We start from the raw sequence: 102,669 nt of genomic DNA, 5'->3' as shown, positions 1-102,669 counted from the left end.
GGGGGGGGGCGGGGGGGGGGGGAGCGGTGAGGGGAGGAGAAGGGAGGGAAGGAAACCGAGAGACAGTAGGGTCCCCTCACTCACTCACTCACTCACTCTATTCAAGCCCAGAAGGGGATGGTTTCCTGGTATGAAGCCACAGAGGGAAAAAGTTTGAAGTCTTCCAAAATGTTTAGAGGCTTCTCGAAGGCTGAATTTTTTAAATTGTTTTTTATTTTCATAAAATATGGTACTTTATAGTCTCTGTGCCACGCGTTCTCCCTGCTTCCCGGCTGGCTTCCTGCAGATGCCAGCTTGAATTTGCCCTCACCTGGTACTTAGCAGTGGCTGATCCTGGCTGTGCTCTCCCGCTGTTCTGGGCCTCAGTGTGCTCAGCTGTAAAATGGGCATGACGAGAGCGCTAGCTCTGAGCCTGGGGCAGGCCGCTCCTCGGATGGGCCTGCTGCAGCCCGTAAGGTCCCTGCTGACTGATCACAAGGAAGTTCTTGAGGAGGGGGGATCCGGAGGAGACACAGACCAAAAAAAAAATGTGAAAATACTTGTTTTTTGTAATAGAACTAACAGGCCATATTTGGACTCTGCCTCGGATTACGAAGTTCTGGAACCCATTGTATCTTGGGCACGAGTGGTGTGTCCGTCTGTGCAATCATTCCCGCTTTATCCACCAGGAGCTCAGAGAGGTTAAGTTACTTGCCTGGGGTCCCTCAGCTAGTGAATGAAAGCACACCCTGCCCAGCTTTCCTGCCTCTTCTTCCTGCAGACCCCAGGCCATTTGTTATGAGGGTGGTGACCCCATTTCCTGAAGATGGGAGCTCAGAGGGAGATTTTGTTTGCTTTAAAGGAAAACGAAAGGAACCTGACAGTTCCTTGGCCCCAGAGTTTGCGGCTGTAGATTTATGTTCGGTACACAAGCCTTAGGCAACTGGCTTATAGACCCAGGGAGCCATTATACACAGAGTGACAGGAGAAGGGTCTCAGTCCCTGCCCCCTGGAGCTCTGCGTGGCTGTAGGGAAGGGAAGGGTGTGGTCCGGGAGCCAGTAGTGCCACCAGCTGAGCTAATCTGAGGATCCTGCCAGGTGGTAAGTGCTCGCATAAACCTGGGGGGGCAGCCCCGCTACAGCCCCGCTACAGCCAGTAGAGAGAGTCGCAGGGCTGGGGGAGGGCGAGGGGAGGGGTGGGGGCATCTCTGCGTGGGTCGTAGTCTCTCCACTGCACTTGGTCGGCTGACGAAGTCCCATGGCAACCTTCTAAGTTTGCTACCAACCCCTGGGAGGCTGCAGAAAAGCTTAAGGAGCTCTTGGCACCATGAGATCCCTATTAACAGCTCAAAAGTTCCAGAGGGGCTGTAGGGAAGAGCTGCATTTTTAAACGCATTTGTACTCACCCTGAATTTCCCTCAATGCCTGGAATGTGGAGGCACTTGGGATAATTCTGACCTATTAGGTGGGGAAACAAGCCAGCCTGTCCATCACAGGCACCGACGACAAGGCGGTCGGAGCTCTGGAAGAGGAGCGATTTTGACAACAGCATTGATGGAGTGGAATGGTTTTTTTTTGTTGGAATCCATGACTTTTTTGTGACTGCCAATTAAATGGGAAACAAACATTTGGAGCAGGTTCCAATCTTCAGCTTAATGGAGCTGCTCCCTCATGCACAGGGCCACTCGGGGTTGGAGTCATTCTGCTGTGGCAGAGAGGCGTTTGAGGTGCCCACCTGCTTGGGGGTTCCAGTTTTTAAAAATAAGAATGGATCTCATGGCAGTTGGTCTTGCTGGCTTTTCTAGAGGTGACTTATACTTCTGGGGTGACCTGGAATTGGATCTGTTTGGGCATTGTTTTTTTTTTTTTTTTTTTAATTTTATTTGAGAGAGAAAGCACAGTGGGGGGGGGTGCAGAGGGAGAGGGAGAAGCAGGCCCCCCGCTGAGCAAGGAGTCCCACACTGGGCTCGATCCTAGGACTCCAGGATCATGACCTGAGCCAAAAGCAGATGCTTCACCCACTGAGCCACCCAGGCGTCCCTGTTCGGGCATTTCTAATCACTACCGCACCTGGAGTGACATGCGCCTGCCCAGGAGGTGGGGACGTGTGGAAGGCGCGGACTCCCGGAAGGGCAGGGCACACACGAGAGAGGGGCAGGTACTGAAATGCAGGGTGCAGAGGCTGAAGGCATGTGTGCACATGTGGGTGCAGATGTGGCCATGGGGTGACTGGGATGAGATGGATCTCTGAGTCTGCCCACTTACCGGGAGTACGCTGAAGCCAGGGGACATAGCGAGGAACGCAGGTCTGGCTGCACCTTGTTAAACCAGCTAATGCCAGTTTCTACTCCAGTGGCCCCTGTGGCCCTATGGTCACCCCCCAAAAGGATGCTTCTGGATGACCATTTCTGTGGCAGGGCCTGGGCACTGTTCCTCTTACTGCCCTTGAGGTCTTTGAGAAGGCTTCTGCCAAATGCTCTGGCTGAAATACCCCAGCCAGGTGTAACCCCTCTCTCCCCCGCTCCCTCGTTCCCTACTTCCCCTCTTCCCTCCCGGCACACAAGTAACCGGGGTTTGGGCGGCAGAAGCAAAGTCTTATGAGAGAGGACTCCTTTGAGGGGGTGACCGTGTCTTATTTATCCGCCTACAACCCTCTGTGTAGGGCCTGTTCCACTTGTCTGTTCACTTACCCACCGTCCATCCGTCCATCCATCATCTGTCCATCTGTCCCTCCGTCCATCCTCCCATTCATCATCCAATGAACATGAATGGAACACCTGCCCCATGCCAAACCCTGGGCTTGGCATTGGGAGTAAAACAATAGGAATGGTTCCTGTTGGAACCCCAGTGCTTGGTATACAGTAGTTGTTCACACAATGTTTGTTGAGTAAATGTATGACACAACAAATGATACGATGCTTAGAAGGCATCTCCACACCCTCATGCCAGGCTCATGAAGAACTGGCCATGGCAGGCTTTAGAGTTCCGGGGGGCAGTTACGTGTCCGGCTCCCGGGAACTGGCCGGAAGTGGCCCCTCCCTGGGTGGACGCCGCACCTCCGAGGCTGTGGTCAAGTTCTGTGAAACAACAGAGCCAGCAGCGAGGCATTTCCTTCCCCGCCTGCCCAGCTGTCAGCGTGCAGCTGAGATGCTGGGGTTTAGAATAATGAATTACATTCTGACTGCGGGTGACAGAAGAGAGGTAGGGATTTCAGGAAGGCACATGGGAGGGCTGAGGGTGGAGGTGGGCAGACTGCCAGGGGTGAGTGAGACAAAGGAGAGGTCTGTGTGAGGGGGTGTCTTTGGGGGGAAATGAATAACATCCTTGGCAGGGATTAGCAAACCACAACACATGGGGAGGACAAGGAGGAGGGAGGTCTTCTGCCTGTGGGCAGAGTAGGGCTACTCATTTTCCACCTGTGTGAGCCCAATTACATTGTCTCCAGAGCCAGGAAAATGCTGGAGTGGTTCCCTAATGAATAGATTTCTGCTGCATGCATACGTGGCTTGAGTGTGTGCATGGCCATGTCCTCAGTCCTTTGTGTGTGAGTGTGCGCATACGTGCATGTGGACGGCAGTGTGGCAACAAATACTGAGTTAGATGCCTGCATGGGTGAACTGTGTCTTTGGATGCATGTGCGGAGGTCTGAGCCTATGGTAGGTATTTGTGCCATGGTAATGTGTGCAATGCATCTCAAGAAGTAATGTGGGGTAGTGGCTGAGCCTGACAACTCTCACATCTACCAGCTCTTGCCAGGGATCTTGGCACATGACCACACCACTTCCCCCTCTGCAAAGTACGGCTGATACTAGTACCAACTCCAGTATGGCAAGTGCTTAGTACAGTGCCTGGCACACAGAATAGCAAATATCTTTGTGCCCTGACTTCTAACCTCCTGCTTCCCTTGTAATTTCAGCTCTGTCTGTTGTGGGTTCTGCAAGCTTTCACTCACATCACCCTCGGAGCATCCAGCCTCCAGGTGTGGCATGGAGCTTTAACTAACGCCCCTGCCTTGGCCAGTCCTGATGCCGCACCCGCTGCTGGGTGCTCCCCCATCACACACATTCCACCTGAAAGCACAGGGAAGTTAACACCCCAGGGGAAACCCTCAAGCAATGGGGAACCGGAGCGTCTGAATAAATAATTCTCCAGTTAGATCCTTGGGTAGATAATTCTGAGAGGTTTCTCTTTCAGCACTTTGAAGATGTCATTCCATCGCCTTCTAACCGCCATTGTTTTGAAAAGAAATGTCAGTGAAATTCTTCCCCGCATCCCCCTATATATAAAGTGTTTCTTTTCGTGGGTTGCTTTCAAATTTTTTTCTTTATCTTTGGTTTTCAGCAGTTTAACGATGAGGTGCCAAAGTGGATTTTTCTTTGTATTCATCTTTTTTTCCTTTGTATTCATCTTATTTGGGCTTTTTGGAGCTGCTTGGATATGTAAGTTTATGTTTTCCATCAAATTTGGGGAGTTTTTAGCCATTATTTGTTCAAATATATTTTCTGCTCCAGTTTCACTTTCTTCTCTTTTAGAGACACTCAATACACGTACGTTAGACTATGTGACGTTGTGCCACAGAACCCTGAGGTGCTACTCATTTTCTTCAATCCCATTTGTCTCTGTTCTTTAGGTTAGATAATTTCTAGTCATCCGTCTTCAAGTTCACTAACTCTTTTGCCATATTCAATGCAGTGTTAAGTACCCTAGAAAATTTAAAATTTCAGTTATTGCTATTTTCAGTTTTACAATTTTTATTTGGCTCTTCTTTTTTATGTTTCAGGTTTTTATTTGAATTCTAATTGGTTAACAAAGTGTAATATTAATTTCGGGGGTAGAATTTAGTGATTCATCACTTACATATAACACCCAGTGCTCATCACAAGTGCCCTTCTTAATACTCGTCACCCATTTAACCCATCCCCCTGCCCACATCCCCTCCAGCAACCCTGTTTGTTCTCTATAGTTTAGAGTCTCTATGATTTACCTCCCTCTCCTTTTTTTTCTTTCCCTTATGCTCATCTGTTTTGTTTCTTAAATTACACACATGAATGAAATCATATGTATTTGTCTTTCTCTGACTTATTTTGCTTAGCATAATATACTCTACCTCCATCCACATTGTTGCAAATGGCAAGATTTCATTCTTTTTCTTATGGCAGAGAAATAGTCCATTGTATATATTTACCACATCTTCTTTATCCATTCAGCAGTTGATGGACATTTGGGCTCTTTCCATGATTTGGCTATTGTTGATAATTTAAACATCAGGGTGTATGTGCCCCTTCGAATAAGTGTTTTTGAGTCCTTTGGGTAAATACCTAGTAGTGTAATTGCCGGGTCATAGAGTAGTTCTATTTTTAACTTTTTGAGGAAACTCTGTATTGTTTTCCAGAGTGGCTGCACCAGTTTGCATGCCCAACAACAGTGTAAGAGAGTTCCCCTTCCTCCACATCCTCATGGACATCTGTTGTTTCCTGTGTTAATAATTTTAGCCATTCTGACAGGTGCGAGGTGGTATCTCATTGTGGTTTTGATTTGTATTTCCCTGATGATGACTGATGTCAAGCATCTTTTTATGTATCTGTTAGCCATCTGTATGTCTTCTTTGGGAAAATGTCTATTCACGTTTTCTGCCCATTAACTGGTTTATTTGTTTTTTGGGTGTTGAGTTTGATAGGTTCTTTATAAATTTTGGATACTAACCCTTTATCAGATATGTCACTTGCAAATATCTTCTCCCATTCTGAAGATTACCTTTTAGTTTTGTTGATTGTTTCCTTCACTGTCCAGAAGATTTTTATCTTGATGAAGTCCCAATAGTTCATTTTTGCTGTTGTTACTCTTGCCTCTGGAGACGTATCTAGTAAGAAATTGCTACAGTTGATGTCAAAGAGGTTGTTGCCTCTGTTCTCCTCTTGGATTTTCATGGTTTCCTGTCTCACATTTAGGTCCTTCATCCATTTTGAGTTTATTTTTGTGTGTGGTGTAAGAAAGTTGTCCAGTTTCATTCTTCTGCATGTTGCTGTCCAGTTTTCCCAACACCATTTGTTGAAGAGACTGTCTTTTTTCCCATTGGATATTCTTTCCTGCTTTGTCAAAGATTAGTTGGCCATACAGTTGTAGGTCCATTTCTGGGTTTTCTATTCTGTTCCATTGGTCTATGTGTCTGTTTTTGTGCCATTACCATACTGTCTTGATGACTACAGCTTTGTAGTGTAGCTTGAAGTCTGGAATTGTGATGCCTCCAGCTTTGCTTTTCTTTTTCAAGATTGCTTTGGCTATTCAGGGTCTTTCGTGGTCCCATACAAATTTTAGGATTGTTTGTTCTAGCTCTGTGAAAAATGCTGGTGGTATTTTGATAGGAATTGCATTGAATGCATGGATTGCTTTGGGTAGTAAGGGCATTTAAAAAATATTTGTTCTTCCAATCCATGAGTATGGAATGTTTTTCCACTTCTTTGTGTCATCTTCAATTTCTTTCATAAGTGTTCTATAGTTTTCAGAGTACAGATCTTTTGCCTCTTTGGTTAGGTTTATTCCTAGGTATCCTATGGTTTTTGGTACAGTTGTAAATGGGATCAATTCCTTGATTTCTCTGCTTCTTCATTATTGGTGTATAGACATGCAACAGATTTCTGTATGTTGATTTTGTATCCTGTGATTTTACTGAATTCATGTATCAGTTCTAGCTTTTTTTTTTTTTTTTGGTTTAGTCTTTTGGGTTTTCTACATACACTATCATGTCATCTGCAAATAGTGAAAGTTTGACTTCTTCCTTGCCTATTTGGATGCCTTTTATTTCTTTCTGTTGTCTGATTGCTGAGGCTAGGATTTCCAGTACTATGTTAAATAACAATGGTGACAGTAGACATCCCTGTCTTGTTCCTGACCATGGAGGAAAAGCTCTTAGTTTTTCCCCATTGAGGATGATATTAGCTGTGGGTTTTCATATATGGCCTTGGTTCTTTTTTTTATAACTTTCATTTTGCTGTTGAAATTCCCTACATGAGCAATCATTAAGACCATATTTTCCTTGAATTCTTTTAACATGTTTATAAAAGTTGCTTTAATGTCTTTGCTAAGTCCAACACCTGCACCACCTTGTTTCAGTTTCTATTGAGTGTTTTTTTTTTTTTTTTTTTTTTTGCTATGATCAACATTTTCCTCTTTCTTTGTAGGTCTTTTGTGTGTTTGTGTGTGTTTTAAATTGAATTGCAGAGGTATGGAAACTGTATTGTAGAGACTCTGGGTTCAGTTATCTTCCTCTAAAGAGTATTCTTTGTTTTATCAGGCTATTCAATTGCTGGCTGTTTTTCTTGAAATTTTTTTGTAGGCTTGGTTTTATGTTTTCCTCTTGTGAGTCTGTACAAAACACAGGGGCTTCCCAAGCCTCTAACTGAGTGTGACTTAAACCTCTAAGCACTGCAGCCCTCTGTATATCATGTGAGAGCTTGATTATAAGTTTTGTTAGGGAAGTTCTAAAGTAGGCTCTACTCTATGGTGTTCTTCTTACACCTAAGAATAATGTGTATCTCAGCTGGGTGTCAGACATGTAAATGAGCTGTTAATACACTCTCTTCACTCTGGGGAAGGCTAGAACCACAGCATCTGCAGTACTGTTCAACCTCTAATATGCCTCTATTCTCAATCACACAACAGCCACTACCTGGTAGACCTCAGATGGTTCAGAACCTACCTTTAATTAAGGAGGGGGTCCCCACATGGACCTCTGGGGTCCTTGGCACAAGCGTCCATATTTCTGATGCCCCAAATCCATAGGTTGTAGTTGTTTCGGTTGCTTGAACTGTTTTCTGCCTCCTCAGCTCTGTGGGTCTATCAAATCCTACATGGGCTCCTCTTGCACCATGGCTAAGAATTGTCACAAGTTATACATTGGCATTGGTTGCATTCACTTCATGGGTTTCCTTTATCAGGGACTGTAGTCTTGTACTGCTTGTTGTCCATTGCCTGGAATCTGTTGCTTTGTATATCTTGTCCAATTTTATATTGTTTATGGTGGGAGGATTAGCACAATACTGGTTCATCTGTCACAGTGAGAAACAGAAGACTGAGAGGCATTTTATATGTGCTTTGGAAAGCTAGGGGCAGGACTGAACACAATTACCCTCTGGGAGACCTTGACAATGTGTCCCTTGTTTCCTAGTCCCACACTCCTGCTCCCTAGGATTGCCTCCCAAATGAATTATTTGACCACAGGTCCTTCTCTCAGGCTCTGTTTTTTTGGGGGCACAGAACTAAGATATAGAATAAGTGTTGTATAAATCTTAGCTATCATTACAAGAGCAGCATATTTGTATAGGCATGCAGAATGTGTGTCTGCAAACTCTCTGTGTTTGTGTGTGTTGTGTCTGAGTGTGTCCCCAATCAGCACATGTGCATTTAGTCCACTCTGCATGTCTTTGTGTAGATCCGTGTCTTCCTGTGTGAATACACAACATGCACTTGCAAGTCCGGGCTGGGAAGGCACTGCAGGTGACAGATCCTGAGAGGCCATGGTTTTTGTGAAGTCTGATTTGTCTATTTTTCTTTTGCTATTTCTGTCTTGGGTGTCCTATCCAAGAAATCATTGCCAAATCCAACATCATGATGCTTTTATCCTGTCCCCCCCCCCCAAGAGTTTTATTGTTCCTAAAGACTTACCTTTAGGTCTTTGAGCCACTTTCAGTTAATTTTTGTATATGGGGCTAGTTAAGGGTCCAAATTCATTCTCCTGCATGTGCCTATCCAGTTTCCTAGCACTATTTTTTGGGTGGGGATAGGTACCTGCTATAATGGTAAGAGCTGAAACTGACTGAAATTAACCAAAATTTACTGTCCAAGCCTTTCTTTGGAAGTTGCAAACCTTCAGTAGACCCCAGAGTTCCAAAATAGTTATGTTAGACAGATTCTGCCAGACCCATTGTTTCTAGGTGGGGAGACAGATTTCTGGTGCTTCCAGCTCCACCAGCTTCCCAGAATGCTCTCTAGTACCCCTTCATTTTTAACCCATCAGTCTTTACGCGTAAAGTGTATTTCTAATATACAACATACATTGGGTCTTGTTTTGACAATGTCTGACAACCTCCGTCTTTTAATTGTATTAGACATTCACATTTAAATGGGCTATTGATAAAATTTTATTAAAATCAACCATTTATATAATTTTATTAACATCAACCACTGATATAATTTTATTAATAAAATTGGTTTCTATTCCATTACCAGAGACTTATTTTTCTGCCTTCTTGGGTTTTAACCGACCACAATATAATTCCATTTTATCTCCTCTCAGTGTCGATTTTCTTTTAAAAACATTTTTTTTTGTGGTTGCTCTAGAGTTCACAGGATACATGTTTAACTAATATAAGTCCACCTTCAAATATTTCTGTAAAGCTTCATGTGTAATACAGACATTTCATTATGCAGTATTCTCCGTTCCTCCTTCCTGTTCCCTATGACATTCCTGTCCTGTCTTTCACTTATCCATATGCTCTAATCACCCAATACAATGTTACTGGTTTTTCTGTAGGGAATATTGTCTCCCCCTCCTCCACAATTCAAATGTTGAAGCCCTTACCCAGTGTGACAGTATTTGAAGGCAAGGTTTAGAAGCAGATATTTAAAGTTAAATGAGGTCAATATGGGTGGGGCCCTGATCCCGAAGGATTGGTGTTGCGGTAAGAAGAGACATCAGAGAGCTCGCTCTTGCTCTCTCTCCATGCGAATGCACCTAGGAAAGGCCATGTGAGGACAAAGTGGCCATCCGAGAGCAAGGAGGAGGACGCTTGCCTGAAAACAATGCAGTTGGAGCCTTGATCTTGTACTTTTCAGCCTACAGAACTGAGAAAACAAATGTCTGTTGGTGAGCCCCCCTGTGGTCTTTCGTTATGGCAGCCCAAGCTGACTAAAAAACTAGTACTACTTTACATGGTTATCTTTTAGATTAAATACAAATAAGAAAAATAAAGGATTTTATTTTCACTTATGTCTTCTCTGATGCCCTTTCTTTTTCTTTTTCTTTTTTTAAAATGTAGATCCAAGTTTCCAACCTCTAGAATTTTCTTTTTGCCTGAAGAAAATCTCTTAACATTTCTCAGAGAGCATGAACCCTGGCAACACATTCCCTTAGTATTTGTTTGTATGAGAAATTATTTCTCTTGTGGTTTTGAAGGAGAACTTATTGGAATATAGAATTCTGAGTTGGCCTTTGTTTTTTAAAATTCAACATTTTAAATATTTTACTCCACTCTTGTTTGCTTGCATGGTTCCTGGTATAATTCTTATCTTTGTTCCTTCGGAGGCAAGGCTTTTCTACCCTACCCTGGCTTCGTTCAAAATTTTCTTTTTGCCTTTGGTTTTCTGCTGTTTGATTATGATCTGCTCAGGTGCATAGCTTCTCGGTATCCCGAGTTTCTTGGATCTTCCTGGATCTATACTTTGGGATCCTTCGTTAACTTGGAATGTTCTCAGCTACTACTTCTTCAAAGATTGTTCTTTGTTCTTTTTCTTCTGTTTCTGGCATTCTAATTACATACGTACTACATCTTTTGAAAATTTCCCACGCTCCTTGGGTGTTCTGTTCCATGTTTATCCTTTTTTCTCTTTGTGTTTCAGTTTGGAAGTTTCTACTGATGTATCTTCAAGATCACGAACTCCCTCCCCAGCCGTGTCCCGTCTGCTGAGTCCATGGGAGGCATTGTTCATTTCACTTACAGTGGCTTTGATCTTGAGCATTTCCTTGTCATTATTTCTTAGAATTTCTGTTTCTCTAGCTGGAGTATCCATTTGTATTGCATAATTGTCTATTTTTTCCATCAGGGTTCTTAATATACGAATCATAGTTATTTAGAATTCCCTGTCTGATGATTTCAACATCTGTGTCATATCTGAGTCTGGTTCTGATGTCTGCTTTATCTCTTCAGGCTGGTTTTTTTTTTTTTTTCTTTTCTTTTTCTTTTGGTGTGACTTGCAATTTTGTGTTGCAAGCCAGACATGTTGTATCAAGTAATGGATATTGAGGCAGATGGGCCTTTAGTGTGAGGATTTATTTTAATCTAGCTCAGGGGCGCCTGGGTGGCTCAGTCGGTGAAGTGTCTGCTTTCAGCTCAGGTCATGATCTCAGGGTTGTGAGATCAAGTCCCACATTGAGCCCCCTACTCAGTGGGGAGCCTGCTTTTCCCTCTGCCCCCCTGCCCCCTGCTCATGCTTTCTCTCTCTCTCTCCCTCTCTCAAATAAATAAATAAAATCTTTGAAAAAAAAATCTGGCTCAGAGTTCACTGTGTTTCATGTTTGCTATAGCTGCAGGTGCCAGAGGCTTCACGTTCCTCTGGACTCTTTGTTAATTCCCGCTTGACTTTGAACTTCCCTAACTCCTCCTCCCCTAGAGATCGTGTGTCCTAGAGCCTTCAGTTGTAATCCCTGCTGCTATACTTACTGGAGCCCCGTTGGTGTGGTGCTAAGGAGTGTGGGGACGGGCGTGTTCTATAATTTTCAGGGAAATCTGTCTTCCTGCGGGCCTGTGTGTCTGGCCTGACCGTCACAAGTGTGTCTCACCCACACGCCCCTCCTTGGGTGAGACAGGAAGGCTGGAGGAAGTAGGAGTTTGAGGAGTGCCCTCCTCTACTGGGATAAGGCTCTGGCAAGGTCCTTTCCCTGGAGCGTAGGCTTTACTTATGGAGAAGGTTCTAGGGTGTCATTGATGGGGATTACTCTTTCCTTCCCTTGCCAGAGCGAGTTGGGGAACTTTCTGGGATTTCCCCAGTAAGAACCTGGTGGAGTTCCTGGTAAAAAAAGCTCATAAAATTGTGGGTCCCTCCCCAAGCCTGCAGCACCCCCCACGTTCCTCACTCTCACCAGTTTATATTCAGCCTTTAGCAATTCCGGAGAATTAGCATGAACTCTTCCTACTACTGATGGTTCCAGCACTTTCTGCTTCAGGTAAGCACGGTTCAGCTGTGGCTCTGGATTCACCCATCTTTCCAGGGTTCAGCGTGGCAGTTTATTTCAAAAGCTCAGTTCTCTGGTGGGTCCAAGAAAAGTCATCAATTTTTCAGTTTGTTCAAGCTTCTTTGTATTTATTTGCTGTTATTGTTGTAAGGATGGGAGTGACGACTCCCAGGCTAGTCTTTACATGTGGGAGTTGAAACTGGAAGCCCATGGCGGTTTTCATGCCTTAGAAAAAAACGTGTGTGTTTGGTAGGTTTTCTTTTTGGACAGACCACAGAGACAAACTTCAGAAGGAGGGCGCCAACAAATTTCGTTCAGCAGCAGAGCATCCAATCCTTTGCAGAGCAAATGCCATTTATTTCCCTTGTCCCGATGACCCTGGGCCAGAGGGACCGATACCTCAATTTCTAGCAGAGAGCTCAGTGAGGTTCGGTCACCAGTCTGAATTCACTCGGCCTGCTGGGGACAAAGCTGGGTTTCAGACACGTAGTCCTGGGGTTCAGTGCTGGGGTCCTTCCCACTAATCCAAGGCACAAGACCCTCTTGGCGTTGTCATTGGTTGAGATGCAACTGCACGCTGAAAAACGTCTATCTTTCTAGTTGCTTCACACATCCATCCTAAAGGTCAGGTCTTGGAATTTTCCAACATTAACTGTGAAATTGAGCAAGACCCCAAAGATAATGGTTTTATTCCCTCAGACGAGTGTCGGCAAACTTCCTGTGAGGGACATATAGTAAATATTTTCTGATTTACAGGTCACATGTCTCTGTGGCCATTTACTCAGCGCTGCTCTTCTGCTCACAGCATGGACTATACATAAGTAAATGGGCGTGGCTGGGTCTCAATACAACTATTGCAGACATTGAAATCTGAATTTCATTTCATTTCCACACATCGCTAAATAATACTCTTCTTTTGATCTTTATCTGTCCATTAATGAAAGTAAAAGCTGTTATTTAGCTCAACAGATGCACAAAGCCAGGTGGCCAGCAGGGTCGGCCCACCAGCCCAGGTTCGCTCTAAGTCCCACAATCAATGGTACCAGGTGTAGAACGACGGCCAAGGCTGCATTTGAAAGGGTGACGTGAGCTTGGAAGGTATCTGATGTCATAGTTACAGAGAAGTGACAATGGTGATAATAACAGGTATTTATGAGCAGAATTGAAACAAGCCGTGCTAAGTCCTTTGTGTAGAGTATCTTCCCGGCTTCCCTCCACAGATCTGAGGAGGACCTACAATGGATGCGCCCATTTAACAGATGAGAAACTTGAAGCTGAGTCACACACTAAGCGACAGAGTGGAAATTCAGTCTCAATGGCTCCAGTCAGTTCCGCTTTGGGGGAGTGGTGAGGGTGGGCTGGGGGTACAATCGGTATGTAAAATCTGCCATCGGGGATGGATTTTCTATCACACGTTAAAAGGATGGGAAGAAAGGCATCTCTCTGGATTCGAAAGCTGGGACACCCTTACTTTTCAGATTTCATGGACTCATTCTCCTTTTCCCGGGTGACTCCAGCACCGTGTGTGACTCCCTGTCCCCAAGATAGCCTGCTTTCTCTGAGCGGCCATCCCAGAGCCCGCCGTGTAGGATGTTACCCCTAGACCGGTGTTAGCACGGGAGGCAAATCGCTGAGCATAGGACGTTGCTGTGAGCTTTGGCATAATGTGTCCTATTACGGTAAATAGGTGGCTTAAGTCCCCAGAGCTCGCGAGCGGCTAATTTAACATATAATATAACTAAATGAAAGCCTGTGTGTTGGCCCCTTAGCCTGTTCCTGCCTTTGTACAAGGCACTTTGCACATTAAAGTAATTGCAAAAACTTATGAGGATGCCAGGAAAGTTGACGCTTCCTCTTTATGGAGAAAACAAATGTGTTTTTCTGCAGACTGCCAAGGCTCCGTTGTAATGATTTAGCAGATGGAACTAGCACATGTGAGCCTGCCGGGCGCAGCTGTCTGCTTTTTCCAGTCTGAGGGGTTTGTGACTGCACCCATCGCACAGACGTGGGCAAAACAGCATCTCTCCCTGCAGCCCACTCTGCGAGCCCGCAATGTCACTTCAGGTGGGGGCGGGGGACCTGTTGGGAGGCAGGGCTGAGAACCAGCCCAAAGCATCGGTGCCTGGGAAAGCCGACGGTATGTTCTCTCGTTGTGTTCCTCCCATTCGGGTTGCAGCCCCTTTGAAATGCCCTGCTCCCGTAGGACGGGGTGCCCTGGATGGCCCATGACCTAGGTGGGAGGTCAAGGCAGAGCTACTGCTCTTCTCCAACATCCCTACTGTTTTGCTCCCAAAATAAACCATTTGAGGGCAAGGGGCCAGCAAGAGAAAGGATAGGGAATTTGCTTTTGAAGATTCACATGGCTGTGAGATTTTGGTTCTAGCCATTAAGTGCTTTTTCTTTTGAATTCAGCCAGAATTCAAAACTTGGGTGCTTTTTTTTTTTTTTTATTTAAAATGGACTCATCCTTAGTATGAATAGGTTAGGGGGAAAGGAAACAAGAATTGAAACAAATTTAGGGTCTGGGCTCATGAACCACCCACTATGCAAAGTTATATTAGTGCTTGAACAAATGAAGTCAAACGTAGTGGCTTAAAACAAAATTTAAACAAATTTAAAACAAAAAAACAAATTTATTCCAGCTCTGGAGGTCCAAATCAAGGTGTTGGCAGGGCTGCACTCTTCCCGGGGGCTCTGGGCGGGGAGAGGGGGTAGTCTTCCTCCTTTGCAGCTGCTAGAGCCTGGCTGCACCCATCGGCTTGGGGCCCCTTCTTCGTCTTTAAAGCGGGCAGCTAACATCTTCTAATCTTTCCATCTCTGCCTCTCCCGCTTCCCTCTTCCTCTCACAAGACCTTTGTGATCACACTGGCTTTACCTAGATAATCAAAAGAATTCAGAATAATCTTCCCATCTCAAAACCCTTAACTGAATCACGTCTCAAAGTCCCCTTGGCCACGTCAGGTGGCAAACGCACAGGTCTCGTGGATTAGGATGTGGACCTTGGGAGGTGATTATCCTGTCTACCACAAAAGCATTTTGCATTAAATTTCGCTTTCCTGATGGGCTAAAGACTTTCCCAGGAATAAGGTCTCCTGGTAACGGTTGGAATCCCAAGACCAAATTATATGGCTAGAGGCTTTTTTGGGTGTAAGTAACAGAAACCCACTTGTCTAGCTTAAGAAAAAGAGGGGATTTGTGACTGCTGAGGTCTGAAGAGCAGGAAGTAGAGTCAGACCCCATGAAGGCTCAGAACGAGGAACTGGAAAAATTCTTCTCTCTCTCTGGAACACACGACTCCTATCTCTGCCTTGCCTCCAGGCTCCTCTTCCCCGCTGGCTGGTTCTAATAGTCAGCTCACACTGCCATAACGAAGGACCACGGCCTGGGGGGACCGGAGCAAGAGAAATGAATGGTCTCCCTGTTCTGGAGGCCAGAAGACCGAGACCAAGGTGCTGGCAGGGTTGGTTCCTTCCGAAGTTTCTCTCCCTGGCTTGCAGACGGCTCTCTTCTCTGTGTCCTCACATCTTGATCCCTCTGTACATGTCTGTGTCCTAATCTCTTCTTATAAGGACATCAGCCATATTGGATTAGGGCCCACCCTGGTGACCTCATTTTCACGTAGTCGCCTGCATAAGAGACTCACCTGCCTCCCGATACAGTCTCATTCTGAGCTACTGGGGGTTAGAATTTCAACATACGAACCGGGAGGGGTATCACTCAGCTCCTTATACCAGCTCTCTCCTGTCTTCTGAGCATCTGACCACCCCGAGGTTCCTGCTTGGACTTATCTGCCAGTACAGACAACTTAGGCTCCCGAGTGCCAAAGCCAAATTCTTTGGGGGAGGAAATTCAGTGGGTCTAACTTGGGTGGGGCACTCACAGGCGGGGTGCTGCTGACCAAAAAAGTAGGCCCCTAGCCTGTTGGTCTGAGTAGGCCAAATGCTGGGCCCCCCATCTCAGTGGCTTCACATCATCAAAATTTGATCTCAGCCCTGGCACAGTCCCCATTGCTGACCGCCAGGATTCCCCAAAGGGTCTTTTCGTCTTCACACTAACGAGTTCCCAAGCGGGCACCCAATTGGCTCACCATGCGTCTCTTTGTTTCGGCGCCCAAGAAGGACCTGGCACGCAGGACTTTCAGTTTTAAAATCCAGACAGTCCCAGAGAACCCAGGATGAGTGGGTCACTCCCAAGTTTGTTCAAACACATTTTTCAGTAACAGAGAGAACTCTGCTTCGCCACCCGGAAATGAATGAGAAACCAAGAGAAGCCGACGTGCGACCATGTGAGCCACGCCACCGGCAAATGCCTGTTCCCCAAACGTCATGGATCAAACTCTCTGTGAACATCTGGCCCGAGGGCAGAATCCCTCTGAGGCTCCCTGGGTCCAGCACCTGGACATTTTTTTTTAAAAAGTGACAAGGTCTCATCGTTGGGAGATCTGAATTAATACAGATACCTTATTTCTACTGAGAAATCAAGAGGTCTGGTGCCGGGCTGTGCTCTCCACGAGGCAGCATCGTCTGGAGCTCTGTGCAGGGTCCTCTGGGAGGGGGACCAGCGGGCTCAGTCCCTTGTGGTGTCACCATCCCCTCTTTTCTCTCCTGTCCAGCTCACTGACCATGACATCCTTGGCTGGCCACCAAGGCAGTTGGGTTGGCCAGAGGTGGTGTTCGCTTCTAGACTTTGACCCAGTCAATCTTTGAAGAAATCTCCGTCTGGATTTCTTTCCATGAAACACTCGTCTTTTCGGGGCAGTTGTAAACTTCACCCCCCCTCCCCATCCAGTCTCAGCTTTCAGGCTCCATTTTACCTTCACGGGGAGAAAGAGGTCAGGGGAAAGGCAGCTAGGTGGGCAGAACCCGGTTTCCCTGGTGATTTGAGTCGCTCCATCTGGTAGCCTGCTCCACCAGCATCGTAATACCCAGACAGGTAGCCCGCCCTGGGGGCCTCCGGCTTCCGGGGGCTCAAAGCAGAGTCCTTACCTGTCATTTTTCTTAGCAACGGGGCCTCCACTGTCTTCACGGCTTGTCTCGAGAAGCGTCGGGAGTTTCTATTTACCAGCCAAAAAGGAGGCTGAAGAGCTCGATGCTTGCTTTGAAATCAGCACCTGGGGTTTGCATTGTGTTCTCCGTCTCCTGGTGGGCCTGTGTTTCTCTCCGAATCAAAAGCAAAAGGAAAAGAGACAGACTGGGGTAAAAATATTGGAGAAACTTGAAGAAAATGCTGTCCTAGTTTATCTTCAGACGCTATTCACCCAGCCCGACTGACAGCGTGGGTATTTGCTGCAACTCTTACTGACTCCCACTGACCCTTAAAAAATTAGGGGACAGTGACAGTAAAGGAGGCTTTGTGACATGTTAATTTACCGAGTGTGGGTAGTGGGGTCTGCAGTGATGGGGGTGTCATTCATGGGGTCAAAGTGACTTTCTTGAAATATTTATTTACTCGCCAAATGTCTGAGAGTGTCTATCGTGTTTCTGGCCCCAAAGCGGGAAGCCTAGAGTTATGATGGCGTCCTGGGGCAGGTCCTCTACCAAGCAGACTGTATTTGGGTTCTCCTAAGAAAGCCAATAATGTTTATATAATTTATTATAAGGAATCTGCTCATGGTATTATGGAGGCTGAGAAGTCCTGTGACCTGCCGGTTGCAAGCTGGAGCTAGAGACGCACCAGAGCTGGCAGGGTCCTCCCCGGGCCCGAGTGCATCGCCCGTGTAGATTCCAGCCTGCGTCTGAGGGCCTGAGAACCAGGAACATTGAGGGCAGAGAAAGATCTAAGTCGCCCTCAGTCAGGCTGAGAGCCAACTCAACCTTCCTCTGCCTTTTTATTCTACTTGAGCTCTGAATAGATCAGCTGAGTCACACCCACATTGGGGAGGGCAACCTATTTACATTGCTGTGGATTCAAATGTTAGTCTTACCCCGAAACATTCTCCCAGATGCAACCTGGAACCACGCTTGACCAAATGCCTGGGCACTCCATGGCCCAGCCACACTGACACATCAAATTACCCGTCACAGACGGGGCGGGCGAGTCCCCATCTCAGCCCAAGAAGACCAGGAATCTTTCACCAGAGGGAACAAGGCATGGGGCAAGCAAAACCAGAAGATGTCCTTCCCATCACTACAAGGTTTCCAGGGTGGGAGGGGCTGCTTCATCTGCATTCTTCACAGGCTGAGTCTGCGATCACAGCCTTCCCCAGACCAGCAGTGGGCGCCCCTTCCGTTGGCCACGCCTCTTGAGGGCAGGTGCACCAGCTCGGTCCATTCTTGTTGCCGGTTCTGAGTGATGGCGTCGGTCCTGGCCCCTCCGTCTGTGACTCCGAGTCGTCCATTCACCCTTGTCCCAGCTCCCCGCCTTGCAGCCTGGGATGATGGCACAAGTCTCCTGGTGTTGCAACGACCGCTGGGTAAGTGTCACCATAATTTATGCCATGCTGTGGGCTCCCCACACAGAGCCACAGCTAGACCTCTGCTGCTTGAGAAACATCATCGATTTCCACGTTTGTTACTTCCATCTTGCAGCCTGTGGCCAGGCTTTCCCTGAAGCAATTATAATGGGCTGGGAGGTGGGGAGAACCTTGGACCTGAGTGAGGCTGTTGCGTGCGGTGCTGGGTAACGTCGTTAAGTGCGATCAGCTGGTGCGAGGCTTGAACGGCTGAAGGCGTTTTGCTGGGTGATGACCACGCACGGAGATTCTGGAGCCAAACGGCGTCTAGTCTCACCTCCCTCCCATCCTTAGCCAACCCACCCTGCACATTCCTGCTTTGCTCTGAGACTGACGGAGGCCCTCCGGAGCCTGGAGCCCTCCCGGGCCGGACGGAGTGGCCTTTGGACGTGTCCAGTGCAGGGTCTCCTGAGGTACACCTGTTGTGGCCTGTGCGCACAGGTGTGGCTACACGGCTGGGAGCCACGGATGGAGACGCCATCCCTTTCCTACTCTTTCAAGCCGCTCTCACTGCTTCAAGGGGAAAGTCTCAGTGAGCGGCGAGTCTGTTCTTCCTGCTTCTCTCACACGTGCCCCTCTGCCCTTCAGCACAGATGGAGCGGGACGCAGGCTCAGAACCTTCAGGTGGGACACGTAGCCAGAGGGCATCCCAGTTAGGGAATTCCACTGTATTTATGTTTACGTGTGGGTTTTGTTTGTGGAAAGTGAGGCCTGTTTTTTCTTTAAGATAGTTATTTAAAATTGGCTTGTAAATATAGTTAGGACACAAAAGTGAGAATTAAAGGAAAATACCAGGTTTGGGGTGGGGGTCGCAGGGGATGTGCCGTGGACCCACCTGTGGCTCCGGCCTGGCCCACGCTGTTTTTGAAGTGCCTGGGCCCTGGCTCTGCACGGCGAGGGGCGGGCCGGCGGGTGGCACCACCTGGAGCCGGTGAGGAATGCAGAACCCTGGGCCGACCCCAGGCCGGTTGAACGCGAAGCACTTTAGCATGAATCCCAGGCCTTTGTGTGTAGGTTACAATCCGCGGTGTCTTGATCCAACACTTAGATATGTACATCCGATCGCCTGGTAGACTCCCTGGGGTTAGGGACCCCACGCCTTAAGACCCAGAGGCCCCACTATCTTCTTTAGCAAAACAAACTTGCAAACACTTTGGTGTCACGACACTATGTTACCTCATTACTCAGCTACCTGTGGTGGAAGGAATGGAAATATCGCTGCAGCCAGAAGAGATGAAGGACTGAAGGAATGAATGGACATAAAATTCTTACCAAGTACCCACCATCTCCCAAACAGGATGCTGAGCTAGGAGCTGCAGAGAAGATTAAAGCAAAGAGTTTGCCCTCAGGGAAGTCACAGCCTCCTAGAGGAAACTGAGGCATGAACACATACTTACCACCCAGTGTGTTGAGTACACAGGGACTCCTGGGAACCAAAGAATAGAATATTGGCTGCTGCAGGCCAGGAGAAGTTAGGAGGGCTTCTTGGAGGAGGATACCTTTGCTGCTGTATTTAAAAAGATGAGCAGGATTTGAGCAAAGAGGAGAAGGAAGGAATTCTAGGCACTGGGGGTGGCACAAGGAGAGGCAAGGGGTCGGGGGTAATGGGGTCTGGCCTGGGATCTGGTTTGGAGAGGGAGGCAGCGTCAGATGACGGAAGGTTCCAGAGGCCATGGTGTGGCAGTGGAGCTCTTTGAAGGGTTTTCAGCAGGAGAAAAAGAGGCCAGCATGGTCATATGTCTTAGCAGGGGATACCCTGGCTCAGGGTGGAAAATGAGGGGGCAGCGTGTGGCAGAAAGCGGACCCATGTGGGGGCTGCTGTTCTGGTCCAGGTGGGAGGTGAGGGAGGCTTGAACTGGGGCAGGTGCAGGGCGGGGACAGTGCTGAGAAATACCTTCTTCCTCCCTGAGTTCCAGACCCTGGGAGATGCCCCTGCCCGCTGCTTCAGCAGGGATGTGTCCTTTCTTTGCTCAGCCTGCAGCCGATCCCCAAGTTTCATGGGCACCTCCTTGCCGTAGCCGGCCTGAGATGAGTTTTTCTTGATGGAACATTTGTGGGAGATAATTCCCATCCCTGCCTTGAACTCCTGCCTTCCCACTGCGATTTCAGCTTCAAAATTGTCTTTGTTCTGAAGTTTGTGTTGGTGGTGGTGGTGCGCGGGGGTCTCAGGTTGATTCCCCACCAGACACGGTTTCTCACAGACATAGTTCATGTGGAACGTGAATCCGGGAGCCTCCATATGGGTGTAAGGGGACAGCAAAGGGAAGGAAGCCCAGCATCATCAAGTCAATGATCGCTGTGGGCACCTGGAGCTTGTGCCCCCGGGGACATTCTGGAAGCCAGTGTGGAGCGCGTGACTGAGTCATCCCAACTGGTGGTGCGTCCACTTTCTACCAGCGAAGGGCGCCCATGTGCTCGGCTCGCCCCAACTCTGTGCCCGCCCAGTGACATCGCACTGGTTGCTTGAGATGGGCCCTGGTAGGACTCCACACCACGGGAATCAGCAAATGCTACAAATCGGGGCTCTCCTCCCCCCACGTATCCTGTTGTGAACCTTTTACCAGCACAGAGCTTCCCACATGGGGCAGGCCCTGGCTGCCAGGGAGCCTCGCGCACAGGAGCGGCCGGTGTAGCCCGAAGAAGGACCCTGGGGTGGGGATGGGGGTGGGTTTGGGGGGATCCGGGCTTCAGAACCATCACTGGGTCCTTCTCTTCATTCCTCCTGTCCCTTCAGGGGTTCGACAAGAAGTCAACGGGGTCAGGCTAACTGCGATTTTCAATGCAGTTGCAAAGCCTCTCCGAGTCAATGACTGTGACAAGGACCCCTGTAGGGGAGGGCCCCCAGCCCCTCGGGGAGGACTGAGGATGGGCCCAGACATCCTGCAGTGGAAAGCTGGAAACAACCAACAACAGGAGTTGCTCGCATCCATGTCTAATAGCCTCACGAGGAAACGGCATGCTGCCAGGGATTACAACGGAAACTAAGCAAATTACAAACAAGTATTTGCAACAGGATCCAATTTTGGTAAGAAAAGTAACCTGGTGGCTATCCCACTAGAATGCAGCATCGGTTTGAGAGGCTAATTTAGGTTTGTTGTTGTTAGTTTTACAATGAACGTGTGGGATTAAATGCTGTCTGTTCCTCCAGGACTGGGTGTCCGTCAGTGTCGGCTCAGTGCTTTCTCCGTGGCTACCTGGATCTCCGGTCACCCAGCCGTGAGCCTCCGTGTCCACATCTGTAGGGCAAGGATAAGAACAGTACCTGGCTTACAGGCGCAAGCCAGGGACATACAATAAAAGTGTTTTTAAAATATAAGCTACAGCATAAATGCGACTTATTACTATTAATTAATCCTAGGGATGATGACCCAGTTTCTGCCACCATGAGGGAAGACATGGAGACCCAGAGAGAAAGATCGATTGGAAAGGCCACTGGGCGCTGGCAGGGCTGCACTGAAACCAGCCTTTGGCCAAAATCCATCCTGCTGCACAGCCGTGTGGCCATGACAGCCCCTGGACTTTGTAAAGGAAGAACGGTGGACAAGTTTCCCGAAATGAATACTCCTTGAGCCTATTTCCCTAGGACAGCTTGTCTTTTCTGAGGCTGTTTTGAAATAACAAGTGGAAATGCAGTGATTTCTCTGGGAGCGCCTCCCCACCCCCTCACTCTAACGAGCCCCTAGAAGGGGCTCTGTCCAGCAGCAACCTCTAGGGAAGACATAGCTGTGACCCCACGGAAGAGCTGGAACTTTCTCTGCAGATGCAATGTGTCTTTCTTCCAGGATAGGATGAGGTAGGGAGGGGAGGGGGATGGAGGGAGGGAAAGGGAGGGGGGAGCTGCCCTGGAAACCTGGACCTCCAGCAGCCCCATAGCTGGCCTCGGATTCAAAGGGAACTAGCTGCAGATCGCCTCCTGGAAGAAGGAGGATGCCAAGATGATATTCTCTTTTCCTGTGAAGTCACCTGGCCCCAGTGCTCTGATGTTCTCCAGAAGGTTCCCTCTGGCAGGAAGAGAAGGTGGAAATCCCTGGAAGGGGAGGAGGGGCTGGAAAGAAATGGAGGAGTGGGCACCAGAAAAAAACCTGTCGGTTTCTATGAAGACTTGAGGCTGGAGTTCCTCCCCTGTGGCTGTAGCTGTTTCAGAGGGATGGAGGCACCTGGACAGTGAGGACAATGACGATGACCGGGAGGGGAAACACCCTCCCATGGTGCCCTGGGGTGGGGGCGGATGTGCAAGGGCTGAAGATGGGGGCCAGACTCTGGCTCAGGAGCCTTGGTCTGGGGGCTCCATCTTCCTGCTGCTAAGACACTCAGGAAAGAGCCAGTTCCATGGAAGATTATCCTCAGAAAACTAAGAAAAAGTGGGTCCCCATTCAGCCACAGAAGGGCCATGTGATCTGGGTGGGTTGTGCACACAGACCAGATTTCTGGTTGAAGAGCGCAGACATCTGCGTGTGCCTTCCTTCCTCCCTCCTCCTCCCTTCCCTCCTCCCTTCCTCTTTCCTCCCTTGCCTCCCATCCCTTTCCGCCTCCTTTCTCCCCTCTCCCTCCTCCCTCCATCCCCTGCTTCTCCCTCCTTCCTCCCTCTCTTCCTTCCCTTCCTCTTTCCCTTCAGTCCACAAACATTAGTCAGGCACCTACTGGCCCCTGCACTCTGTGTTGGGCACTAGAGTAATTCCAAGGGGAAGAAGACAAGGTCCATTTTCTCGTGGGAGTCATGGGCTGTCAGGGAGACAGACCTGACCCCAAAAGAGGCCAAGCCACGTGCTCTACGAGAGGTGCGTGTGCGCTGCCTGGCGTGCGGATCGACCCCTGCCTCTTACTTGCTGGCTGCCTGGAGGTTGGGCTCCCAATGACACTGTGAGCATACTCGTCTCCCTTGAACATTTGATCTGTTCCAATAAAATCCTATTCATCTGAACGCCAGTTGCTGAAAATTCATAAATGAGGCAGATTTTGATGGAGCACCTCGCAGTTTTGGCCGCAGGTGGAGGCGTCTTCTGCCACCTTCTGGGGTGAGAGCTCGTTCTGCCCCTCCCCCGGGGTACCCTGCCGCTAGCCAGCGGGCTGCCACGCTTCAGAGGAACGCGCTTCAGTCTCATGCTCGGACACAGTCCTCTACGTGGTCTGAACAAAACGCCTTCCTTGGGCAGCCGCCGGGACTGCTCAGGGGCTTCCTTAGCGCCCCTGGGTGCGTCTGAGAGCTCTCCTGCTGTTCCCCAGCGGGAAGGCCAGTGGCTGTTGTCCTGGTCATGGCAGATGCAAGTGGCAAATGCCCTCTTCCACTTTGGGCCCACGTGGGCTCTTGTCACTGTCCGTGTGGGCTGCCCAGACGCTGAGGGCCGTGGGCTCGAGGGGCTGCCTTCATGGAAGGACCACTGTGTGGCTGGGTGGGTCATTAGGGCAGCCTTACCCCAACGTCTCTGAATGCTTTCTTCTAAACGAATCTCAGTGAAAGATGAGCTGTCCCAAGGCGTGAGGCCATACCTTGCATTTCTCTTCTGGGGGAAGTAAACTCTGATGGGTATTTTCTCCTGTAATTCACACCTGCCTTGTTTGCCTGCCCCCAAACACACCTGGAATCTCCTTAGAGCCCGCATGGTCTCCGTGGAGTCGGCACCACCCATCTTCAGGGATGGCAGCCGGGTCCATCCCCTTGCCCACCGTGATGGGCTCAGGGGTGTGCGGTGACCAAGTTTTGGCCTATGAGAGCTTAGAACCTGGACTTCTGCTGGGACTGGCAGGGAAGAAGTTGTTCTCTTCTCTGGGGACTGGACCCTAGAACGTTCTTTTCACTCCAAGCATCTGGGAATTCATATTTCAGACCTTTTGATGTGTCTATCAAGTATGGATTAAAAAGCTTCCCTGGCATTTCATGTTTTTGGTTACTTCCAGTCATTCGACAGTTTCCATTCTTGACTGCGAAGGCTCTCGTTCTTCCAACCCTTTCTCCCTGGCAGGAACGACGCTGCTCAATTGTTTCGGCCTCCATTTGCAAAACGTGTAGCAAGCTGGGCATCGTCAATGTCTTCGCTTCTTCCCCTGGCACAGGTGGTTTCAGTCCAGCAGCAATGGACTCTGGTCCCCACTGGTCTAGCTGATGTTCTCCCACTTTCTGGCTGGGGGCTGTGCCCGAGCCCCAGGCACGCACCAGCATTGACTGATGTGCCCTGTAAGTCCGTTGATTTTGCAAGGGTCACACTCCCTTCTCTTGCTTTGGGTCTGCCCCCAACTTTCATGGTTTTCTTCTTTTCCTTGGCCCTGTGGCAGCTGCGACAGGATCACACCTTGAATTAGGACCCAGACATCTGCACCAAATTTTAAATCTTTGGCATAATTTCAAGTGGGGTGGGGCAGGGAAAGGATGCTGGCCTCATCTGGGAGAAGGACTGTGGGTGATCAGAGCATTTTTTGTGGGGTGACCGGCTGGCTGAGTGCTGGTCTGGTCAGGCCGGCTGGGAGGATGTGGGAGGGACAGAGTGCAGGGCACCGAGGATCATGTCCACTCCTTCCTCCATGGTCACTCTGTGCCACAGCCTTGGAGGCACCCCCCCTCCCCCCCCACATACCATTTGTTTATCCAGCTTCCTTCATTTTCTTTTCCAAAGCTGTCTTTGTTTTTCTCATGCCTTTGTTTTCCTAGGAAAATGGAATACCCCTTTTCAAACCCTCTCTGACCCCGTAACCCCCTTGTGATTGGAATTACATTAAATTCACTTATTAATTCAGGAAACACTGGTATGTTTACAAATATTGAGTCTCCCCATCCAGACACACTGTTTGCTTCTCTGTGTATTGCGGTCTTCTAGAATGTTCTTTAATAAGATGTTGTGGGATTTTTCCTATAGATTTTGAGGTTATTTCTTAGTTTACTCCTAGCTATTTTATAATTAAAAAAAAAAGCGGTTGTGAAAAGACCATATCTATATGTTTATATGTTGAACGTTCAATATACATGTTTACTTCACGTGCCTGTCAAAGAGCGTGTTCTGGGATATGCTTATAAATTCAGTGTTTTTCTCTGTTTTCTAATTTCTTAATTTTTATTTTATCTTTATTAATTCCCTCTTGCTCTCCTTGGGTTCATTTTGTTCTTTTTTTAGCTCTTTGCTTTGACTGCTTTCTTCATTTAGTTTCGTTATTTCTTGTTCAAATATGAAAACATTTCAATCTCTCATTTCTTTTCTCAGAGCGCAGACTTGGCCACATCCCATACATTTTTATGTGGATTGTTGTTTCTATCATATTTTGTAAAAAAAAAAAAAAACCTTCTGATTTCAGTTTCGATTTCTTCTTTGGCTGAAGGAACTTCACAAAGTGATTTTTGGTTTCTGGCAGGTTGGAATTTTTTATTTGTTTTTTAAATTTTGCTTTATCCTTTCGCTGTAAGGTCAGAGAATGTCATCTGTTTAGCTTCTTCATGTTGATATGTATTAAAGTTTTCTTTTGGCCACGTGTATGATGTATATTTATAAACACCCACGAACATGTGAAAAAAATTGTATGTCCTCTGTCTTAGGGATACAGAGTTGACTACGTATCTATGTGTCATGCATTTCACAAATATTTATTGGTGGACTGGTGAGCATTACGCTGGGCATTGAAGAAAATGAGCAAGACAGACATTGTCTGAGCCCCCCACCCCAGCAGCCGCCAACGGGGCTAAAATACCTGTGGGCCGTTAAACAGGTAGTTACAAATACTGACCATACCTTTTGTGATGAGTCAGGTAGAGTGTTCATAGACGCCGGGAGGCATCCCAGAAGGTTTAAGCTTAATGACGTCTCGAATCTGTTTTCTTCCTAAATTTTAGCACTACGTTATTTAATGCGTGAAGGTTCCTGACTACTGTATCATCATTGTGGTTGCTGGCTTTTAGATACATCAATACAAAATAAACTCTTTGTCACACTTTATGCCTTGAATTCTATTGCTTAATCTTCCCACGAGTCCTTTCTTGGAGTTGTTTCTTTGGGTTCGCGGTATGTACACACACACAATATACACCTGTGTGTGTCTCTGCGTATCTCTGGTGTGTACCTCTTTATATTTTGTCTGGGGATGGTGTGATTTGATTTTAGGTATGTCTCTTGTAAGCAGCATATAAGCAGATATTCTTTTGGACGCCACTGATGACCTTCAATGCCCTTTATTCTCATTATAGGTGAAGTGAGGGCTTGGGCCACTTAGGTGAATGTTTAAGTAAATAATTAATTGTCTAACAGCCACCGCATCACTTGCCAGTGCCAGTCGCTGTTTTAAGCATTTCACATATGGTAAATCCGTGAATTCCAGAAGCAACACTCTGAGGTAGGAATTTTTATGCTCATTTGCAGGTGAAGAGACCAAACCTCAGAGAAGCCGGGGTCTCAGCGTGGCTGTGGTGCCTGGGAGATTCCATCCAGGCTCCAGAGAACAGGTGTGTAAACTCCACCCCACACTCCCTCTCCATTCCCACTTACTGGCCAGGAAACTGAGGCCAAAGGACGCTGGAAGTGGGAGAAACCAGGTAGGGGGGCCAACGGTGTCAGGTTTCCCAGGACCGAGAAGGTTCTGGGTGGCGGGGGAGGGACTTTCAGTGCTAAGACTTGGTCATCCCTGAGTATGGTCTCTGCCTCTTGCTCCGTGCTGACCCCCCGCCTCTGCCTCCTCCTGCTGTTGCCCTATGCAGTCCTATAAAGACATAGCTATGTGGAGGACAAGGTAATCTGGGGAACTGTCTGGAATTTGGGGGACATGCTCTGATTTATAGTAAACGGAGGGACTAGTCAGTTCATAGCTTCTTTTATGATTCTCACCCGCCTTCTCCCCGACACAGAGAAGTCCTGTGAGCAGCAGAGGACAATAGGGCCCTTCAGGGTGGGAGAAAGGGCCCTTTGATGACTGCCCAGGACCTCTGTCCTTTGAGGGACCCTCCTTGTCCTGGGGGTTGGGGGCTGTGGGAGGATCAGAGCTGGGATGATGACAGGGTTGGGTGGATATTAGGACAGCCTGTGGCCAAAACTAGGGGTGTGGGGGTCTCGGCAGGGAATGAAAGTAGGGGGCCCATCACAGGCCTGGGGGCTGTTTGGAGGCCGCCTGAGGAGGCCCAGTCCCCAGCGTGAGCTGGCCAGGTGGTGCCTGCTTGCTCAGATGGAACCTTCTCTGTAGGGCTTTTCAACTTCCTTCCAGAGAGAACCCCCCTGCCTTCTTGTAGCCCCCACATAGCCTGGGGGGGGCCTGTGACCCCACCCAAAAGAGAGCTATGGGTGCTTAATAGTGTTTGTCTATTGCAGAAAAATGGCCTGTCCTTGCCCTCCCTCCATCCCTCCCTCCTTTCCTTGACTAGATGGAACTCTAAAATGACTACTGGTTACCCACAGGACTAGCTAGCCATGATTGGATAGAGCCCATGAAAGCGTGTCCCGTGGAGGGTCTCTTTGCTGCCCTTTGAGGAGGGGAAGTAGGGAGTGGAAAGAGGTCACTCAGCTGTTGGCGGCTGTTCCCCAAGGCCCCTGAAGCCCCAGCCCAGGAGGAGGGTATCTGACGTCCTGATGTCCACAGCCACCTGCTGAGTTAGGGTCCCAGCTGTAGGGTCTCCATCCTCCTCCTCGCCCCTTTCTTGGGCAGGCCCTTCTCCTTGGACCCTCTGCACCTCCTCACAGATTGCAAATCCCGGTGTCTTATGTCTGAGACATTTCATTGCCTGGGCTGCTGGGGAAAGTCAAAGCGTCTTTTCATCTGGAATTCTTCCTGCTGGTGGCGGAGGTCACGTCTCATGGGAGGGGGTGAAGGTTGAGGGCAAGGTGGGGCCTCATCATGAACCTTGGGGCCCCTCAGTCTGGTGTGGACCTTGCTTGCCTCTGTCCTGATGAAGGCATCTCCCATACGTTCCTCCCCACTTCTGAATTCCTGGGCTTCCTTTTCCTCCATTTGGGCAGTGGGCTGGGGAGGGAGGTAGGAGAGGCCTCAAGGATACAAGGTGGGGTGCAGAGTGGCTCTAGGGGACTCCAGCCCAGCCTGGGTCAGGAAGGCTTCCTTGGGGGTGGCAGCAGCTAAGCTTGGAGCCGTGACATGACAGGAGGCAGAGGAGCCCCGTGCAGCTGGGAGGGGGTGTTGCACATCGTGGGTGGAATGATGAATGGAGCACGCCCCCATGAGCCTATCTACTCCACAGCAGAGTGTGTCCTGTGTCTGAGACTTCTCCCCACCTCCATGGGGCTACTGTGGCCCAGGACCCAGCTGGGATCCCTGCTGCTCTTCTAATCCCTCCTGGCCTGTCCCACCACAACCAAAGTGGTTGTGAAAAGAAAAATCAGATCACATCATGTGTTTGCCCAAAGCCTTCCGAGCCTCCCTGCTGCAGGTGTTCACACTCCTGACCTCTCCTGAAAGGCCAGTGACCCACTACTGCCTCCCTTCCCATTCACTCTGCTCTTGTCACTGACAAAGCACTGACTTGCTCACACCTCAGGGCCTTTGCACATGCTGTTCTCTTTGCTCTGCCCAGATGCCCCTCTGCTCCCCTCTCTCACTTCATTAAGGAGGGGGAGAGGACTCCCCACCCCATGTCCATATTCCCACCTCTCCATGTCCCACCCCTCCTACTTGATTCCTCCCCTGCTCTCTTCCTGGTATTCAGACTTGTTTCGCGTTGCATTATATATTTGCCTTCTACTTATTTAGTGTATCCCTTCTGCACAGGATCATACGCTCCTGGTCACCACTCAGTGCTTAGCATGTAGTTGATGCCTCGTAAAACATCCGTTGAATGAATGACCGGTGGGGAAACTGAATCCGTATGATGGAAATGCACGAGGCGGGACTGGATCATACGGGGCAGTGTTCTTCAGCCCTGGCCATATGTAGAATGCTTTCCAAAGATGCCTGTGGTCTTTTCTCCAGGCCGAGGGCAACAGGACAGGTAACACTGTAGGATTTGGGGTTTTCAGAGATCACCTTGGTTATAGCTCCAAGAGCACCCTGAGAGGAGGAGGTGTGGATGCAGGGAGCCCACTCAGGCTGAGACTGTGGGGGCTGCGGAGATGTCTGGGGCGCCGTGCTCCTTTCTACATTCTCAGGGCTGAGCATAGTTCCTGCTATAGAGCAGGGGACCCACAAACGTTTCCTGAGTGAAAGATGCATTCTTCCCATCCATCAGCTCCTGCAGAAATCCCTCTACCCGCTTCTCAATGTGTGGTCCCGGACTAACAGCTTTAGCCTCACCTGGGAGGATGTTAGAAATGCAGACAGGGTGTATCCCTGACCTACTCAACCAGAAGATTTGGGGCGTGGGTCTGGCAAGACAGACCATGTTTTAGCCAGCCCTCTGGGTGATGCACGGTCAAGTTTGAGAGCCCCTGCCGTAGAGTGACCATGTGGGTGCATTTCACATGGGGACCCGCATTTCAAGACCTTGTACAAATACCAATCTCCAGCAAAGCCCGTCGTGGGTGATGCCGCCAAAGCCTACATTGCCTTTCCTTTATCTGATCCTAAGATCTTAGAGTGTTATGGGAAATGGCTGTCAACTGGACTCAGCTCTTCTTTGGGTCTTTATTAAGCTCTTACTGCATCCTTAGGAAAATGCCAGGCACTCTGGGGGGGGGGGTTTCTGAGTCAGAGGCAGTTGGTGCTGTCAGTCTGGCCCCTCATCCGGTTGAGGCCTGTATTCCTTTCCTTGGGCTGGTGTAACAAAGTCCCACGAGCCCGTGGCTTAAGCAACAGAAATGTATTCTCTTACATTTCCGGAGGCCAGAAGTCTGAGACTGGATGTCGGTGGGGTTGGTTCCTTCTGGAAGCTCCGAGGGAGACCTGTTCCATGCCCCTCTCCTGGCTGCTGGTGGCTGCCGGCCCCCCTCTATCGCTGTCCTCACACAGACTTCCTCTCTTTGTCCTTGTGTCTCGATCTCCCTTTCCTCACCAGGTGCAGATCACCAGCGTTAGGGCCCACCTTAAGTCCGGGATGATGTCATCTTGAGCTCCTTAACTTGGTTACATCTCTAAGGACCCTGTTTCCAAATAAGTTTCCAGGGGTATGGCTTGGACGTATCCTTTGAGGGCTGCCTTTCTACCCACCCCTGGGAGTTAGGACCAAATCCCTGGAACAGCACTGGGACAGGCCAGGTGGTCCGGGGCTGGGGCTGCCTTCCCTCCGTCCAGAGAAGAGAGGACAATGGGAGTTTTCCCCCATAGCCAGAGATCCCCATGGCCGACAGTGAGTTTCCCACCCCTCGAAGCTGGGGGAACCACTTGCTGCATGTGTGCCGAGACATTCAGCCCCAGGCTCCTCCAACTTGGCCAATACTCAGAATCATGGGGCAGCTGGGCCCAAGCCCAGAGGTTGATCAATCTGTCTAGGGTGCAGCCTGGGGGTCGATACTTCTAGGAAGCTTCCCAGCCAGGTTTGGAAACTAATGCCTTAGCAGAAAAGGATGGTTCTATTAGACGAGGGTTGCCAGAAAAAATACAGGATGCCCACTTGGTGTTTGCATCTCAGATAAACAATGAACAGTTTTTTAGTGTAAATATGTCCCAGTATTATATACGACATACTTATGCTAAACAAATTATTCATCATTTATTTGAAATTCAAATTTAACTCACATATTGCACTTTTTTTTTCAACTAAAGCTTGCTATCCTATACTAGATGATTTTGGGGGAGGATTTCTTCCAATTTCAAGAGGCACAGAAGTGTCAAGGATTTATTGGGGCACTTTCTATGTTCCCAGGGCTGCTCTGGGCACCAGGAAAGCAGGAGGAAAGAGCCCCTGCCCTCGAGGACTGTATATTCTGGCTGGGGTGGGGAGTGGGTGCAAAGCTACAACATCTGGTAAATATACAAGGGCAAATGCCGCTGGCAAAGAGTCGCCCTGAAGAAAATAAGACAGTGACTGATGGGGGTGGGTTGATGAGGGTGGGAGTGAGCCAGAGTGGGCGGGCAGGGCGGGCGGCTCTGCGGGCAGCTCTGGGCTGAGACTCGGAGGAGGGGGAGCAGCCAGTCCTGAAAAGATGGTCCAGGACAGAAGAGCAAGTATGAAGGCCGGGAGGTGGGAGGGAGCCCAGCATGTCCCAGGAGGAGAAAGGAGGCCAACAAGGTGAAACAGAGTGAGCAGAGTGGTGGGGATGAAGGCACCTGCATTTCTGTGCATTCATGGGCAGGGGAAGCCATTGGAGGGCTTTGGCAAAGAAGCGACAAGATCGGTTGTGGGTGGTACAGAGGTCCGTGTGGCTGTCGCTGGGGAGTGGGTGGGAGGTGCGCAGAGCAGAAGTGCTGCGTCTCCCTCCAGCTGAGCGCGGCTGGTGAGCTGGGCTAGGAGGGAGTGGTGGAGCAACAGAGGAGTGGGAAGTTTTGATGGATGCTTTTGGGGTAGAGCAGGTAGGACTCATACTGAATTGGATGCAGGGATGAGGGAAAGCGTCTCAGGAGTGACTCCTGGGTTCTGGATGCTGGTGCCAGTTACTGCGATGGAGGAGGGGGAGGGGCAGGTTTGGGATGGGGGCTTGGGCTCAGGAATTCTGCACCAAGGACATCCCAGTGGGGAAAGGAGGACCAGGGTAGGTTTGTGTGCTGTCGGGGAGTGCCCTCTGCGTGTGTGCAGACTAGGGGGACGGGAGGGATTTGGCTGCTCTTTGGGGCGTGCCAACCCTCTCTACCCTGAAGCATGACGATAGTAAAACTTCTTCAACATGTCACTCCCCAGGCTCTAGGAATTTTGCAGCTCATGTGGTTGGCCAACCACCATGAGTTTTTAATGATAATAAACACGAACCTTGAGCAGAAGATGGGGAGCCCATCTGAAGGGGTGGACAGGAATTCAGGAGCCCACAGATTCCCAGAATTCTTTTCTGGGGCCACTGAGTCTGCTGTGTGTTTTCCATGAATCTTGGTGAGGACAACTGAAAACATCTTATTGAATTGTTCCGATATCTTCCTTTAGGTTGGTCCAATGCAGGGCATGGGAAGGCAGAGAAATACCTAGGCTGGTGGGTTCCCTCTTGATAAGAAATCTCTTCTTAGTGGTCAATGCACTGTCTGGGCAAACAGAAGAGTCCAACCTTCCAGTCTGGCTTGGAACTGGCCACAGCAGGGACATGCCGTTCTCAGAAAAGTCCCTGAGATGAGAGTTGCTCCTTGAGGTTCTTGCAAAGCAAATCCTAAAGAATGCATTCAGCTGTAGGTTACAGCAGCTCCACCCACCCTGCGTTCTCTATAAGCAAGACCATGGGTAGACGAGTTGTTGGTTCTGGGCTGAGCTTCCAACTATGTCCTTAGGGATCCAGCCTTTTCTATCTTTCTGTTTCACCGTTCTTGGCATATTGACTTATTTTTCTCATGCTTTTGCCTCATGGTCACAAGATGGTGGCCATAGCTCCAGGTGTTGCATGTGAGTTCAAGGCAAGAAGTGGGGAGGGTTGTGTTAGTCACATGACTCCTTTAACAAAAAAAGAAAAGTTTTCCCAGAAAACCCACCATCAGATTTTTACTTGGAACCAAATCGCAAGACCACTCCTACCTGCAAGGGAGGCTGAAAGAATGGGAAGCCGGATTTCTGAATTGGCTTGGATATTTCATGTCCCATTGCTAGCTGTTGATGCCCAAATCCCACCTGGGATCTGTTCACAAAGAAGAAAGGGGATGGATTTTGGGCAGGGATCTGGGAGTATCTCCTATGCTATGCTGTCCTCAACACTGACCTGCCAGTGTCTGGGGAAAACAGAGGTGGCTGGTGTGAACCTTCCCCTGTAGAACGGTCTACCTACACATAAATGCGAATCAGTCAGGAAGGACCAGACCCAGGTTCTACACTGAGCACTGTGGACACATGAGTTAAATAGGAGTGATGGTTATTAAGTGCTTACTGTATGCCTACAATTAGACGGTAAGGCAGGATTTTAGTTTCTATCTCAAGAACGCTATGACGTGTACTCTTCTTATTTTCACTATGCAAATGAGGAAACTCAGGCTTTTCAGAATAACTTGCCCAAGGTCAGATAAATGACAAGAGGCAGAGTGAGGATGCAAAGAGTTTGTTTCTTGAATCCAGGCTTTGAACAACTCAGCACCGGTCTCTCCTCCCAGGGAAATCTGGTGTGTTCAGTGTTCTTGCATCTGAGAGGAGATCACAGAGCACAGGACACAGGGACTTGGGGCCACAGTCATGCTACACTAGCTTTCTGTGCCAGACAGCAGGCTTCACAACCCGTGATCACGGGATTTTTATGGATGTCTGTCTCCCCCATTAACATGTGCTCATGGACACAGGGAATATATCTGCCCCATTCATTGTTGTATCTTCTGAAAATAAGCAGGATGCTCAAAAATGAGTCACAGACCTGAAGTCACTGTAGCAGATGCTGCAAAATGCAGATGTTGCTTTGCAATCGAGCTGCAACATACACAGGCAACTCTAAGTAGTGAGCTCTGGGGTGAAAAAGAGCAAGGATTTTCAAAAAATTTAACAAACTATAATGATTTTCTGAAGCAACATTGGGCTGGCCAGCTAGCAATAGAATCAGAATAAGTAAATAATGGCGCTTTGGATCTGGTCACCTGGCTGGAGTTCTGGGCTCAGACCACGAGGGGGCAGCACTCGAGAGATGATGCTCTCAGGTATGTGTTGCCTTCTCCCCTAGGGATTTTGCAGTCAGACTCTTTCATTTGGCTGGTTTCTCTTCTGTCCAAGAACAAGAAAGTACTAGAATCCTTAGAATTAATTTTTACAGCAGTTAAAGCTCAGAAAGGAGAGTTGGGGTGCAGCTAGAAGTAGTCCAGGAAGGCTGCCTGGTAGAGGTGGATCTTGGTCTGGATGGGTCAAGGTCACTTGTGCCAACTTCACAATTCAGTTCACCAGTGTGGTGCGATCCTGTCGTAGGTGCAAGACAGGGACATCACATGGTGCCTCTTGGGGCAGGGTACAGTTTGGTTGGGGACCCAAGAGGATGCTCACATAGCTATAATGTAAGAAGTCGATAAAGGCAACAAAGAAAAGATAAAAAGTTCAGATTTATCTTGACTGATGGGAGCTGGAGAAGGATCTCAGAAAAGGGGGCATTGCAGCTGGACCCCGAGGAGCGGGTGTCATTAATCAGGGTGGCTGGTGGGGTCTCACCCCGAGCTCTTTCCACCTGAGCTGAGAAGTGACATAAAGAAAGCACTTACCACGTGGGGTGTGTGTGCACGCACGTGTGCGTGTGCGTGCATGTGTGTGTTTGCACACCCAGCAGTGTGCTTAAGAATGCAAACTTCAGTCTGGTGCAAATCTGACTTCAAGTCCCAGCTTGGCTGTTACTAAGCTGTGTCACCCTGAAACTATTTAACCTTTTTGTACTTATATTTTCTCACCTACAACATGGGGCATAATATCTGTATTTACCTCATAGGTTGTTCTGTGGGTAGATCACATAAACAAGGAAAAAAATTGTCAATATCCTGGGATCAAAATTCCAAATCACTTATGACCTGGGAAGAGAAAGCAATAAAGGCATATATTCATTCATTTAACAGATATTTATAAAGTGCCTACTATGTGCCAGGCACTATGCCAGGCCCTTGAGATATAACAGACTGAAAAAAGGTAAATATTCCTGCCCTCATGGAGCTGGTGCAGAAGGATAGTAGACAAATAACCCAATCTATAGCAGGTCAGGAGGCCCTAAGTTTTATGGAGGAGATAGGTCAGGAAGGAAGGTAGGAAGTACCAGTTTGGAGGGAGGGGTGCTTTTGTAAATAGTTTGCTCAAGGACGTGGCCTGAGGGCTTGCCTTGGGGATAGAGGTGGTAATATTTATTTATTTTAAAATAAATATTAATTATATTTATAATTATTAATAATATATAATTAATAATATATAATTATTAATAATAATTAAAATATTTATTTGTAAATATTTTAAAATTTTTGATACCAACAGAAAAATATAGATTTAAATGTATTTGGTAAAACCTTTAAAGACAAACAGTAATCAGATTTCCAAAGTCCAAGAGGAAGAGGGGAAACAAGGAAAACTTAATTCAGTAAAAATAAAGGAAAGAAAACACATAGTAAGAATAAAACGAAACTTGATGGCAAATGTATGTTATCAAACAGGTGGATTTATAGAGACTCTCAGATTTGATTTAAAGAGCAAAGCCAAAGTGTTACCAAGAGACATACAATAGAATGACCCAGAGAGGTTAATGATAAACAGATGAGTGAGGATCAATTAGGCATCGCAATGGGAAAAGCAAGTCGGGGTGGAAACGCTAAGATTGGATTGGGTAGAACTGAAAGCCAAAGGCAGTAAACAGGAAAAAGAGAAATATTTTGTATTGATAAAATCTACAATCCACCAGGGAGACATACAGGCATGAATCTTAACACACCAAACGTTTCACTGAGTGCAGATGCTAATATGAGATCTTGACAGAGCCAGGATCATGGTAATAACAGGCTCCAGTATTCCCCTTTCGGAATTCTGTAGATCACATGAACCAAAAAGCAGATGAAGAATTTCAACAACACAATTAACAAGCTTGATTAATAAATTATGAACACAACTTTGTCCAAAGGAACAACCCCATTCTCCTCTGCTACTGAGTATTCTCAACGTTAAGTAATGGCCTTGGCTTACTGGTAGGCTCTTAGCTGCAATGAGCAGAAACCTGGACTCACACACAGGGTTAAACTAGGAGGAAAAGTGCGAGCCCACATGCAGGAGGTCTGGGAAGGGTGGGCACCAGGGTGACAGGGGTCTTCTGCCTCTGCACTCTCCTGTCCTTGACAATGCCTCTATCCTCAGGCTGTGGAGGGGATTAACAACTGAGGCAGAAGCCCCTTTGTTCCCATCCACTGGGAAAGAGGGAGGAACTTCTCTTCCAATCATGGAATAAAAGTCCTTCTTTTTGGTCAGATTTGAACTAACTGGTGTCACATACCTGCCCTTGAATCTAAACAATTTTGCCAAGAGACAGATTGGCTTAACCCTGGAAACTAGGGCAAGATAGATGGAATCATCATGATCGGCCAAGATCACTCATGACCCACCCCTAGAGCTGCATGGAGTCAGTTTCCCTATGGGCTGCCCAAAGACAGGGGCTCCTAGGGCAAAATTAAGCTTGGGGTGGGAGGGAGGAAGGGGAGAAGAATGCTGAAAAGGAATCTGTGGAGACCATGACTCCGGCTGGGAAGAAAATGCTAACAAATTCCAAAAGGAGATTACTTACAGGCCACTTCCTCTGCCAATAATGTTTTATGATTTTTGTAAGAAAACCAGGTTCTCTCCCCCTCCTTAAAAAATGAAAATATATATTATACACAATAAAGGGGACAAACATTAAATGTACACCTTGATGAATTTTTGCACATGTGAAACCACCTAGAACCTCCTAGAGATTCCCCTGAACTGCTTCCTGGTCAGTGTTCCCTCCCCAGAGACAGCCACAGTTCTAACCCATCGCCACAGATTAGTTTGTCTGTTCTCGAATCTTACACAAATGGAATGATGTAGCATGTTCTGTGCGGTGTCTGGCTTCTTTTGTTCCACATGATGTGGATAACATTTATCCATTCTGTTGTATGTATCATTCTCGTGATTTAATTCTATGTAGTATTCCTTTGTATGAATTTACTACAATTTAATGAAATTTTCTCTAGTTGATAGACAAATTCACTGGGAAATTTTAAGCCATACTCCTCTAAATAATTTTTATATCAAGGAGGAAATAAATCCTTAAATATTAGCTCTTTTAAATATTCATATATTATAGCAACAACTTGGATGTAGCCAAAGCTATATTCAGAGGAAAATCCGTAGCCTAAAATACTTTTATTATTAAAAAAAAAATGAGTGGATATGAATGAACTGACAATTCAACCAAATAATATAGGAAGGAAACAATACAAATAAACCAGGAAACAGAAGGTTCTTAGAGATTAAAGCAGAAATTAATAAAGAAAAATAATAAGGTTGGGGCACCTGGATGGCTCAGTTGGTTAAGCGTCTGCCTTTGGCTCAGGTCATGATCCCAGGGTCCTGGGATCAAGCCCCGTGTTAGGCTCATTCCTCAGTGGGGAGCCTGCTTCTCCCTCTCCTTCTGCTGCTTCCCCTGCTTGTGCTCTCTTGCTTGCTCTCTCTGTCAAATAAACAAATAAATAAAATAAAATCTTAAAAAAAGGAAAAATAATAAAGTTAATAAATAGTTCATTATTTCAAGAGACTAATAAAATAGACACCACCTCATAAACTTGTGTTATAAAAAGAGTAAAACAAATATTTGCAACATAAAAAAGAGAAAGTATATATGATCCCAGATATACACAAGATTTTAAAAATTATAAGCAAATATTTTTAAATCTAGTGAAATATTAAAGGACTTTCTTAAATAGTATAAATATGTAAAATTGACACAGAAGACTTAAAAAATCCCTACCCAGAACAACCATAGGAGAAATTTAAAGTACATCAGAGATCTATCATAAAAAATACTCGAAGTGAATTTGATTTTATGTGGGTTCAAGCTAATCTTCAAAGAAGAGAGAATTCCATTTGAACTTCATCAGATCATTGAAAAAGAGCAAAATCTTCTCAATTAATTTAATGAGGCTGGAAAACTCTGGACAGCCCACTTTGATAAACCGGCTCACAAACAAAGCCTCACAGGGCAAGGGAGGACCGCTTGGCACTGGGTTCTGGCCCAGGTATCACCACTTGGAAATATGGGCTCTGATTGGCAGCATCTGGTTTTTCAAAGAAGGCCAACAATTGAATGTTTGTGTGTCATTTTCCAATTTTTCTGTGTTGGCAACAAATGCATTTTTTTTTAACACCCAACATGGACTAAAGCAAATTTGCTGACTGGCTTTGTACACCATTTTGCAACTTTTATTCAAATGGTCTTGGACCTATGATTTGAAGCAGGGAGCCAAAGATGCTGGTCCTCACTGTCACCTTCAGTTTCTCTGAAAAGAAAGCCTAATTCTGCACTGTTTAGTAGGGATATAATGTGAGCCACATGTATAACTTTAAATTTTCTAGCAAAAAAAAAAAAAAGAAAGAAAGAAAAAGAAAAGAAAATGTGCTAAAAATAGAAACAGATGAAATTAATTTTTATTTATTTTATTTATTTATTTATTTATTTATTTATTTATTTAAAGATTTTATTTATTTAGTTGACAGAGATAGAGACAGCCAGCGAGAGAGGGAACACAAGCAGGGGGAGTGGGAGAGGAAGAAGCAGGCTCATAGCAGAAGAGCCTGATGTGGGGCTCGATCCCGTAACGCCGGGATCACGCCCTGAGCCAAAGGCAGACGCTCAACCGCTGTGCCACCCAGGCGCCCCTAATTTTTAAAATATGTTTTATGTATATCCAAAATGTATCATTTCACCATGTAAAAATAGAAAAATTACTGGTGAGATATTTTGCCTTCTTTTTGTTTTGTTTGAATTCTTGAAAATCCAGTGTGCGTATTTTATACTTCAATTTACCCACGAAGTTTTTATCAAAAAAAGTTGATCTCTATTTAGATTTTTTTAAAGTTTACAGTTGAAAAAACTAGACTCCTATATCTAGTTACTCTAGATCTAAATTATTCCAAACATGCCAAAAAGCTTTCCAATAACTAAATTGTGCATAAAATGTCATTTTCCTTTAATATTTGCATCTCCATTGACAAAACTGGACCATCTTTTTAAAAAGCAATTTGACTTTGAAGCAAAAGCAGATGAGTTTTAAAAACAGTTGGAAGTAAGTAAATTTACTAACTCTTGTGCTAACTCAGTGTTATCAACGCTGAATTCAATAAAAGCATCCCTTCAATGGAAAAGCAACTTTAAATTTATCATTATCAACAAAGAGCTCTTCAAATTTTTCTTATAGTTTTTTTTTTTGCAGCCAATTTACATAACGCTGTCAATTGCGACTAAAATCTTCTACATATTGATTCATGCTGGAGAAATATGAGTCATTTTTATTGATTTGGATTATGAAAGGTTTAAATCTCAGCATAAATTCTTGTACCTGTCTAGCGAGGTACAAGCTTCTCTTCTTTTGGAGCTTAAAGTTTAGCTCTTTCTCATGTTGTGTGATAACAATGAGAAAACTTTAAATCAAACCACCATTTTTTGTTTGGTTGGTTTTAGTCTTTGATTGTTGAATATTTGGCAGGCATATCTTTTGTTTCAAAGAAATCTTGAATTGGAATTAACGTTACAGCAAATCTGTGTAAAACTCATGACTCGACAAATAAGCAAAGAACACAAGATCGTTAAATTTATTGTCTTCTCCTTCTTTCTGAGTTCTATAAACTGATGATGATTCATAGAATTTGTACATAAATCCTAAATGACTTTAAGTCTTGAATCCATGACACTTTTCAGAGTCTTCTCCAGGAAACGGAATGCAAATATTTTATGTGTATCACAGAGTGAAACAGAACATGAAGGGAAACATCAGTCTCAGGTTTTAAAATTCCAGTAAATCTGAATTTTTGATTTAACAAAGCTGAAGCATCATCTGTCGTCATAGAAACGAAATTTGTTATTTCTAGCTGAAATTCTATTCTGACAGATGTAGAAAATGCAAAAGTATCTATGCCAAGAGTTTGATGTTTTTAAAACCAAGATAATTTTTTAGAACAATTTTAAGTTCACAGAAAAACTGAGGCGAAGGTACAGAGATTGCCCATCTACACCCCTTCCCCCCTCTTCCCCCAGCCTTCTCCATTAGCAGCGCCCTCCACTAGAAGGGCACTCTTGTTACCATTGGTGAACCTACACTGACACATCAAAATCACCCACAGTCTATAGTTTACATTACGGTTCACTCTTGGTGCTGTCCATTCTACGGATTCTATGGGTTTGTCTATGGGTATGACACGTGTCCATCTTTATGGTATGCCCTGAAAATCCTCTGTGCTCTGCTTTCATCCCTCCCAGCAAATGCCCCCCAATCCCTGACACATATTAGTCTTTTAACTATCTCCATAATTTTGCCTTTTTCAGAAAGTCATACAGTTAGACTCATACGGGATGTAGCCTTTTCAAATTGGCTTCTTTTACGTAGTATTATGCACTTACTAGTCTTCCACATCTTTTTATAGCTTGATACCTCATTTCTTTTTAGACCTGAATAGTGTTCCATTGTCTGGATGGACCACAGCTTGCTTATCCACTCACCTACTGAAGGACACCTTGGTTTCTTCCAAGTTTTGCTAACGATGAACAAAGTGGCTATAAATACCCATGTGTAGGTTTTCGTGTAGATGTAAGTTTTCTACTCTTTTGGGTAAATAGAAGGAGGTATGAGTGCTGGATTGTATGGTAAAAGTATGTTTAGATTTGTAAGAAACCATCAAACTGTCTTCCAGAATGGTTGTGCCATTTTGCATTCCCAGCAGCATGAATGAGCGTTCCTGGTGCTCCACGTCCTTGCCAGCATCTGGTGTCATCAACGTTCTGGATTTTGGCCACTCTCAGAGGTGTGTGGTGCTATCTCATTGTTTTAATTTGCATTTCCCTGATGACCTATGATGTGGAGCATCTTTTCACATGCTTACTTGTCATCTGTGCATCTTCTTTGGTAAGGGGTCTGTTCAGGGCTTTGGACCATTTTTAAATTGAGTTGTTTGTTTTCTTATTGTTGAGTTTTAAGAGCTCTTTGCATGCTTTGGATAACAGTCTGTATCAGGTGTGTCATTTGCAAATATTTTCTCCCTGTCTGTGGCTTGTTTCCTCATTCCCTCGACATTGTCTTTCACTGAGCAAAGGTTTTTAATTTTAATGAAATCTAGCTGATTGGTTATTTCTGTCACAGATGGTGCCTTTGGTGTCGTATCTACAAAGCCATTGCCAAACCTAAGGGCATCTAGGTGTTCTCCTGTGTTAGCTTCCTGGGGTTTTATAGTTTTGCAGTTTGCACTTAGGTCTATGATCCGTTGTGAGTTAATTTTTGTGATGAGTATAAGGTCTGTGTCTAGATACCTTTTTTTTTTGGCATGTGGATACCCAGCTGTTTCAACCCTATTTTTTGAGAACTTATTTTTGCTCCATAGTATTGCTTTTGTTATTTTTTCAAAGGTTAGTTGATTAGAGTTATGGGGGTGAATTTCTGGGCTCTTTGTTTTGTTCCATTGATTTGTCTATTACTTCATCTATATCACACTGTCTTGATTATTGTGGCTTTATAGTAAGTCTTGGAATCAGGTAGTGTCTGTCCTCCAACTTCGTTCTTCTTCTAGATTGTCTTGGCTGCTCTGGGTCTTCTTTCCATATGCACTTTAGAATCGGTTTGTCAATTTCCACAAAATGACTTGGGATTGCATCAGTAGATCAAGTTTGGAAGAACTCACATCTTGACAATATCGAGTCTTCCTAACCATCCACAGGGAGCACGCTCCATTTATTTCGTTCTTCCTTGATTTTCTTCATCAGAATGTAGTGGTTTTCCTCATTTAGATCTTGAACATACTCGGTGAAATTTCTAAATAAGTATTTCATTTTGGGGGGTGCTAATGTAAGTAGTATTGTGTTTCTAATTTCAAATTCTACCTGTTCATTGCTGGTGTATAAGAAAGGGGTTGAGCTTTGCATATTAACCTGTATCCAGCAACCCTGTTATAATTGCTATTAGTTTCAGCTTTTTTATATCTGCTCTTTCAGAGTTTCTGCATAGACAATCATGTCATCTGTGAACAAAGACAGTTTTATTTTTTCCTTCCCAATCCCTATACCTTTTGTTTCCTTTTCTTGTCCTTATTGCATTAGCTGAGACTTCCAATCTTTGATATTTTTAGAAAGGTTTTGAATTCTATAGTCAACTGTTTGCTGGTTTAATTGAAGATCTTATCCTTTTGGCAACATACCTTTTTAAATGTTTTCCCCATATTCTAACAAAAGTTTTTTTAACTGACACAATAATTAAAAAAATCATTTCTCCACCTTAAATGGTTTCCTTTTTCTGTGCAAGTATTGGGTCATTTTATAGCTGGCCAGAGTTGCAAGCTCAGATCCTGTTAAAATTCATTAAATTTTTTTTTATTTAGAAATTTTATTTCTTTCTGATTCTAGTTGGCTTTTGTTGATTCTTTTTGACTGTTGGGAGGAAATTTCTTTTCAAATCCATTATGTGTTTGCTAAAAGTGTCTATTACTATTGTCCACTTTACTATCTTTTACCCAACAAACAAAAAACGTTTTTCCCTCACCAAATCAAATTGCAATTACCATTCATCCCAAAATTTGTGACATCTCACATTGTCTTTATGGTTCTCCATGTCTACTAGATTCTGCATCAGTAGGGATTCCTCCATTTTAAACCTAAAAATCTGTTTATACTTCTATTTAACTAGAAAAATAACAATTCTATTAAAATTAAAATAATAAGAATTTCCATTTAAGTACATACTTATCATGGTAATTTGTGCTATCTGCATACAATGTTTAGATAAAAACATCACAGTGTTACATTTGTGTGTAGAAAAATAATCATCCCGACTGAATCCATCCATGGATACCGTATAGGTCCATGACGTGTTTATGTGCAATATTCGAAGTTGTGCCCTTGCCCAACACCTGCACGATGCTCCAACAGCGTCCGATGGGATGAAAGGTTCTTGCGAACTGTACCGTGGTAGCTGGGATAATGGTTCTCTGAAGATGTCTGTATCCTAGTCCCTTCAGCCTGGGCCTATGTCCCTTACATGGCAAAGGGAAATAAGGTCACAGATGCAATGAAGGTTGCTGATCAGCTGACCTTGAAACGAGGAGACGTCCTGGATTATCAGGGTGGGCCCGATAAAATGAAAATTGTCCCTAAAAGGAAAGAACGCTTTGTGGTCAGAGGGAGTCAGGACAATGGAAGTATAGTCAGCAGGATCCCACACTGTCGCCTTTGAAGACAGAGGGAGATAGAACCAAGAATGTGGGTGGCCTCTGGAAGCTGGGAAAGCAGGCAAGGGGGTCCTCCTCGAGAGCCTCCGGGAAGGAACACAGCCCTGCGGACATCCTGATGGTAGCCTGCTGAGACCCACATCAGACTTCTGATCTCCAAAACTGCGAGAGAAAACATCGGTATTATTTTTAAGCTACACAATTTCTGGTGATTTATCATGGCAGCAATAGGAAACGAACACAGTAGTTCTACGAAACAACAAAGTCTTACAGAAACATATTTTACTGTTCGTTTTTCACATTCGAGTTTATTAAAAGTAAATAAAATAGAAAAACTCAGTTCTCCAGTTGCAGCTTCCATGTCGCAAGTGTTCAAAGACCAGGTGTCCCTAGTGACGGCCGAACTGGGTGGCCCAGGTCTCGGGGGTTGGAAGCTCTGAGGGCGGAGGGTGGGGCGTGCGAGGGACCCTATTTGCCATCGCCCCTAAAGTCTCTGGGGGCAGCCGACCTGTGTTTTGACTGCACAAGCTCTGAGAATGTGATTTAAATTTCAAGATCTGTTTCAGGGTTGTGTTTGGAGATGCCTATATTTTAGATGGTGTGCTGGCTGGTGAGGGGAGAGCGTCTTAATAGAAACTTAGATCTTTTGTTTTGGGGATTCAGATCTAAGATACAGCTTGTGGTTGCTGAATAAGCATTTGAGCCCCAGGATTTCCCACGAACTTTTCCAGGGCCTGACTCTGCTCCAAGCAGGATGTCTGGAAGGGCTGGTGAACCACACTATTTATCTATTGGTTTTGATTTCCATCTCTTCTTGGGGCATAGCTAAGCTAGAGAGGAAACCCATCTCCAGCCCCTACTCAGTGCAAGAACAGCCGGGGGTGGAGTCTGGGGGAGGGAGAGGGTTGAGCTGAAACAGCTGCAGGACTCGGAGAAACCAGGGACTGCCAAAAATGAGCAAAGAGAGGCTTTGGGCAGGGGACCAGCAGGGGAGAGGGAATGAGTCAGGGCCAGCTGGGGGTTCGCTGCTTGCTTCTGCGATCAAAGAAAACACCCAAGGGCCTGCTTAGAGCTTGAGGGGAAGGGGGTCATGGCCAGGGAGGGGTGGGGCGCACGGGCTCTTGGGAGTTTGTGGAGGAAACACAACTCCAGCGCTATTTCTGAAGTTCATCCCAGCAAAGACTGCAGCGTCTCAAGGATCTTTTGTCTTCTCTGCCCTCCCCTCCGCTCCCCTCCTTCTCCCCTGTCTCTCCTCCCCTCCTCCCTTCCCTCCCTGCCTTCCTGAATGTTCTTTCCTCAAAGCCACTGCCCCTCCTTTCTGTTCTCTCAGCTTCTTTCCCTTTCTTTTGCCCTTCTGCATTTCTACTCCCTCTCTTTCTCTCCTCTGGGACCATGGGCTTTGCCTCCTGGTGAAATGGCTAAACCGGGAGTGAGGGTCGCACTCACATCTACTTTTTACTTAAATTTTAATGACTTGTCCTTTTTCACCATGAAGCAACATGTTCAGTGAAAGCGTCTGAGGAAAAAAAAAAAAGTAAAACATAAATGGAAAAGAGAAGCCTCCTGTAATTGATCTAATTATAGGAAAACTATCAAAATCATGGTATATTTATTTGACATCTTTGTCACGCGCGCGTGCGCGCACGTGTGTGTGTGTGTGTGTAAAGTGTGGTTACAAATATGGAGATCTATGGGTAGTTTTATAGCCCCTCTTTTTTCATGTGATATTATATCATAGACATTCTGTCACATTAGTAAGAGTTCAAAAATTAAGTTGTTGATGGCTAAACAGTTTTCTAGTATACAGATATGCTATCATTGACCTTTTTATATGGCTTCTAGTTGTTGTTGTTGTTGTTGTTGTTGTTGTTGTTGTCTTTCCCCCACAGAGATTGCTAGTTGCCTACCCAAGACACATCTTTAGTAACAGAAGACTGATTTTATCTTGGGTGGCAATGTGCCCATCTAAAAGACTACATTTCCCAACCCCTATTGCAGCCAGAGGTGACTAGTGAGATGGAGATAAAAGTGTTTGTTTGCTCTCTGGGAATGCACGTAGAGTCTCTCCTTTTTCCCTACGTGGAATGCAGATGATATGGCTGGAGCATCAGCAGCCATCTTGGACCATAAGATGACCTTGAAGAAAGAAATTATGCACTGAGGTCAGTGGGAATCCAAGGAGAGAAAGCACTTGGGTCCTGGAGAACAATGTGCGGTTGCCACAGCAACCCTGGACCATCTAGCTTGGGATTTCTTTTATGTGCAGGAGAAGTAAACTTTCATACTGTTTGCTTTCATAGCCTATTAGTAGCTGAGTATAATTCCTACAAGAGATTCATTCATTCAATAGTCAAATGCAACAACTATTTACTAAATGTCTACTCTGTATCAGTTCTCACTGATACAAGAACATACCAGTGAACAAAACATAGAACATTCCCTGTTATGTATGGACCTGACATTCTGCTGGGGAAAGACAGATGATAAAAAGGTAGACAAGTGAAATATTTTGGTGGGTTTGATCGTAAGTGCTAAGGAGAAAAAATAAAGGAGGGTAAAGGGATGTGTTATGTTTTGGGGGCTTGGGGTGATGTTGAAATTCTGGGTAACTCAGAGAAAGCCTCACTAAGACAATTATTCTCTTCCCTATGAATTCAAAATGGCATCTTGATAGCACTTTTCACATTTTTTAATGCTTAGAAATTAGTGGCTAATGGGGTTGCAGAAGAGTTGGTGACTAGACTCTTCTCATGAGGATTGTCTCTGACATTATAATTAGTTGAGCTTCTTTCTGTTGCAGGTGCAAGAAACTCAGCTCAAATAGGCTAAAGGAAACTGGGGAACATTGTGACTCACAAAATTAAAATATCCAAGGGGTGGTCCCAGCATGGCTGAAGCCAGGTGCTCAGAAACGTTGCCAGGAATCTGTCCTCCCCATGTCCCTGTCTTGCTTCCCTGTGTGTTGGCGCCATTCTCAGTCCTGGGACGCCCACCTCGGGAGGGAAGCTGGCCTCCTGCAGCTGCAGACTGTTGTCTGGCAGCCTTGGATGGGGGGAGGGGGTGACCGTCTCTTTCCCAGTGGTTGCCACAAATATCCCAGGGCTCACTCTCATTGGCTGGGTTGGGTCACATGCCTAATCCCAAACCAGTGCCTGGGCCCCACTGGAGTCAGACCAGCTGATGGGTGGGGCCTGCGTCCTAGGATCCCTCCTGCGCTGGAGGAGTGGGCCCGCCCCAGGGCTTAGAGCTGGCAGCGGGGTGGGGGGGCGCCGTGTAGAGGAACCCCGCAGCCCCCGCCAGCAGAGGCGCACTGCAGGCTCTTTTGCAGCCCCTCAGCCCCTGGGAGAAGTCAGAGCCTTTTCTTCTTAAGCTTTCCTTTTGCCTGGTGATTGTTTTCCTCCCACTTCACAAATGAACAACCAAATGCCTAAAGACCATAAATTATAAACGAGCCGTTCAAATGAGGCGAGTGATGGCAATGAGTAAAATCTAATTAAGCAGTTTGAGATCTAAGCGATATTGTTATTAAAGTGCCGCGTTAACAGAGCGTCTGATCAGCTTCTAATCTGTGGTGTGAGTTAGTTGGAGGTGAGCTCGGTTCTGACATCGAGATCAATCCATTCTGTAGCGGGAGATAAAGTGCTGCCGCACCGAAGGGTCGGAATTCTTGATAAGGGTTTGTCCTTGTAAGCGGCTGTCCGGCCCCGGCGTGTCTGCGCTCCGACTACAGCGCCGGTCACAGTCCCGGCTGGAGGATTTGCACGACTGCCGGCTTTTTAAGATCGCCTGGGATTTCCAGAGCTTGGCTCTGACGTTCACTTTTCCGTAAACTCGAAGTGATTTCTCAAGCATATCCTGCGTGCCAGGCCCTGGCAATTGAGGGAGAGAGAGATGGGCATGGTCTCGGGTCTGGTGGAGCTCACAGTCTGCGCCCATTCTCGTGCTAAGGATCTGTCTTCAGGGAAAAAAGAGGGGGCATTTGAGCCATTTATTCCTTCGGCACCCAGGTCTCTAGAGAGAAGTTCTTGGTAAGGAGGCAGCAGGAACCTCCAGGCTGGGGGTGGGGGTGGGGCACCGGCAGGTGGCTGCAGAGTGTGGCCCCGGGGGAAGCTCCAGTCTCGATGGGGAGGACCCCTTTGTCTGCTTTCGTTTCTCTGGGTTGGGGTGAATTTGCTTAATTATTTTGCTTAGGCCAGTTACCCCCTTTCCCAGCCGTGAAGGCTGTGCACGCTGGGGCTGAGCACGCAGGAGATGATGGCCCAGGGGTCAGACCCAGGTCTGTCTCAGTCCAGAGTCCAGGCTTTGGCCAGCGCCTGGGCTGGCTCTCCACCAGGCTGTCCTGATGAAGGATGAGAAAGCGAGGTCACACTGGCCAGACTCAGCCCTGATCCCTCCAATGGGAATTCAACATCCCCTCCAAAGCCTGTGGGGTACTGTGGCCTTCACTGAGCTCCATGGCCCCCCGGTTAGGCCTCAGCCTTGCAGAGTGTAGTGAAGGAGAACAGGGGCTTCTCTTTCCTCCCAGGACAGACTCAGGAAGGGGGAGGTGGCAGTTCCTGGAAACGCTGGGAAATTTCTCCATATTTCTCCAGGCTCCATCTCGCTGTCCTCCCACCCCACTCTAACCATTTCCCACTCTTTCGGCTTAGGGAGGCTCCTTCCTTCCCAGGAGGCAAAGACATCTCCTCCCTCTTGATCTCTTACCAAAAAGTTTCATTTGGTAACCAAATTTGGTATTTCTTGGCAGGTCCGCCCAGTCTTCCCTCCTCTGTCTGTGCTCGCAGGATCATTCAGGTGGGAAATGATCCCTGGAAGTTGCTTACCCCTCAACACGTGTTACAGAGTGGAAAGAGCCAGGGCTCTCGATTCTGCGAAGCATGTGTGGGCTGTGTGACCTCGGGCGAGTCACTTACCCTCTCTGAAACTCTGTCTCCCTGTCTGCAAGATGGAGACACTGGCACCCATCTCACAGGGTGCTCCTAGATATTAAACAAGTCAGTGGATGACAGCTCAGAGTGCACAACTAATGTTAGTCCCTTTCTGTGGGGGGGAAATGAGGATTTTTCACAGGTGCTCCCCTCTAAGAGCCCTCAGTGGGATCGAATACGTACAACTTTATGTACCTGTAACTTTACGTATCCCCTTCTTCCTGTTGAGAAGAGAGCATTCACCCTCATTTCTCTTTAGAGCTGTTTGTGCTGTGCTCTCTCCTCTGCTAGAGAAGAAGCCCATTTCCCTGTTTGAACAGATCCAAGCCAGAGCCCATGCAGAGGTGGTCTCTCTGTGATACCTTCTGCGGTGTGTCTCTTCACTACAGTCTTTGAAGCATCTGGTCCTTTCAGGACAGACCGGTTAGAGATTCAGGAGCAGAGAGCCCTCTGCAGACCTTCTCTAGCCAGTGTGCTCCCTGGACTAGCAGCAGTGGCCAGGAGCTTGTTAGAAATAGTGTCGCCCCCACCCCAACACCGCATCAGCACCTGCATTGGACGGGCCACCCAGGGCATTCCGGGAACATCTCAGGGTGAGTGGCATGGCACTGACATCTGTCCCCTCTCCCTCAGCAGGTGAGCCAGCAGGTGAGGTCAGGGCTGACCTCCTTTGATGGGGGTGGGGGCAGCTGAGGCTCATCCCAAGTGCAGTCTCTGGCCAAGGGGGTGGGGAGTGAGGAGGGGAACAGGAAGTTCTCTGGGAACCCAGTAAGAGTTGGCAGGTGCTTGAGGCTGAGTGAGCTGAGGGTGCCTCCCGAGGGCCGGGGGGAGAGGCTGGGGCAGTCTGGGTGCAGCTGCAGGGCTGGCCAGCGCCTACTCAGAAACCACCGCTGGCTTCCTGCTCCCGGCCCCACTCAGCTCTCTGATGGAAAGGAGTGCAGGCGGGCCCTGGGGAACATTCCAAAGAGCCAGTAGGAGTGACAGAACAGGTGACCACAAACTGGGTGGCTTGAAACAAAGAAATTTGTTCTCGCACAGTTCTGGAGCCCAGAAGCCCCGAATCAAGGTGTCGGTCATGCTGCACTCCATCTTCAGGCTCCGCGGGAGAATCCATTCCTTGCCCCTTCCAGCTTCCGGTGGCTCCTGGTGTCCCTGGCTTGTGGCCACATCACTCCAGTCTCTGCCTGTGTCATCGCAGGGCCTCCTCCTCTATGTGTCTCTGGGTGCCTCTTTCCTCTTCTATAGGATGTCAGTCTGCGGATTTAGGTCCCATTCTGATCCAATATGAACCATCTGCAAGGACCATACTTCGAAATAAATTCACCTTCTAAGGTTTGGGGGGACAGGCATTTTGAGGGCCACTGCAATCCCCGATAGGACTTTGTAGAAGTGTTGGCGTCTTCTCTCTTTCTATCTGCTTTCTTTCTTCATTTGCTATTAAGATTAAAAAAAGAAAGTTAATTGGGATCTTGAATGGATTTGAAATCTCCCTTCTCCCACAGAAGCCTCAGCCCCATTTGAATTTCGGCGGCGAGATTGTATTTAATGACTGTGGACAAAGAAGGGAGAGCTGCAGGACAAGCCTCATTAAGTATTTATATTTAGTAATAATTTGGTTTGCAAAACTGCCCGGGCACCGGCAGAAGCCAGGGCTACTCTTCCTCCAATATCTTTGATACAAAGGACACAGTTAATTATCTCTTGCCAAATATAATAAACCTCTCAAAAGTCATTCTCTGAGCAATGCCTTGAGGGTCCTCTATCCCGGGGCTGCATTGCTCGGGTCTCGGGGCCTGCTGGGGCGGCCACCGGCGGTCTTGATTTGGCGGGAATCTGAGCCCAGCAGATAGGGGATGGGGCTAGTGTCTACACTCGTCTTCTGGTGTTGTTTCATCACCTCTCCCAGTCTCAGTCACTTCATGTCTAAAATGGGAATGAACTTAGTCAACATATATGGATTGCATGGTACCCTGTGCTGGACACTGAGGTTTAGAGGCAAGCTAGGCAGTCATGGTCTCTGTCCCCACAAAGCTCTCTTTTCTTTCCTTTTTATTGGGGGGGGGGCTTTTTTTATTTTTTATTTTTTTATTTTTATTTTTATGTTTTTATTTATTTATTTTTAAATTTTTTTTTATTATATTATGTTAGTCACCATACAGTACATCCCTGGTTTTTGATGTAAAGTTCGATGATTCATTAGTTGCGTATAACACCCAGTGCACCATGCAATACGTGCCCTCCTTACTATCCATCACCAGTCTATCTCATTCTCCCACCCCCCTCCCCTCTGTAGCCCACAGTTTGTTTCTCAGAATCCATAGTCTCTCATGCTTCATTCCCCCTTCTGACTACCCCCCTTTCTTTATCCCTTTCTTCTCCTACTGATCTTCCTAGTTCTTATGTTCCATAGATGAGAGAAACCATATGATAATTTTCTTTCTCTGCTTGACTTATTTCATTTAGCATTATCTCCTCCAGTGCCGTCCATGTTGCAGCAAATGTTGAGAAATTGTTCTTTTTGATAGCGGAATAATATTCCATTGTATATATGGACCACGACTTCTTAATCCAGTCATCTGTTGAAGGGCATCTCGGCTCCTTCCACGATTTAGTATGTGGACAATGCTGCTATGAACATTGGGGTGCATATGGCCTTCTCTTCACTACGTCTGTATCTTTGGGGTAAATACCCAGTAGTCGCAATTGCTGGATCATAGGGTAGCTCAATTTTTAACTTTTTAAGGGACCTCCACACTGTTTTCCAGAGTGGCTGCACCAACCTGCATTCCCACCAACAATGTAGGAGGGATCCCCTTTCTCCACATCCTCTCCGACAATTGTTGTTTCTTGCGTTGTCAATTTTTGCCATTCTAACTGGCGTAAGGTGGTATCTTAGTGTGGTTCTGATTTCAATTTCCCTGATGGCTAATGATTTTGAACATTTTTTCATGTGTCTGTTAGTCATTTGTATGTCTTCATTGGAAAAGTGTCTGTTCATATCTTCTGCCCATTTTATGATTTGTTTCTTTGTTTCTCACGTATTGAGTTTGAGAAGTTCTTTGTAGATCTTGGATACCAGTCTTTTATCTGTAGTATCATTTGCAAATATATTCTCCCATTCCGTGGGCTGCCTCTTAGTTTTTTTGACTGTTTCCTTGGCTGTGCAGAAGTTTTTATCTTGATGAAGTCCCACAAGTTCATTTTATCTTTTGTTTCTCTTGCCTTTGGAGATGTGTCATGAAAAAGGTTGCTGTGGCCGATGTCGTAGAGGTTGCTGCCTGTGTTCTCCTCTAGGATTTTGATGGATTCCTGTCTCACACCGAGGTCTTTCATCCATTTGGAGTTTATCTTTGTGTATGGTGTGAGAGAGTGGTCCAGTTTCATTCTTTTGCATGTAGCTGTCCAATTTTCCCAGCACCATTTATTGAAGAGACTGTCTTTTTTCCACTGGATGTTTTCTCCTGCTTATTCTTTTCAATAAGAGACACAACAATAAACAAACAAGTCTATGCAGCCTGATTCCAGGCGGGGAGAGGTGCCCTAAAGGAAGTAGGGCGAGGTAAGTGTATGGAGAGTCTGGCAGTTATGCAGCTGTTTTACCTGAGCAATCAGGGAAGGCTGCTCAGAGGAGGTAGCATTGAGCAGGGACAGAAGGAAGTGAGGGAGAGAAATGGGACTATTGGGGTGTGGGGGAGAGCGATCTGGACAAAGGGCATCGCAGGTGCAAGGTCCCCGAAGAGGGTCTTTGCTGGGGCGAGCCGAGTGGGTGATGGGAAGGGGAGTGAGCCACGTGACTTACTGGGTTGGGGGCAGATCCCAGGGGCTCTTAGGCCCTGGAGAGGAAGGATTCTGCATGTTGTTCTGTGTGGAATGAGAAGCCTCTGAAAGTTTAGTTCCAATTTTAAAAGCATCAGCTGGCTGTGGTCAGGAGAATGGACAGTGAAATGGGAGGGGAGAAGCAGGAGACCAGGTGAGGGGAAGGTGGCCTGGTGGGGGGGGGGGTATGGGAGGTCGGGGGTGGCGGGGGGAAGGTGAGGGGGACACATGCTGATTCCTCAAAGGTCTTTCTTTCGTGGGCACTTTCCCAATGAGATGCACCTGGCAGGTGTCCCCTTTCTACCCCTGGCCACCTCCAGGAAGACCGATGACACGGGCTTCAGGTTCCCCGGCTCTGGCTGCTCTCCGGGAGACCCCCTGTCCTGATGGGAACGTGGTCCATGCGTTCACTCATTCCTGCATGCATTCTTTCTGTCGGCTGCTCCTGTAGGGGTCGGTGGCGAGCGGAGGCAGAACGGCCCTGCCTGCTGGTGCTCGTGGTCCAGCGCAGCCAGCGGCCTTCAGTTCAGCCCACTCTGAGTAGGAAGGTCCTTGTGAAAGAGTCGGTCACTACAGCCTTCCTGGGTAGAGCAGGTGTGGAGCCACTCAGCCCTTGGGTCCCAATGACACATCTCTATTTTTGATATTTTTGTGTATTTATGTGATGTTTATATCCCTGCCTAGTTCCAAAAGGAGTGTGAGGCCTTACAAGAAAAGTCAAAGAAATGGTGAAAATCCGAACAGCAAGCAGACAACTCAGTGGCCAGAGGCACTTCACTACCCATCAATCTGACAACCCCCTCCCCTTCTCCCCTCTCCCAGACCCAGCAGAGAGGAAGGCGGAGGGAGAGGCAGGCTGACTCTCACCGATCTTCAAATCTTCAAACCCTCGCTGTCAGGGCTGGTGGGGGAACTTCGATTTCCTTCACGGAAAGTCAGGGCATCTGTGCTTAAAAGGCTTTCTATGCAGCTGGGAGGGCTGGAAAATGGCTTTGAGTAAGCCAGGCAAGAGCGAGCTATGGTCTGGAGAAGGAAACTGAGTCTCAGGAGCCTTGCTGAAGCCAGCGACCACAGGAATTCTCCAGAACCTTTCTGGAAACTCACCAGACATGCACTATTGGGGGAAGGGGGAGGAGTCTGGGGTTTAGTGCTGAGGTCACGGTGGTAAAGCAGGCATGCGACACAATTTGGTCACTGCTGTGACAGGCAGCGGTGACATCAGGGAGGACCTTAAAAACCTAGCTGAGTTCAGAGTCAGCAGCGCCCTGGAGCTCTGAAGCCAGCCTGCCCAGCACCATGCCCTCTCCTTTCCCCGTGAGCACCCTGATTCCTTTGGGGACCTGCTCTTCCCTGGCATGTGCTCTGGGATGAACCAGCATGCACAGCGTCAGGGGACAGGGAGGCCAGCTGTGTGACCTTCCAGGAGAGGTGTCTGCAGGGCAGGGGCGGGGGGAGAGGGAGCGGGCAGGAGGATTCAAGGAGGGGCAGAGCATCTGTGCTGGGGAAAGCAGACAGCCACTCCTGTGAAGTCATTTAAACTCTTACCTTTTCACTATTGCAAACCCACGAGTCAGGGGCTGCTGCCAGGTCATGGTATTACTTTCCTCCTTCTAAGGTCGGTGACTTGTTGAGGCTGATTATGTCCCTGAACCGTACAGAGACCGGCAGACCTTGCTCACCGACTTCCCTGTATCCCCGCTCCGGGAGGTGCAAGATCACACTGAGCTCCGTCCATCACCGGCTCGCAGCTGGCACTTGGAAATGAAAGAGACTCGTTCCATATTCCCAATCAATGTCTGTCTGCCATCTCCGTCGATAACTGCCGGGTGGTCCAATTTTTCCCCTGACAGAAGGGCACCCGGGGGGTCAGCCCGGAGATGCGCTGGAGGGAAAAGGTGGCCGTCTGATTCAGAGCCTCCTCGCCGGGCTGGAATTAAGTTGGTTTTTCCTCTAATGAAACTGACTCCAAGGGTCTCTGCGTGCCAGAGATTCAATGGCTCTCAGGAGAAGCAATGATAGTTCCGGTGCTGAAGTCATGTACACAGGCAGCCTCACGCTCCTACCCTCTCTGATGATGCTTGCAAGGGGCTTGGAGCCCTGGAGGAGGCAGCCATTGCCTGGCACACTGGGGAGCACATAGTAGGCCCACGGTGACTGCGGAGGGACTGGCTCCTGGTCACTGCCTTTCCCAATCTTTTGATGGAGAGACCAAGGCATTAAGAGGCCTAGAAGCTCTCTCGTGGTTCAAGTCCTTTTCCATGGTTCTGATACGTGCAAGCGGCAGAGGCCAAACCCTGAAGGAGAAGGAACTGGACGGGTTAGGGGCTCTCCCTTCAGGCAAACTCTATACTGGACTCTTGAGTCCCAATTCCAGTTAACCAGAAGAAAGAAAGATTCCAATCGGTCCAGTCAGGGACAGGCATCCATTCCTGTCCAATCAGCCATAACCAAGAAGCTCGGGGCCCCATAAGGTAAAACTGGCCACCATGTGTGGCTAGGTAAGGGAGGGGGCAGGTATCTGCCGGGCCACTCTACTTCAATACCCCCAAAATAAACCCCAGATTTGGGAGTTGCTTTCCTTGCAGCTGGGTGAAAGACTCGTTCAGATTTGCGAATCAGAGGGTGAGAATGAACAGACATGGTCATTCGAATTTGGGTTGAAGAACCCAACTAGAAGAATGCAGGGGGCTTCTGTTCTTGGAGAGCTTGAGGGGCAGGGGAGCCTCATGGAGCTCCTGGCAGCCACAGGGGGGAGGGTCATGCTAAGTGGCCAGAGGGTAGGTGCCAGCAGCCCTGCTCTCTGCCCTGGACATGGCCTGGGTGGACCTCTCAGTGGACCCCATGTCCCCAGTGTCCACTCCCAAACCTGTCTGTATGCTCGTGCCTCCGTGAGTGCTCACACCTTCACTGGGGACAGAGCCCCTACCCCACACGGTGTCCACCCACTGGAATCTTGCCCAGTTTCTCAAAGTGCCCTCATCTCCTGCAAGCCTCCTGTGATCCTCCATCAAAATGACTCATCTTCTTCTGGCGAGCACTGGTCAATGCCCTGGGCCCCATTTCCTAAGAGTTACTTACATCTTGTCTACTCTTTCTCACCCAAGAGCCTCCAACATGACCAGGCCTGGTGGAAAGAAGGAGATAGGATTTAAATTGAATATAAGATTGGATTTTTAAAAATATTCTGTTTACTTATTTGAGAGAGAGAGAGAGAGGAGATCATGGGGGGAGGGGCAGAGAGAGAAGCAGATTCCCCGCTGAGCAGGGAGCCTGATGTGCGGCTCCATCCCAGGACCCTGAGATCATGACTTGAGCTGAAGGCAGACACTTAACCAACTGAGCCAGCCAGGCACCCCAAGATTGGATTTTTAAACTGGATTGACTTAATTTTGACTGGAAAATGATGAAATCTGCTGGATTAAAGGATGGTATATTCTGGTTTGGAAAAAAGCCACAAATACCATTGGCTAAGACAAGATAGAATTTAATTTTTTCATCTTGTAAAAGATGTCTGGAGGTGGGAGTCCAGGGCAGATGTGGTGGCTCTGCTGTATGAGGTTACCAGGGACCAGGCTTTCTACCTCACCATACTTAGAATGTGACCCTTGTCTATGTGGCCCAATACGGCTGCTAGAGCTCCAGCCAACACAACAACGTTCTAAACAATAGGATGGAGGAAGGGAAGCTTCTTTTAAGAATTACTCCCAGGCATACCCTACAACACTTCCTCTTCTGTCCCTTTGGCCAGAAGTTAATCATATCCCCAAACCTAGCTGTGTCAGTGGGAGATGGTGTTCTGTTTCTAAAGTAGAAGTAAAGACTGGTATTAGGGAAAAACCAGCGGTTTCCACTTCAGATAGGAAAAGGAGGCTGGCAAGAGTTCTGTGGAAAGCAGTGATTGGAACAGTTCATCTCTGACACCATCTCCCCCCCTTGAGACTGGGGAATTTAATCTGGGCTGGGAGATTATGAGTAGGGTTATCAGATAAAATACAGATGCCCATCCAACAAATAATTCTTTAGTATAAGTATGTCCCAAATAATACATGGGCTATACTTACACTAAAAATTATTTGTTGTTTATCTGAAATTCAATTTAACTGGGTGTCCTGTATTTTTTTTATCGCTCAATCTGGCAACTTAGTTATGAGGGGAGCTGGTGAACCCTCCAGAGGCGAGAAGATGCTGGCGTGGTGCCATCTACAGAGCTTGCCATGGTGCTGGGAAATCACCCTCCCCCCCCCCCCCCCCCGGTTGTCTGTCAAGAGTCTTGAGATCTCTTCCACCAGCCAGAAAATTCGGAGGCAGTGCACTTATCAATCCCTGCTGATAAATTACATATGTAAGTCCAATTACTTGGGATTTATGTACTACTCCCTTCCACAAATGATTTGCAGAAATTTCACAGACTCTGCTGATGAATTACATCTATAGTTACATTTTCTTAAGATTTATGCTCCTCCTAGTTTCTTAAAGGATTTGAAGGTATTTTATAAAGTTCACCCCAAGGAAAAATCACAGGTCAATTACAAATTAAAAATAAAACAAACCCAGAGCAAAAGCTACTTGGAAGAAGCAGAGAATGGATTTCAGGTCCATATGGAGTGAGCTCTGTGCTGACGAAATGTGATTTGTCAGTGGGGTGGAGACCAACATGACCATGGTGGGCGTAGATCTCGATTCAGCGCATGGAATTCAGTTTCTACCAAAATATATCAGGGCGTTGTGATGTACTTTAAACAGTGATCCTGCAGGTAAAAAATCCCTGTGGGTTTTCACTGTAACCCGGGTCTCCTTGTGGGAGGTGGTCCCGGGAGAACAAGCCTGAGGACGTGCTGCTTGCTCGTCCTTGGTGGGTCATGACGAGCACCTGGGAAGTTTCCGAACCTCGGGAAGCCCAGGGCACACCCCAGGCCACTACCTACTTTGTAGGTAGGGCCCAGGTGCCAGGATGATGAAGGCTCCCCAGGGGATGCCCACCTGGGAACCACAAGAGTAAAAGATTCTCTTTCATTTTCTGGGTGGGGAAGCAGAGGCTCAGCCATGGAGTAACTTGTTCTGGTGACACTATTAAAGCTGAGACCTTTGATTCTCTGACCCCGACTGACTGCTCACTCCGCATCCGAAATATTTGGTCAGTGCACAACTTTCCAAGTGCGGGTAAAAACCCAGAACGGCTTACTGATCTCATACTGGGGCAGCGGTGACTGTATGCTGGCTGAGATGTGCGCAGCCCCTCCTGTGGCCCGCCGTGGTGCTATCGTGCACGCTGCGTTACTCTCTATTGACTGTCCACGTAAGTCTCACAGCAGCTCCGTCGGGGAGGTGCCTAACCAGTGAGAAAACTGAGGCCCGCCGAGGGGACTGGCCCCAACCCACAGATCTGGCAAGTGATGGAGCCAGGACTGGAATCCCCCCGGCCTGGCTCCAGACTCTGTGCACTAACCATCACACCCCAGAAAGCACCTCCCATCCTCAACACTGGCGCTTCCCCAGTGCAGTGAACACACAAGTCACCTGCACCTGCACCCCAAAGGTCAGCGGGTCCTGGAATCGAACCCTGAGTTGGGCTTCCCACTCAGGGCGGAGTCTGCTTCTTGCTTTGCTCCTCCCCGCACTCACGCTCTCTCTCACGTGCTCGCTCTCTCTCAAATGAATAGACAAAATCTTAAAAACAAGCAAACAAACAAAAAACACTTCTACAAAATGAGTGAATACCGAGAGCAAGTATGGATTTTGTCACATGCCCCCGCCTGGATTCGACAAGGGTCACTATGACTTTGTAAAGGTGAAATTAATCAATAGCAATGTAACAGTACTTCGTTTGGATTTAGATTTCTCCTGACCTTTGCTATATAGTCCATTTGACAGCCAGGCAAACCCAGGAGACATTCTCAGCTCGGTTCATAAATGTTAGAGTAGATGCCCATATTAATAAGAAAAGTCAGCCCCTTGCTCTGACAAATTGGAATTTTGTAGGAACTCCCATATTTGTTAATGTCTTAGGTTAGGTTCCTCTTAGAGCAGAACTGAGACAAGCTTTGGGTACAAGTAATTGACTTGGGAGGTGATCCAGGAAGCATGGTGAGGGAGGGGGAAGGGAAGGGAAGCAGGGAAGGGAGGAAAACCAATCCATGGGGGAATAATGCTGGGGGTAATTGGACGCAGTCCTCCTGGGATCCCTCCAAGGTACTATGTGGACCACTCCCTGGAATAGTCACACCAAGGGGCAAGGGTGTTATGGTGCTTGGGCAAAGCTTACCAGGGCAGAGAGGTGCAGGTGCTTGTGGTAAGACGCTGCAGGGTCAGCTGTCCACTGAAGCTGGCCGTGATGGGCTGAGCCTCAGCCACTGACACCTGCTGTCACTTGATTGAGGAAGCAGGGACATCATGCCCAGTTTGTGTTATTAGACATTTCCAAGGGGGAAGCTGGGGCTGTTTCTAGAAATGAAAAACCAGCAAAGACTCTTGGTCAGCTTGAGAAAGAAGGGGACCATTTCCCAGGTGATGCCACTGGGGCAAAGCTGAGAGACTGGATGTGCATGAGTCTGGGGACACCAATCTGATACCTTCCCAAAACAGTAAGCATTTTCATCAACCATACCTTCTTTGTGATCATTCAACAGCAGGACAGGAACCAGGGAGAAACAGGGGTGGGGGGCATCTAGGGCACAAAATTTAAGGAGACACTCACTTCTAGGGTCATCCAAGTGTGCCCTTAAATTACCTTGGCATCTTTGTGGAAAATCATTGGACTCTGCAAGTAAGGGTCTATTTCTTGCGTCTATTCTGTCCTATTGGCCTGTTTGTCCAACTCTCTGTCGATACTGCACTGTCTTGAATACTGTAGCTTTATAATAAATCTTGAAATCAGGCAGCATGAGTTTAAAGTTTTCTTTAAAGTCCCAACAAGTTTTTTGTAGAAATGGACAAGCCACTTCTAAAATTTATATGATAGTGTGAAGGCGCTAGAATAGACGCCCTTCCATCTGTATCTCCTGCCCGACAGCCTGCTTGAATTGCAATGCAGGACCATTGGCGACGCATTCCTTCCTCATTTCTATGTCTGAGGAGTCTCTGTTTCATTTTTATTTTTGAAAGGTATTTTTTTCTGGGTATAGAAGGATAGGTTTAGTTTTCTTGTTTTCTCTAGTACTTTATTTTTTTTTAAGATTTTATTTATATATTTAAGAGAGAGAGAGTGAGCATGAGCCGGGGGAGGGGCAGAGGGAGAACCAGACTCCCGGCTTGTCAGGGAGCCCGCTGTGGGGGTCGATCCCAGGACCCTGAGATGGTGACCTGAGCCGAAGGCAGACGTTTAACCAACTGAGCCACCCAGGCGCCCCTTCTTTAGTACTTTGAAGATGCTACTCTGTTGTCTTCTGGCTTACATTTTTTTGCCCCGATGAGACACCTGTTGCCATCCTTATGTTTGTTGCTGTTTATGTAATGTGCTTGATTCCTTTGGCTGCTCTTAAGACATTTATTTATTTATTTATTTATTTATTTATTTATTTATTTATTTATTTATTTATATGTTCAGTTAGCCACCATACAGTACATCATTAATTTTTGATGTAGTGTATTTTTTCATATCAAGCAACACTTAATAATTAAGTTTACTCAAAATAATTTTTAAGAAACTAAATTTTCGTTCATTTTACTTTTGCTGGAAAAATAAGCTTTGAATAATTTTTAAAAACTGATTACCCTGCTATTATCACAGTTACAAAATTACTAATTTTCATACATAATTTGATACATCTCAGTGTAAATAAATTATCAAAGTTACTAAAAAATAAAGTTGCTCGGCAAAGAGTTATAAAGTTGAATGCAAAAGCTTTTTAAAAATTCTTTCCTGAGGTATCATTGACATATAACATTATATTAATTTCAGGTGTACAGCATAATGATTCAATGTTTATGTATATTATGAAATGATCACTACAATAAGTCTAGTTCACATTCATCACAACACATTGTTATAATTTTTATCTTGTAATGAGAACTTTAAAGATCTATTCTCTTAGCAACTTTCAAAAATATAACACAGTATTATTATTTTTTTTTTACTGTATGGTGACTAACATAATGTAATAAAAAAAACATTAAAAAAAGACTTCTTTTTTTATTACTTGGTTTGTGCCACTTGATCACGACGTACCTTATTAACATATTTTTTGGGCTTGGTGTTCATTGAGCTTCCTGGTTCTGTGGGTTTATAGTTTTCATCAGATTTGGGAAAAAATCCCAGCCACGAATTCTTCTAATCTTTTTTTTTCTATTCCCCTCCTTCTTAGGTTCTGCAAGTGTGCGTATATTGGCATGACTGAGCTGACTGAGCCTCTGCTCATTCCTCCCCCTGCCATTCACTTATCTCTGTGAGGTTCATTTTGGTTAGTTCCTGTTGTTACAACTTCAAGTCCAATAATATTTTGTCTGGCAGTGTCTAAGCTGCCATTAATCCTATTCAGTACATCTAATAGTTTTTGTCTATATGCTGTATATCATTGAGAGTCTGGAAATTTCGTCTTTCTTTTTTTTCAAAGAGCATTTCCAAAAGTATTTTTTTCAGAGCATTAGAGCAAGAAATTAATTTCCTGGAAGATCACCTTCAGTCCATTGTGGCTGGTTTTAGGCTTTCTTAGGGTAAGTGTGCAGTAACCCCATCCTCTATTTGCAAGAGTGGATTTTGTGGGCTGTCCCCTGATTGAGGGCACACAGTGCCTCTCTGTTTGGGTTGGTCTCAACTCTAGAGTCTCCTAGCTCTGCACAAAATTAGACTCTCTATTATTCACCCCCTCTTCTCTGGCTCCCCGCTAATCTCCACCAGACCTCACAGAAACTCGCCCGTTTATATGCAGCTTGATATTCAGCCAGAGACGGAGGGATTCCTCATGTAGGTTTCTGGAGCTCCTTCCATATGCAGCTGTCTCCTCTGGGGTTCTCTGCTCTGCATATCCCAGCTGCCTTGGGGTGCCGGATGCCGAGCTCTATTTGCTCTGTCCGGTGGGAACACTGCTGTGTTTGCACTCCTTTTCCCTGCACCAAAATGTGTAAAGATCCCCCAGTCGGTGAGTCTAGATAAACATGGGGCTCCCTTATGTGAAACCACTCGAAGATCACAGCTCTACGGCCTGTTGTCCAATGAAACAGTCGTTTCCTACGAATTCCTCGTTCTACAGCTGTTGGCGGCAGAGGGTAAGTCTAATTCGTTACACCCTGAGGGCTGGATCTGGGTGTCTGGTGTCCTGTTTTCCTGTTGGACCAGCCCCAGCTGAGTGTTTGGAGCAGCAGGGCCGTGTTGAAGGCTGAGCTCCTGAGCCATCTTGCCGGGAAGTGCACAGTGGTTTCAAGAGAAGTTTCCAGAGGTGTTCTCAGAGATGCTGGTGGAGTGACATCTGACGACACAAAAGAGCTTCTGTTGGCTGCCCCTGGTGCCGGTCCTTTGCTGTCATTTTCAAGGATCTCCAGCACTCGGGTCACTCTGGGTCCCAAGGGGGAGGAAGCCACTGTCAGTGTCCCCAAGCCCACCTTTCACCCACTCTGCTCTGGTGAAGGGAGCCAAAGAGACAGGATCTAAGTCAGAAACACCAAAATCTCCTGAGGAAAAAGCAACCAGTTTTCTCCCAGAACTGCCATCTTGGCCGTATACCATGGTGAGCCTGGGGACCGCTGGACCCCAGGTCAGCTGGAAGATGACAGAGAAGGACAGGACAGCCCCCCCAGCAGCGGGGACTCCCGGGGGCCGTGGGAACTTGCAGTGTTCACTCTAGCCGAGAAGCAGAGCAAGACTGTGTCCACGGGTGCTGTTTTGGGGATCCCTGTGGGGCTTTTGGATTTCTGGGCATTCGGCAGAAAATACCGTGGTCAAGATAAGTGAACGTTCAAACTAGTTATCGTAATTTCCACTGCTTTACAGAGTGCTTACTGTCTGTGAACCATGTGTTGATTATTCTAGAAGCGTGAGGTAGGCACTCTCTCTCCTTTCTCCAGATGAAGGAAAATGAAAGTCAGAGAGGTGAACGCGCCTGCCCCAGATCACACAGCTTGTATGCGGCCATAGAGAGCGGAGGGACCGGACGTGAGGCTGTCTTCTGTGTTCAGCGTTGAAGCTTGAAAGGGTTCCTAAGTCTAAACATGTTGTTGGGGGCAGAAAAAAAAAATGAGGAATTAACATTTCATCAAGTCCTTTAGTAAAACACATGACAGTATATTTCATTGAACTTCCCAAGTACCTTTCTTTTTCTTCACATTTTATCATCTCTGAGATTTGGATCCATCGCACACCGATGGTGGGTCATCGTTGAATTGGTGGAACCCTTCTCTTTCTCAGCGATGCCTGAAACGACGGTGTGCCCCGCAGTCTGTGGCTCGGTCGGCAAGCTTCCTCCGTCAAGGGCCAGGTAGTAAATATTTTGGACTTTGAGAGCCCACTGGTGTCTGTCACAATTCCACTCTGCCGGCCACTGTAGCAAGGAAGCAGCGGGGACACCGAGTGAGAGAGCAGGCGTGCCCGTGCCCCAGTTCGGCGTGACGTGCAGGAACCCAGGGAGGGCAGGTTTGGCCCGTGGGCCGTGTTTGCAGGCTGCTGACCTGCGGCATCTTGGGCTTGCTGAAGCCGGGGGATAACGGTAGCCACAGCGGCAGCAAGGGCACAGAGAGGGGGTTGAGCCCACAGCGCTTAGCTCTGCTCTGATATCATGCAAGTTTCACCGCAGCCTGGCGTGGGGATGCTGTTACTCCACACCTGTTTCCAGATGAGAAAAGGTTAAGGTGCCTGCCTTGGGTCATCCGCAGGGAGGGCTGAGCGGGAACCAAGAGCAGGCTGTCAGCAGCTGGCTCAAGCAGTGAGCACCGGGTTTGGGGCACGCTGAGCCCTCTCCCAGGGACCCTCGAGGCATACTGTCCCCTAGCTTTACGTATTCGTGTCTGGCACCTTCTGTTGTCAAATCCAATCAAGTATCAAGTGGCAACAAGAAAGAACACTTGCCTTTGAAAGACCCAGCAGCTCTTCTTGCTGAACTCAGAATCGTGGGTGGAGGAAGAACAGAAAAACAAAACAGCTGACTGCACGTGTGTGGGGGTGAAGAGGCAGGTGCACGGCAGCCGTAGCCCTGGAGCCAGGGACGGTGAGAAGGGACATCAGCGCGAGGGTCTGGCAATTTCCCCGTGCACTCGGGCTGGTGGCGGGTTCCTGCGAGCCAGGCCCGCGGCTGTGCTGAAGACACCAAGGGCCACTGGGTCTGGGTCCTGACCTTGAGGCAGCTCAGGCTGCATGGAAAGCAGGCCCAGAGACACGGTATTTCTCTCGGGCCATGGCAGACTCCTGTACACAGCCTGGGCAGCTCGCCCAGAAGGGGACGGGAGAAGACCTGTGTCTGGGGGAGCAGGTCACCGGGTGATTTCCTCTTGGCTCTGAAGTGTTGGTGAAGAGGGGTCTGCTAGGCAGTCAGTGCTGGGCTCTGGAAATGGCCAAGTCCCTGCTTTGCCACTTAATAGCCGTGAGACCTTGGGCAAGTCCCTTCCCCTCTGGTGCCTCAGTTTCCTCTTCATAAAAGAGGTATAATGGCATCTAAGTCCTTGCTGAGTAGTGCCTGGCACAGAGTAAGGGCTCAACAGGTCTGTCCGAATGGAGGAGCTGTGGTGAGAAGTCACCCAAGATAGTACTTAGTGTCCCAGCTGAGGAGCTCTTCTTAGTATATGAGGTCTAGGCCGGGATTCTGCAAGTTCATTTCTAGATCATGGAGCCATGAATCCAATTTTCCAGTCTGGGTCCCCCTTCTGTGAGACTATGGCACAAAATAGGAGGGAAATGCACTGACTGAGGAGACGATCTGGACCTCAGGGACACTGTTGGTTGTCTCTTGGACAACCCCTGCTGCCCAAAGCCAAGTTCAAATACACAGACTTTGGTCACTGAGGTCATTGCTTTGAATGCTGGTCTCTGCCCAGCAGTGCGCTCTTGGACAAATTCCTCGGTTTCCCAGAATGTGGAATGAGGAAGACCTCAGCAGTTTTGCCTTAGCAGGCTGTATTATGGCTGGTCCCTGGGGAGCATGCCTGGTGCACAGTGAGGCTATTATTATTATTTGTGGCTATTCCTATTGATGAGCTTTTTAAAAGAGTTTATTTATTTATTTGAGAGAGAGAGTGGGAGGGAGAGTGTGGGAGGGAGAGAGAATCTCAAGCAGACTCCGTGCTGAGTGCAGAGCCCAACGTGGGGCTCGATCCCATGCCCCTGAGATCATAACCTGAGCTCAAACCAAGAGCCAGGTGCTCAATGGACTGAGCCACCCAGGCGCCCCTCCTACTGCTGATTTCATGCGGTAACACGCAAACCACAGCGCTGGGCACGGGGTGCTTCATAAATGGTCGCCATCGTTGTTATGATTGTTATTTTCTGCAGTGGGGGTGATCGAGGCCAGACACTCTCATGTGGATCTGAGGAATAGAAGAGGCTGCAGAAGCTCGAACAACATGTTTCATCCCATGATGTCAACATGAGAAATGGAAAGTTCCACCAGGAAGGGCCTGGGCTTGGAGAAGGTGACTTCATGCTGTCTTCATGCCCCGGGCTGCAGCCCGCCTCTCCCTGTGACCTCTTTCCCACCATCATGCCTGGGCTGTGACCCAGGCTGGAGGAGAGCATGCCAGAGGGCCTGGCGGGTGCAGGACAGGTGCCAGGCTGGGATTAGGAGTCCTTCAGCCTGGAGGGACTCAGGCTTGTTTAATCAGAAGGCAAGGCAGCCCAAGGAGGATTATCATGGGGCTGAGCCTGGGCCAGTTGCCCTGTCCTGAAGATCCCCAAGTCACCCCTGCAGAGAGCCCAGCTCCTCCGCCTAGCCCGCATGGGAGCCTCCTCCCATTTGGCTCCTGATGCCTGGTCCCAGCCGGCTCAGATCCCTGGACTCACTTGTCCTCCTTCTTCCCTGCCCCTCCCCTCCCCTCAGTGACACTCCACCCCTGCCTCTGGGTGTCCATCACGGTGCTTCTTATCCTACCTGGAGGAGTTTGCCACTCCCTGGTCACCTCCCTGGGCTGTGGGCTTCTTTGGTCGGTTGGTTCTGCCCAGACCCTCAGTTTCTTTCTCTGTAGAATAGGGATAATAAACGTTCTTGCCTTAAGGGTTGCACTGATAGATATAAAAAGCCCAGAGTGTTACTTGGCTTATAGTAAGTGCTCAATAAACTCTGGATATTACTACTATTGCTCTTGTTATTACCTGCATCCTCCAAGTCCAGCATGCGACGGCACAGGGCAAGTATGTCAATCAGTAACTTTGTGCCTTTCTCGCAGAGACCTTCCAGATCATGACAAAATGGTTTCCGGGTGTGTTTTGTGGATATCAGAACTAGGAATTGTATCTTGTTAATGATCTCCTGCTTCCCCAGGGCTCCTAAGGGCATTTAGCTTTTCTTTCTCCCTCCCTAGATCCCTCTCTTCTTTCTTCCCCTTTCCCTCCTTTCCCTCCCCTCTCTTCCCTGTTCCACTCTTTCCANNATGAGGAGCAGAGCTGTGCTGTGATGATCATATCCTTCCTTGTGGCTATTTCTGCCTTTATCTTTGGGCTTGGTTTCTAGCAGAGGACCTGATCATTCAATAAAACCAAATAACTGCTCCTAAGAAGCCCAAGAAACCCTGAGTTGTGCTGGCACTCAGTGGATGTTTGTCTATCCACCATTGAATGCCTCTGTCCTTCTGTTGTCCATGGGACACCACATGCTCTGGGTCCCACACCAACCCTTGAACCCATCCCTTATTGATTCAGATTCTTTCAGGAACACCAGTGACTTTGCCCCAGGGTCCTGTCCTCAGCAGACAAACAAGTCATTTGGTTATGCCTTGGGCCTGGCGAGTCCTATGACTCATGCAGAATCCAAAGGAGCTGCCCCAGGAGGGGCACTGTGGGTGGTGATGTCATGAGCAGCCAAATGTCAGGAGACTGGATGGCCTCAGATGGCAAGCTTTGGATTTTAACTCTTCTTTGTTCCTAACAATTGGAAACCTCCAAAATCACTCAATGAATGCCCAACCAGAAGACCTGATATGCATAAATAGGCTTTGAAAGCAACCCCTGACTCAGTCACAGCTCCCCTTGTGTGGAATGTGCATGGAGATGGGTTTGTGGCTGTAGATTTTAAGCCAGGGTAACCCTGGGAGGAGCCTGACCTTCACCTTGGCGTTGACGTCCATTCCTGGAATCACTAGTCTGATCCCCCCATACCCCCACCCCGGCCAGGATCCCTGTGAGGAAGCCAAGAATACAGGCTTTGCAGCCAGTTGGTTCTGGGTTTGACTATGACTCTACCACTTGCCCGGCAGCCTCTCAATTTCCCTGAGTCTGTTTCCTCCCCTGAAACATGGGATGGGAGTAGTACTTCACTCCCAGAATGCTTCTGAGGGCTGAACATAGCAAACACATTATGGGTTATTATTATTCCTATTGTTGTCATTCTAACTTCAGGACCAACCTGGCTAAATTATTTAAAGCACATTTTCAGCAGGATTCTTCCTGCTAATGGCCTGGCTATAAACAATTACTCTTTCCAATTTCCTTGGCCTAGACAGAGTTTCCTCTGCGTCAGTCTGTAAACCAACTGCATCCTAATTAACCCTCATTATCCAACCACTCGGAGCAAGTTGAATGAGGACAACTACCTGTCCCTGCCCCCAGAAATATCTGTTCTTCTCTCATCACCGGTAGGTTAACTGGTTTCATGGCTACCCAGAATAAGACTACATTTCCCAGAAGACCCTGCAGCTGGGAGGGGCTGTGTGACCACGTGTTAGCCAATGAGAAGCCATATGGACAAGTTCCTGGTTATGTCCTTTAAGGGGTGGGAGCTGCCCTCCACTCCCTTTCCTCTGCCAGGACAGGGACATGTTGGCGTGTTTGGTTCCATATGCACAAGGGTGACACGCTAGGGGAGGCGGAGAAATAAGATGGAAGGAGTTTTGGTGCTCCATGAAACTGTTTTATCAACCATAGATGGTTACTGGGGAGAGAAAGTAACTTTTTTTTTTTTTTTTTTTTTAGCTGCTGTGACTAATGACTGTCTTTTCATATGTTTTGGCTGTTTGTGTATCTTCTTTCAACATATGCTGATTTAGATCATTTACACATGTTTTAATTGGGTGTCTTCATTGCTGAGTTGCAAGGGGTCCTTTATATATCCTGTATATAAGACCCTTTTCAGATATATGATTTCCAAAAATTTTCTCCTGTAGGTTGTTTTCACTTTCTTGATAGTGTCTGTTGAAGCACAAAAGGTTTTAATTTTGATAAAATACAATTTATCTATTTTTTCTCTGGTTGTTTGTAATTTAGCTGTTACAGCTCCTAAAGCATTAAAGGGTAAGGTCTATGTTGGATCTGTAGATCAACTTGGAGAGTATCCAGGTTCTTGACAATATTAAGTCTTCTGATCCGTGACCTTACTATGTCATTCCATTTATTCAGGTCTTCTTTGGTTCCTTCCAGCAATGTTTTGTAGTTTTCAGTATACATATCTTCTCTTCTTTTGTTAAATTCATTCCCAAGTGTTTTATTCTTCTTAACACTATTATAAATGGAGTTATACTTTCTTAATTCCAATTTTGGATTGTTTATTGCTGATGTGTAGAAAAATAATTGATTTTTGTATATTGATCTTGTATCCTGCAACCTTTTTGAACTCGTTTGTTGGCTCCAATAGTTTATTTGTGGGTTCCTTAGGATTTTCTATACACAAGATCATGTCATTTCCAAATAGAGATGCCTTTACTTCTTCCTTTCCCTATAGATGTCTTTTATTTCCTTTTCTTGCCTAATTGCCTGGATAGAACCTGCAGGATGACGTTGTATGAGTGGTGAGATAAAAATTTTTGCTTGTTCCTGATTTTAAGGAGAAAGCTAGCATTTCACATTAAGTATGATGATAACTGTGGAAACTACAAAACATAGGTGCCCTTATCAGGTTGAGGAAGTTCCTTATTTCTAGTCTGTTGAATGTTTTCATCATGAAAGAAATTTTTCTCTGTCTATTGAGATGATCACGTGGCTTTTACCCTTAATTTTATTAATGTGATGTACTGCATTGTTTTTCATGTGTGGCCACTACAGTCTGTGGTCAACTAGCTAACTGATTACCTAATGATTGGACGGAGATTTCCTTAAATGATTGGGACAATGGTACTTTGTGTGTATGTTGGGGCACATCTTCAACACAACAAATTTGCCTTAGATTTGTCTTCCTGCTTGTGGTAACCTTCAAGGTCAAACAGAGGTGAGATCGTAGGGCTTTCTCAGGTCTTTCCTGAACATTTACACAGACCTATATGGCCTTCCAAATTCTCAGGAATATGTTGGAAATTTTCAAAGTCCCTGTGGGCATATTCTCCAGCTTTTTATTTTAAGCTTTTTGGTTATTGTTTGCCCCAACTATTATTCACCACCTCAGGGAGCCAGAAAGCCAATCAATTACTTCTAATAGTTTCTGACAGATGCCCAGGCTTTTCACACTGGGCAAGGTTCAAGTAGGGTCAAATAAAGACAGTCTTGCAAGTAGAATCATCCAGGGACCTACCAGACAAGTCCCGTGATGACAGTTCTCTGGGAATGAGACTTCAAAGGAGCTCCAACCTTGTTTTGCCCCTTCCAGTGGCTCCAGACTGCCATTTTTCACTGTGATTGCAGGCTGTTGTTTTTCAAAGCTAACTGAGAGCTGGAAAGGTGGGGGTGGAAATAGAGCAAGTTAATATGCCATGAAACTCACTGTTCTTACTGAGATTTAGCCATTTTTCTTGAATAAATGCTCTCTAGATTTCTTTAAGCCTCTGGTTAATTTCCATAGTTCTGAAAAAGTTGATTCTAACATTTCTGCTAGTTTTTGTCATGACTTATAGAATAGAGAATTTTCAGAGATCCTTAGTCTGCCATTTTTATTGAATCTCTATGGCTTTCTTCTATTTATTCTAAGTGAATGTCTACTTTTTATTCACGTTCAATGAATCTAAATCTCTACCTGATTATGATAAAAGTTTCCCTTTTAAGTAAATTTAAGTTAAAAAAATAAAGTGAATTGAGGAAGCCAGTCTGAAAGGCTACATCTTATATGCATCCAACTATATGACATTCTGGAAAAGGCAAAACTATAAAGATAGTTAAGAGATTAGTGATTACCAGAACTTCATGGAGAGGTGAAAGGAATGAATAGGTGTAGTGAAGGGCAATTTTTAGGGTAATAATTGTACTCTGTATGATACTGTAATGGAGGATGCATGTAATTACATATTTGTCAAAACCCATAGAGCTACTCAACATAAAGAGTGAGCCCTGGGGTGCCGGGATGGCTCAGACAGTTAAGCGTCTGCCTTCAGCTCAGGTCATGATCTCAGGGTCCTGGGATCGAGCCCCGAGTCGGCCTCCCTGCTCAGCCGGGAGTCTACTTCTCTCTCCCCACTCATGCTCTCTCTCTCTCTCTCTCTCTCCTCAAATAAATAAATAACATCTTTAAAAAAAAAGAGTGAGCCCTAATGTAAACTATGGGCTTTATGTAAAAATAATGGATCAATATTGGTTATTCAGTTGTAACAACTGTATCACCCTAATGCAAATGGTAATAATAGGGAAAAGGTGTGCAGGGAGGAGAAGGAAAATACTCACTGTATTTTCCATTTAAGTTTTCTGTAAATCTAAAACTGCTCTAAAAGATAAGGTCTATTAAAAATTTTTAAAAAGTGAGTTGATTTTAGGAAACATACTCAATATAGAATAGTAGGTGTTATAAGAGTATGGCAAAAATCACGTGGGAGGTATGCGGGTGCTTGATATTTGGGAAACATGATGCAAGAAATATATATTACAACTGGGGTCTCTTAATGCAGGAAAATGGAGGAAAGAGCCAAATACATTGAGTAAAAAAATATTTTGTGAATAACTTGGGATCTCTTGGAACTGTGTATTCTATACTGGGTGCAGCTGGTGGTCAGTTTTCTCTGCTTTGAGGGTTAAGAATAACTTGGGAAGAAACAAGAAACAGTAAAGGTAAGACATCTAATACAAAGCCTCCACTGGCCAATGGAGAGGTTCTTCAGGAAGGGGAAGAAGAGACAAGTAGGAAATGTTGGAAGGTCTCAGTCGAACACTTTGGGGACTGTCAAAACCGTGAGCTGGGTGGTAAGTCTTGTAGCTTCCCAGGAATGGCTGTAGCCACTCAACATTAGCCAGCCCCGGTCCTCTTTCTGGTACCACGGACAGCAGCCAGACCTAGTTGGGTGAGGGAGCTCGCGACTGGAAAGGGCAAGAATTTTCCCTCCATTCTATGGTGTCTGGGTTTGCATTAGGGTCTGTTTGGAATACAGGGAAGAGCAAGGAGTTCATCTCCCCCTGGGACATCTGACCCTTTCACAGAGCTACATAGAAGTCCAGGAGGCATGAGGGGAGTGTACTGGACGTAGAATAGGCAAGGTTGGTCCAAACTGCCACTTGGCCAAGTCATAGGGTTAATGACGGAGCCTGGCCCCTCTTGGAATTTCTCTTTCCTATTCTGCAAAATGAGCTTGATCTTCCACTGGCTCCAGTGGCACAGAGTAAGTGCCGGACAGACATTCAGTGAGAGGGCTTCAGAGGATACTTCTCTTGGGAGTGGGGCGGCTGCTGAGGTGGCCATGTTTACGCTCTACCTGTGCCTCCTAGCACATCACCTGCCACATAGTCGGCACTTCAGCCAGCGCTCAAGGAAGGAAGAAAGGAGGGAGGATGTGTTGCTCATACGCATCCCTGTTCTCAGTCTACAGTGCTGAGACCGGCCCCCAGGGGCCCCCTGCCACATCCCTCTTTCCTAAGCAGCCTATGTCTCTCTTACAGGGTGCGGAGCCCAGGAAGCAGCCTTATTGGCACATTTAGCTCATCTTTATTGGTGGCAGAGCTCAAAAGGAATGGTGGGGGCCTAGCCCCGGGGGCACAGGGCCCGTTAGAAGGCCCAGAGAGCTAGGAGTCTTGGAAATGCTCCTTTACCTCCATCTCACAGCCTGGAGTTCAGGAACATTCTTCCCACTTCATTTCCAATTGCAGACACCTGCTGAGGCGAGTCCCTGGGGAGTCTGGTTTGCAGGAGGCTGGCTCTCAAGGCTTTTGTGATGAAGTCACAGGCCCTTGATGTATTATTCAGGCTGGGTACCAATCAATGCCAGACGCCCATCCATCCTCTGTTGGTCCCCCTGCTTGGGTTCTGCTGTTTCAGAAGCAAGTGCTAAAACCCAAAGAGAAATGGCCTGCCTTTGTCTTGCTGCAGCGTAAATACTTGGCACCAGTCTCTGGGGAGAGACGCCCGCTCCACATCATCTGATCCCATTATTTCCAGTTTCCTTGCTGGTTGTAATCATGCCTTGTGTCTTTAGCTGTAAGGGGAGGATGCAAAATTTCAGCTGGGTAAAAGTTGGGCGAGTTTTGCATTTGCTGAAATGTTGTATCATGTCTAGAAAGAGATGTGATCAAAAGCAAAACACCTTGGAAAAAGTGAGAATCGCCCATCAGGTACCAGTCAGATACCTGGGATATCCAGAGGGCCAGGTGAAGCGCAGCGAGGCCGGGGGAGGGGGGGCTGGGGGCTGACTGGGTGTTGGGCTTCGGGCTCCTGTCCACTCTGCCACTTCTGAACTGGGGTGACTACAGACAGACCCCCTGCTCCCTCCTCACCCGCCCCTGCCCCAGAAGGGGGTGACCTGTGCAGACCATGTCGACGGTCCTCTTGAACTCAGGCCTTAGTTAGGTCTGGCCAGTGGTTTAACATTTGTGTACAGGTCTAGTGCTCATCAGGAGGAATCTTGGAAAGTTCATCTGCAGAAATTATTATTATTTTGAAATCTTGTTCTGCCTCCCTCACTGGGGCAGGTGGGGGAGCGCAGGCATGCACGCATTTTGTAACCCGGAGTGCTCCTGGGGGTGGTGACTTCTCACCGCTAGCACCGTGGGTCCCACTGCCCAGGTGTTCACCTAGCGCACCGGCCTCTGGCACCTGGGGCCTCAACTGCTCTTCCTGGAGCCCTCAGGGTGGGTGGGTGTCTTGGGGGAGGCAGGTTTGAATCCTGGCTCTGCCTTTGCTGCTGGGAGGCCTCAAGCACGTCTTTGTCTTCTCCAAGGTCATTCCCCTCCTGTATATGGAGATCATAACAGGCCATTCAGGTGGTCGTGTAGATGGGCTGGCCCGGAAAAGTGGCCTCCCTAAGACACCTGTTTTTTCAAGGGTAATCTGGTCAGTGGTCCCACAGTGTACAATGCTGTTGTCCACTTTCCCCTTGTTGGTCATACCTGACATTTTTCCGGATGGAGTGTAGTCCACGTCCTCTCTCAAGCTCTAGAACCCAGAGCTCTAAACACCAGCTAGAGAATTCCACGCGTTCGCATGACTGCCATGCAGCGCATTCCCCTGCCCTGTCTCGCGCTCTCCTCTGCTCCCCCCACCCGTGTCTGTCTGATGGATGTCTGATAAGGACCCAGGGCTGCAGTGACCCGATCCGTAGCTGCCTCCGCTGCTCACTACTTCACTGCTGCCTCCTGCCTGGGAAGCCAGTCCCATGGGCTTTGACCTGGCTTTGACCCTGGCACTCCCAAACTCCAGCAAACACTCTGGCACAGCATCCTTCTGGACAGGCCACCTCCCAGGCAGGGGCTCAGCATGGAGCTCATCTGTGAGGCACGGGCCCTGGGAACTGATGACACCCACCCTCCCCAGAAGGGAACGGTGCAGGACGGCTGGCCAGGGCCCTGTGGGGGCTGCAGAAACAGCCAAGCTGGGGCCCCAGCGAGGTCCTTGCAGCCCCTCTGCACCACCTGTCCTCAGCTGTACGCCTTCGGCAGATGCTGTTCCCTGAGGTTCCTTGTTGACCAAGTAGTCCAGACCTCCTCCCACCAAGAGGCGATCCCACCTCTCAGTGGGTGAAAGACCTCTTTACAAGGCCTATATGACCAGATCATATAAACACACGAGCCTTAGAATACAGACCAAACTCTTCACTTTCATTCCCCCGACGCTCCAAATTTCCCAGCTTCTCCTCAACCTTCTCCGCCCTGTTCTGTGCTCCCTACACCAGCCTTTTCTCTGCCCCTGCCACCCAGGGCCTGTGCCTGTGTCTTAGCCTGCAAAGCACCCCCTCCCCTAGACAGCCCCACCTCCCATCAGATTTCATCCCAGACGAGGCCCCTTGCAGACCCGCTCCAGCCCAGCGCCCTTCTGCAGGTCGGGCCGGCTCCCCTTCACCGGGGATTTCAGCTGCCATTTTTAATGTGTCTTTGATTCCTTCTCCCCACATGAACCAAGAGCGCAGGACAGGGACTTGCAGGTTAGGCTCTTCAGAAGCACAGAATTTGGAGTCCAGCATGTTTATCAGGGATCGGCACCTGTCAAAGGAAGTCAAACACAGAGGAAGCGGGACTGGGTGGAGGGAAAAGTCCAGCACTGGTGTGGCAAGGGTTGCCCGTTCTCCCGCACTGAATGTCCGGCGGTGCCCCTAGCGGCTCAGTTGCCGGCGGGGGGGGGTGGGGGGGCGGGGGGTGGGGCAGCGGGAGGCTGCAGCAGGTGAGCCCGGCATAGCGTCCTGCCTCGAGCCCGACCTCTGGCCCCCACGTGGCTCAGTTGCCAACATCAGCTGCGCTGGGAAGGCGTGACCTCGTGGAGGACGTTCTCACAGCTGGGCAGTCCTTCCTTGAAGGGGGGCAGGCACCTCTCCCTGCACGGCACGCATGCATCCGTGGGGCTCAGCAGAGGGTGTAAATCCAGCCCGGGTGCTCCTATTCCAGCCGCTCCGCGGGGCAGCCTCCTCCGCCGGGGGCGTGCTTCCGAATTTGCATGAGGACACCATATGGCCTGGCAGCTGCCCCGGACATCCCAGCAGACAGAACCGAGGAAGACCCTTCAACCTCTAGCTAGGGACCCGATACACAGGCAGCTGCCCTGGCCTGGCCCCCCATTTGCCAAAGAGTTGACACCAAGCAGGTTTGCGCTCAATTAGAATTGTACGCATATGTTTGTTTCTTTGATGGAAACACCTTCACTCTTGTTTTTCAAATCCATCAGCTGTCACTCCCCAGCCCCAGATTGATTGGACTGGGGCCAGCCCTGCTGGCCCCATTCCTCTCACTCTCTCCACCACCAAGAACTTCTTCCTATTTTCAGGTGTGGAGCGAGAACGTGCAAAGTGTCTGTGTGTCTCCTGCCAGTATCCAAGAGGAGCAGAGCGGGGGAGCCAAGGAGCTCAGCTCTCGACTTACCTCTTCATTTTCAATATCATCAGAAGCATCGAAGGTCTTTTTCCTTCCCAGGGAGAGTTTGCTCCGTAATATTATCTTGGCCAGCCAGGCAGGAAGAGAGGAGATTTTGCTAAGCCCAGACCCAAGTACATCTAAGTGCACTCCTCCCTCGCACCCCCTGCTGCCCCCCACTTGAGATTTAAATGAAATTTACGTCAACTTCACTTCTATTTGCCAAGGGACTTTCATTCTAAACATATCCCGTAACACTTCGTGCAGATAAAGAATAACATTTACGAAAATGTGTGATGGGATGTAGAGAAACCTTGGGTTAGATTTCAATGAGTCATAGAATGGAGCAGAGAAAGGCAAGGCAGGTTGGAAAAATGACCAGGAAATATAGTGATGGGGTGGGTTGCTAATTAACTAGAAATGACTTTTTTTTCTACTGGTTAATTTTTTAAATGTTTTCAATAGCCAATTAACTCGTTAAAAATCTTAAAGGAACCCTATGTCTGGGTCAGTAAAGCCACTTTGTTAAGCTGAGACGTGTCAGCCACCACACCCCTTGGGAGCAGCCACCATATCACTACCATCACAATGACTACTCTTTATTGAGCGCTTGCTGTGTACCAAGCTCCTTACACATGTTTCAATCCTTGATCAACCCAATGGAGCTGTCATTCGATGTCTATTTCCTAGACAAGGCACCGAGGCAGAGCAAGCTGCCCCTTGCCCAAGGTCAGCACCGTGTATGTCCACGGTCCACCACCTGCTCACCCACTCAGGGCTCATCCGAGCCCAGGAGAGTCCACCAAAATCTCCTTCCTGATCGCCCATCTGGCTTCATCTTGGCTCTGGACCCACGGGGCTTTACAAAACGACGCGGATGCATTGTGAGTACGAGCACCTTGGTGGGCAACGCCTGGGTCCAGATCCAAGTTCTGGCACGTTGTGTGCTCAGGGCAAGAAACTGTCTTTCTGAGCCTCTGCTTTCCAACCTGGAAAACAGAGGGAGTCACAGGAATTTCCCACTTTCCAAAAGTTTGCCTCATGTGACTCTTCTATAAAAGACCTGCGTTAGGATCTGTGTTTGCTAACGAAAGAAATCCAAGGAGAATTGACGCTTTTACAAAAAAAGTGAAAAGTGAAAATCAAATTCAGCGTTTGTTTTGCACTGAGGCTTCACAGAGGCAGGGAGGGTGGGGCCCCCAGCTCCTTCCCGGGGAACTGCACGCAGCCTCTCAACCTCCAGCCTCCAGAACCTGAACGGTGTCTGTGGGCATCTGTGCTTTATCCCAATTTATTTTGTGACTTCGTTAGCAAGGTGTGTCCTAAGGTATCAGAAAAACCTAAGAGAGGTTGTTTTTTGGGTCTGGGAACACAGAATTTTCCATATAAATTAATGGTAATTGCGTCTTGGTTTTATGCCATGTCTGCTTATGAAAGTTTTCATAGAAAGACTACTTTCAGGGAGCGGGGGAAACCTGTATCACCTTGTTGAGTTGTTGGTAGTAATAAGTGAAATTGTTAAAAACTGTATGCAACACATTGCCGACACTCAACTTTTTATTTATATGGCTCTTACATGTTACCAGGTGTTTCTGAGTTCAAAGAAATGATGGCTAGAGCACGGCGTAGAACGGAAGCATCCTCCCCACCCTAGACAATGTTTTTCAAAGTATGTTGCATGGACCGCCTTCATTAGGAGGCTTGTAAAGCACATGGATTCCGGGGTCCTACCCAAGCCCTCTTTAACTTGAATAGTGGGGGCAGCACCCAGGAGTCTACATTCTTAGGAGGCTCCCCAATCCGGTGATTCACACGCCTGCCAAGTCTTAGGACCTTGCAATATCACAGGTCAGTGGGGATGAGGACAGTGAGCCCACACTGGTGCCTGAATATTCGGGTCCCCCAAATTTAGAAGTTGAAATCTAACCCCCAAGGTGATGGTGTTAGGAGGTGGGGCCTTTGGGACGTGGTTAGGTCATGACAGTGGAGCTGGAGCTTCCACGGTGGGATTCGTGCCCTTTCAAGACCACACATGAGAGCCCAGCTCCCTCTCCACCACGTGAGGACACAGTGAGAAGGAGGCTGTCTGCACACCAGGAAATGCGCCCTCACCAGGAGACTCACTGGCCAGCGCCTTGATCTTGGACTTCCCGGTGTCCGGAACTGTGAGAAATCCATGTCTGCTGTTATGCCCCCACTTATGGATGTCGGTATAGCCCCCCAAACAGACTAAGACAACTGGAAAAAGAGAGTTAAAACAAAGAGGCTCAAATGTACTGTCTTCCACCTTCCTAGAAATCAGACAGGCGGGGAGGTAGCCGCCAACACAGGTCTCATGTGGGAGGAGGGCGAGGACCGGGCAGATCGAATGGTTCCCTGTGTTGTTCACCTTGTGTTCCCCGGAACACAGTAGGCAAAATCATACTCAATCCTTCTGACCTTGAGGGATCATGGTGACCCACATCCTCTTCCGCAAATCTGCCCCAACTATCTAAGCCCACTCTTTTTTTCACTTCCATCACAGGGCTGCATTTTTAGAAGGGAAAAAATATCGAGCCTCTGATGCACAATGAGTTATCATATGAAGGCAACAAAATGTTGAGGGAAGAGCTAGGACTTTGGAAGCAGACTTCTATCACTGATGCATCGACACATACGCACACAGACCACCTACCATCTGCCAGGCACCACGCGGGCACTGGGGGTGGAGGGGGGATAGGAAAGTGGTCCTGGCCCTCCTCACGGGGTTTACAATCGTGTGCGTGCCTGTGTGTGCCAACAACTTCCAAAGCACTTGCTTCGCAGTCCAATAAGTGCTGTGATTGGAGAAATCTGGAAGCAGGGAGACAGGACCCTTAAAGGAACAAAGAAGCTTAGAGCAGGGAGAGAGGGGCGAGAGAAAGACACAGGGGGGAGAGAGAGAGAGAATATGACAGAACGAGAGTGCATATAGGATGGTTGTAACTGGGCTGGACAGGTGCCGGGGGTAGCTGATGAGCTCTTCTGGGAACCACGTTAAGGAGTTTGTACTTTCTCCCCCAGAGCACTGGGGAGCCCCTGAAGAATACGGAGCTCTGTAGGGCTTGACCATTTAGAAAGCTCTGACTGCAGGCTGGCAAATAGAAGAACCAAGGGGGGAGACTGGCGGTCAGGAGCTGTGTTGTGAGTGCAGAAACGCCCCATCTCGCCTCTCACTGGCTGTGCCCTGTTGAGGCCCAGGGCTCCCATGGGGCAGAGGCAGAGGGGCTCCTTCTGTGCAGGGTTTGAGGGAAAAGCAGAAGATCACATGCGGTCCAGTCTGGCGCGTCATGCGCGACATCAACGGCAGCGGCCCTTGGCCCCGGCTTGGACTTGGGGTCTGGGTGACCTCCTTTTGTCCCTGACAGAGCCCCGGGGGCTGGCAAAGCCCTGCCCATGCCAGCATCAGGATCTGCAGATTATCCCGCTCCCACAGACTCACTTCCGAACCCCAGGGCTCAGACGGGGTGGGGGGTGGTTTGCAGCACTCTGAGGTCCTGACAGCGGCTTTTACTGCAGGGCGACCCTGGCCCGGCCAGCAGGTTGATGGAGGCAGGGCCCCCGCATGCCCCTGGACCTGAGCCACAGCCGTTGTCAGAAATGTGTCTTTACTAGCGACTTGTACCACTCGGCTGATGGACAGGCCATGAACTTCCCGCAGTCCGAGCTCAGAGCGAACGAGACAAAGGGGGGTTTCGGAGACGAGTGTGCAGGCGTCCAGAGCCTGGCCTCTTCCCAGGCCCTTGCTGGCATCCGTCCTCTTTGTGTAGGGTTCAAAGCAGAGGCTGCCAAGTTTCTGACTGCAGCTCTTGCCGTGGCAGCCGGTCAACATCTTAATAGCTCAACAAGCTGAAAAAAGCAAGGGGAAGCCGAGTGTGCACTGTGAACTGTTCACTCCCCGGCCGCAGGGCAGAGGGCGAGGTGGGGTGGCAGGGGCGCCAGAGAGAGGCCCTCTCCTCAAAAATACAGAGAATGCTGGCTGCCTCGGCCTTCAGAGCGGGGCCTATGCTCAGCCCAAGCCTTCAGGCCCTTCTCAGGGGATGAGACGCTCCAAGTAACTGGCCCAGAGGAAATCCACTGGGTCAGAAACAGTGCGAAGATTCCCCTGTGCAGAGGGACTCCTCTCCATCCACTCGCTCGCTCGTTGTCCACAACTCAGTGCCCTGCTGCTCTCTGGGAAGAGGCTGTGTTCTGTGAAGGTTCTGGACGGGGCGTGGTGCAGACGGCCCAAGTTCAGGTCTGGCTGTGTGCTTCTGAGGGAGGGAGGCCGGCCTGGCCTCGAGCCTCTGCACCCTCCTCTGCGGGATGCGGGATGTTGGGAGGGTGACGTGAGCCGTCAGCTGATCGGAAGCCAGGACAGTGCACAGTGCGTGTGGAATGAATGTTCCAGGTTTGGGTAGTGCAGTAAGAATGTGATGGGCGCTGGAGCTGGGAGTAAAGCGGAGAACAAGACACTGGTATCATTCCAGTGGGACAGACAGAGGGAAGGAGTTACAAGTGCAAAGGCCCTGGGGTGGGAGGGAGTGTGGTGCGTTTGAGAATGTGCAGGGGGGGTTCCAGGGCTGGAGGAGAGTGGGTGCAGGGGAGGGGGGGGAGGGCAGAGAGGGCTTGAGGGTGTGCTGAGCCTGAGAGTCATGGTAAGGACTTTGGCTGTCAGTGAGGGAGGAAGGCACGCGGGGTTGAAAGATACCTATTATGGAGCACCTACTGTGTGCGGGGCACAGGGGATCCAAGAGTAGGAAGGCAGGTGTGGCTCCCCTTCAGAATCCAAGGGGACCGTCTTCTGAAGAGCTCCAAGGCCATCTGTGAGGATCGCCTCACTTGCTGCCCCAACCACCATGTCCAGCAGCTCACACCCATTTGGCAGGTAGAGAAACCGAGGCCAGAGGGGACTCCCACATCCAGGAAGACTGCTGTGCGGCCGGGCTCCCTTGCTCTCTGGTTTCTGGTTGGGTTGCCTAACGGGAGCCTCCGGCACTTGTCAGAGGGTGGGAGGAGAGAGGGGCTGGGGGATCTATGCCTCTGGTTCCCTCTTTTGGAGCTGGGGTTGACAGCGCCTGCCTTCCTCTGTCTCTGTGGGGCGACTGCTAACTGTAGGTCCTGCTGGGGCCAAGAGCCCTTCCTTGGAAAAGGGGTAACAGCTCCTGTGGTTGCTAGTCTAGAGCAGAAGCCCTGCTTCTTGTGGTTCCCACACCTTCGTAAAGAAGACTGTCATTAACCTGATGGTTTTCACCCCTTTTGAGTGGGTGCTGTTCTACCCAGGACCTGCCGAGCACACAATGAACAGAACAAAACAGGAAGATACCAGGGAGGGTCCGCATGACATCACCAGGTTGCTGAAGCCCATCCTTTGTTGGATGTCCTGTTACAAGAGCCAGTAACAGTCTTCATGCCATTCAGAGGTGGATTTTCTGTTACATCCAAAGCGATTCAGTCATGCAGCTGGGGGCGTCCTGCCCCCTCCCCCCATTACTTCCTGGAGATTCCCAGCGTCCGATGAAGAATGTAGGCTCCAAGCTGCCCAGCTACACAGAAGGGGGATCAAATCCCAATCTGGGCACTTAAGAGCGGTGTGACCTTGGGCAGGTTACTTAACCTCTCTGCGCATCAGCTTTCTGTTTCCTACCCTGGGGAGGATAACGGTTCCTGCCCTACAGGGTTACAGCTGTAAGATTCAACAAACGGCTTCACAGGCCTGGCACATAGCAAACCTTCTGAAGGTTGCTTAGCACTGCTTTTCTACCCTTACTTGTGCACACTGAGAGTCAGTTTGCTGCGTTGCCGTTACTGAAATGATGGAATGGTGCTCACGGTGTTTTTCTGCCTCAACCTTCCAATTAGCAGATAGCCCTTGGATGCTGCCCTCGAGGGGAGTGGTGTTCATGCAGATTCTGTGTTGGGGACTTGAACACCGTTCCATCTCTGAATCCCATACCACCCGTGACAAGCTGGCGGCACTCGGCTCCGACCCACCGCAAGGTCTGGGGGCGGTTGGCTTAATGTGGAGGAGGGCACGCAGGGTGCTCAGGTTGCGCCCTTCCCATGTCTCCCATGGGGACACGCACCCAGCAATGTCCCTGAGCCTGGCTGTCCTCAACAGAGGGACCAGTGCTTAAGGAGCATGACTTGCAGCCCAGGACCTCAGAGCACCAGGTGGGGAGACAACGATGAGTTTTGACGGATGAGTTCAGTGTTTTCTGAAGGGGCCTGAGGTGAAGATGCCAATTATCTTTCCCCTTCCAGGATGTTTAAACTTTCTGGATCCATCCATCCATTCCTTTATTCCATAAATATGTATTGGACTGCCCTTTATATTCTGGTGACTGTTTTAGGTGCTGGGGATATAGTGGTTAACAAGACAGAAAATTCCAAATACAGACCTTTCCTCCCTCTGGGACATCCAATTAAAAGCTGAAAGATGAAACAAGTAGAAAATAGACCCATAATTTTTCCTCCAATTAAAAGGCCACAGTGGAAAATATGGAAAGGCACGAGCAAGATAGGATCCCGTTCCCCAGAGACCATCACTGTCATATTTCAGGGGATTTTCTTCTGTTCCTCCAACATGTGTGTGTCGAGTACCATCAAGACGATTCAGTGTCTGCAGGGTTTTAACCTTCTTTTATTGTAAAGTAAAGCAGATCAAAAGCCACACTAAACAACGACACAGCTGGGTGAGTCTCTATACGCTGAACGCCCTCGTAGCTCCCCCTGAATGAAGGAGCAGAACTTTGCCTTTCACCCTCAAAGACCCTCTGCTATCCCCACCCCCCCTTCCAGAAGGAAACGTTCCCCGCCTTTCAGCAACCGCTTTCTTGCATTTCACTACAGTTTTACCGCCCGGGTGGGCTGTCCTAGTCACTACGGTTTAGTGCTGCCCATTTAAGAAAATCTGTTACGTCTTTCAAATCTCTTTTAACCTACAGTTTCCTCCTCTTCCCTCACCACCCCCTCCGAGGATTTGTTATAATCTGTAGAAGAGCCCAAGAAAATTGACCTGTGGAATTTCCCACGGTCTGGGGCACTTTAACATATATGTTCCTTTGTCCTCAGCGTTTTCTGCAAATTGGCAGCCAGTTCACTGGCCATTTAGGCAAAAGCGGCAAGTGACTGAGAAGAGAAATTATGTGATTATACTTCTTTGAGTCTTGCAATTTGACTTTAGAATATGACCCAGGGATGGTCCTTCTGGGTGAATATCCTCAGGTACCATGTACCCTCGCATAAGTATGTAATTTTAAATCATTTTTTAAAACGGAGGCATAGTTTGCCTGCAGTGAAATTCATGCTTCATGCTGTACATTTCTATCAGTCTGACAGTCATGTAATCAGCTCCACGATTCAGATCTAAAACATTGCCATCCCTCCTTCCACAGGAGGGGTCCAATCTCCTTGTGTTCAGTGAGGTTTCCTGTTGGTTGTGTGTCCTTGCTTTGCTGGGCGTCCTGGGAGCCTCCTGTTATCTCTTCCTTAGAGCTTCTTTTCCACTCTTCAAATCTTTTCCAGAAATCTCTTCTTTTTATTATTGTTTTTAGTTCTCTCTGCATTTTTGGATATTTTCAATTGTTAAGTATTTACGTTCACGCCTCTTTTCTTCTGTGGTGTCTGATCTGCTGGGAATCTCATCCAGTGTGTTTCTCTTGTCAGACATTATTAGTTTCATCTCTAGAAGTTTGGATTCTTTTTTATATTTTCCACGTATCTCCTTTATGCTTTCCCCCATGTTCCTGATAATTGACGTCACCTCAAACCAAAGTAGTTACTGGGATGTTTTTCCCCATCATTCTCCCTGGATCTCATTCTTTCCCTGGTGTGACTACTCCCCGTACAGAAAGGGCTTGTTGTTCATTTGTCCAGCCCTCTATCTGTCCGGTTACATTTATGGAGCACCTACTGCATACTGGTCACTGGGCTGCCAGATCTAACAGGGCAGACGAGGTGCTGTCTCTGCTCTCACAGAGCTTTCATTCCACTATGAGGAGATGGAAAACAGACAAGGAAGCAAATATATAATCAGAAATCGTGAGGAGGCTATGAAGCACAAAAATTTGGTGGAAATCTACGAAGAGGTCCAGGAGGTGGTGACATTGAAGCTGATCCTGAAAGAGCAGAAGGATCCAATTGCGGTGGCAAAAAGAGATTCCAGGCAGAGAGGATATCTTGAGCAAAGGCCCTGGGGCAGGAGATGGGTCTGAACCAAGGCCAGCATGTGGTGTTTGGGAGGGAAGAATGAGAGGGGAGGTTGGAGTCTCGATTCACAGAGTTTGGTCTTAATCCTAAGAATGAAGAGAAACCATGAAGGGAATGAAGGGAAAGCAGCAGAGTAAGACAATAAATTCAGTTTCCTGAAGACATCAGTGGCAGTGCAGAGAATGCATTGGGAAGAGGGAAAGTGAAATAGGGGGGCCAGGTAGGGAGTGCACCTCTTCAGAGGGGGCGACGCTGGCCTTGCTCAAGGGGCCAGTGAGCAGTGAGGGAGTTGCGGTAGGTTTGGGTGGTAAAAGAGATGGGTTTGTGGCGTTAGGGGAAGGAAACTTGATTCCATCCTTGGGTTCGCCAGTGGTCAGCTGGATGGACCTGGAAATTTCTCATCCCCCACTTTTCCTCAATTTTCAAAATTGTAGTAAAATTTACATAACATGAATTTTACCATCCAAACCATTTTTAAGAGCACAGTTCAGTGGTATTAAATACATTCCCAGCACTGTGCAGGCACCACCACCACCATTTCCAGAACTCTTTCATCTTTTAAAACTGAAACTCTGTTCTCGTTAAATTAGAGCCCCTCACTCCCTGCTCCCCCCAGCTGCTGTCCACCACCACTCCGCTTTTTGTCTCTATGGTTTTGATGACTCTCAGTTTTTCATATAAATGGAATCATATAGTACTCGTCTTGTCGTGACCAGGTTATTAACTTTACTAACTTAGCATAATAGCCTCAAGGTTCATCCAGGTGGTAGCTAGTGTCAGAATTTCCTTCCTTTTTAAGGCTGAATAATATTCTGCTGTATGGATGGACCACATTTTGTATCTCTGTGTGCCTCTGCACCTTTATGTGTTTCATGAATGAATGGAAGGAGACATAGATGGATGAATGGATCAGTTGTTGGGTGGACCCACCCATGGATGATGGATGGGTGGATGGATGGATGGGTGGATAGATAGATGAGTGCATGCATGGGTGGATGGAGACATGGATGGGTGATGGCTGGTTGGATGGATGAATCAGTGGGCAGGTGAACGATGATGAATGGCTGGCTGGAACGGTGAATGCACGTGTGTGATAGATGCATGGAGGGATTGATGCATTAACAGCCTTTCTTCAAGAGGCATGTCCTGAATGGCTCTTTCTAAAGCTTTCCAAATGTGGCAGTGTGAGCTGCTGAAGGAGAGAATGTGCTTTGTTTGATTCTAGGCAGCGTAGGCTAGAGAAGAGTTCTCAAACCAGAGGCCTGGGGGCCAGTCAGCCTGCAAGTGGTGAATGCTTTCATCAAATTCGTTGTCAACTCTAAAAGTGAGGTTATTTCCCATAAAAATCCAGATGTCCTGACTCTCCTGGGAACTTTCTAGCTCTGGCCTCAGTGGGTTTGCATTTCTGCCTGAAAACAAGTGGCTGGAGCTGAATGCAGACATTCCCTCTGGGGGCCTGGGACCACCGCATTCCTTGGCCCTCCTACATGTCCACCCTCCTGCCTCCCTCGTTCTGTATTCACAACAGAGTCAGCCAGGCCTGGAGTGGTGAGTTTGGGGACAGAATCAAACCCCATCCTAGGCTCTGCGTCCTTAGGTACGTCACTGCCCCTCCTCGCTCTGCTCAAGAGTCAGTGAGAGAACAATGAGATACCACCTCACACTGTCAGGATGGCTCAAATAAACAAGACAGGGAGCAGCAAATGTTGGCGAGGATGTGGAGAAAGGGGGACCCTCTTACACTGTTGACATGGATGGAACTGGAGGGGATTATGCTGAGCGAAATACGTCAATCAGAGAAAGACAATTATTATATGGTTTCACTCATTTGTGGAACTCAAGAAATAGCACAGAGGATCCTAGGGGAAGGGAGGGAAAGCTGAATGGGAAGAAATCAGAGAGGGAGACAGGGATGGGCATGAAGGAGGACATGTGATGTGATGAGCCCCAGGTGTTATACACAACTAATGAATCATTGAACACGACATCAAAAACTAATGATGTAGTGTATGTTGGCTAATTGAATTTAAATAAAAAAACAAAAAAAAAAAAGTCAGTGGGAAAATCAGCTGATGCTAAAGAGAATCCCTCACGCTGGCTACTCGTCCTTGCTTCGCCACGATTCCGCATCTGAGATATGGGACGATGACCACAGCGGGGGCTCTTGCTACTCAGACGTGTCCAGGGCCTTACCTGTATCAGCCAGCGCACCCTGCGGTGGGGTCGGCAGTGTTGTCACCCTGCTACATGAGGAGACGCAGTCCTCCCAAATCCGCCCAGCCCGGAAACGGCTGAGCCGGGATCGGAACTCTCTTCTGGTTCCCAGAGCGTCTATCCGCTTCCCACAAGAATGCCCATGAAGGCCCCTCCGGGCAACCCACGGCTCCCCTTTGTTGTGCCTTTGCGACAACCTTGGGACAGGCAGGGCGACCCTGGGGCCTCTCCTCTGCGGAACGTCCCGACATAGAATCTCTGGCGTGTGATTCTTCCTCTCTGGTCCCACTCCAGGCGCCCGGCTGCTGGCCGTCCCTTTCCCACACAAAAGGGCCTGGTGGGGGCTTGAGTAGCATGTCAGACAGAGCAGAGGCCTGGGTTCCCAGCCTCCGGGAGCCCCAGGGACTGGCCGGCACGTTGGATGCTGCCCAGCTTCCGAGCGCTTCCCTGTCAAGTGTGTCCAGCTGACTGTGTTCCCAGGGGACAGTGTCTTTCCCACGGCCACACGGGCCCCTGGAGTAGCCTTGGCCACAGGCTCATCTCCGAGGTCCTCCCGGCGGGGGCCCCTCCCTCCCTGGGGGGCGGTGGGGACAGAAGTGAGAGCCCAGGACGGGGACCAGTGGGATCTGGGTGTGACTCCGGGCAAATGCCTTCTCTTGTCTGACCGTCACTCTCTTCTCCTGTACGTTGGGGTTGATTATGCTTTCCCGGGGGCATTAAAGAAGGTGCCTCGGACAAGCCCCTCTGCTGAACCAGCCTCAAACAGCACCTCCCTGGGAAAGGCCCTTAAATTCACATACACCCCCCTCCCCCGCCCCGTGTGACTGGTCACTCACATGCTCCGGAGTCTGCAAAGTTATTGGGCTTGTAAGTTCTCCGCTGGGCCCAGGAGCCAGACTCCAGCCACCTAATGTGACTGTCAGGCCTCGTTCTAAAAGGACACAGGGCCCCTCTTTGATGACGCTTCCTGCCGGTGAAGCAAAGACGGCTCACTTCAGATGGGGTGTATGTTTCTTGGGGTGCAGTTCCTGGGGACCAAGGATGTCATTTCTGGGCAGAGCGTGAACCAAAGGGAATGTCACGTCTTCTGCTCTCTTTACCTAAATGAGATGGGAAGGAAATAAAATCCAACCCCTGAACATGATGGGCATTATATAAAGTTAGTGCCTGAGGCCCTAAAGTGGAAAAAAATCTAATGACTAGACAAAATATTATACAACTTCCAGGTTGATTTAAGCCTTGGAGTTGGGAGCCATGAGATTGCCAGAGAGAAGTTTGTGTCCCCGAGACACGGCAGGTGTTTGCCCTTCTCCGCTAAACGTTAGCTTGAAGTATTAACAGGGCTGCCAAACAAAGAGTCTTAAAACTAAAGGCCACCAGCCACTCATCTCTGTTTCATATTAAATAAAAATAAAAGGATATTTCTCAAAGACTGTATTGCCCATCCATTTCAAACGAACAGGTGAAGAAAACATAAAAGCGTGGACTTCTTTGGAAGACCCCGAAGGCCCTCCGATGTCACCGTGAAGTTAACGTGCTTTCCCTCTGCTGTGTGAAGTGTCATTTGTACGTGATGGGGATACGTGCCTTTTCCAGAAATGTGCCTGTAAATATTCCGGCCAATATCAGGGGGCCTGCTTGTGGGCACCCCCGGTGTGGCCTCTGGGGTACAGGAAAGGCTGTCCGTCCACTGCACCTGCCCCTACACAGGTCATGCGTGATGCCCGGGGAGTGTCTGAGGGGGACACGATGCCTCCCCCTGGGAAAGAGTCACTGACGGGGGGCCCGACACTGTGCGGACCCCTCCAAAAGGGGGGCCAGAACTACTCAGATTTTAAAAAGAAATTATACCAGAAGAAGGTTAAAACCATGAGTGATTTCTGAATGATAATTCTTATGGCTTCGTGCAGGTAATGATGAAGTTCAGTCAGAGGTGTCCACCTGGCCAGGCGACAGTCCCCAGGTGCTCATGCAAGCCCTCATCCAGTGCCACAGCGGAGGTATCTTGTAGATGCGATTACAGTCCACAATCAGGTGACTACGGAAGGGAGACTGTCCTGGATGCTCTGGGTGGGCCTGGTCCAATCAGTCGAAAGGCTTTAAGAGCTGGGCTCAGGCTCTTTGATAAAGAAGGAATTCCACCTGTGGACAGTGGCCTCGGCCCGTGCCCGAGAGTTCCAGCCCTTCCCGGCAGCCCGTGTCACGGATTCCAGAACTGCCTAGCCAGCCCCCCAGTCACCCACGCCCACGCCTTGCAATAACTCCCTTATTTGTCTCCTACTGGGTCTTTTTTTTTTTTTAAGATTTTATTTATTTATTTGAGAGAGAGAACACAAGAGAGAAGGGAGGGGCAGAGGGAGAGGGAGAAGCAGACTCCCCGTTGAGCAGGAAGACTGATGTGGGACTCGATTCCAGGACCCTGAGATCATGACCTGAGCCGAAGGCAGCCGCTTCACCCACTGAGTCACCCAGGTGCCCCCCTACTTGTTCTTTTTTACTATCAGAACTGTGACCAATACAGTAATTAATGGGCAATAGGAAAAAAAGAAAACTTTTTTTTCTTACTGATCTTGTGAGCTATACCTAACATTTTCACCTAGTCGCTAAGTTTGAAAGAAGCCAGGTCTTTTCCCCCTAAGCTCTCCCGGTTTGGGGTCTCTGCCGTTGCTGGTGCTTCTGCCTGGACAGCTCTCCCGGGGCTGGCACTCACCTGGCTGGAACCCTGTCCTATGCAGGCTGCTGCCGGCATTCCACCTGCAGGGGGCTGGGGTGGAAGTGGGGGGAAGCGTGAGCACTAAAGTAGCCCCTCCCCCATCGTCCCTCTCAGACCCTCTAGTGCGTTTTTTGCTTTGATTTGTCTTTGCCTTATTTGATATTATCTCCTTGATGTTTCTGCTTCCTGGTTTCTTGTTCACTCCCTTCCTCCTAGCATTTAAGTCCCTTGGAACTTGTCTGCTCTCTTTCTGCTCTATCCAAATAGCATGGCCCAGAGTAGTGGCCAATGACAACAGTAGGGCACATGGATGAGTAAATACGTGAGTGATCTGGAGGCTGAACGGTGAGGGCTGGGGACGACGGCCAGCCTTATCTCATCCTGATTCCTGCTTTCGCCCCCTGCTCCCTGGGGAAGAGCTTCAGCATGGCATGGCCTGCCCTCCTGTTCCTAGAGTCTGCCGTGGGGACCCTGGACCAGAGGTATCTTGGAGGGAGCACAGGGCTGCTTCTCTCCAGGGCCTGGCTGGGCTCCGGCATGTCCCTGGTCCTGGGGCACCTGGCCTTCCTCCAGTTCACGGGGTTCCCACAGAGAATTTCTCATCTGCAGCAGGTTGCCATCGGCTCTGGGCCACAAAATGCGTACAACCAACTTGTTCTGATGGGGACGCCTCGTCTTCTGTTCAAACAGTGGGCTGCACGTGGCAGGAGAAAAGCGTCTGGCCCAGCCCAGGAAGCACTTCAGGGGACTTGAACCTGGCTCCTGGCCTGGGCTTAGAGGTCACGCATCAGGCTGGCTATGCGGTAAGCTCCGGGGGTTGCAGGGTCTGGTGCCAACCCTTCCCCAAGCCGAGGCTGTGCGTCCAGGAGATTTTCATTCCTCAGCCCTGGAAGCTTCTTGAGAACATGCCGCATCTTCCCTCCATGCCAAGACCACACATCCCATAATAATAGAAACACTCCTGCAGAGCCGTGTGCAAGATCACGCACAGGGTCTCATGGTACCCCAAAGCCCACAGAGGGCATCATTCCTACGGTACAAGGAGGAAAACGAGCCTCAGGACGACGAGCAGACGGACTGAGGGCTGGCAGAGGGGCTGGTAGCCCAGGTGTTGATTCCATGGGTGTGGGGACATGGAGTTACCCCCCTCCAGGTAGGGAAGAGGAGGAAGGGCCCTTCCCTTCACATGAGGCGAGGGGCTTTGTGGGACCCCTCAGAGAGCTCTTGATGTGTCCCTGCTTTTGGGGGGCTCAAGGGACTTATTTCTGATGGGGCCAAGTCGTCCTGGATCGGAGACTGGAGCTACAGCTAGGAAGTGGCCGCTCCTCGGAGGGATGGTCCGTGCTGTGTGGGTCCTGGGCAGCAGGAGCCTGCAGGCCGTGCGGGGAGAGAGGGCTCCTCCAGGACCCTGGTCCCGGGGTGCAGCCAGGGCCAGCTACGAGAGGCGCTGCTCCCACCCAGGGCTCTTAGTTCATCGGTGGAAGCCCTGCCCCAGGGACAGCCCCACACAGTGCAGGACCATCTACCTTCCTGTGCCTCCCCACCCCACTCTGCCCCTGGGCCCCGGGCGAGGGCCCCCTCACTGCAAGCAGCCTGCTCCCTGCAGCCCCATGGGAAGCAGGTTCCTACCAAACCAAAGAACAAGTTTTGGTGATTGCCCAGGACTGGGCGTTCCTCAGTGGCTGAATGAGACCAGCTTACACTGACCACAGGGCTGTCTGCTGCTGGGATGTCCAGCCGAGTCACCGGCATTACCTGAGTTCTCGCCTGGTTGGGGCAACACTCTGTCCCAGTGGACACAGGAGAAGGGCCAAGGGTTGACAAAACGAGGTTGGCTCCATGGCTGATCCCATGTGTCCCGAACGTTCTATCGGCCCAGCTCCGCCGGCGGGGGGGCTCCCCGAAGACAAGTCCACACGTGCCTTCTCGACCCGCATTGGCCTGGCACCTCACCCAGGGCTTGGCGCGTTTCAGGTCTTCAAAAGGGTTTATTGAGGAAACAGGGAAACGTGATGTTTGACGGGTCTGCATTATGGAATATCTTGAAGTGAGTGGATGTCCTCACTGTCGGTCGTCATGGGACCAAGCCAACCCTGAAGTACGGGCCAGGGCTGCATGGGAGATGGGGGCGGGGAGCCCCGCTTCCCACGAACTCCCCACCGACTCCTTGAGGCAGGCCCCCACCCTGAGTGCCTTTGGTGGTGGGGGGTGGGATGCCTCCGGCCACAGGGAGTGGGACGGAAGGGCCCCTTGTGGTGGGAGGCGCCCCCTGTGTCACTCCCTTCGCTGCTCCAAACCTAAGTAGCACTGTAATTTCTCTCTGTCCTTTCCTTCCTCCCCTTACCGGCCCCCCCTTCAGCATCCCTGAGAGGCTTCTATGCGCCAGGCCTGGGGCTGGCCCTTGGGTGATCCATTTGCTCAGCCAACGGGGCTAGCTCCTTCTCTGGGGGCGCACTGTTCCAGTGTCGGGGTGCGATGGTAACACCTGGGAACTAGCGCCCTGACCCGACGGAAGGACCAGTGCATCTCGGGGCTGGAAATCAGGCAGCTGTGAGCAAAGGGCAGAGGGGAAATTTGGGGTCAAATCATGGAGGCTTTGTGTGAGGAATCTTGATTTTATTCTTTTTTTTTTTTAAAGATTTTATTTATTTATTTGAGAGAAAGAAAGAGCATGCACGTGTGAGAGCACGAGTCGGGGAAGGGGCAGAGGGACAGGGAGAAGCGGGCTCCCCGCTGAGCAGGGAGCCCGATGCCCGGCTCCATCACAGGACCCTGGGATTGTGACCTGAGTCGAAGGCAGACGCTTAACTGACTGAGCCCCCCAGGCGCCCCTGATTTTATTCTAAGTGCAGTGGGAGCTTCTCAGAACTTTCAGTGGGGAGCGATGAAACATGGATTTTTTTGAAAAAGGCATTGCTTGCTTTTAAGGAAGCCCCTCTGAGCTGGAGACAGAGCCGGTCCCTGCAAGGGGGCAGCGACCAGGTCTGTTCACGGGTGCCTCCAAGAGCCAACTCTCCCCAAGGAGGCCACACCACTTCCTCCCATCTGCCTTGCCCCGGGGCCCCTCCTGGGGGAGAGGATGTTGTCATCATTTCCCTTTGGGGGTGGCCTCTGGAGGGGACCCACCGGCATGACCTCCTGTTGACCCATCTTCTGCCCCAAGTCCATGGCTGTTGGGTCGTCTGAATAGCCAAGAGATGAACTCATCGCCACGTCCCGCAGGGCCACAGTCTGAGCGTGTCTGCGGCTTAATCAAGGGACAAGCACACTGTGTTCCAGGGCCGGGCCCGCCAACGTCCTTGATGAGTAACTGGGACAGCCGAGGGGATGGGGAAGTGGCGACAATGCCACTATTGTTCTTTGGCTCCAGGGCCCCCGAGCGCTGGGTCTGCAGGGCCGGCTGGGCTGGGCTGGCGGCCACAGCTGCTGGCGCAAACCGCCGGGCAGCCTGGTCAGTCCAGCAGGGGACGAGGGGGCAGGCCCAGCTGCCTGGGGGGCACCACCTCCGCAGACCCACCAGAGTCTCACAAAGCAAACATCTCTTCTTGTCTGCAAACCACAGAGTTCCTTTCTGCAAAAGGACTGGGCATCCATGCGCCGTGGAGGCCATCTGGATTCATTTGCGCGTTCATTCATTCTTTCCTTATTCATTCAATATTCAGCCAGCCCCTTTGAACATTTTCCCCAAAAGACAAAAATAAGCAGTCAATGCTTAACTGACTTACATTTTTTGGGCCGAGAGACTGACTTCATTATGACATTGTATCCTCACAATGTACAGAAGCCTGGGGCCGGTGGCTGGGTTTGGACTCTCCCCGCCTCTCCTGATCGTGTGGCCTTGGGCTGATTCCTTCACCTCGTGACACGCATCCCAGGACGGGGATATTAGATTCCTTATTCGGTTTTTATTTGCAGATGTAGAGACAAAAGTAGACCCACAGAAGGTCTGTAGAAGTTAATTAACAAACGTGATCCTAAAAATGGATTTGAAAAAATGAAAAGATAGAAAATATACTTTCTCTTCCATGAGATATCTATGGGACAATTTTTTTTAAAGCCACAAATAAACCCTATAACCTCAATACATTCCAAAAAAAAAAATAATGCAGACCTATTTTGACCATAACATTGAAAACCAGTCATAACTAATGAAAACAAAATCCAAAAAGAAGGTAAGTATCTGTGATTCACCCACTTTGGGAAACTGTTTGGTGTGTCTAAGTTGGTCTAGAGATGAAGAGATGTCTGCTCCCCACCCCACGACTTTCTTCCTCGGTGCATGCGGCCAGAGAAACACGGGCACGCCTTCCCAGAAAACAACAATGTGCTAAGGGGCTCACACGGGGCAGAGCCCGTGGCCCACATCGTCTTCCACCCCCACCTTCAGGGACCTGACCATGGCAGTTTGGAGGTGGGAGGATTTACACCATGAAAATTGGCAAACGCCAATAGGGGCTTGTCATCTGGGGAGTATTTGCTGGCACACTACCTTTTGAAAGCCCCGAAGAGAATGTTCATAGCAGTGATTCATCATCGCCCCCAAGTGGGCGCTACCTGGGTGTTCATCGGCAGTAGAAGGATAGGTAAAGCATGGCAGCCTCTCGCGCACTAGAACGCTTGGCAGCAGCGAAAGTGAGCCCCGTGGGTGAATCCCACCGACACAAAAGAATTTGCATTTGGGGTTCCATCTATGTAAAATTCAGAAGCAGGCAAAACTAGTCTATGGTGTTAGAAGTCACGATCACGGTTATTCCCAGATGGTGGGGCGTGGGGCGCGTCTGGAAGAGGCACCGGTGGGCTTTCGGAGGTGAGGGCACCATCCCGTCCCTGCATCTAACTGCTGGTTACATGCGTACGTTTATGTGGTAAAGACTCATTGAGTTGACATTTATGGTTTGATATGTTTTGGTAAGTATGTTAATCTTCAAGAAAAAGTGTACTAAGAATTTAAGACTTATGAATAAAATCGAGCACAAGCCAAAATAAAAAAATTATCTCCTGAATAATTCTCGGGCCAAAGAGAACACCAAAAGTGGGCTGGAAAATACCATTTGTCCTGCGAAATTAATCATGAGGCTGCTGATTGTGGGGTGGTTGAGAATAGTAAAAAACCAAGTATCGTCCAAGTGCTTAACAGAGGAAATTGGGTAAACATATTATGGCATAGTCATGCGATGGACTATAATACAGTTATTAAAATTACATTGTGCAGAAAGATGTTTGATGATGTGGAGAGGTTCATAATGCGTTATTAAGTGGTGATGATAGTTTTTTAAAAACATGCATTTTATATAAGGAAAAATAAGTGGATACAAATACATCAAAACAGCAGGGTTTTTTTCTTTTTCTTTTTTTACATTTTCCAAATGCTCTGTGAACATGTATTATCACTGTAATCCCCCCAAAGTTTATGTAAAACAAGATAGCTTTATTATTATTATAGCATCTAGAAGGTACCTTCAAGAGAATGAATTCCTGATGGATGTTTGTCGAATGACTAAGTGACTGATTTCTAGAGTGAAATCTGAATGCTGTGGCAGAAGATGGGGGACGGGGACATTTTCATGGAGGATATGGGGAGAATGGCAGTGAATAATCACTCTTTGTGGGAGGAGCAAAGAATAAAGAGGACTGTGGTCTGGGGGACTCGGGGAAGGAGTTTTCCAGGGTTAGGAACAGCTGGACAGAGCAGAACAGACAGGGTTTTATGAGTGTGATTTTTGACATCAAGAGACTCTGCCCCACCCCTTGACCTTTGACGGCCCCTGGGGTTACAGATGGTGGTATACTTCATCCGTTTGCATTTAACGAGTGATAACTTATGGGCAGAAACTGCGCTGGAAGAGGCCGTGAGGGTATACCGTTAAATATTTGGTTCTTGAACCACTGATGGCCTCAATCAGCCATTCAGAGCATTTACACCCCGGGAACTGGTAAACGCGACCAACCAGGGGATTTCTCCCTCTTTGCTCTGAGAGCTGGCTTACCAGCCCAGCCCTGGATCTCATCTGCTGTTTATAAAGTCACTGCAGCTCTCCTAGAAAACCCCTGCACATTCTGGTGGGGGTCAGAGTTTAAGACGTACTGTGTGCACAACCGGCTTCCATCCACCGAGGGTAGCCCCGCCACCTGATCGATCTTCACGGGAGAGCTGGCTTGGGCCTAGCGGCCCTTTCACACATTATGGCAGTCGCTCTCCAGCCCCTCCACAGATGGGAGACCCCACTCTCTAGCCCCGCTCCCCAAAACCTCCTGGCATGTCTCCCTGCACCCAAACCTGCCCACCAGTCAGGTCCTGGGATTCCTCTGCTGAGATGGTTGCGAGGGTGGGAGTGGGGCCAGACCATGGCAGTTTGTGAAAACCTTTGGGGCAAATGATGCCTCTTGTGTGAAGGGTAAATGCCCCAGACCAGCCACTGGGGAAAGCTAGACTGCAGGAGAAGCGACCAATCACCCTACAAACAGTAACTTCCTTCTGAGCTGCATCTCCAAAGAGGTTAAATTATTTGTGTGACCTGAAGAAGACACTTCCTGAGAGAGAGGAGTCCTCTCTTCCCTCCACTTCCCTCCTCCCCTCCCCCCTGCTCCCCTTTCTCTCCCTTCTCCTGCCCTCCCTTCCCCTCCTCTGCTGTCTCTCTTCTCTCCTTCTCTCCTTCCCTTGCCTTCCAGCAAACTGCAGCTGTCCAGGGCTCGGTGCTGCGCTGGGCCTGTGAGAGAGTACAGGCCCCTCCCAGCCCATGCACTCCACTATCTGACATGCGCTCATCACAAGGACCTCTAATCAGAAGGGTGACCACAGACTGTGGCTGGAACATTCTTCTCCTACCTCCCCCAGTTGTCCATCACCTCTGCTTTCAGCCAGGCAAGTCTCTCTCTTCTTCAGGGCCGCCTTGCCAAATGCACCAATTTCTATGCTCAAAGGTTTAACAATAACATCCCCAAAACATCCCTTGAGCACCTACTATGTGCCAGACTTACATGAGATGTGAGAAACCCCTTTCTTTTTTTCTTTAGGCCTCTGCCCCAAAGCACCTTAACTTCCTTCCTTCTAGCACCTTCTACGAGCCTCTCTTGGACTTAGCAAGAGCTTGTTGCATGGTGGGAGCTCAGTACAGATCGAGGGCCCACGACATTCTATTTGTTAGTCACTCACGGAGTATTTGCCCACAGCCACTGTTGACTGCCCCGCGCCTGCTGAGCGGATGTGGATTTGCCCGACAGAGGGTCTGAAACATTTTTCTTCCCTCTCCCTTCCTTCTTCAGCTCAGTTTTCCCAGAAAGTAATATTTTCCGACTTGATGAACAGATGCCATTTTTACCTTTGATCAAGGCTAAGAACCACAATCCAGATGCGGGGCGGCGGGCGTCAATGTTGTCATAAAATCGCACTAATGTACTTAGTGCTGCAGGTGTCCTGGGGCTCATTTATCTGAATAGAGCTTTTTAAAGTTTCAAAATAAGAAAAATATGTTTTGCTCATGACATTTCTGCACTCAGTGCTCACTGACACAGCCCTTCATTGCCAAGACCGCCAAGCTCCGACCCACTTTACAGATCAATGCCATAGACTGCAAGCCTCAAACGTTCCCGAATTTTCTGGTCATGAGACCAAGCTGGCGGCAGACAGGGTGGCCGAAAATGCCCCGTAGTTTCTCTGGACGACATTGGGATGGCGATTACTCATACTTCATGGTCAACCCTCATATTTCAGGAAGTGGCTTTTTTTTCTCCAAGTAGAGGGATTTGGAGAAGGAGCACTCACAGGAGAGCTGGACCGGGAAAACCAATGGCTTCCCAGCGAAGCAAACACCAGTCCCCGCGTGGAAGCAATCCACCGTGTACGCCAAGAAAAACCACCAACTCTGAGACACACAGCCAAATCCACCTTCCGCCAACAGTCTGTGATTCTGACCAGTCAGCTACAGGCTTTGTTTGCTTTCAGATAACTAAGCCGATGGCAGTGGGTTCGTGGGCTCTGAGCACCCGACCTGGCTGCGGTGGGAGGGACCATCTTGAGCGCCCCAGCTCCAGAGTGTTCTGCCCAGATGGACTTCCTGGGAGCACAAGGGCCGTTTTCCTTCTGGAGACAAGCAGCTTCCCCAGCCTGAAGCTGGCCAAGCAGGCCCCACCTCTCAGGCCCCATCTTTGTAAGCAGTACCACCCAGACCTATTTCCGCATTAATTATTAATTAATAAGTCACTCATTTCCTTGCCTCCATCACCACCTGCCGTGTCTAGGCTCAGCAGGTGCGTTGAGTGCTCTCCCCTGCACCGCCTGGGCTGGGGTCTTCACCCTGCGCCTCTAGCTGTGTGGCCTCAAGCATGTCGGTTCACCTCTCTGTTCCTTGAGTCCTCAGTTTTTAACCGACACCCAGGCTGAACTCAGGATTAAACATGGTAATTTGCATAATGCCATTAGCTCTTGGTGCTGGGGGGCAGGGTCGGGGTGGCAAGTGGGGGCCTCTGTGACCATTGAAACCTATCTCCATGTCCCCCTTGCCTCCTCCCCTTTGTCACTGCCTTGACTCAAGCTGTTACCCTGCTTCTTCCCCTGCCCTGGAAACTTGTTCTGCAGGTTTCAGCTAGAGAGAACTTTCCAAGATTGCCATTCAAATGATCACACACTTGGGGGCTCGAAACAACAGGTATTTATCCTCCCATCTTTCAGAGTCTGGAATCAAGACGCCCCCAGGCCCGTGCCCCCTCCTGAGGCTCTAGACAAAGCCCCCAGACCCTGGTTCTGTGCATTCCCGTGGACTCAGCCAGTGATGGATCCTGGGGGTGGGGGGGACTGGCGGTGAGACCTGACAGGGGCGCTGTCTGGCCACTGATGCGGCAAAAACTGTTAATAACAGTCACGAGGAAAATGCAGGCAGAGCAGCGCCCGGGGGCCAGGCCAGGCGTGCCCTGCAGGTCAGGATAGAATACAGATTGTAGTCTAATTGTGATGAAAAACCACTGAAGGTTTTGAGCCAGGAGCAAATGATCTCATTTGTACTCTATGACTTGGGGTTGCCAAATTTAGCAAACAAAAACACAAGGTGCCCAGTTAAGTTTCAGTTTCAGATCAACAACAAATACATTTTTAGCATAAGTATGTCCCAATTTAGTCCATACTTATGCTAAAAATGTTTTTGTTATTGATCTGAAACTCACACTCAACTAGACATCCTGTATGCTGCGTGGGGATCTCACTGTGGCTGCTGCATGGAGAGAGGGTCAGAGGAGGGCAAGGCTGGAGACTGGACACCACGAGTCGGAAGCATTGCCCAAGGGAGCAAGGAGGGCTGCTTGATCAGGTGGTGTCAGTGCAGATGGAGAACAGGGAACGGACTGGAGGACGTTTTAATAACAGCTCACATTTTTGAGTGCTTTATCTGTATTATCTCCTTTAATCTGTACAGTAACCGTATTATACCCACTATACAGATGAGAAAAACAGAGGCACAGAGAGTAACTAGCTAATTTGTGGGAGAACCAGGTTTCGAGCCAGGTCCCAAGGGTCTAGTTCTAACTCATCTAAGACAGTGCTTGAGTAGACGGAACCCCCCACACTGTAGCCCCCATACTGCCCCCTGTGCTGAGACCCCAGCTGTGTGGACGAGGGGGTGTGGGCAGGTGGGAGCAGTGAGACAGTAAAAGGCTCCCTACACAGAGTGATGAAGGCTGCCCAGGGCAGTGACAGTGGGGTGGAGAAGTGGAGAGGGGGGGCACTCCATACTCAGAGACTTTGGGAGACGGACGTTGCCCTTCGGCACTCAGCTGTTTGCCTGGAAAAGAGAATCCTGAAGGAAAGCTGTCTTTGCCTCTGCTCCTAAGATGCGCAGAAGCACGAGGGACCCGTGAAAAACTGTCTCCCCACACCCTCCCCACAGGCAGGGGAATGGAGTGCAGGGGAGCCCTGGGGAGCCCTCTCTGAACCCTGCCAGGAGTCACGCTGCCTCACCCCCGAGCTGCTCTGACAATAGCGTGCACAGAGGTCACCTGGGGATCAGGGTAAGGGGCCCAGGAACCGCATTTGTAACACGCTCCCAGGTGAGGCCCATGCCGCAGCAGGGCTCTAGGTCAGCGGTCCTCAAAGTCCGGTCCCAAGACCAGCTGCATCCATGTCACTGGGACTTGAGACACATCTTGGCCGCACCCGGGCTTATCCATCGAGGTGTGCGGTGATAAGCCCTCCAGGAGAGGCTGATGCTCGCTGAGTGTAGAGGACTGTCTGAGAGCCCGCGCAGCTGCGACAGTGGAGGGCCACCCGGAGGGGTGGCGAGGTACAGGCCCAAATACTTCCCCGCAAATGCCCTCAGTCCCAGAGCGGTCTCCCAAGGGTGAGCGTGTGGCACAACCAGTCCAGGGAGAAAGGAGGAAGGAGATAGAGAGACGGAGAAGAAGGGGGTGCGCCTCCAGACACTGTCCCCCAAAGCTCTCCCCCAGGGAGGTTCCCATAGAACCATCTGTCTGTCCTTCCAGCTGGCTGCTTAGTCAAGACTTTGGGTGTCAGACGAATTTCTCTACAGGAGACTTGGAAACCCTGGAGCCACCGGCCTCTAGCGCTTCATGCAGGGGAGAGAGGCCGCAGTAAATGTCCCCTCCCCAGGATCACCAGGGAGGCGATGCTGTTTTCCCACGGGTGCCTCTATCTGAGCTTCTTGCCCCTGCCTCCCGCTGCGTGCTCTGGGACCCCTGGTGGGAGGGTTGGGAGCCGGTCCTCCTCTTCCTTTGTTCACTATGTCAAATCAGTCAGGTCACCTTGGCACCCAGTCTCAAAATTGGGTCACATTCAAATAAACAACAGGCTGAGGGGCAGAAATAATTGCAAAGCAATTTCAATTTTTGCTGAAATCTCTCAAAAACGCTCAAGGAGCTCCCATTCTCGATGCACAATGATGCTCTGTGACACCCCCTATCCCAGCGGCTCCCAGCCTCAGGTCGACCCCACCCAGATGGTTGGGTGCAGAATCCCCTTTGCTGAAACTCCCAGGTGTCCCCAAGGCACAGGCAAGTGGGAAAACCTCCCCAAATTTGCTCCCTGCCCACCCTCCTCTCACTCCCTGCGTCCCTCTACCTAGTGCTTCTCTCCATTCCGTTTGCTTCTGCTTCTCTGCTCTCTCCGTCGCTCGTGAATCCTGTTTATAGGACAAGGACCAGAAAGGAGCCGGCAAAGTCAAAGTTCTTCTCGACAGGTAGAAGAAAGGACAGGAGTTGTGGATTTGCCTGTTAATTTGGGGGCACACACTGGTCTGCCAACATTCCTTAATGCTCGCCACATGCCAGGCACTGTGTGAGGCCCATGGGGGCAAAGCTCTTGAAATAAGAGGATGAGAAAGGGCTGTAGTTTGAGGCAAGCAAGTGCAAGGCAATGACAATAAAGGTCGAGACAGACCATAAGAATCATGGCCAGTACTTAGTACCAACCACCTGCTACATTCTGTTCTCAGGCAGTAACATGGGTTAACCTGTTTAATTCTCGTAACGAACCTGTGATTTAGGTACTGATGTGGACTTTCACTTTATAGATGATGAAGCCAAAGAACAGAGAGGTTACTTATTTGCTCAAGGTTGCACAGCAGGTAAGAGGTAGAGCCGGGATTCTAATCGGGGACTTCTGGATTCCAGAGTCTGGCTCTTTCCCACAGTGCTATCCTCACAGAAGGCTGTGGGATGAGAGATGGGATTTTGACCAGCCTGGGAAAGCACGCTAGGGCACCAGGGAAGGCTTCCTGGAGGAGGAAAAGCCTGAGCTGAGTCTTGAAAGATCAAATGTTTCATCAGGATTCCTCTGTCTCTGTCACATCTAGCATCTCAGCTGTGCCTGGATTAAGACAGAACATGAAGATCAAGGGGAAGGAAGGTGGGCAAGATACCCAGAGAGATGTTTCCCGACTATGACTTGAACAAGGGAAGGAAACATAAGAAGAACTAGATTAACAACAACAACAAAACCCCAGGAAATTTGCTGACACGCACAATTTTAAAGCTGAGCAGTTTGGCAGCCTTCAGGCACGGTTGTATCTAGGGGGTCGTTTGACAGCAGCAAGACTTGACTCTTCTCCCATAATCTCCAGGCTCTTCTTATTCCTAGTTGGTTTCATTCCAAAGCAGGCTGGGTTCAAATGACAACAGAGATAGCCTCCAACAGTCCTGAGCCTCCATTGCCTCCACAGCTGGGGGGAAGTCAGAGAAAAGATCACAAGCTTCCTGCAGAATCCATTTCATTGCCCCAGAAGACTCTGATTGGCCAGCTTGGGTCACATGCACAGTACATCAGCACAAAGGGGATCCCCGAGGAAGAGTCTCCTCCCAGGAGGGAAGCAGCTCCCTCCACCTGTGCTATGGCATGGGCTCCCGCCCTGAGCCAGATCTGGCAATGTGACTCTGGCTTATGCCCACCTGCCAGGCGGGCTCCTCCTGCCCATCCCGCCTCAGTGTGCCTGGGCTGTCGGGGTGGTTGGAGCATGAGGGAGATGGAAGAAGAAGGGTGTAGACCAGCCACACGTTTGTACATGATCAAGCACAAACAGGATCCCCACTGGTCCCACGAAATTGCCGCAACTGTTGGAGAAAGAACGAGAGAAGGTGAAGGCGCCCTTGAAGGTGAAACGGGGTAGATTGTGAGGCTGAGCACCGTGAAATTGAGAACAATCTCATATGAAGCTCATGCATTATTGTCTGGCTTTCTGCTTAGTGTTTGGAGCACCTGGGATGCCAACACGTGCCCGCCTGAGGACGTGGAGGGAGGGGGTCGTCTGCGGGGAGGGCGGGCCAGGTGCCGGGGGTGGGGGGGCTCAGTGACATAGGGCTGCTGCTGTCTCCATGGAGACAGACCAGGTCCCCCCCAACGGTTCCGCAGGCAGGTGGGAGATGATCTCCAGGCCAGGTCCAGGTGGAGCCGTGCCGTAACCGGAGTCCCGGGCTCCTGGATCCCTGAATGACCCAAGGGAAAACACATCCCCTTCGGAATGTCAGCATCCTCACTCTGAATTAGCAGTGGTTCCCAGACAGTACTGGTCACTGCCGGGCATGTGTGTCATCGGTAGGTGTGATCATCAGAAGCAAGTTAAAAAAATGTTTAACATCGATGTGCTGATCTTTACAGCCACCTTCTATTTCCGTCTCTCCATCCGCAGCTGTGATTACAGGGTTCTATTTAAAAATAACTTTGGGGGCGCCTGGGTGGCTCAGTCGGTTAAGTGTCTGCCTCTTTTTTTTTTTTTTTAAGATTTTATTTATTCGACAGAGATAGAGACAGCCAGCGAGAGAGGGAACACAAGCAGGGGGAGTGGGAGAGGAAGAAGCAGGCTCCTAGCGGAAGAGCCTGATGTGGGGTTCGATCCCATAACTCCGGGATCACGCCCTGAGCCGAAGGCAGACGCTTAACCGCTGTGCCACCCAGGCACCCCAGGTGTCCACCTCTTGATTTCGGCTCAGGTGGTGATCTCAGGATGGTGAGCTCGAGCCCTGCCTCGGGCTCCACGCTGGGTGTAGAGTCTCCTTGGGATTCCCTCTCCCTCTGCCCCTCCCCCTCCCTTGCACGTGCGCGCACGTGCTCGCCCTCAAATGATGAAATAAATAAAATTTTAAAAATAAAAATAAGTTTGCTTTTGTGAAAAGGGTGTGTCAACTGAATGAATAATTCTCAGGAAATGATAGTGCCGGTGCCCGAGTTGATAAGGCAGTCCCCACACGGTCAACCTCTGGGAAATGCCAGTGGGGTGCCCTGGGATTTGGGGCGGGGGAAGGGTCAGAATCTTGGTGTTATGCCAACAGGTACGAGTACTTATTGTGTTTGCACACGGGCCAGCAGCAGAAGTGTGCAGAGCCCCAGCGCCCAGCTGTGAGGCCTGGAGGCAGCACGAAGCTTCCTGGGTGCACTGTCCCAGCGGTGCTCCCGCACGCCTCCTGCACGCATAGCGGCCACCGCCAATAACACGTTGTTCCAAATCCTGCTTTTTGAAACGTGACATTTGCTGATGGTCCCTGCGTGCCTCCAGGCTGATTCCGCCAACAGGCTTGTTGCTGCTGCTCCCAGGTCCCACTTCGGAAGGCCCTTTAAGAGGCTTAACTAGCTGTTTTTTGAAAGGAGAGTTCCCATTTCTCATGATGATAAACAACAGTGCTCTGAGCTTCCAGCGCGGCTCTCTCGCCTGATGACTCCTGAGGATGCCTCCCTTGGAAGGGTCTTGGCTGGATGCCTCTGTGCGAGGCAGGGAGGGGCGGCGTCTGCCCCGGCTGCAGCCCCAAGCTGCTGCGTCCCACGGCAGGAGGCCATTCAGCTCCCAGCTCTGTCTAGACAGCGAGCGTGCCAGCCACTGCCAGGCCTGAGCTGGCTCTGTGTTTGTGTGTGTGTGTGTGTGTGTGTGTGCGCGCCTGCGCGTGTGTGTCCGTGTGTGTGTGTGTGTGTGTGTGTGTGTGTGTTAATTACCCTGGAATGTCTGCTCCGGCCGCCACCGTGGAAATGTAGGTCATCCCAGTGAGGCGCGCGGTCATGAGAAGGGGGGGTCGGGCCAGCCGGCGGTGCACGCACCGTATCGAGGTCACGGCCGTCTGGGAGCCAGCCTAACAGGGCCCAGGCACGTGAGAAGCAGACCGGCTGGTTTCTTTCTGTGGCTCTTTCTCTTTGTGCGTTTCATAGTGTTGCTCACATTTTCAGCCTCAGGCATGTCGCTTTCCTGTGGCAGAGGCGAGGACAAGTGTCCCATTGTACACCTCAAATTGGATCTTTCATGTAGCAATCTTTTACGGAGCCAGGACATTCTATTAAGCAACTTCCCCTGCGTGGTCAATGGGCTTTCATCCTTCAGAAGCCCTAGGAGGAGGGTCCTGTTATCTTCACAAAAACATAGTCTATAATCTCCATTGACACTTTAGAGATGAAGAAATGAGGCTCAGTCACATTACCCAGCTATTAATAATAATAGGGAACGATCATTTGTCGCTGGCTACATGCTGCTCTCATCTGGTCTCAGCTCTTTGTTCGTAATATCTCTGTGGGTCCTCCAACGAGCCAACGACGGTTGTTCCCATTTTATAGATGAAGAGATGGAGGTGAGAGAGCCAGCCCATCGCCGTGTTAGCGGGATTCAGACCCAGGAGGTCCGGCTAGAAGCTGAGTCCCCAAACCCTGTGCTCTCCATCACTGCGTTTAGGTCCCCGAGTTGGGTTGGGGTCAGTCTTTGGCTCAGATAAGCCATTTGGACTTAAAAAACCCAGCAGTGAGAACAGGGCTATTGTGCTTCCTGCAAAGAAGCCTTTGGTTGGAAAGCTTTAAACCCGATGCTGGTAAACAGAGGCAGCTCGGGGCGGGGGGGGGGGGGGGGGGGGGGGGG

The 102,669-nt window shown here is 48.8% G+C and overlaps 1 long non-coding RNA gene across 1 annotated transcript; it reads left to right on the top strand.

The window, feature by feature from the left end:
• Positions 1–758: 758 nt before the first annotated feature.
• Positions 759–65,148, top strand: LOC103670944. The gene is made up of 5 exons (XR_570692.1): positions 759–1,080; positions 26,714–26,796; positions 60,269–61,169; positions 61,965–62,374; positions 64,378–65,148. It is a non-coding gene; the product is annotated as an uncharacterized LOC103670944 (long non-coding RNA).
• Positions 65,149–102,669: the final 37,521 nt, after the last annotated feature.

The sequence above is a fragment of the Ursus maritimus genome, unplaced genomic scaffold, assembly GCF_017311325.1.
Source record: "Ursus maritimus isolate PB19 unplaced genomic scaffold, ASM1731132v1 scaffold_22, whole genome shotgun sequence".
Taxonomy (NCBI): domain Eukaryota; kingdom Metazoa; phylum Chordata; class Mammalia; order Carnivora; family Ursidae; genus Ursus; species Ursus maritimus.
This window is presented reverse-complemented; position numbering and strand designations above follow the sequence as displayed.